The sequence below is a fragment of the Dendrobium catenatum genome, unplaced genomic scaffold (genome assembly GCF_001605985.2).
Source record: "Dendrobium catenatum unplaced genomic scaffold, ASM160598v2 fragScaff_scaffold_1001, whole genome shotgun sequence".
Classification (NCBI taxonomy): domain Eukaryota; kingdom Viridiplantae; phylum Streptophyta; class Magnoliopsida; order Asparagales; family Orchidaceae; genus Dendrobium; species Dendrobium catenatum.
In genome coordinates, this window is record NW_021319463.1 from 204,936 (window position 1) to 339,579 (window position 134,644).

The 134,644-nt window shown below is 36.2% G+C and overlaps 6 protein-coding genes across 9 annotated transcripts; 4 read left to right on the top strand and 2 right to left on the bottom strand.

Moving 5' to 3' along the window:
* The first annotated feature begins 632 nt into the window (after positions 1 to 632).
* LOC110098781 (plasmodesmata-located protein 6-like) lies at positions 633 to 5,123 on the top strand. Its single transcript, XM_020825702.2, has 3 exons — positions 633 to 1,494; positions 4,111 to 4,206; positions 4,746 to 5,123. The coding sequence occupies exons 1-3, from the start codon at positions 741 to 743 to the stop codon at positions 4,754 to 4,756; spliced, it is 861 nt and encodes a 286-aa protein (XP_020681361.1). The 5' UTR covers positions 633 to 740; the 3' UTR covers positions 4,757 to 5,123.
* Positions 5,124 to 11,505: 6,382 nt separating this feature from the next.
* On the top strand, positions 11,506 to 14,178 carry LOC110098782 (probable inactive receptor kinase At1g48480). The gene is made up of 2 exons (XM_020825703.2): positions 11,506 to 12,732; positions 13,175 to 14,178. The coding sequence occupies exons 1-2, from the start codon at positions 11,511 to 11,513 to the stop codon at positions 13,723 to 13,725; spliced, it is 1,773 nt and encodes a 590-aa protein (XP_020681362.1). The 5' UTR covers positions 11,506 to 11,510; the 3' UTR covers positions 13,726 to 14,178.
* A 9,527-nt stretch (positions 14,179 to 23,705) lies between these two features.
* Positions 23,706 to 35,412, bottom strand: LOC110098786 (ubiquitin-like modifier-activating enzyme atg7). Its single transcript, XM_020825710.2, has 14 exons — positions 35,143 to 35,412; positions 34,848 to 35,047; positions 34,521 to 34,712; positions 34,379 to 34,433; positions 34,184 to 34,278; positions 33,795 to 33,984; positions 33,606 to 33,696; positions 33,357 to 33,501; positions 33,107 to 33,265; positions 32,841 to 33,029; positions 26,539 to 26,766; positions 26,317 to 26,432; positions 25,357 to 25,513; positions 23,706 to 24,056 (listed from the first exon to the last, which is right to left on the bottom strand). Exons 1-14 carry the CDS (start codon positions 35,336 to 35,338, stop codon positions 23,892 to 23,894), a joined length of 2,178 nt encoding a protein of 725 aa, XP_020681369.1. The 5' UTR covers positions 35,339 to 35,412; the 3' UTR covers positions 23,706 to 23,891.
* Positions 35,413 to 40,756: 5,344 nt separating this feature from the next.
* On the top strand, positions 40,757 to 61,172 carry LOC110098787 (ribokinase). Of its 2 annotated transcripts, none has more exons than XM_020825714.2 (5): positions 40,757 to 41,222; positions 50,931 to 51,178; positions 51,309 to 51,567; positions 59,512 to 59,664; positions 60,260 to 61,172. In XM_020825714.2, the coding sequence occupies exons 1-5, from the start codon at positions 40,908 to 40,910 to the stop codon at positions 60,677 to 60,679; spliced, it is 1,395 nt and encodes a 464-aa protein (XP_020681373.1). In that variant the 5' UTR covers positions 40,757 to 40,907; the 3' UTR covers positions 60,680 to 61,172. The 2 variants fall into 2 exon arrangements, with proteins under 2 accessions (XP_020681373.1, XP_020681371.1); XM_020825712.2 differs by having other exon boundaries at positions 40,763 to 41,222; positions 51,276 to 51,567.
* Positions 61,173 to 62,684: 1,512 nt separating this feature from the next.
* On the top strand, positions 62,685 to 63,474 carry LOC110098785 (50S ribosomal protein L7/L12). The gene has a single exon (XM_020825709.2). It carries the CDS (start codon positions 62,738 to 62,740, stop codon positions 63,260 to 63,262), a length of 525 nt encoding a protein of 174 aa, XP_020681368.1. The 5' UTR covers positions 62,685 to 62,737; the 3' UTR covers positions 63,263 to 63,474.
* A 1,903-nt stretch (positions 63,475 to 65,377) lies between these two features.
* Positions 65,378 to 121,021, bottom strand: LOC110098783 (protein SABRE). Of its 3 annotated transcripts, XM_020825706.2 has the most exons (20): positions 120,891 to 121,021; positions 120,216 to 120,451; positions 107,658 to 107,831; positions 107,511 to 107,588; positions 105,722 to 105,964; positions 95,749 to 97,878; positions 89,105 to 90,977; positions 88,807 to 88,907; positions 77,212 to 77,568; positions 77,006 to 77,124; positions 76,456 to 76,711; positions 75,881 to 76,105; positions 71,177 to 71,316; positions 70,049 to 70,121; positions 68,198 to 68,299; positions 67,913 to 68,089; positions 67,075 to 67,425; positions 66,821 to 66,988; positions 66,223 to 66,607; positions 65,378 to 66,105 (listed from the first exon to the last, which is right to left on the bottom strand). In XM_020825706.2, the coding sequence occupies exons 1-20, from the start codon at positions 120,895 to 120,897 to the stop codon at positions 65,999 to 66,001; spliced, it is 7,302 nt and encodes a 2,433-aa protein (XP_020681365.1). In that variant the 5' UTR covers positions 120,898 to 121,021; the 3' UTR covers positions 65,378 to 65,998. The 3 variants fall into 3 exon arrangements, with proteins under 3 accessions (XP_020681365.1, XP_020681366.1, XP_028553651.1); XM_020825707.2 differs by lacking the exon at positions 120,891 to 121,021 and having other exon boundaries at positions 107,658 to 107,820; positions 120,216 to 120,351; XM_028697818.1 differs by lacking the exons at positions 107,511 to 107,588; positions 107,658 to 107,831; positions 120,216 to 120,451; positions 120,891 to 121,021 and having other exon boundaries at positions 95,749 to 97,894; positions 105,722 to 105,857.
* Between the last annotated feature and the right edge of the window lie 13,623 nt (positions 121,022 to 134,644).

Below are 134,644 nucleotides of genomic sequence, written 5' to 3' on the forward strand. Positions count from 1 at the left end.
ATGAATCAAGAGTACAAGTATTATATAGGCTAAGTAGCTGTACATTAGGAAACATAAAAGGCAGCATAGGAAAATGTATTTATTTGTCATTGAGGCTCTAATAAATGTGAGACCAACATATACTCGTGTCGAACGTAACAGGGCGACGATAATTCTTTTCGTGAGAATAACAAAGATATGAAAACCGAAAATGTGGCAACTAGCTACACTCAATGGGATAGAATGTTAAGCTTGGTAGCAAGAAGCGATATTTTTGATGTGGCAGGTAGAGCGCCCTTCTTTTAAGGATGATGTGATTCATTGATTATTGACCCACTCATTTTTCAACAAAATTAGAGGGATTTACATACACGTAATTGAATTCATATGTATTTACATACATAACATCTTATATTTATCGTCATTTAAACATTTATTTTATTTTTGTTAAGCCAATATTAATTGTATATATCCTAATAAAAATTTTGATTAGCATAAATATCAAAGTTCTTACATTTATTTGAGATTTATACAATATTAATTACATACATATTTTACATTCATTTCTAAACAAATTTAAGAATTTTGGGGCTGATTGTGATTTTTTTATTAGAGCAGAATGATATAAAATTTTTCTAGAAATATGTCCCCTCTCTCGACTCTCGATCTCTCTCTCTCTCCCTCACACGCACTCAAACATCTACAACTACCCGTTACCTCCACTTCCCCCGCCAAATCTCTCTTCTTCACCACATCCAGCCATGGACAATCTCTTCTTCCACCTCCTACTCCTCCTCCTCACCACCACCACTTTCTCCACAGCCGACGACTCCACCTCCTTCATCTACGCCGGCTGCTCCCAACCCAAATACGCTCCCAACTCCCCCTACCAATATAACGTCGAATCCCTCCTCACCTCCCTCGACAACTCCGCCTCCTTCTCCTCCTACTCCAACTTCACCTCCTCGGCCGCTTCCCCTTCCCCTCCCATCTACGGCCTCTTTCAATGCCGCGGCGACCTCCCTCTCCCCGACTGCTCCGCCTGCATCCGCTCTGCCCTCTCCCGCCTCTCCGCCCTCTGCCCCTCCGCCGCATCAGCCGCCGTACAGCTACGCTCCTGCTATCTCCGTTACGGAAACGACTCCTTCCTCGGCCACCCCGACACCGCCCTTCTTTACAAAACTTGCTCTTCCGGCCTTGACTCTGGCGTTGACTCCGTCGACTTCCTCGTTTCCAGGGACGGTGCGTTCTCGTCGCTGACCGGAGCCGGTTCGTCGTACAGGGTGGGTACGGCCGGTGGGGTCCGGGCGGAGGCGCAGTGCGTCGGGGATCTTAGTGGCGCGGAGTGTTCGGATTGCGTGGGGGCTGCGGCAGCGCAGGTGAAGGCTTCTTGCGGCGGCGCCGCCTCCGGCGAAGCTTATTTGGGGAAGTGTTATATCAGGTATTATTCGGTTGGAGCACGGCCGTATGCGTACGGTAATGGAGGAAGTGGAGGATCCGCCGGCGGCGAGCACGGTATGGTTTCTTATTATCACCGTTGGTGGATGTACTACTGCTGCTATAGTTTTCTTTTCTATTGTGCTTTGTTTTGTTAATTAAGGAGTTATGTGTTGTTTAATTATGTTTGGCTAATGAGTATTGTGTCAATATATAAACTTAGGCTTTGTTTGTTTGAGCGTTTTTTTGCCTTTTCTGGTAGGAAACGGAAGATTTTTTTTTTCTTTGGTTCGTCAAATCACGTTCCCAATAACTCCATTTTTTCATTTTTCTGTAATTTTGAGAAAGCTTTTTATATATGTTTCTCCGTTAGAAAACTCCATTTTCAGAACTAATATTTTTTAAAACTATCTTTTACAAAAGCATAAATTTTTTTTTTTGCTGAGTGGAAGATTTGCTTTGAAACAACCATTTCTTTTTATTTATTAGTTTTTTAATCTTTAAATTGCAATTTTTGATATTTTTATTTATCATATAATGCAAAGAATTTCTTAAAACTAAAAAATATAACATATGATGTAATAATTGTTCAAATTAAATAATAATAAAATGATTCTATTCAAATTATTTAATATTTTTATAAAGAAAAAATAAATAAATAAATTATTAAAGATAAATTTCAATTATCTTTTTAAAAATAAAAAATAGTTTATAATTTTCAATTTTTAACCGGTTCATTATTTCATTATTTCTATCATTGATATTTCTTATAACTACAACATATTATTGTTGAAATGATGTGATTCAAGTGATAAGACATGCATATATGGTTACTATAGGTGATAAAGTGCTAGTAGTACTACTCCTAATGCAAAAAAGAACATGTTTATGTGTGACTTGTCGCATGCATGGTCATCCATCTTAAGTTAAAAAAGTTTTTTTTGGGACATTTAGGCTTATTAAGATAATCTCACGCATACATCACATAAGTAAGACTCTGACTCAAGACCCCTTGATTAATAGTCAGCATATGATGTTCTTTTTCTTATGCCTCTGAATCCAGAAGTACTTGCTGAAGCTCAAGAAACCACCAGACCTTGTACGTCTGTAACAGTTACAATTGTCTTTTTGAAACTTGAAACTCCCAACCAACAAACTAAGATGAACAGTGTTACTTTATAAAGTTTAAAGTAGAAAGTAAAAGCTAATAATTACTTTATTGTTAGCTTTATGACTTTCAAAAAGAGGTCATGAATATTCAAGTCCTTCATTCATCTATAAAAATATTTGAATAATAATCAATTATTTCATGTCATCAAAGTGGATATTCTTTATTAGTAATTGGTGATAATCATACGATCTATATTCTTGTAATCAATCAAAGCCTTCCTAGCCTATGCGGTCGATTCGAACTTCGAAAGTTCTATTATTGTCATGGAGACATTTTTTTGATGACTTTACTTTGAAGAAATAGCACACTTTCTTTAGATCACCATAATTAGCTTTTGATGAATAACAAATTATTAAGGAAAGAAACTTTACTCTTTAAGACTTTTAAGGTTTCCAATAGTATAAAGTAAAGGTTTTATCCAAATATTAGGAGGGTTCAAAATTTTCATCATCATTTATGTGAATGCCTATTTGCCAAATAAATGAATTCACTTATTAGAATAGTCCACATAAAATTCTTTTCAAATTGTTCATCATAGACTGAGGTTTTGTTTGGAACAGTTTTTTTAATGCTTTCAAAAGTAGTTAGTACAAAAATTTCTTGTTCAAGCTAAAAATTTTTGTACTAAAAAATTAATTTAGAAAGCAATAAAAAATCGTCCCAAATGAAACCTGAATCACTTCATAATAGCCTTACTGAAATACGAAGACTCCTATATTCCTTTAATGTGTTTGTCCTCCCAAGCCAAGTTCTTTCAAAGCTTTAAGACAGATTTTTCTAATTTGAAAGATAAAATTTTATCTATAAAAAAAAACTATAATTAATTTATTTGTTGTCATGCGAACAAAAGATATGTCCCTCAATGAAAAAAATCTTGTAGTTGAAGAAAATAAAATTAATAATTACTTTCAAGATAATTATTAATCAAAATAATGTAAATTATATAAGATGAGCTTAAAAGTTCTTGGATTTGCTTTGATATTAGTACAGTTTGATTTCATATACAAGCTGCATTAATCTTAAAGCAAATCCAATGACTCATAAACTCATCATAATACTAATTATATCATAAAATTAATACCCTAATTGTTTTTTTTTTTTAAAGTATCCAATCCAAAGGGGTGAGGCATTACTAACCTTTTTGTTAATATTCCTACATTATGTGACCTTTTAATTCAAAAACTATAGGCAAAGTATATTCACATGATTCCCACTGCTAATCTTCCAGCCAAGCAACTTTTCTCATTCTCAAAAGCTTCTTTTTCCTTATGACGAATCTGAAAAATAATTTTTTAGTAAAAAAAAATTAATTTTTTACTAAAAAATTACTTTAAAAAATAATATATTACTTTATAAGAAGATTATCCAACACAAATATCCATCTGTTGATGAAATTGTCAAATTCTGGCTGTTAGTTCTTGTTTATTAAAACAATTTTATTTGAAGGATTATTTTACAATGTAAATTATTTGTAGCATTGCTTAAATTGTAATTATTTTATTTATTTATATTTTTTTTTTCAGATGAAACTGGGAAGACACTGGCAATTATCATAGGGCTCATGGCAGGGGTCGCATTGATTATAGTTTTTCTCTCCTTCATTAAAAGGAGTGGAAATGGTGAGTTATAATTTCAATATTTTTTGCTAAATGGAATCTTAAATTTAGGATTTGTTTGGAACAGCTGCGGCATTTTATAAAATTATTTGTGAAATTTCTATAAGGAAAGCAACTTAGGTTTCGTTTAGGACGGCTTTCTTACTGCTTCTTAAAGCAGCTTTCTAATACAAAAGTTTTAATTTTGTACCAAAAAGCTGCTTTAAGAATAAAAAAGAAAGCCGTCTCAAATGAAGCCTTAGTTATTATGATTATGAAAAGCAGTTTTTCAGTATAGAAATTTATGAACAACAGTATGAAAACAACAGGAAAGCAATATGTAAACGAAATTGTGATTGTTATATGAAAAATAAAATAACGAGAAAGCTGTCTCAAATAAACCGTTTGTCTAAAAAATTCTTGAAAAAAATCAATTCCTTAATTCTGAGATACAATCATTCATATGAGGTAAGTAATTAAGTGAATGCTTAATTATCTTTATTAATTATCTTGTGCTTAATTTTCCTCCATAATAGTTTTTGTTTGATTTTCCATTTTTACAGGTAAATACTGAGCAGAAATCCACTACCTGTTGTTGGCTGCTTTGCTCTGAGCAGTCAGTGTGGCTACTTTCACTCTTCTCCCTTTAGCTTTAAGATTACTTTCCCTACTTAATTTTTATAAAAGGAAAGGTAGTGAATGGTGGTGGTGGCCATAAATAAGTGAAGCAGGACAAGTTTACAAAGATCTGAGATTCCAAACCCACCAGCTTCATGTATCATTTTTTTATATAAATAATTGTTTCTTGTATTATTATTATTACTATTATTCCCTTTATTTCCTTCAAATATATTTTCAGATCAGATTTGGAAGTATCATATAGGCATTTAATGTATTTTATGTGTTTGTGAATTTCGAAATTATGTAATTGAGAATGGATTCAAAGTTTTAATTTTAATATTGATGTTTGTTTCTCTAAATTTAGAAAGCTGTCCCAAACGAAGCTTTTTTATTACTTTCTAGTACGAAAAATCCTAATTCGAAAAAATTTTGTACGAGAAGATGCTTTAAAAGTGGTAAGAAAGTTGTCACAAACAAAGCCTGAGCCTGTTTTTCTTATTGCTTTAAAAATCAGCGTTTTAAGAGCAAGAAAGTTGTGCCAAACGAAAACTAAGGCTCAATATTTTTTTCTGATAGAAACTCTTCTTATGCATATATAAATTTTTATGTGAGAATTTTTTTGAAGGTTTATTCATAGAATTTTTATAACAAATTTCTCAAGAAATTTTTTTCTTGTTAGAATAGCTCTTCTCATGGAGAGATTATTTTGTGTAGTCACCGGACCGTCTGGAGATGCATCAAGATGTGCCACGTCATTCAATACAAAGCGGTATATAGTACCGGTACACATCAAAAAAAATAATGTGGCGCATCCTGATTTACCTCCGGACGGTGTACGGTTACTACACAGAATAATTTCACCTTCTCAGAAGGATCAACGGGTCAAAATTATCTAATTATTTTGGACTAATTTGAATAACTAATTGGGCCGGTCTCAAGAGATGAAGCCTGAAAAATTTGAACCAATTCATTCATAAAAATAAGAAACAAACAAAATTCAAGTAAAATATAAATTATGTTATATTACAGAAAAAAATAACATTGTGATTAAAGACCCTTACCATTTACAAAATGCAATTATTTTATTGCACGCATTACTAATCATTTTCCTTTACTCAATCAAATTGTTATTTTGATATTTATATAGTTATATTGAGGGTGGCAAAGAGCTAGCTGATAGCCTACATAAGCTCTAACCCATGCACGGATGAGATGCCAAATCCAACAGATAGATTTTTACTAAAGCTTCATGACAATTTTCTTTCTGCTTCTTAAAATAATTTTTTAGTACAAAATATTTAATAAGCTGTCCGAAACGAAGCCTAAGTAGATTAAGAGCTACAATAACGTGGGAAGATGAATATTTGATCGGGATCATTATCCATTTAACCGATCCTTAAAATAGTCTGCCCTCTTCATAGTTTTAGTCAATTCATTCCTTAAGATAAATATTGCCTCTTTAGATTAAATGCCTTAGGTTAATTCTTGTTCTCTTAGGATAGCCATCTTCTCTCTTAGGATTAGTCTTTTCTTTTCCTTAGGCTTAGTTAGCTTACAATCTTCTCCCTTAGGATTAGTCTTCTACCCTAGGATTAGTTTGCCTCCTTAGGACAAATCTTCCTTCTAAGAATTAGTCTTTCTGCTTTAGGGTAGACTCTTGTCTTAAAATGGTTATCTCTTCATTAGGTTATTATCCTCAGGGTCATCTATCACTATCCTACTATCTTTTATAGGTCTATGGGTTATAGAGCTTCCATTCCCTATCAATTTTGAGAGAAATTGTTACGTGCGGAGTTAGGATGGGAGATACATTCGGAATTTGTGAGGGTACACAACAAATACACAATTTTATTTTTTTTAGTGTATTTACTGTGTACCCTCACAAAATCCGGACGCATCTCCCATACGGAATTCACACGTAATAATCTCTCTAACTTTGATGAGCTATAGCCCTAGGATTTTCTAATGATCCAAATATATCTGATGTTCTAGAATATATGACTTGTTATTCTTGAAGTTTTCTTCCTTGAATTTTATTCGCTTGAGTCCGTATGTCAAGATTATATTTTCAAAATTAAAACAAAGTAGAAAGAATGATTTATTCTTACTCAAAACTTAGATTAATATGACCGTAATCATATTATTTTGTCTCCGTCTCCTTAAAAGTTTATCTATGCCCTTCACCACATAAAAAACACATCTACAAACCTTAATGAGCCCTAGCATGTCTTAGAATTTCTCCATCCTCACCTACATCAAGGATTGCTTAATTGATTCTACTTCATTGCGCATAAATTCGACTCATCTCTTTATTTTTAGGCTATTTCATTCCTTTTTGGTACAGATCAATCAATCACCATTGAGTAAACATAAATAAAACACAAGAAAAAATTTTTAACCATGTGTTTTTCCGCACTCTCGAAAATATAATTAACCCTAAGAACAATATTCTTTTGAGAAATTTCAACCCCAAAAACTCTAAATTCATAAGGATGAAAAATCTATATGATTCAAATGTCTAACTTACTTACCATTGATATTTCAAATTCATAGTATAGTGATCTAAAATTAGTCCTCTAAATTAACTCATCAATATAATAATCACAAATCAATAATCCTCTATTTTCAACTCCCACTTCTAATATTCCCTTAAAAAAAAATCGTACTCGCCCTAAAACAAAATAGTGAATAAGAATTTCTTAACAACACTACTCCGACAATTGAGTAAATGAAATATATATGAGCAATAAAAAAATATATGCTTAATATATTCAAAATCTCCATACCAAAATAAGTGTTTACTATCCACAATTATATTCCATTTATAGGGCTGGACAATCATCTTTAAATTAATGATTCGTTGAAACGGCTTTTTTATTGCTTCTTAAAACGGAGTTTTAGTACAAAAATAATAAAAAAGCCGTCCCAAACGAAGCCTAAATGTACATATATATTTACACAACTCATGTTGTTCCGTTGAATGAGAGCTTTTGGTTATCAATCAAGAGGTCATTGGTTCAAAGTTTACATATGTGATGTGTGTATGACTTTATTTTTAATTGACTCAAAAGTCCCGGCTAGGAAAGTTGAGGTATTAGATTTGACTTATGTTAAGAAAGGTAGACGTAGACCTAAAAAGACTTGGTTAGAAAATATTAGAAATGATCTTTCTTTATTAGATTTAGATGAGAATTTGACTTTTAACCGGACACAATGGCGAAAAAGGATGTTATTGTTATTGTTGTTGTTGTTGGCTCAAAAGTCCCACCCCCATATATATATAGATATATATTTGACCATAGTTGGGCAGGCAGGTGAGTGTAGCAATTCCATCAGAAAATAAGCTTTGACCTTACAATGTTCAAATTTATCATTTCAAACATTTGACAGTCTAATTACATATAATAATGTTTTTTATGTTTTTAGGTTTGACAAATGTCATTCGAAATGTCATATAAGTTTGACTTTCATAAGTCAAATAAAAATCAGTAGGATTTTCGTAATTTAAAATTATATTAGCATATTTAACTACTTCTATCTTATTGTTCCAAAATACATTATATAAACAATCTTTATTAAGGTGTTTTTAATTTAATTTGTACCTTTATTAATGAGTACTTTAGCCATTATATCTATTGAATAAAGCTAAAATGCCCAAATAAACCTTTAATAAAATTGTAATACCTTTTCTTTTGCTATATGCTATTAGAGCAATTGCACTAATAAATACATAAATATTTATAAAATTTAAGGTTTCGATTGGAACGACTTTCTTACTGCTTATTAAAATAATTTTTTAGCAAAAATAATTTTAATATTAGAAATTAATAAGAATATTGTCTCAAACGAAACCTTAGTTTGTTAAAAATCATTACAAAATATTTACGAGTTATATTCCTACACATTTGGTCAAAATTTTTAGAATATTCTAAAGCTATGATCATCATTTCGAGCCATAGTCGGTCACCCGTCTGATCTCTCGCGTGTTAGGCTTCTCCACCATGTCTCCCAGATACCTGATCTTTCCAGATGAAGCCATTAATCACCCTTTTAGAACCTATTGTTGACTTTCTTTGTTGATTGTCATATGAATCCTATCATCTATCAATATCTAATATTTGTTAGCCACCAGTCATCACCATCTAATCATGCTCACTTTCTCAACTACCTAGAGAAAGTAATTTTTTTAAAAGTCGTTATAGAAAATAATTTCAATACAACTATTTCTAAAAAACAATAAAAAATACGTAGTCAAATAAATTTATAATTTCGATCTAAAAAGCAAAGCAGGAAGAATGATATAACTGGAAAAAATATCCGAGAATTCTACTAATTGTATCGGTGTGCTCACCCAACTAAAAAAAATTTGTTTCATCTACAAATATTTCATAATCATTCACATATCTAAGATTCATTTGAACCAAGACTGATTCTACCTGGTCCCACCAAATCCCACTAACGATTGGTCCCTAAGTCCACATTCCACCCAATTGACTTGGTCCAAAGTGCTGCATTTATCATTTCACTCGCCTAAATCGGCCCAAAAGTTGTCTTAAAACTATCTAATTGCTGGAACTTTTATTACGTCCGGTGTAAGGACGTAGGAACGTCCGGTTGGAGGCAAAATCCCGCCAAAAAACTCGGTATTTGCTTGATACAACTAAGTATTATTTGATATTAACGAGGAATACCGCTCTTTGAAGACCAATACCGAGTTATACCGAGCTGTACCGAGAAATACCGAGTTATACAAAAGTTGTACCGAGTTTTTCTAGGAAAAACTCGGTACTTTTGTATAACTCGGTATTTCTCGGTTTAGCTCGGTATAACTCGGTATTGAGTCTTCAAATGATGATATTCCTCGTTATTGTTTGGTATTGCTCGGTATTTGCTCGGTACAACTCGTTTTTTGGCGGGATTTGGCCTCCGACCGGACGTTCCTCTGCGTCCGATCAGATGACGTAATAATTGTTCTAATTGCTAGGTTGCACTTAGTCTTTCAAATATAAATAAAATTAAAATGTTTTTTATTATATTTAAAAACATAATATTCTTATATAATTTTCAAGAAAAAAACAATATTTATTTGGTTGTAATTAAAAATCAAGATCGGCTCTACGCTTTAAAAAATTCTCTTAAGAATTTATAAATATAATTATTTTCATTTTCACACAATTTTTTAAAATTAATAATAATATATAATGATGTGATGCGCCGTCGGAAGCCCGTTGGTTAACTAAACGCGATCAAATCAACGGTCAGATTTCACCGTTGGGTTAACGAAGACTTAGTCCATTTTTTTATTGCCCTTAACATTCTCTGAAACTTATTTGGAAAATGGGTCCCCCTATTAAGCGTGTTTCCAACTTTCCACAACACATTGAATTTTCTTTTTCTTTTTCTGTTTCTTTATCATTAATTTTCGAAAATATAGCAAAATAAATCTTTGAAAGTTTCCATAAAAATAAAAAAATAATAATTTTCATAATTGCTTGAATTTAGGGTTAAATCAACAGTTCATAATCGCAGTTGGAAGAGCTATTGTTTATTGTAAAGAGATTGATCGTTTTGTATGTGAGTTCTTATATTTATATTTTCTTATGTAAGAAAATATTATTGAGCATTCTCTATTGATTTTCTTGGAGGAAATATTCAAAATTATCAAATTTAATGAATATATTGTATTGCTAAAAAATATAAGCATAAAAAATTAATAGTAACGACGGTGAAGTGTTTTTAACCTCACTGTCTATTTATTAAAAGAGGATGTTGTTTTTTATGAGGTTTAAGTCACATATTTTATGGTGCATTGCTCAATATCGATGACAATTGTCAGAAGACGACTACAGAAAAACAATGATGATTTGCTGACAACGGATGTCAATAGTCGTCAATCTTGGATGCTGGCAAGCGAGCGAAAGCAATTGTTTATCTGAATTGATAGTCAAAGATTTAAGCTTCTTTAAATTTAAGAACTCTTGACTCTAGGTACTTTTATGTATGAAATAAAATAGTTTTTTAAATTTTTTTTAGTGGGCATATTAATTATTCTTGCTAAAATAACAAATACTATAAAACGATTCATAATTATCTGCTATGAATATTTGATATTTTCTTAACATTTGAATGCTTTAATAATATCAAAATTTAACAACATTGAACTCATTAGATTCACCACATAGGAATAAACGGTTTGATTAAAAATTTAATAAAAACTAAAGTTCTAAAGGTCTAATATCAAATTTAATAATTCATATATATATATATAATCTTTTTTTATTGTTGATATACTCATTATTCATTTTGAATCTCTTAGTTACATATATGCGGAATATTAGAACATTATAACACTGATCAAATATTTTTTATAATTTTTTATAAATTACATATATGCGTAATATTGTGATAAAAATGATATTTTTTTATTAAATTAAATAAAAATTTTACTCTTAATAAAATATAATTGAGAAAGAAAAACATTTAAGCTACCCCACCTAGTGAGTGAAAAGGCTTATAGTTTTAATTATTTTAGTATAAATAAACCTAAATAATTGTATCTTTAACGGATTTATAACAAATAATAGCGTTACGGCCTTACGGGGGTTTCTGACCATTTCACCCATTCCTATATATATAGCGTTTAGGATTTCGCTCGTTCCTATATATATAGCGAAGGAAAAGCCCAGAACGTTCACTACGCCTATTAAATGTTTACGTTGCTCGCCTTCCTCTTGTTCTATTTCTTCTCGCCGGCGGCGGCCGATCTCACCGCCGACGGCTCCGCCCTAATAGCCTTTCGCAACGCTGTCGGTCGAATGGTGCTCCCTTGGAACACCTCTTTGTCACCTTGCAAATGGAAAGGGGTCGTCTGCTCCAGCAACGGCGTCACTTCCCTCCGCCTCCCCGGTCGCGGTCTCATCGGCCAAATACCCACCGGAATCCTAGGAAATCTCTCCAACCTCCGCAGCCTCTCACTTCGCCGCAACGCACTCTTCGGCCCCCTCCCGTCGGACCTGGCCAGATGCACCCATCTCCACTTCCTCTATCTCAATCAAAATCGCTTCTCCGGACAAATCCCGCCGTTCATCTCCTCGATTACTTCCCTCATTCGCCTGAATCTCGCCGATAACAACTTTTCCGGCGAAATCCCTTTGTCGCTCAACAATCTGACGCACCTTAATTTGCTTTATTTGGAGAGTAACCATTTCAGCGGCGAGATGCCCAATATGGATATCCCCAAACTAGAGCACTTCAACGTATCGTTCAATCGGCTTAAAGGACCAGTACCGGAGAAGCTCCGAGGTATGCCGGCTAGCGCTTTTCTGGGCATGTCAATGTGCGGAGGGCCGCTTCAGCCTTGCCTGGGCGAGGCACCACTGAAGCTGACCAATTCCAACTCTCTCTCTGGCGGCGCAATAGCTGGAATAGCTCTTGGCGCATTCGCCTTGTTCGTCCTGGTTCTTGCTGTCCTGTTTTTGTTCTTCCGACGCAAAGGTAAAGCTGATGAAGCGAATATCACAGAGACCCCCGGCGCAAAGCTGCCGGAGTTGGCGATTAAGAGTAAAGAGATGGCCGCAGCCACCGCGCCTCCTCCGGGAATCGCGGTTTCTAAGAAGCAATTGGTGTTCCTCGGGAACGCGCCCAGGCTATTTGATCTCGAGGACCTATTGAGGTCTTCAGCTGAGGTTTTGGGGAAGGGAACCTATGGTATTGCGTACAAGGCGGCCCTGGAGGAATCTTTGGTGGTGGCTGTGAAGCGACTGAAGAATGTAAAGATGCCGGAGAAGGAATTTGCAGAGAAGATTAAGGCCATAAGCGCAATGGAGCATCCTAATCTTGTACCTCTCCGAGCATATTACTACAGCAGGGAGGAGAAGTTCTTGGTCTACGATTATATGCCACTAGGAAGTCTATCTTCCCTCCTCCACGGTTAGTTCCTCTGTATACCTCTTCTGTTAGATTTTACGCGCTGGTTTATGAATTTTGATTGTTTTCTAATTGTAATCATTTTGATTTTAGAGGAAAAAAAAAAGATTTTTGCACTAAATTATTGCAAAGATGACTTGATCCTCCTCGATTTTCTCTATGAATTGTCAACGCCTGATTTATTTGATATAATAAGAAAGAAAAATAATATAAATCATGGACCAAAATATATGCTGGTCTGGTCAACCCTTCAAAATCATTTTGTCAAACTTGAAATGCTCCTGCTTTTTGTTCATGCCATCTACCGTAGCTTGACCAGATTGACCATTTGACTGATCTCTTGGAAATAGTCTCATGGAATTCGTCTTTTAGCTTTCTTCAGACTAAAATTAGATATTTTCTTCTGGAATTTGCATGGAAGACTGAACTTTGATGTATGATACAGGAAACAGAGGCTCCCCCTCCCCTCTAAAATGGGAAACCAGAATCAAAATCGCTTTAGAAACAGCCCGAGGCATTGAATGCATCCACTCAACATCTCCTTCTGCATCCCATGGCAATATAAAATCCTCCAACGTTCTCATTACCAGCTCTTACAGAGCTCGAGTATCCGAACATGGCCTTTCTCATCTTGCTCCCTCATCTCAAAACTTGACACCAGAGGCAGATGTTTACAGCTTTGGCGTTCTCCTACTTGAGCTTGTTACTGGTAAAGCTCCTGCTCACGGCGGAAGGTTTGTCAATCTTCCACGGTGGGTAGAGGAGACTTTGATTCGCGGAGAAGGGACGAGAGAGTTGTTTGATGAGGAGCTGACGAGGTTCAGAAGCCCGGAGGAAGAAATGTTGATGCTTTTGCAGGTTGGACTCGACTGTACATCGCAGAATCCCGATCATCGGCCGGAGATGTCGTCGGTGGTGGCGAAAATTGAGGAGATTCGGCATTGGGCTGCTCGGAAGAAGGATAAACTGAAGGAAAAGGAGGCTCCGTTCTTTTGAGTATTGATTGTGTAAATTAGAATTGCTTTAGGTGTTGGCTGAATAGAACAGATTAACAATTTGGATTGTCGATGTTTGAATGATTCATTTATTCATTCATTGATATATTTTTTTGTAAAAAAAAAAAAAAAAAAAATTTTGCTCCTCTGTTAAGTTTTTTTTGTTGAGCACTGAAAGTTTCAGAACTCGGTATTGGTTTTGATACTTAATAAAAGTTTTAATTTTGATTATTTTTGTCAGTTTTGAATACCATTTTAGCATTTTACGATATTCCACCAAAAACGTAAGATTTGAACAGATAATTGAATGTGTTAAACTCCTCTTTCAAACTCATTTATTATATGAAATTATGTTCACATAATATAACTAAAATTACATATTAAAATTTAAGCTACTCTAAAATAAATTTAACTAGCTCTTAATTATTCTTAGAGGTGTCAATAAATGGAATTTTTATTAGGTCCGGTGTCCTGACGTAGCTCTACGTTCGGACGCCAATAACATGTCGCCACGTGCTCTTACTTTTGACCGCGCGGCCCGACGACCCGACCTGGACCGAAACCCGGGGTTGCTATGGTCACGTATTGCTAGATGTTGCTCGGTATTGTTAGGTATTGCTTGACAATAACGAAAAATACTGCTCAGTGAAGACCAATACCGAGCAATACCTAGAAATACCGAGCAATACCGGGATATCGCTCGGTATTGCTAAGTATTGGTCTTCACATAATGATATTTCTCGTTATTGTCGAGCAATATCGAGCAATACCTAGCAATACCCAAGTCACAAATCAGCCAATACATAGCAATCCCGGGTCCGAGTCGGGTCGTCGGGCCGCGTGAAAAAGAGCAAGAGCACGTGACACCATTTTACTGGCATTTGAATGTAGAGCTACGTCAAGACACCAGACCTAATAAAAATTCCAATAAATGGCTCAATGCACCAAGCTGATCTAAATAATCTAAATAATATAGATTTGAATTGATCCATTTAACAAGCAAGTAAGGTTTAGGTCTGACATTTCGATTTGCTTGTTAAATGATTCGGGTTATGATTAAACCACTAACCTCATTTGATCATAAAATAATCCGTTTAATATTTTTTTTCTTATATTCTTTTATATGCTAGTATAATCTTCTTATTTTTTTATCAATAATTAAAATGAATTATCTACTCAAATTTAGGTGGCTAGTGGGTTAGGTTTTGATTCACTTTTTTGACCCATTTATTAAACAGGTCATATTGATATTAATTGGATTCAAATGGATCAATTTTAAGTTGAACTCGAACCCGACCCATTGACACATTCAAACACCCATAGTTATCCTATAAAAAAATATATTTCCAAGTAAAAACTTGCGTGAGCAGCATTTGCCGGTGCCGGCCTTGGGAAACTTTACAAGTTGACCTTCAAAACGAGTAAAGGCCATGCCACCATGCTTTGGTGTTGTTGACGAGTTTGACCTTTCTAATTTTTGCGGCAAGACTTTCTTTGATTTATGATTATTGCTCCTTGAAAATTTTGGTGAAAAGTTGTTGAGAAAACGATGACCAAACCAAATGCTAAACAAAAAAAAAAAGTATTTTATATGTGAAAGACTTATCATTCAGCAGCAGTTCGATTTTTTTCTTATGGTTTGGCGTTCCATTATGTGCTTTTAAAAGCAAAAATGATCAAAATGCCGGCAAGACTTATTGAAACTACGGTGCAACTCATTACGCTTCTACAGCTCATTATTCAGCTAGATTTCAAGCCATGAAAAGAGGTTATGTAGAATTTTCACATCTCATCAAATAAATTTAAAAGAGATTAACAATTTTGCAGTAAAAGGTGAGAGCTATGTCCTGAATCAATCGGCTTCATTATTGAGCCCTCTTCATTGCTATGAGGAATTCTCCGGATTCAAATCTTACCCATGTAGTAATCCTAAAAAAATGTGTGTCAACATTTGAATGTGAAACTTCTTATGCATGTCTAGATGGAGGTGTCAAATCCTTGATTTTTTTTTTTTTTGGAATGGGGTATCTACCCGCTGCTACCTCCGAATGGGCGCTTGGCGGAATGATTAATCCTCGGTTGACCTAGAAGAGGCACCCACCCTAAAACCCTCATGGCTCGCACTTGATTGGATCCCACTTAAGAGGCGCTGCCGCTCGAGAGTAATCAAGCACTAGTTGGGGGTTCCCAACCAAGCTAAGCATCGGTGGGTAAATCCTTGATTTTCAAGAAAAAAGTGTTTGACGCACAAATTGAATATGTAATAACTACACAATCTTTATATATGTATTACACACATTTTATAACACGTTTAAAGACTTTAAAATCCATCCTAATCAAAACACAACAACAACAACCGGCCTTGATCCCAGTACATGGGGTCAACTATATGAATCTTTTTTTCTCTAATGTCTGATTAAGAGTCAAACTCTCATTTAAATCTAATAAAAAAATTCATTTTTAATACATTATAATCAAGTATTTTTAGGTCTATCTTTAACTTTCTTAGCAGAGACAGAATCTAATACATCTACTCTCCAAATAAGGTCATCATAAGGTTAATGTTTTATGTGAGCAAAATATCTAAGGCAATTCTCTCTAATCTCATTTGCCATTGGAGTTACTACAACCTTTTCTTGTATACACTAATTTCACATTCTATCTCAAGTGTAAAGCCACCCATCCACCTAAGCATCCTCATCTCTACAACACTTAACATAATTTTATGCTTCTCTTTTAATGGCCAACATTTTGCGCCATAAAGCATTGCAAGTCTCACCACCATTTTATAAAATTTTTCCTTAGGTTTGAGAGTACTTTTTTATCACACAACATATAATACCCGATGTTATGGAAATTGGCTTACTTGACCTGATCTGGTACCAGGTACCTGGTACATATTCAAACTTGTTCTAATTTCATTTTTAAATTTTAAGTTATTTAAAGTCTAATTTAAGTCCAAATGAATTTGAAAATGAAACTGAGAAGAAGAAAGGATGGGAGTCAAGAGCTCTGAGGAGCACTGCGGCATTGTGCTCTCTATTGAGAATATCTAGGAGAATCTGGAATAATTCAGCCGGGTGGGTGTTGCGGCGTTGTTTGTCTAAGCGCTACAGTGCTGATCACTTAAACCTGTTTATATATATATCCAATTACATTCATTCATCACCCCAGCAGCTGGCCGGAAAAAGAAAGGAGAAGAGTAGAGAGAAGAGGTCGAGAGGAGTTTGGAGGATGCGGTGTGAGATTCATCAATCATACCAGTTAGGAGATTTGCTCTACTCGAGATAGGCTCAATTCCAATAATTATGTAAAACAGTTTCGAAGTAAAATATATTTTTAATAAGAATAATAAACTTTTCACTGTTTAATTTCTAGTATATGAAATTATATCTTATTCTTGTCATTTTAATTGTAAGAAGTTAAATTTTCATTGTTACATTTCTCAGTGCAAATTATCGGCTAATTTATATTGGAAATGATAATTCTAGCATTGACTATAATTCATTAAAAATCTTAAAATGACATCTAAAATTTCCTTATGAATGATTTTCCAAGTGATAAACATCAAGTGTGTAAGCAAATTTTTAGTGTCGTGCAAGTGTCAACAAAGTTGTAATCATTTACATGTTCTATGTTCTACATACATGTTAATTCTGCTAAATTCTGCATGTGCATGTCACGGCATATGGAGGAGATTCTGAAATGAAAATATTAAGTGCACTACAAATTTTGTTATATGCTCAAATAGGTCATTCTGTTTCTAGCACAATCTGTCAAGTACAGATGTGAGAGGGCATTTTTGTTTTTGGCCTCATTTATCAAGTGGAAATATGAGAAGTTTAAGGAGGTATAAGTAAAAGTTGAGCTATAAACAGGTATCAGGACATGTGCATTTTATACATGCATGTACTATGCAAATAAGTAAATAAGTAATACATGTTAAATCTTCTGTTTGAAACTCCTATTTTTGATGTACTTCTATTTCAGATTCTGATGAATAAGTTCACGCAATATCTAAATTTTGTATAAAACTACAGTTCTAATGTTAGTATAAATTATGAAGCATTATATGTCACTCATATTACCTTACCCTTCTGATATAGTGTTACAAAACATTAATACTTTGAGACATAAATGTTACTGAAAAAACATTGAAGTAAATTTCTATTGTAACGATAACCATTATCAGGTGTTATAACTCTTATACTTAAATAATGTAAAGGTTAATTGATTTCTGTTATGGGAGTTGGGATAGTCTACTGAGCATATGAATTGCTTACTCTGTATATTCTATGAAATTTCAAAAAAAGGGAAAAGTCTAGCTAAGTAGAAGATGGTGAGATGAGGACCGTCAGGTTTTTAGCTCTACTGTGAGATCTTTTAGAATGACTTTGACTAGATTATTTGTATATGATTCTTTTGAAAATCTTTATGTATTTCAATTAATTTGGATTATCTAGTCGGCTATGGTTAAGTGATGTTATGGCTAAGGTGATTAGGTTTTAGATTTAATTTTTTCATTACATTGTGGGGTGTAACTGAGTGGTATCAGAGAAATGATTTAGAAGAATTGAATCATTACTAGAGCCATAGGAAATGATATGTAGATATAAGAAAGGAGTCAACGATAATCTAGTATTATTTTCCTATTTGTATCTATGTTATACATGTGATTGAATCCCCTTATTCACGTTTTAGATATAAGTATTGCTATATCATGAACCCCAAAGATCAAGAACCAGCCAATAAATCGAGTTCTAGTCAAGCTGCAATAGTTCAGTGTATTGTGGGGATAATAACTTCTGACTTTATGAAGCAATTTGCTAGCTTAGCAGCTCAGCTTATAGGAGAAGCTTAGAGTAAGATGGCTCGAGTCAGGGGAGATGAAGTGGATAAACACTGGTAGTTATTTTTTAGGTTGAAGCCTTCTCATTTTTAGGGTGTAGTAGAACCTCATGCAGTTGAAGATTAGCTAATGAGGTTAAGAAGTTGTTCGATAGCATGCAATGTCTTGAATGTAGGAAGGTACCATTAGTTGTGTTCCTGTTGGATGGAGAAAATGAGCACTGGTTGTTTGGCCAACAGAAGGAGAAATTTCAAGGTAGACCAAATGCGAAGATTTCCTAGAAGGAATTCATTGATACGTTTAGGAGCTGGTTCGAGCACCATCGGTCAAGCAGCATATGCAGGAATCATTTCTGAGGATGGTCCAAAGGAATCAAGCAGCAGATGCAGCAAACATGCTCTTTAAAAGCTGTTAAATGTATTATAGACTTTTTTCCTCTAAAAAAGTCGTGCAACAGCTTTCTTACAACTGCCACATCCTAACAAATATGATTGCAAAAAGCAGCTTCTCGCCCAAAAAATTGTTAAAAGTGACAAGAAAGTTTTAGCCAAACAAATTTGTGACTACCATTTAGAAAGCAAAACTACAAAAAAAAAAACTATCACAAATTTACCCTCACTAAACATGAGGGTGCCATATGTCCCACACATCTCTAAAATGCCCAACTCTAATCGACATATGCTCACTGGTCGCAATCATCAAGGTTCCTATCAATACATGAATTCATACAAATAGCTTCTCATAAGACCATTTTGGGGCTGCACATCTAGTTGAGATTGGACTCTATATTACACTCATCTCTTGTTTTAGTCGATGCAAAATAAACCATTTAAATTCCTTTTGTCTGTACAACTTCATATTTCTTTCCTTCCCCATTTCTCTGTAATATTTCATATCTTCATCCGAATCCTACAAGAAGTATCACTACATGATGACTAAATCTCTCACCCAAAACGCCTTCCCAACACATGTCATCCATTGACAGCATGACCGCATTTTATCATTCACTAGGGGCTTGTGTAATAGTGATGTGAAACATCATAGCTAATATTTTTCATAGGAATAGTTTGTCTAAGTTTGTTACTACTAGCTTCTAGAATATTTTTATTAGCTTATAAATATGCAAGCATTGTAATAGGAAAGATCATTGATGAATATATATGCCTTTTGAAACTTTAAGCTTAGTTTGTTTCATGATTGGGAGTTCCTTCTAGCAGATCCGATTATTCCGTCGATTCACTACTTTAATTGGTATCAGAGCCTGCAGCTTGTGAGGAATGACAAAGAAAATGGGCTATTGACGACGTTCGAAGCCGAAGAAGATTGGTAGTCGATGACGATCGATGCCAAAGAAGGTAGGCTGACGATGATGATCGAAGCCATGAAACCTTTTATGTAGCTCAAGTGAATGCATCACTTGATTGAATAGACAAATTACTTTGTTCCATAAAGAGAATATGAATGTTGGTTACCGACGTCTTCGTCTTGCTCCTTCCCTCCACTTTCTCATGCAATCTCAAATAGATTCGCAATCAACCCACTGTTGTCCACGATTACCCTCCGCTCCAACTTCCACTTCGATGGCGAGATCCTCCGCCCAACCACGCAGTCAACAACCATCCCATAGCCATCATCCGCGACATGCCTCAGCTCCAACACGCGATTTCCTGACCGGATTCATCCACACACTCAGTGTCTCGCGTCGTCGATCATTTCGATTTCTCCTCCGCTTTGCATTGCGATCATAACTGTGATCAGCCTGAGCAACTTCCAGTTGATTTTGCTTACCAGGAAGCTCATGGTGTGGTGTTGGAAAAATCAAATGGCAGCAGTTCAGTTGTTCTTGAGAACAGAGGGGAAGCTGCGTCGGCAACCATATCAGTGGCGAGAAGAGCTTTTCATTCCACTGTTGAGGAAGAGCAAAGGAAAGATTCAATAGAGGATGGAGAAGACCACATGAAGGAGAGACGAACTGGCATGTCTTCAATGCCATCATCAGCGCCGTATAGGGAAAGAAGCCTACGGAGGTTACTTCTGATGGAACCGACGACGGGGAGGAGGAACAAAACAGAATTTGTTTGCAGGAAATCAAAAATCGTTCAAGGTTTTAGTTTCATAAGAGTGCAAGAGAAATGCCGATTATTAGCAGGAACAACCGGCAACTTGGACCTCCCATTCAAGCGCATTCACTGTGGCTCCAACCTCTCCTATACCCGATTTGGACTCTCTGTCGAGACATTCTTTGATCAAACCAAGCTTCAGCCTTCAGAAAATGAGCAGCACCAGCCCACTCCCGCAAACATATCGATGCCTTCGATCATCTGCCCCTCCAGCACGCTCACGCAACCGGCCCTGCTCTGGCACGATTCCACCCCCACCACTCTGCTCCCGTTTCTACTACCACTTAGCTCCAGTGATGACACACCAAACCCTGCTTTCTTCTTTCCTACCACCGGTTTTGTCTCTGCCTTCGCTCTTGAAGAAGACCCTCCTTTACCTACTGACAATGACACCGAGTCATCCTCTGGTTACTCTGAGCTACTTACTGAGCTGAAACCACAACAACAATTGTAGAAAATGATTCTCAGTGATGACTCTAAAGTTGGAACAAGAATAGTAGAAAATCATCAATTCAAAGATAGCTCCGGAGACCAAGTGCATTGCTATTTTGAAGCCAACCACACATTTGATTCAAATCAGAACAAATCTATGAACAAAAAACAGATGCTCATGTGGTGAAAAGATCAAAAGAAACTTTGATGAAGCGGCTATAGCTCTAACTTGTATATTCCCAAGGTTGAAAATAGATGTAAACCCACAAGAATTGTGGTTCTAAAGCCTAATTCTACCAATATTCATAAAACAAAAGCTAATTTAGCCTCTAACGTTGCCGTATTAGTCATCGATTAAAAAGGCGTTCGAGGCGGACGCCTCGAGGCGGAGGTCGGGCGAACTGAGGCTTAAGCCTCGAACGCTCGGGCGAGGCTTACGCCTTTTTCCACGGAGGCGTACGCCTTACCGCGTGAGGCGTCGAGGCGCATCGAGGCAGCGCCTCAAAAGTGAGAAAGTTACCTTCACAGTCAGCGAGCTCCCGTTGTTTCTTCCGATCAAAATGTTGTAGCTTACGATCCGACAGGAAAGGGAAAGTCGTCGAAGGAGCAAAGTCGAACATCCACGAAGGAGCTAAAGAAGTGACACGTGCAATCTCTACACCTCCTGTGAAGCAACGAAGCCGAACAGCAAGGACGAAAAGAGAAGATGAAAGGCAAACCGTAGACGCAACTAAGTTATTATTGATTAACTTAGTTAATATAATTTAAAATATTAATAATTAAACAAATTAATTAAATAATTAATAATATAATTAGTGCATGAATTAATTATCTATTTTAACTTAACTGAATAATTAGTATTATAATTATTAATTAAATTTTAATATAATTAGCCTAATTAATATAAATTACATGTAAATTACGTCGTATGCTCGATACTGAGCGGTATTGGCTCGGTACTGAGTGGTACATGCTCGGTACGCTCGGTATTGTGATATGTATGAGTTCCTGAACTTTTTTTTTTAGGTTTCTTGATCTGCATAGTGGGATAAAGGCTTGTTGTTGTTGTTGTTGATCTTTCCAATTAGTTTTCTGTCTCTTACAAGAACTTCCCTTCATTCGCTGCTCCCAAATTCCAGGACATTGAATCTGTTTGCATTTTTTAAGAAAATTTCTATGACCTGGACTTATTTCTTGCCAAGCCTTCTCTAGATTCATTGGTGCTGCTTTCTTTCTCCATTCGAGTTTTTGAATCTAAGCTACATTGCGCAGGGAGCAACCCGCTGCATTGCCATTTGACTTCTGTACCCTTGTTTGACTGAATGCTTTGGGACAGCTGTTCAATTGTAACCTTAGGCCTCTTTGTTCAGTGAATCAAGAGGGAACATTGAAATGTTTGAGGATTGATTTAGAATCACCTTTGCTTCATACTGTGACGATAAAGTGAAGCACAGTGCTTGTTCCCACTGCTTTGGAAAGTGTTACATTTTATAAAATAATATAATACTTTATGCAATTGCCCTAGAAATACATAGGAAGGTTCCAGTGTATTGATACATTAAATGATGGAAGCTGCAGTACATTTTTTTAATTTGATGTGTTATTTAAATTCATTGTAATGGAGCCATTTCCAGTTCATAACTAATAGTCAATATTTTTATAAAATAAAGTGATACCTGCTACTATAGGTTTAATTATCTTTCTATTATATAAAAGAACAAGTATATAAATGATGACGCAGCTTCTAGTGTTAAAACTAGAAGTTTAATTGAAATGCCTAAGTAGTACCACCCATAAGAGTAAACGTAGACTTTGTAAAGTTATCTTGAACCTTGGTATGTGTTACGCCGGCCCAGGAGGGGCCGGCTGGACCGGTCCAACCCGGACCGGTCCGGGTCTTCTCGCGACGGAAACGCAACCCGCAAGCGGAACCGAGCGGAGGGAGCAAAGTCGACGGGGGCCAGGGAAGAATTTTGGGAGGGAAATTTTGAATGCGAGGGGCTGTTTAGACATTTTGTAAAACTCCTTTATGGTTAATTAGGAGGTTAGGAGGAAAAAGGGGGGGAGATCTTGCATTTGAATTTGGTTGGGAGATCTAGGGTTTGTGTTCTTGGGCTCTAGGCTACGGCTAGAGATTTGGAGAGTCATTCCTTCCTCTCGGATTGAAGGAAATTGTATCTTTGTTTGTGTTCTTGAATCTACTAGTGAATTATATTGTTTTTCTCCATTTTCCTTGAGTTTTCTCCACTAAAACTGCTGCGATTTGCTGTTTTCCTGCTGAAAACAGCAGTTTTCTCTTGTTTTGGTATTGATTTCGGTTAGGTTTACTTGCGAACCCAAGTATTTCCTATCAAATGTACGCAGAGACCAGCTGCGCATTTGGTGGCAGGAATGCATGCTAAAATGTTGCGCAATTGTATCACTAGTTCCTTGCTACCGTAGAAAGACAAACCTGAGCCCAGAGAAAGAAATTAAAAACATTTTTACCCTCAACTACGTATAAAGATAACCACAAATACAAGCTGTAACGGTGTAACCTACTTAAAAAAGCTATAAAAAATGAAAAGAAGACAAAAAATGTAGTGAGAGAACAATGAGAATTAGCATCTGCATTAAGTAATCAGATATTTTCTTCTTTACATTTTTTTCTTTGAATATCACAATTAAAAGGGTAGTCAGTAAGAAAGTGCTAAATAATTGTATCCTATGACTAAATACTGTTTAGCAGCATGATCATAATATAATGCATCATTTACAAGTGTTACCTCAGTCATCTACATTAGCATCAGAATCATCTTCATCCCAGTCCACTCTGAATGAATTCACTGATTCCATGAGCTCAGTTAAGCCAGTGAGATCCTCTAGGTAGCTGGGCTGATTGATAGCTTGCAAAACAAACTCCATTCCCTTCCTTCTAAACTCTGAAACCACCTGAAACAAACCAATGATAAAACCTCAGCATGTTGTAGAAACCATGAACATGTCCAATCCAGATATTGCATAAAGGTCCACGTAAAAGTTGTGATTGAAGTAGCACTAGCACTACAATTTTGCCATAGTTGCTCATTTGTTTACATTAGCATAAAATGCTGCCATTAGAATAACTGAAAATTATATAGTTACAAATACTGTATACGGGTTAAAAATTAATATTTAGCCCTTCAGAAATTGAATAAGCTCGTTCTAAATATTTTACTAGCATCTTTCAAAATATTAAACAAAACCTACAACCCTGGCCTCTAGCACAGAAGAGAAGGATGATAGGAAACCTCGTAAACCACAATGGAATCGTGGCTGAAATTGAATTTCAACGAAGTACAAAACCAGAAATACAAAGAACGAAGTGGAAACAAATGCGAGGAACGATTGTATTGATAGCAAATGAAAAAATGAAAGAAAACACACAAAATACAATGGATCTTCAACTCGAGAGGAAGATCCGGCTCTCCCAAATCTCTAGAAGTCGCTGGAGCCCAAAACAGCGAAAAATAAACTCAATTCAGAAAAATACCCAATATCCTAACCCTAGGAAAACATTCTACTTAAAATATACAATCCTAAAGGAAATCTCTAAACAGCCCCTCTGAATTTTCCTTGCTAAACCACCTTAATTTCTTCCTAAACAAGGCTGCTAGACCCGCATGGATCGAAGACGAAACCCAGTGAGGCGGACAGATTCGTCTTCTGTAATAGAGTCGATCCCTCCTGGATCGGTCTAACAAAGGAAAAAATAAATAGGCATTAATTTGGAAATCAAATCCTATAGAGCTAAGCAAGGGAAAAAAACAAAAGCAATCATAATTTATATGGGAAAAGTCAAAACTTTATAATAGTAACACAATTTACATTTGAAAACTAGCATGCATTTTAAACCAAGAAAGCATAAGAAACTATAATATAGCGGCAAAGTGGTGCCTATAAAGAAAAATAATATGAAAGGAAATTAAATTACTTTTTAACAGCCTGTTTATAATCCTTGGAAACTGCTCTCTCTTAATAATTTGGAGAGAGAAATTAATAGTAATTGCAGTTAACACGAACTGACAAAGATGTAGCATATATTGCCCGCATCTAGCCAAATTTGGGCAGTTGTTTGGATTAGAACATAAAAAAAGAACGACAGAAGAAAGAAGTTGAAAGAATAGAAATCCTACTTAAGATCCTAGATAATTCCTAATGCACAAATAATACACTAGTTAATAATCAAAGATATTAGGAAGGACGAACTAACAGCATCACTGCAGGCAGTACAGCTTTTTGATGAGTAGCCTAAGAGCGTTAGCTGAGAAAATTGAGGAAGAGAGCCTCGGATTTGATGAGGTAATATGCCAAGAGGCCTATCACTACTGCCTACAATGGAGCTAGAAATCTCCCCTGGAGCATTTATCCTGCAAATATCAAACCAACAGATGAGCTTAGCACTTTAGGCAAAATGGGCATGCCATACCCTTCATAAAAGAACAAAGGAAACAACAAAGCAATTACCAGCTTTATGATGAAAGGGACACATGAATTAATTGTTGCCGTAAAAGGTTCAGTCACACAAAATTCTCAAGATATGTTTGATTTGAAGTGTACAGAGGGGAGCGTAAATGAAATGAAAACTAAATCTCATTCTTACTGTTTTGCAGCAATTTAGGTATAATTACTAATTATTTCCCTCAAATTCCCTTAAAGGAAAGCAACAATATTAGAGTAGGAATGCCCCCCCCCCCAGTACAAGATAGTGTCAAACTGCTCAAAATCATCCAGTATTCAAGCATACATCAACAATGGGTCTCTTACAACTAACACCCGCAAGAAGTTTAATAAGATTCCCCTTTATCTCTCATTTCCATTTTCCACAAAACTACAAGAAATCATATTCATTGTAAATATCCATCCATTATGTTTAATTTTCCTTTTTAAGTGATCATAAACAGCATTAATGATTTCATTAGATGCATCACACAAAGATATAAACTTTAATAGAGATTTGAAGTAACGCTAGGGTTTATAAACTTTAATAAGGGTGAAATTCTTAGAAAACCTATCACAAAGAAATTGGGAATATATTGAACCAAGTGGTCAATCAACAGAGTGCAAAACTGCAAATATGTTCAATTTGAAGATAAGAAACTCAGGATCAGGAGGGTGAAAAAAAATAAAGTGGGGACGGGGAGGATTAATATTGCAAATAACTCTGATTTACCGTTTAGGATGATGTAAAATCCCCACTAGCAATTCTACTGCAAGGGAAGAGGCAATAGGTGCCAGTCCAGGTCGTGTGACTGTACACTGCTGATCCAATGTCCGGTTGGAAGTCGACTGCAGAAAGAAATGCACTTAGTTTCAATTCAGTAAAACAATTAAAGATGGGGGATTAAAATATGATAAAAAAAATTGTGCTAAGCTATATTTCTAAAACTAGTACATCTATAGGAGCAACAACATCATTGCAAAAGTAACACCCAAGACGCTGTCCTCTATCCTCATTTTTGGTTGACAGTTTGTGCATTTGTGTGGCAATGGCATTAACATCTCCAGTTTTGTCACTTGCATTGCAAGTAGCATCCAGCATGTCAGAGGAAACAGGCCTAGGACCAGAACCATGACGCATGACAAGGTAACTGTCAAATCCCAAGGCTGCAGTTATTGCAACCTGTAAAAGAAATTACCACACATGTTAATAAGCATAGTTTAGATGTTAATGTTATTGATGTGAAACTAAATGCGATAAATAAGAATTGCAATTAAGATATTAATAGAAGTGATGAACTTTGCTTGCTACCAATTAACTCTTTGTTTGCTCAAGTCAAGGTTTAAGAATATGGCATTGAAAGATTAAGTAATAGCAATAGGTTACAATTTGAGATTAGTAGGACTTGCAAAATAACAACCAATGACTAGTAGGTAATGCAAATAGCAAATGTAACAAAAGCTTCAAGTTTAAAATCTAGATCATTCACCTAGAGGTCCTTCACTCAATCTCTTGAAAGTCGAGGCTAGCGGAGGAGAATTGCAAGCACACTTAAGGATGCCACTATCAAACAAGTAAAGCCGAGGGGACTAGTAGCCGGTGAAGAAGCCAGAGTTGGGGAACTGAGCAGTCGTCCGACAAGAGTCCACGGAATTCTTGGTCGTTGAAGCTTGATAGTCTTGGCGAGACAATAAACGATGCGATTGACATAACGTTCCACAGTGTCGTCGTACTCCCAATCCGGCTCGTAGAAGGGAAAGAGGAAGATGTCGATCTCTCCTTGGGTGTTGTAAGCGAAGTCTTGATCAACTTCAGGATCGGCCATGTAGCAATGATGAGATTCGGAGAGGGATCGTCTTCTTCTCTTGGATTCAATTATCATGAGCAACTTGGAGTTTCACGAGAGGAGAGACACAAGAAAATGGGCGGCCAAAGGTGGAGAAGAGGGGGCAGCTTGGATGGGGGAATTAGGTTAGATCCGGGAGAGGAAAAGAAATTTTATCCCAAATCTGAAAATAACTTCAGGATTTGAGTAAAATAGGAGGGAAACTAATTTGAATTTTGAATTCAAATTAATTAGAGAGAGGGGGCTTTAATGGGATTTAATGGGGCAAAGCCCATGTTGGGCCGGCGGCATAAAGAGAGAGGGGAGAGGGAATTGTGGGAGTTGAGCTCTTTCCAAACAAGTTTGGCCAATTAGGAGGGAAAATAATGAGTCCTCTCTAAATTAAAATTTATATCGGATTCAAAATTGAAAACTTTCCTTATTTGGATTTTGCAAATAAAGAATTTTTTTTTTTAATTTCAAAATTTGAATTTTAAAATTCTCTAACTCCTCTCTTTAGTGCAAGAGCCAATTTAGTGGATCATTATGACGATTAAAATCATCATAATGATTTGAGAGATGGAGAGGGATTTGATTTAAGTGAGTGGGCCCCAAATAGTTAATTAAGGAGTAACAACAAAATCTGAAATTTAAATCAGATTTTAAGTCAAGTGAGAGGTTTCCTATCATAGATTTAGACAATAGGAAACTATTTGAATTCAAATTTTCAATTGAATTCGCAATAAGAAAATTTTCAATATGACCAATTTTATTTTAGGAAGGTGAGTAAAGAAATATTTGAATTTTGAATTTCAAATTTGGGGCTTGGGAGGTGGGCCGGCGGCTAGGTGGGTGGAGAGGGGAGGCCATGGGAGGGAGGTTGGCAATCAGGTGGGTGATGGTCGGCAGCTTCGGCGGCCCAAGGAGGCCGACGGCAAGGGGAGGGGCTCGGGTTAGGGAAAATTACTAAGAAAGACTTTGTGGGGATTGAGGCCGGCGGGTGGGAAGTTTGGGGAGGGAATTTGATGCAAGGAAAAATAAAAGAAAAGAAAGATAAAAGAACCGCGAACCTTGGAATCCACCAAGATTGACGGGAATTGCAAATTACACTCCTCGGGCTTCTCCTCTCATGAACTCACTAAGAGATCAAACAAGAACAAACTTTTTTTTCATTCAATAATTCATCATCTCTTATAATGCATGAGGCCTCCTTTAAATAGGCCAAGATAAGACAAAGCTAAAAGACACAAATGCCCTCAGGGCTACACAAGCGACTAAATACCCACAGGGGCAAACTAGGAAAATAAAATACGAGAATAAATAAAATACAAAATAAATCAAAAATAAAGGCTCTGGATCGTAGCCGTCGATCTGCGTCTCCAATGATGGTACACGTGGCGAAATCTGATTTCCTCATCAGTTATGCTAGCCCGCAAAACAAAACAAAAAAAGTTATTCTATTGAGCATTAAAACGCTTGATGAACAATCCCATCATTGGATGCTGCCATATTGCTCTTATCTACATGAGTGCAGCAGCCCTAATGGGTCCTTTTCACTATGGTTCAACATCTAGTTGCTTTCTTAGTTTTATGTGATGATATCCTTTGTGATAATTTCCACTGTCATATGAAAATTTGTTTCAATATTATTTTAAAATATAAAAACAATTCCCTATTGCATGTAGAATTTTAGAAAGGCTGTTGAGCATTCCTTCATTTATTATTCAACATTTGTGGCTTTTATATTTCTAGTAGATTGGATCCTCTCATCTTCTATGGACTTGGGCTTGGTTCAAGCTAGATGTAATTTTAGTTGAAGCTTAATAATGTAAAATTTAGTGTTTCTTGTTTGTGCATTTCTTGATCTCTTGTGTTCTATGCATCATGCTTTATCATGTTGATGCTTTCATATATGAGTTTTGGTGTTTTCGTTATACAAATTGCTATTAAAGTTAATGCTTAGTTGGGATCAAATAGTTCATGTGGTTTGTGGCTCTAATGGGTCCTGACAATCTCGTAACATGATCAATCAGAATTCTAGATTGATGACTCCCACAACAAATCCACAAGGTTGCATGGATTTTAGTGCATAATCTTTGATGTGATTCAATTTGTGAAGTGTTAGCCAATGTAAAAAGCTCTCGCGTGAGAAGAAAATTACTAGGGCATTTGAGGATATTGGTTGTAGTTCGAAGTAGAATAGATGTAAACAAATTAGTGCAGAAATATCAAGTTGGCATAAACTTTTTGGTTAAAAATGACTTGACTATTAGTGTATCAAGGCCAATTTAGATTCCCTTTGGTTCCCTCCCTAATAACTATTATCAACGCATGGTTAAACAAAGTATAATGGTAATGAAATGATAGATTAAGAAGTCCAATTGATCTGGGCTTTGAAGAACCATGGTTATTTCAATGAACCAATTATGTTTGAAAGTCTTCAAAGAAACAGCTAATGAGCAGTTGTGATTTATGTAGGAGTATCATATTTTGGGGAAAAGAGAAAAAATGTTACCTTCCTGATTGGAAGAAAAAATCTGAAACTAAATCCGAAATGAGATGATGGCAAGAATTCAATAATTGATCAAATAAAACATATTTGTATTGCATAGTTTCTCTTAGTGCTAGTTCGTACCATTATTACATTCAGAGTTAGAAGCTAAAAAAAGTTATAGAAAATACACTTTTAGCGTTACGTATAACATGTGTTTTGGATCACAGTGCTTAGTGCTTCTAGACTTTTGGGAGCTTACTTAACTTCAAAAGAAGTCGCTAAGGAGATCCATGTTTTGCCACTAATTTGCATTGTGATAGGAAACACTTGTAGATCTCAAGTATTCCCTATCAATCTCCGAAAAACAGCGAGAATTCTTCACAAAAGTCCGCACAAAACCATGAAAAAAAAGTAGATAATTGGTATTATTTGATGAAAGGAACACGGAAAATAGCAATATACACTTGATCCTCAATTCGAGAGGAGGATCGATCTCTCCCAAATCTCTAGACGCCGCTAGAGCCCAAAGAAAACCTAAATCTAAGATATCTCAAATTTCAGCCAAATTTCAGATGCCCTAATCCTAGGAAACCAAAGTATTTAATGCATACAAATCAAAAGGAAATCCCTAAACAGTCCCTAAATTCAAATTTCCCTCTCAAAACCCTCAAAAATCGTTCCTAAAAGGCTACAGCTGATTTGGGCGTGCATTCGGCATCCGAAATCGCGTACAAGAGGCGGATGGTTCCGCCTTCTTACGCGTGAACCGGTCCAGTCAGACCGGTTGGACCGGTCTAACACATAACACGTACAAGAAGAAAAATCTCATCTTGGGAATAGTGCTTGAATATTCCTTGGGATCTAATCTACCTATAGATTTGTTCCCTTTTACTAGGGATTGCATGCATAACGGCTATATGTGAAGAAATCTCTACTAGGGTTTGCAAACCAACCTGTTATGCCTGGACCGGTCCCAGCTGGACCGGTCTGGTTCTACACCCGACGAACCAAAGTCGGGCGAAACCAGACGGAATGCGCGGAGGAGCGGGAGTCGGGGGGGCCAAACAGTGGCTAAACGCATGGGGGGAGGGAAAAATTTTGAATGAGAGGCTATTTTAGGAAGTCCATTATTGTCCTTTATGATTAATTTGTATAATTAGGAGTTTTTGGGGGGATTGGCTCCTCATCTTGAATTTGAATTTTCTCTTTGAGATCTAGGGTTTGCTTTGGGCTCTTGGCTTTGCCGGAGATCGTGGAGAGTAGTTCTTCCTCTCGGATTGAAGAACATATTGTATCTTTGTTGCTTTCTTTGATTTCTAGTGAAATACAAGTAATATCTTGTGTTTTTCTCCTGTTTTCCCCTATTTCCTGCTGCGTTTTCACCGAATTCCTGCTGTTTTGCTGCTGTGGACAGCAGTTGGCTGCTGTATATTTACTGATTTGGGTTAGAAATACTTGAGAACTCAAGTATTTCCTATCACAATCCTTGGAGGTTTTCACGATATAATTTCTTTCCTAAGCATTTCCCATGCGATTGAAGAAGCAAAGGTTACCATCTTAGCTAAGATTTCATGGAGTATAGATCTCTCAGTTTGGATTCTCTCTTGAAAACAATTGAACAAGTTTAGCATGGATAAGTGGCATCAACTAGGGTTATTATTAGCATCATCTTGGATGTCAGATCTTGGTAGGAGATAATTTTTCATATCAGAGATTTTATTTAGGCTTCTTTATTATGAGCAAATATGTTTGGAATTTAGAAAGGGGTAGGAAGTCCTCCTTCATTGTAACTAACATGTTTATGGTCTCTGCATCTTGGATTTCAGATCTTGGTGGGAGATAATCCTTCATGCCAGAGATTCTAATTAGGCTATTTTGTTATGTGCAAATTGTATTTGGAATTTAGAAAGGGGTAGGGAGTGCTCCATTGTTAATTTATGGCCTCTGCATTTGTAATAAGTTGGATTCTCTCTCCTTCCAATGGACATAGGTTGAAGCTAAATAACATAAATAGTTTTGTCTCTTGATTGTGTGTTTCTTGATCTCTTTTGTGTTTTGCATTGTAGCACAGCATACATTCCGCATTTGAGTTTTGCATTGTAGCACAGCATTTGAGTGTCTCTTGATTGTGTCTTGATCACATTTGTGTTTTGCATTGTAGCACGCATACATGCAGTTGGTGAAGCCTCCGCATTTGAGTTTTGGCAGTCTAGATACAACTCTATTAATAGTGCATCATTGTACTGATTAACAACCCCAACATATATGTCGATCAATCATCTAGTTCTAAAAAATCCCAGCTATTATGTGATATAAATGCCACAGTAAAACTATCAATAAGTTCCCTGTTTTAAGTCAAAATGCTTTTTAAGGCTTAGCATACAAGAGATTTAAAGGACTACTAGGCCTTGACGTTTCTTTACCTAACCGAACAAATCCATTGCAAAATTCTCATGAAAGTATGTTTAAATGCTTAACAGGTGCATCATTCATATACCTGATCTACATCAACAATTCAGGCAGAATTTCAACATTACCATAAGTAATTGCAGTCTAGAGAATAGCTGGCCATAAATAGCCATACACATGATTTCTATGGATTGCAATCAACTGAATCAAGAAAACAGGTGACCTAAAAACCTTGTGTAGGTAAATAACCATACACATCAACTACAGTTGAAAGGAGAAGAAAACATTTGTGACAAGCATAATTCCCTGTAGATTCAACAATTGTTAGCAAATAATTATTTAAGCATATTTCATAGCAACTTTGCTACAAAGAGAATATCATTTTAGGCAATTCAAAGCAAAGGTGGCAGAAAACCTTAGTATAAATTCATATGAAAAGAAAGCTGTAGGATCTTTCCCCAGAAAGAGAATCCATCATCTGCGCATCAGATCTCAGAAATGAGAATACTTTTAAGTCAGTAGATTCACCTTGCTTTCATTTGCACAAATAAGTGTTGGAAGCCATCTACTTTCCCTAGTGTCAGTCAATAAGAACACGACATCATGGGAAGCAATCAAACTTTGAAGAAGCTCACAATCTTTAAGCACATTATCTGCTTCTTGAGCAGGCACTGGGTGCCCTGGCATTGGAATTGCTAAATTAATACTTTCAGCTTCCTACAACGCAATAATTAATCAGTGGTTGCAATATATGTCTTGTTTTAAGAAGAAAATAAGAGGCAAATGAACCTCACCACAGCTGGAAAAATCCTCTTCAGACTTTTAGCTGCTGCAACAGCTTTTAACTCACCACCATCTAGGCAATCCTCAAATGTATACAGAGACTGTCTTACAGGATTGGACATAGCTACACGCCCACTATCAAGCAAAGTTATCCTCCTAATACCCCAAGCCTGAAGATAGATTTGTAACCATTGACAAAGAGAATAAAGGATGGCAATTTATAACATTATATGTAAGAGAAGAGAATCTTTTGTGACAAACCATCAGCATGCGAGCAACTTGGCACCCTAGTGTACCGGCACCAAGAAGTAGACACTTAACAGAGGACAAGATATTAATGTCTAGAGATGGAAGGGTTCGCCATCGCATAAGCTTTAAATTCAGATCCGCTGCAGAGACAGCTAACCTGCAGAGACAGCAAAATTATGAACATTTTTAAATGGGTACATGTGTCACCAAAATACTTTGGCGCTTATTGTAATTAAAAGATCGAACTATTAAGCATACAACCTCTTTGGATCCATGGATGCCGCCAGGTTCATCAGCTTAGGTTTAAGTTCCCATCCTACAGCTTTAGGAACACAACAAGGACTCCTCCAATCTATCAAAATGATATTAAGTTGGGGGGAAATCACATTGGATAAATTGGGCATATTTCAGTTCATGTGAATGGCAATTTACTGTAAACTGATGATTTACCTTGTGGCAGCAAAACTACTGCTTCTCCGACGAGGGATAATTCCAAATCAGCCAAACCACGCCTCTCCCGATAGCACAAAAACTGAATATTTTCTATCTTCCACCGCAAACAAATGAATGCAAGGAAGTTGCGAAGAGGCCAGCCTGGATTACTAGGAAGATTACAAGGATCATAGAAACCGAAGAGCAGCTGACACGCAAAAAACAGTTTGAGCCAAAGATTTATTGTCACTCCAAATCAATCTTAGGTAAAAAACAAATCTTATATGCATAGCTGTCTCAATAAGTAATGCACAACTAGAATTTATAATAACTAGATGTAAGTCAGATTGAAAGGTCCATATCATAGTGCAGAATAGCCGTTAATTTAGATTGTTCCATGAATATACCTTTTCACCATCACCATGGAATGCTTCCCAATCCTTCAGTGGTCGAATAGTAACTTGTGCATTTGATGCTATAACAATAAAAAAGAATGGCACACCTACAGTTTGGCAAACAATATACCATCCACATTAATGAGAATTGAATTACCAAATGAAGAACATTGAAAAGCATCCTCACAGATAAAATGCAAGATCAACCTGCTGTCATGTTTGAATTACGCCATTCATTACATGCCCTTGATAAAGATTTAGCCTATCATGAGAATAACAATGGCATTAGAAACTCTGCAAAAATAAGAAGCTGAGCACATGATGAATTTTACACCCATAATACGAATACCTCTTCTGAACTGAACACCTTTGAAGCTGGTTGTATATTAACTAAGGTTGCTGGAGGTTCAAGCGACAAAGCAGGAAATGCAAACCAATGACGGAAGGTCCACTTCTTCAAATCAGCAAATGAGATAAGGAGGAACCTTGAAAGCACTGCACAATCCTCATCTGCTTTCCCGCTTATAATATCGTCAAAAATCTAAGAGACAGTCAAAGATTGGGCTACAGTTAAACGGGTAGGCACAAGACGCAGCAAAAATAAAACCTTTTAAGCAACGTAAAGCTGTAAACATAGAGATTCATTTCTTCAAACTGAAAAATCCAAAGATTTAACCTTCCTTGCTTCCATTTTCAGAAGAGCGTCCTTATCAAGAGCACGGAAGCTCTCCAATGTATTTGTATTGTAAAGAGTTCCTGGCACAGGGCATTTATTCCTGTTACCGATTACCAACTGAAGCGGATCATCCGGCAGGGACTCTGCCATAAGTTTTAATGGATTTGGCACTTGTGGATGTGAACAAGGCGCATAGAAACCTATCAATTGGAGAAGCAAAATTGTTAGACGTCTTGAAATAAGTTCAACATCAATACACAGAGAGAACAAGCTGAAAGGAACGAAAAAAACTCGCCGGTTATGGGGATTGGGGACTGGTCGAGCCCAAGAGTATCGAGCTTGAGAGAGGAAAGTCTCCTCCAAAAGCCCTCGTCCGCGGAGCTCTGGAAGGGGATGAATCTGAGGATCTGCCGTTCACTTGAGGAGTCGGAGGACGAAGATGGAGGTGGAGGAGGCGGGGAAGACACCGTCCACGTTCTGTTCTCCGCCATAGATTCCGTCAAGCAATGTCTTCGACTAACTGCGATCAACTATTTGCCAACTTCGTCTTGCCTGAATGGAAGAATTATTCTTTTTTTATTTTTTATAATGCAAATACTAAAGCTATTTAAAATTTAAATTCATTTATCAATAATAATCAGCTCAAATAATTATAGAATTAAAAATATCAATATATATATATATATATATATATATATGACGAGGCCTATATATATGTGTGTGTGTGTGTGTGTATGTATGTATGTTGCATCCTGGAGTATTCGCGGTGGTAGAGAAATATAAAGTTTAACGTCTTAGCATTGTACGAAAATCTGGCACGCAATCAGATAAAAAGGGAGGGTGCGTCATCCATTGGAGACACCAAGATTTTTACGTGAAAAAACCCCATAAAATGGGGAAAACCCACGGGGCCTTGCCCAGTATAAATGAATCCACTAGTATTGTAGTTGATTACAAATGAGGCCCTTCCTTAGTGCAAGGCCTTAGCCTGATGTACATCATATAGAGTACATTACACGGTGAGAATACATAGCATCATTGTTGATGTGTTTGTTTGGTATGAAAGACTGTAGTCGGTGGACGACGTAAGTCGGAAAGACCGTAGTCGGTGGGCGACAGAGGTCAGAAGGACTGTAGTCGGCGGGCGCGTAAGTCTGAAGGATTGTAGTCGGCAGGCGACGTAAGTCGGAAGGACTATAATCGGCGGGCGACGTAAGTCAGAAGGATAGCGTCTGGTAAAAGTCCAGCAATAGAGAGAAATCCAGCATCAGATAGATGTCCGATGAAAGTTCGACAATAGGCAGTATTCCAGTGTTGGGTAGAAATTTGGCGACGAGCAGAGGTTCGACTTCGGGTAGAAGTCCGACGTTAGTTGGTGGCCGTGAAACTGACCCGACGCTATTCGTGTCAACCCAACATGACCCGAATGACCCTGGGCCGTGAAAAATCTGCTAGTTTTTAGGTCATATGGGTCAATATCCACTTTTCATGTCAAGAACAGGTCAATCTCGATTTTTCACGTCAAAAATAATTTTTCGAGTAAAAAAAAACAGGTCAGTTTCAGGTCAAATGGTCAATCCGAACCGACCTAATTTTTTAAACAAGTTGAATTTTAAACTTGAACATGATCCATTTCGAGTCTGGGTTGACCATAACCTAAAATTTTTTAGTCATGTTTAAGACGGATTTTTGGGTCTTGTCAAATATTGATACCCCTACTCACAACAACAGTAACATTAAAATCTGCAAACAACAAAACATAATGGTACGAAAGATAGTAAAGCAATATATTGTGGAAACCAGTAAATTAGTTTAATAAAATATTCATTATATTAGTACTATCAATTAGTATAAAAATCCTATAAATCGATTAAACTAAAACATCAATAAAGCTTGTTGACATCATATCAATATATTTATAATCATATAAGGGTGTACACATACTATCTAACTAATCTACATCTATATATATATCCAACTGGGCCGTGAAAAATCTGCTAGTTTTTAGGTCAAATGGGTCAATATCCACATTTCAGGTCAAGAACGGGTCAATCGGGATTTCGCGTCAAAAATGATTTTTTGGGTAAAAAACAGGTCAATTTCGGGTTAAATGGTCAACCCGAACATGACCTAATTTTTGAAACAAGTTGAATTTTGAACTCGAACCTGACCCGTTTCGAGTCTGGGTTGACCCTAATCCAAAATTTTTGAGTCGGGTTTAAGACGGATTTTCGGGTCTTGTCAAATATTGATACCCCTACTCACAGCAATAATAACATTAAAGTCTGCAAACAACAAAACATAATGGTATGAAAGCTAGTAAAGCAATATATTGTGGAAACCAGTAAATCAACTTAATAAAGTAGTCAATATATTAGTACTATCAATTAGTATAAAATCATATAAATCGATTAAACTAAAACATCAATAAAGCCTGTTGACATCAATATCAATATATTATAATCATATAAGGCTGTACACATACTATCCAACTAATCTACATCAATATATATATATATATATATATATATATCTTAATCATATGCTTATTACATTATTTAGTATATTACATACGTAGTACGATAAATCAATAAGCAATATAGTGTATCAATAACAATGGTAGTAACATTGATTTAGTAATAATATTGGTACAATATCAACGATATTGTCGGTATTGGTAAAGCCAATAATAGTACCAATCAATAAATGCAATAATAGTAAATTCGCACAGTTAAAACAAATCAGTGAATAATAACATTAACAATGAAGCAATAACATGTATTTTAGTAATCACACTAAACAAATAATTTTTTTTTATTTAAGCAATGTTTTATAATATCAATAATCATAAATTATTGGCTCAATAAACAAGTCTTTACTTCTTGTCCGTTATAACTCCCAATCACAATAATAACTCCTTATAACTCCCAATCACTGTATCATTGTATTACATGAATCACTAGAGGTTAACACTAAATAATGTATTCAATGAAAAGCCTGTCAGGCCACCATCATGTACATGTCTGTCAGTCTTTAACCAACGGGTCAATCAGTCTTTATTTGTTTTATATACACATCTTATTATAAAAATAATATCGATCAACTATTACCCAATCACATAATTCATTCTCAATGTAGACATTAAAAATATGTATTTATTATATATTAAAATTACATTATAAGCAAATCAAATAAAATAATATAAATTTTATTTTACCCCGTGAAATATTAAAATCAACCAGCCAAATAATTCAGAATATTCCATACTACAATATATGAAAAGTATCACAATGGAAGTTATTTAAAATAAAAAAAATGAAGTAAAATGGAGAATTCAATGGTTAAAATTGAAATATTTAAAAACATAAATAGGATAAAAGGTCCCTACATTGATCTAAGCAGTTTTTGTAAAAGTGGCGAAGTTAATTAGCAACCAAAATCAAAACTTTTTCTTCCTCTCTCCTCCTTCTTTCCCCCTCTCTCCCATTTCTTCTCATGCCAACCTTCTTTTAAGAACAACTCTCATATCATTGGATTTTTCCAACTCCGTAATATAATATGCTTTATATGATATATATTTTGCTACATGGAGACAAGGCCTTCCCTCGATCAAGTACTTCAGTTCTATCATCTACAAACACTAGTATAATCATTTTAGTTTAGTTAGACCCCATAATTCTTCCTCTTTTTATAAATTTTCACGTTAAAATCCTTATCTCTTACGACTCTTGCACCTTTCTCTTTTATCTGTGTGTGCTAGATTTTAGTACAAGGATAGGATGCTAGAGCATATATTCTTTATCTTTGTAAATGTTCCAGGATGCAACAAGTACTAAAATTTTAAATAATTTTTACGTCAATTGACATACTAACTTCATGGAATGTTTAAATTACACTTCAGAAATTTTTACCTGGTTCATGGCTAGCTCTAAGTAGAGGTTCACATTGACATCTGTTGAGCCGGAGTAGTTATGTCTTATGATTTTCTTGACATCATAATTTTATGCCATGAATTTTGTAGAAGATTGAATATATCTTTTTGAACTACACAAGTTTTAATGTTCAAAAATAGGGGGGGGGGGGGGCAAAATTATATGTATAATGAGCTGCTTGGTTTGAAGTAAAAAGAGTGTAAATTATTCTAAATACTATGATTTTAAAATTTTATTTTTATTGTTTTAATAAAAAAGTGTTTTTTGCAACTATTTATTATTTTTTATACAAATAAATTAATTTGTTTTTAAATATAGCTAAACAATTCTAAAAAATTTAAGTGCTTTTAAAAATAATTAGCACCATCAATTACAACCACAATTACCATCGTGGTCGCTACTACCATGTCATTAATGAAAGATCATTATAGCCTACTATTATATAAATAAGCAAAAATGATTTTTTTTAAATATAAAATATAATTCATTTCAGAACATAAGTAGAATAAAATAAAAAAAAATAAAATTTGATCCAAATAGCTCTTTATTATTATAATTTTTTTGAATGAATTTAATTATTATAAATTTATTTATTTTTGGAAACGGGGTATCGACCCGCTGTCACGTTAGCTTGTAACACGCTTGGCGGTGTCCACTAGTCTCTCGGCGAGTCTACCAGCAACCAGCCCCACAAGTGCATGACCCATAGTTCTTTTCTCCCCGCTTAAGAAGTCGTGCCGTATAAGAGGGGATTCGAACTTTATAAATTTATAACTTTATTTCTTGTTAGCCCATAGCAAGTTAATTTTTATTTTGGTTATTTAAAAAAAAAAACGTGTTGCTGGTTTTAATATTGTGGAAGGTGAGATTTGTCTTAAATGGAAAAACAGCAGTTCATATAAATTCAAAAATTACATTGAGGAGTATTACTCTGATTTACAAACCTAGTCTTGGCACAAATCGGTATGGGCAAACAGAAATATTATTAAACATTCAGTTTATGTCTGGATGTCTTTGGTGGGAGGACTCAAGACTGCGGATGCTCTTATTTCACGTAACATTTTGGTTCCAGTCGGTTGCAGTCTACGTCATGATTTAAATGAAATTGTCTCTCACATTTTTTTCGAATGTGATTATGCTTTTTACGTTCTTACAGAGGTTATACCTGGAATGAAAACTTTTCTTTTTAGGCCCACCATTTTGCAGGTTTTTGAATGGATTAAGGGTAATTACAAGGGGAACAAGAAAGTTTAAAACTTCTATTTAATTATCATCTGCTGCATTATCTACCACATATGGAAGGAGAGGAATGGCAGGAGATTTGGACATATTTTTAATTGTCATAATTCCCTGATTCTTAATGTTAAGAGGAACATTTCAGAGAGAATAGCAAAATGGAAGAACTCTATGGATTATTTGGAACTTCTGTAATATGGATTGCGGCTACCATGTTGGCTATGTCCCTATACTCATCCAGTCGCTGCGAGCATTTTTTGAAGTCTTACCTGGACAATGATGAAGCTCCCGCTCTGGATCCCTTGGATGGTCTACGGGCAACCAGGGATTTCAGGATTTTCGTGTGCCATAATATGTATAATATGAGTCCAGGTTTTGATAGGCTTGGGAGCTCTCTTTTTTTTGGCGGAATTCCTTCTATAGGCTTAATTCTGTATATAATTTTGGTATACATGTTATCTGGTATACTTGTATTGGGGATCAAATTTTGTTTTTAAAATTCTGCAGCTAAGGCTGATAGGGTGATCAAATGTAATAGATTTTTCCTTTTGTTTTGCAGCAGGTTTTGCTTATGCAGTTTTGTTCTTTTAGATTGCTACTGGTAAGTTGTGGTAGCAATATATTTTTTCTTATGTATTCTTTCTTTTTATGAATGAAATAGGCTAAAGCCCCAAATTTTTCAAAAAAAAAAAAGAAAGAAAAAAGAAAAAAAAAAAAGCGTGCGCGTCATTCCTAACACATTACTAAAAGTCATTCAAATTGCCAAATTGGAATCAACACTTTCTTCTGTAACTATAGGATATTCCACTCAAATCTTGTATTCTGCTGCCTCCGACGTTCCCAACTTGCGCCTCACTGCGTCTTCGTCTCTGCAGCTTCCCTCTTCCACTCCATGACCCTACAAACCCTAAACACGCACGTCCCGGCGCGGATGAAATCGTTAGTCTTCTACAAGCACGCCACTCCAGCGAAGATCACCGATGGCCGAGTCTTCGCCGGCAAGCTAGGGTTTCGGAGCCTTATGGTACGAGCTTGTAGAGGCGAACTAGATGGAATTAGGAGAGGGAAGGCCTTGAAGATGGCGGATTTGGCGACGTTGAGTAATCTGTGTGTAGACATCGTGTTAAACGTGCCGAGCCTTCCTCCAGCGCAGAAGGAAGAGAGACAAGCTTATATGGAGGGCTTGGTGGCTTCTGCTCCCGATAAGGTGTGCTCCCCTGCAATGGTGCATTGAGGGTTCTGAGCGTATGTTGGCTTTACATCGGATTTTGTAGGTTCAGAAATAAAATAATATTTCATTTCGTTAAGCAATGTGAATGTTTCCTTATTGAATATTCCAGTGGAATGGGCTTTAAATGCAGCTCTTAAGTGGAGCAAAACAACTCTCGATAGTATCACTCAGTTAAAAAAGGGGGAACAAATCATGTCTTTGGCTAAGGATCATGTGTGCTTATTGGATATCACGTTTAATTACTCATTTCTCACTTGGAGTTGGGGATCACGATGCATGAACAATCCGCTTGAAAAGAGATATATATACCAAAATTGTCAAAAGTTCTAAGCGCCCCCAATGTTTTTTGGCTATTCGAGAATACTTGGAGTTGGGGATCACGATGCATGAACAATCCGCTTGAAAAGAGATATATATACCAAAATTGTCAAAAGTTCTAAGCGCCCCCAATGTTTTTTGGCTATTCCATTCTCGTGGCACCATGAGCAAGTAGGCATATACCCGGATGAGGTTTGGAACCAAAATGAGATTCTTGCATGAATTAATAAACTGATACGTCTTGGTATCGAAAACAACAAAAATACTCCAAGAGATTCAACACAAAAATATATTTTTATTGATGGAAGTCCAAATACGGACAAAGCAAGATACAATGGTCCTCTTTCAAGAGGAGGACCTTCTCTCCCAAACCTTAGATGCTGCTAGGATCCATCACACAAGAGAACTACACACTTAAAACAAAATTCTGCATAAGAATGAAATAAACCCTAGCATTAGACTTAAATAAGCTTCCTTCTTCCCTCCTAAATCAACCTCCTTCATAATGTGTTTCCCTCCTTTATTTGAAATTCAATTAGAAAATTATTTCCTAATTGATTCCCTCATAACATAATATTTTAATTCTCTGTTGGTCTCCACCTCCTCAACCAACCCCTCTTCTTCATCCGCCGGCCCCACCTGGGCCTAAGTTTTCAAGGCCGGGCGATCCGCTGGCTCCTAGGTCCACTTGGTGCGGACCCCTACTGCTTTCGCCGTATCAATACCTGCCCTCAAAAGTCCCACCTTGTCCTCAAGGAGGAATGCAGGGAACTACTACTGCATAATCTGGTAGGACTCCCACGTGGCCTTGTGCTCGGGTATGCCCTTTCCATCGGATCAACACTTCTTTGCTTCCCGTTACTCTTGATTGCACTCCTTCGACATCCAGTGGTTTCAACAACACCTCCATGTCCTCTGTCAAGGTCGAGGGAAGTGTAGAGGAAGGAATATGCTTTTCTATCACCCGCCACAATTAGGACACATGAAACACCAGATGGATGGTTGCCGATGGTGGTAACTGCAGGTGATAAGCCGCGGGCCCCTATGCGCTTCACTATCTCGTAGGGACCAAAATATCACGGGGATAACTTATCATTCCATCTTCGTGCCAGGGCTTTATGTCTGTAGGGACGAAGCTTTAAGCAAATCTTGTCCCCCACCTCGAACTGTATGTCTCGCATATGTGCATTTTTCTTCTTCATAATTTGTTGAGCTCTCAACAAATATCCCTTCAGCTCCCCTAAGATCTTGTCTCTGTCCTCCAAGTATTGTTCTACAGAAGCCCCTAGCGTTCCACCTTGCCCATAGTATATCAAACAAGGGGGTCTCGTCTGTATAATACTTTGAACTCTGTAGTTAGCGTTATCGAATGATAAGATGTGCTATATAAATACTCTGCCCAAGCCAACCATTTGGCCCACAACTTAGGTATATCTGATATAAAGCACCGCAGATAGGTCTCCACAGTACGATTGACTTCCTCTATCCATCCGCCTGAGGATGATAAGTAGTGCTTCTTTTAAAGACGATCCCCTGCATTTTGAACAATTCCTTCCATAACTGGTTTAGGAAGATCTTGTCCCTATTTGATATAATGGATTCCCTCATAAAAATCATTGGTATTGATGCTGCTGTATAGGGGTGGCGAAGGGGGATGAAATGAGCATATTTACTCAACCGATCCACTACCACTAGTATCATCATGTAACCTTCTGACTTAGGCAGGCCTTCGATGAAATTCATAATCACCTCCTCCCACACCTTTTATGGCAGAGCTAACGGCTGGAGGAGCTTTCCTAGAGACATAGCTAATTACTTGCCTCTGGCATATATCTTAGTCAGCCACCATTTTCTCAACATCCTTATGCATCCCCTCCTAATACAGCTCGACAGATAACCAACGACATGACTTTTGGGCCCTCGAATGTCCCCCATTGGCCGTCACATGAATCTATTGCAACAAACATGGAATGTAAGAAGATGTCTTTGGAAGCACAAATTGCCCATCATGAGCAACTTCTGCCCCACTACTGAATATCCTGGATGGCTGCCACTTGCTTCTTGCCAGCTCCTCCCTAATTTTCTTTAGGCATGCATCCTTTTCACTCTTCTCCTCAATGCTTCCCATTCAACACCTAGGGCACAAACAATGCCATCATCTGGGGTTTCCCCCATGCACCTGGATAACCCATATGCTGCTTTGTTTTCCACTTCAGGTCAGTATTGGATTTCAAAGTTATAACCAATAACTTGGAAAATCATCTTTGATGCTCCTCAATGTCCATTCTCTGTTCCAACAAATACTTCGAACTTCTCTGGTCAATTCTGACAATGAAATGTCTTCTGAGGAGATATTGTTGCCATTGCTGAATGGTTAGCACAATCGCTATCAGTTCTCTATCGTAGACTGACTTTAGCCTGGTCCGAGATGTCAACACCTAACTGAAATAGGCCATGGGTCTCTAGCTCTACATAAGTACCGCTCCTAGCCCAAAGCCCGAATAATCTATCTTTACAAGAAAAAGGTTGGCTAAAATTCGGAAGGGCTAAGACTGACACACTGTTCATAGCTTTCTTCAACTCCTTAAAAGCTTGGGTGGCCGATTCTCCCCACTTGAAGTTGTCCTTTCTAAGCTATTATGTCAATTGCCTTCTATTGATCTCCCTTCACAGACTTTCGATAGTAGCCAGTGAGTCCTAAGAATCTTCTCAACTCCTTTAGATTATTGGGCATGGGCCATCTGAGCATAGCCTCAATCTTACTCTAGTTAACAGTAACTCCCTCTTGAGATATCACATGAACTAAGTACTCCACTTTGAGCTAGGTGAAAGAACACTTCTTATTGGCAAATAAGGAGTTCTCCCTTAAGGTCGACAACATAACTCCCAAGTGCTCTCCTTTGGGCCTACTATAAATCAATATATCGTAAAAAAAAAAAAATCAACACAAACCTTTGCAAGTAGGGTTAGAATACCCTATTCATGAGGGACTAGAAGGTGGCTGGTGCATTAGTGAGACCAATCGGCATACCAAAATCTCATAATGCCTCATGTGCGTTTGAAAAGCTGTATTGTGGGTGTCCCAGGGTCACATCCTGATATGATGATTTCCGGATTTCAAGTCTATCTTTTGTTATCAAGTTATGCCTTTCATATTGAAGAACACGGGAGTGGGCTATGACTTGGATCTTTGATGAACTCATTCATAATCAAGTGAAATGTTATATTGATGATTTGATGGTCAAAGTCACGAAAGGCAAGATCATCCTTATGATTTGAGAATCATTTTTGAACTTTTGCGTCGCTACGACTTAAAAAAGAATCCTCTGAATTGCTCCTCTTGTGTCACTTCAGGGAAAGTTCTGGGGTTTGTAGTAAGACATCGTGGTATAAAGATTGATCATTCCGAAGTAAAAGCCATCTTAGACATGCTAACTCCTAGGTGTCTCACTGATGTGATACAAAATCCCATGCGAAAATGATTTTCTTAAGGAAGTTTGCACTTATAAATTTTAGAGAGCAATGTTAAGCAAAATCCTCTATTGATCTTAACGATAAGATAACATTAAGGTGATAAAATAGCTTAGGTCTAAACACATGCGAGAGGTTGAGATCATTAAATAGTCAACTAAGTCTTACTTTGCATACATGAGTGGTTTCAACGAGAAATTCCAATGCTAACAATAAGATTAGTATTATGAAGGGCATCTCTCACAACTCATTCAAATACTAGATTTAGCGGAGGCGATAAAACATTTGCTTTGTGAATCAAATTTATCCACGAGTAGAGTTAACTTAGAAGATAGAGAGTGAGTGAAGAGTTTACCAAAAAAAAAAGGAGTTATGAAGCTATGACGATGGCTGGAATGAAGGGGCAGCAGCCTTTAAACTTCTGGAACTACTCAACAGCAATGGAAGCCTCTTCGGGCGGCTGGACGACACTAGATCTCCTCAGGACAGCATCTAGGACTGGTTCTGGACGGCTGGACAGCACCCTAGTTTGCTGTGGTCAACAGGATAGCAACCTATTGAGCTCAGGGAAACTTCTAGACAGGAAGAAGGGTTGTCCCTGAGATCTGGACAGCAATTGTCGCTCCCGGGATGGCTGGACGTTGGTGGCCTGCTGCAGGAATTTCCAAACAGCAAATTGAGATGTTGGGCAGCAGTTTTCCTGGAGCTTTGGAAGGGATTTGGGGAAGGAAAAATCAGCCAATAGCTGTGGGGAATTTCGGCCAGCAAGGAGGGGAAGTGTTTGAATTAATTCCTTAGGAGTAGTGGATTTGGAAGGAATTAAAGGGGTGAGGAAGATTAATCAAAAGCTGACATTTAATTTCAGTTTTGATTAAATTGGGAGGGAAAAGGCTTGAATTTTGAATTTCAAGTCGTAGGCATTAATGCCTTGAATGGGGGGAGTTAATGGGGGGGAGCCATGAGAGGGGCCGGCGGTTTCATGAAGGAGGAAAAGGGTTTTATTTCATAACCTGAAATTAATTTCAGGTTTTGTATGAAATTAGGGGAAAATTTATTTTGAAATTTGAATTCAAATGGGTGGCCATGAATGCTTTAATTGGAGAATTAATGAAGCATTCAAAGAGGGGAGAAACCCTCATGGGGCCGGCGGTTTCAAGAGAGGGAGAGGAGGTGTGGGAGCAATTTATGAGCTTTCCAAATTAGCACGTATGCATTAGGAAGCTAGATTATGAGATCCTTTTCAATTTGAATTTCAAATTGATTTGAATTTGAAAACTTTCCTAATTTGGCTTTGACAACAACAACAACAACAACAACATCAAGCCTTCATCCTAATTTGGCTTTGACAAATTAGGAAATTTTGGAACTCAATCAATTTTGAATTTTCAAAATTTGATTAAGTGGGGGATGGGGAAGGTAGCCGGCGGTTGGGGTTGTGGAGTAGGTGGTGGAGGAAGGTAGCCGGCGGCCAAGAGGAAGGCCGACCGGTTGGTTCCCTTGGATTTACTGCGGGATGAAGTTGGGGCTTGGATTTCGAATAAGCGGAGTGGAAATTGGGTGTTGGATGTGGATGAAGAAAGCACAAATAAGATAAAAAGAACTTAACCACGAGCCGCGGACTCTTACAACGACTGGTGGGCCTTGCGATTTGCTCCCCTTGAGCTCTTTCCCTTCTCTAGCTCTCATGCAAGAAGAAGTAGAAAGAAAACAAAATTTTCATTCAAATATCATTCATTCATTGACCTCTCATGAAGAGGAGAAGACCTTAAATAGCCAAATGAATAAAGAAAAATACAAAGACCAAATTGCCCCTAAGGCTAACACATGACGAGGCCCTTAAGTAAGGGTATACATGGAAAGAAATACAATATACTCATAAAACAAAATACATCAAATGTAATAAAAAATTAAAAATCAAAAGTTGATCATGGCCGTAGATCATGCATGTCTCCTCGCGCTAGAACTCATGTAGATGTCCTCATCACTCACTCAATTAAGATCATTTCAAGGCAAATTGGCATAACTAAGAAGATTTATTTTTGATCTATTTGGACCTTTAGTTATGAAACCTTAATTGCAACTTTCAATGAGTCCAAGTTTTAGAAGTAGTTTATTACATTAAGTGATCCTACGTTTTTTAGCATCACAACATGAGTTGGGAGTTTGCTCGGGAGACACCTAGGAGGATTCATAACTAAAGGTTAGTCAAGAAGTCTAAGTTATAATTATAAAGTCCCTTGTGGTGTATGGCGGATTACCTAGTTACAAACTTATATTTGATAATGATTAATGATTAGTCATGGGAACTCACGCATGGAGTTGGAGTTTTTGTTATGAAACTTTGATTGGTTGGTTGAAGTCATGATTCATGTACCATAGGCGTGTTTCATAAGGTTATGAGTACACATAGTATTGAATATGCTGTTACAGATGTTAGAACAAGTGATGAGCATCACCATTGTAAGCAGAAATGCTTTCAGTTTATAGACAGAAGAGAGACAAAATCACATGCGCTAGTTAGGTCCTGTGAATAGCGCATTTCCTTTGCATTACCGTATAATCCCAGCCTTTTTGAAGGACTACCTTTGGTTCCTGAAATCTGTCTTGTCTTCACCTGTAAGAGTGAAGATGAAGGTGAATCCACGGATCTGTGCAATGGGATTTTGGAAAGAATGAGAAATTACAGGGAAGTTAGAATTTTTTAGATTTTTTTTGAATTTTGCAATTAAACCCGTAGAGTTTAATGTGCGGCTCATTGAACTATACTCCTAAACCATTTTTTTACCTGAGCTCTAGACGGCTAAGTGAGGCCCCTATCTGGCACCATAAATCATTGCAAGCCCCTTGCTTATTTTTGAGATGATGCGTACTCCTTTTTTCCTTTGCCGTTTTTATTATCCTATCCCTTTTTATTTATTATTATTCTATCCCTTGACTCTGACATTGTCCTGTTCTGCAGACACCCATAATTTGCTAAAAATCCTAGAGTTTGTAGAATTAACCTTACATTCTTGCATTGAGACTCTCTTTTAATCCTGAAGTTTACGGCATACACACACAAAAACCTATTTTTGGATAAAATATTTTTGCATACAAAAATCTATTTTTGCATGCATATATCCTTTCATTTTTCAATGGCGCAAAATAGTGCGCGCCATGACGCAAAATAGCATGAAAAAATATCGCGCAAAATAGCATGCATATATCCTTGCATACAAAAACCTATTGACAAAAAGTTTTGTACTTTCATTTACCTTTTATAAATTATTTCATATATTTCATTATTCCTTTCATATATTTTTATATGTATTTAAATCATTTATATATTCAACCATATACACTTTCAAATTGATTTTCTTCTTTCTTTACATATGTTTTAAATCAATATATAGTCCTTTCACATATTCATATATATCTATACTATCATACTATTTGATGTACATTTCTCTATAATACTCATTTAAATGTCAAATGTTCATCTTCACATATGCATTTTGATGCATGCATATTTTAGTTTATTTTCATTTTATTGTAATTTGAATATTATAGTTATTTTTTATGCTATCCAATGATGGAGAACTTCTAATGATCATGAGTAGGTAGTGCTTGGGCATGGCAAGCCTTGGGTGTGCTAGCTTCTTGTGTTCTTTTGGTCTTTGGGCTGCTTGTTGCCTCTCGGGTTGGGCCTTGGCTGCTTTGGTTTATAGCTGAATTTTGGGAGGTACTTGGTTCTAGCTCATTAATGCTTGAGCTGATGCTTTAGCTCATTATTTGGAGGATTAATTGCACTTATTAGCTCATTAAGTGGAGTGGTTTCTTGACTCTTTCTTTTCCATGTGTCTCTTCGGTTCTTATCTCCTCGCTCTCCTTCTCATGGGCTATTCCGATCCCCTGCTCTGTCCCGATTCCCTGGGCGCCTGCTCCGTTCCCTTGGCTGCTTTTACCCAGTTCCTGTGTTGCCTTTTTGGGTGATGTTATGTTTTGCCTGTTGGCCTTCTTCTTCTCCTTACCTGATTGGTTTGGTTGGAGGTGGAAATTGGCTATTTGATTGCCCCTTTTCTCTTATAAATTAGAGATGTATTTGTCATGAGGAGGTTGTTGATTATCTTGAGAAAAGTCTCTAAAAACCTGAGGGTTTCTTCTCCTTTCTTGAAAAAGCTTGAGAGCTTGTTCCAATTCTCTCTTCCTCCTCTCTATTTTGTCTTGGGCTTCTTACCTCTTCTTCTCTACGCAAGTTCCACTCCACTTGTATTCTTCTTCTTGAGCTATTGGAGGTGTTTGTTGGCAGAATTTGGTGACATTTGCTAGAGGAGTTTGGTTGGATGTTGGACCTTGTTGCTGTAGTGGACCCTTGGTTTTCAAGCCCTAAGCACTTATATTATTTTACCTGCTTTTTGTTGCATGTGAGGAAACAGTTTACCGGTTGTTCTGAGGATAGTGCTTTTATTTTTAGATTTTGTTTCGCTTGTTCGACTTTGAATTGTTTTGACGTTTTGTTTGGATGTCGGTTTGCTAGATTGAATCAAGTTTTGTTCTAGTTGTCCTAGTGTTCTCCTCTATTGACTCTTTCTTTCTAATTTGCCTGCATCACATTTGAATTAACATCTTCTTACATATAATAACATTCAAATATAAGTAAAACACTTATATAAAATATTATCTTTAGAATCTATATGGAAATACAACAATAAAATTTCTTTTCACAACTGTAAGTATCCACTTTGAATGTTTCGGTTTCAGCTTCTTTCAAATCTTCAACTCTTGAGATAATCTTTCTTACTACAATCTCCAATTCACATACAAATATATAACTCTACAATCTCCAATTCACGTACAAATATATAACTAATATCATCTTTTAACTTTCACTATTTTTATATAAATATTTCTTTAATAAATTCTTATCTCCAATATCCTTTTTGAGATATGTTATTAGCTTCAGTTGTCACCTTTGTACATCAGGTTAACCAATTCTCCATTGTTCCAAAATACCTTTAATTTGCATTAATCATTGCTAATGATAACATTAAGTTATTCACTAATATTATTGTAAGATCTACTTAAAATCTCATGCCATTATAATTTTCTCAATAAGTCTTGTTCTTTTTCTCTTTGAATCAAGACACTCCACACCACATTTCTCCTTCCTATTTGTTAATCACTTATTATGTCACTAATTAGTGAAAATAAAATATTAATAATTGAATGTAAGAAAATAATTAAATTCACTTACTCCTATTGATAGAAATGAAAATCCACTGATTTGTTTACCTCAAAATTTTATTCACTTCCTTTTTCAATTCCTTCTTCTATCTCCCTTTAATATAACTTATCTTTTCTTAGGAATCATAGAAGAAGAAAAAAATACTAAAATTTGAAAAACTTATTTTCTTCCTTCTTCTTCCTCTCAGCCGCTTCTCTTGGCAACAACTTTCTCACGTGATTTTCATCTTTAGGAGTGAGCGAACGGTAGTTCTTTCGTGTGAGTTGTTCTATTTCATTCCCGTACGCATTCTTTCGCTCAGAACCGAAAACCGAATCCTCCAGCCTTGCTCGCACTTGCGTGTGGTCTGCCTGGGCCGGGTTTACGCTCCAGTTTCCGCTCGGTTGTCCCTCTGTCATCGGATAGAAGCCGGTTCAACTGAATCGGCTGAACCGGTTCTCACATAGAATAATTAAAAAATGCTGAGTTAAATGAACGGAGAAATGCAAATTTTCTTCTATTTCTTTTTTATTATCTTTTCTTTGTTTCATATCTTTTGAAAAGGGGTTTGTTGTAGGTTGATTTTGATGTTACACAATACAATTTTATGTGATATGTGAGGCGTTTGTGTTTTCTGTACTTCATCCTAGAAGTTCACGCTTTTTTCACATTCTTTTTTTGTTTCATTGCAGAAATATTGGGAGGCCGGTGGTAACTGCAACTTGGTCATTGCCGCTGCTAGATTAGGACTTTGTGTGATCACTCTTGGTCATGTAGGGGATGAGGTTTATGGACATTTCCTTCTTAACGTGCTTCAGGAGGAGGGAATTAATATGGTTGGTTTAATTGAAGATTCTAAAGCTTCTAAAAATGCTGCCATGTATGAAACACTTATTTGCTGGGTTCTAGTTGACCCTTCTCAGAGGCATGGATTTTGTAGGTAGAATACTTAACTGTTACTTCATTTTGAACTTTATTAAGTTAAATTTTTAATTAGCTGGTTAGTTTAACATTACTAATTATTTTAAATGTATCAGTATTGCTGATTTTAGTGATGAACCTGCATTCAGTTGGTTGAATAAATTATCTGGACGAGTTGAGATGGCCATCCAGCAATCCAAGATCCTATTCTGCAATGGTTATGCGTTTGACGAACTTTTACCTGATCTGATAGTTTCTGCGTTGTTTTATGCTATAGAAGCTCAATCAGCAGTGTTTTTTGACCCTGGTCCTCGTGGAAGAACTCTTTTTAATGGGACCGCTGAACAGCGGAAAGCACTTGAGCGATTTCTGAAGCTCAGCGATGTCCTTCTTTTAACTTCTGATGAGGTTTGTTCCTTGCAATTTTTGGAGTATTGAACTGTAAATAGTATATATTGCTAGCCCAATCTTGGGTTTTAATTTTTCTCACCAGCAATTATTTTTATGTTGTCTTCCTTTTGCTAAATTTGCATGCTTTATCATACAAAATACATTTACTTTTTTTTTTTTAATAATTTGTTGGGTGCTGGTGGGAAAGTCAAGCATGTGCTTCCTAGCCTTGCGGAGGTTCCGTCTGTACCTATGGTTTTGACCCCTGTTGGCCTTGGTTGTGAGGACTCTGGGGTGAATGAATTAGCTGTGGAGTTGGATATTGTTGTATCTGTTGAGGCCAATGATTTAGAGCAAAAGGTGGATTCTAATGCTGTGTTGGTTTCGTTTTCTCTTGGGAAGGGTGACGAGATTGTGACGACTGGTCCTAACGTTGGTGAGATTGTTGAACCTCACAATTGTTTAACTAATCGGATAGTTTGTAATAGTGATCTCCATGTTTCTTTTGGAGATGTTAATGAGGGTATTATTCCTTAGTCTGATTATGGGGATGAATCTCCTGCGGGTAATGGGTCAGGGGATGATCGTTCTTCGGAGGGGCTGGTTTCACCTGTTGCGGTATGTATTGGGGTGGAGCCTGATGATGTTAGGGGACATTTGGTGGATGTTCCTCTAACTGTTGTCTCTAGTACATGCTTGCTGGCCCATCTTGCTGGTGGTAGTCTTTGGAGCAATGTGATTGGTTGGATCTAAATGAAGGTTTTTATTCAGATGGTGGGGGGGACTTGGATGAGTTAGCTATGGATGCCCCTCTAATTGCAGATGACAGATTTCTTAAAAAGAATGAGAAGTCTAGAAATCGTAAGACCAAAAAGAAATGATTTTTCCTTTTTGGTCTTTGCCTGGTTTTGACTTTATTGATATTTTGGATTTGCTTTAAGAGCGGCACAGAATTGGGGTCTGGACAATGATGAAGCATGTTTCCTGCATGCGCCTTGGATGACTTGGGCTTGGTGGGCAACCTTGGTGTAGTTTTCTGTTTTGCTGGATTTCAGTTTCTGGATGCTTCCTTTTATTCCTCCTTGGATGACCCATGCCTGGCAACCAGGTAGCGGTTTGAGTCCGTCTGACTTACCCGTTATCAGACTTTTGACCCTTTTGATAATTGTATTCTTATGGATGTACTTTTATTTCCATTGGCCTATTGTTGTGTTGTGGCCGTTTGTTGTAATAGCCCTTTTTGTCAATAAAATTTGGTTTTGTTAAAAAAAAAAAAACATTTACTCTTTTTAGAAGCCAAAGTCTTATTGTGCAAGTAAATAACTTGTTCTTTGTTATACTCTTTATTATTATTATTATTATTATTATTATTATTATTATTATTACAAATAATATAATTATTTGTTTTGATTTCGGCCTTAACTCTGGAAGGTAGTTTGTGTACTCAAGTCATCGCTCGCCACTTTACAGTTAGATAAAAATAAAGGATCATTAGCTTTAGGGAGATGTGAATCCATTTCGATGTTGTTTGTTTTTTGATTATGTAATGGATGATATAGAATAAGTGACATTTTGGCAAGTGACGCAGTTTGACGATGGCCAGCAATAACATGGTCCAAGGAATGTGAATCACAATGGAGACAACGTAGGCCACATACTGACGCAATTGAAAATGGTTTGATTTCAAGGAATATATTTTGCCAATAAAAGACTCCTTTTGGTGTATTTCATATATATTAAAAATTTACTTTAACATTTCTTTATCTTGCACCAATCAATCATTAAAAGAGTGAGAATAAAAAACAATAAACCTCAAGCAAGGTAAGCAAAGGTAAACCTTAATGCTTCTATTGTGAACTTTTATTCTGAGGACTATTCTACTTGACAAGATTGGACACTTAGTGCAGGAGTTGAGAAGCAAACCAGAGGGATGAACAACGTCATCTAGAGGTGCTCTAGGATTTGATTTAGTTGAAGAAATTATGTTTTGTTTATTTTGTATATTTTAGTTTTAATTTCAAATTTGTTTGCATTTATGGTTTATTTTGGTAAAATTAGGTTGATTTATCTTTTTGAGCAATGTTAGGTTTGAATTTGAAAATTTTATGATTAAATTTTCTTTTGGAGATGATTAGATTTGATTTCAAATTAACAAATTATTTGTCTTAACTTTGTAACCCTATTTATAAAAATGTGCATTCATTGCTTATAAGTGATTGATTGATTATTGATGTGATGAAATTATTCTAGATGCCTAATGCGAGCAGTCTTTTTTTTAATCGAAATTGTGTATGTAGATTGCTCCAAGTTGTGTAGTGTTCATCTATTTACTTTTCCCATTTACAACAATTTGGTTTTAGAGTCAGATGGGAAAAGCAAAATTTTAATTCATTCCTCTCTTTATCCCGACATTCTTACCCTCTAGAACTCCATCCCCTACTCATGTCCTATGAAACTCCATCCCAAACTTGTTAAACTCAAAATACCGTTATTTACTATTTAAATTTCACTGACAATCAATTTTAAAGTTGAATGCTCGACCCACCTACTCACTATAACCCAAAAGTCCCTGAAACCAAGGTCGAATAATCTCTATCCCTTTTTCACGTATCGAATCTCTCTCCTATGACCACAGTATCACAGTCACTCATGCCTTTCTAGAGATTCACCGGCGCTCATTTTTTTCCGACAATTTTTTGCTACTTATCTTGTGTTTCCATTCTACTTCTCTGGATTATTGCTCTCACCATACATCTCTTGACCGACCTACTAAACAACCAATCTCTCTTGAGCGCTATAGATGCTATCATTCTTTTAATCCTGCTCATAAAGCTTGTAAAGTCACAATCAAAGCCTTGCTTCTTTTCGCATCATTTGGAACACATACATTAACCACTTCTTTACCACCAGACGCGCACTTCTCTAGTTGCGTCTTCCTCAATCTATCATGTTCTCTACCTTCTCTAAGAACCCTTACTTACCACATAAAACTTTCCCTCTAAACACATTCATTTCTTACTTCTTTGGACCACTGGATTGGAAGTGGGATAACATCAGTCCTTATTTCGTGTCTGCTTGATATATTCATTACCTCCTCAAATATCATTAGGTTCCTTGTAACACAACTGTTCAACAAAAACTCAAACATGGATATATATTCACCACAATTCTATTATTCACTTATCAAATTTCAACAGCATCATATTATCATAAAAAAGGACATCAAGATGCCTTGAGTGCCATCTTCATCATTCTCATATTTACCTTGCAAATGATTTTGTTTATCGACATTGATCAAATGTTCTTTTTCACATAAATATGAAGATTATCCTAAATTTAATTCTCATATTAGTATTCATAAGTTATAATTTTGGTTATGATATATTGGATGTTTAATTCTAGATCACATAAATCAAGTTATGATTTGTCTCATTCTCTTGATCAAAAGTTGCAAACGTCATACTCTATAAAACTTGTGATACCCTCACCAATACATCTTCAAATAAGGTTTTTGATACCGGGTGGAAATATCCAAACCAATTTAGCCAACCAAACACGCCTCCTTGTGGTCAGCCGAACATCTTCCTATGAGCCTGAAGTTCCTCCTACCCCGATAGTATGATGCCGGAGCTGAGCTGTTTGATTGTATTGACTTCAGACTATTTTTATTCCATTTGGTAGCTTATATGGCTACATAGGTTTAGTGCTTGCTTTTGTTTGTGTGTAGCCTATTATGTTGTTACATGTCTATAAATACTTAGCCATTGATTGTAATAGGCATATTTGGAGATGAATAATATTTGAGTTTTACTCTATTGTGAATTCCTGTATCCTAAGATTTGTTCTTAGGTGGTGAGTTCTTGCTCCAATGAGTTCTTGGAGTGGTGTCCGACGATCGTGATCGGATCATCAACGTGGATTCGTCGATCCCCCTCCGGTCCGGTGTCATTTGGTATCAGAGCCGGCAAGTTGCTGGCGTTCTTGTCCATCGCCGTGTCGCCTTCGTCGCCAGTGTCATTTATTCACCTCGTCTTGGAGAGACTTCAACATAAGCTGGAGCTGATGACAAATGGGATAGCTGACAAACTCATTTGGCATCTTTAGTAGCTCCTCCAAACAGCACTCTTCACGAGTTTTATTGAACTGAACACAAAATGGATCAACTATGCACATATAGGTATCCACAGAGATTGCCTCCAAGACTTTGGTGTCGGAATGTGTAAAGGTACCAAGGGGGTTGTCGTGGTCAAGTTTGGTCATATCAATTTCGCGATCAATGACGGTGAGCATATTTGTTGTTTTGTCTGGAATGATATGAATGACTAGCTCCAGCGATGCATCCACCTTGCTCTCCTCATCATCATATATGGGTTGATCAAGATCAAGAACTCCACCGAACAGTCGTCATCATACACGTCGTGCACTGGCTCATCATAGAGAGGCAAAGACAATGATTTCATAACCAGATCTTCAAAATCTTCGAATCTGAACTTGATCGTGGGTGGGGTGGAAATCTGACGAGGTGACCCTTCAAATAACGTCTTCGTATGAAGGACTCTGATCATCCAAGATATCTTCTCTGTCATTGATTCGTAGGGATTCGACCTAAATGGAGGATTTGTAAGCCACCAATGGAACAACTTTATTCTGTGGTTGGATGCTAGGGGAACTCAAGCCTTTCCTCCATTTGAGCCTTGACAGCCGCTGCTGGAGTTGTACAATTTCTTGTTGAAGATCTTCGATTTCTGCTTCTTGAATTTGTCTTTGATGATTTTGGCAATGCAATATCTTTCGGGCTCTTCTAGGGCAAATGAGACAGTGTGGAATAATGTGGCAAATGTGATCTTCCTAGAATCACCGGTTGGCGTTGGCTTCTCCTATTCAAACACAAGTTAAGATTACCAAAACACTGGTGACAAGAGCACGGCTGATGACACCTACACCTTCTTGATCAATTAGTTAGAGAGATTTCCTCAGTACCAGAACAGAGAATTCTTCATAACCGGGAGAGCTATGCTGTCTTTACATCCCAGAACTTGTAACCCTCATTTTGTGAGGAATTGGTTGGAAAGAAGCTGAGTTGAAAATTGCCATGGCGGTCTTCAAGAATTAGATTGGAGCATCTAAAACTCAATCCAATCAGCAGGCGGAGTTTTTTTTTTTTTTTTTTTTAATTTATTTATGTTAATGGAAGAATCATCCAAGAATCAGTCAACGTCTTGTTGATGATAGGTGCCTTGCATTGTGGGGTCAGCAGAACGGTCAGGGGATGGCGCTGGACTCGGAGATGGCTGATTGTGGAGAGCAAGATTGGTCGGACTAAGCAATGACTGTGTGCGGGATGTGCGGTAGAGCAGGACCTGTGGGGAAACTGGTTGGGCGCGGGTGGTGGCCTCGAACCGCAAGTGGGGCGCTGGATGCACGATGGGTAGTATACGGAGATGGTTAGAACGCGGTGTGCAATAGGGAGATTTCTTGTCTCTGAGATCTCAGCATGGATGGTGGTAAGCCAAAACATTGACATAGGGAAGTCGCCGAGCACTCATCTTCGGGCACAATCAAAACCAACAAGAAGAAGAAAGAAACGAAGAAGAAGAAGCAAAATGGAAAAGATCAGCATGTAACCACTACTTAGAACTCCAGGAGACCAGATGACGCCAATCCACTTGGATGCTTAGCGACTGCTGGATCGCCCTTCAGAGCTTCTCCGGTTCTTCTCTTCACGACCTAAGGAATTCTCAGGATACAGAGCAAGAAGAACCTATTGGCTCTGATACCAAATGACACCGACGACGGAGGCGACACAGCGATGGACAAGAACGCCATCAACTTGCTGGCTCTGATACCAAATGACATCGGACCGGAGGGGGCTCAACGAATCCACGTCGACTATCCGGTGATGGTCGTTGGACACTACTCTAAGAACTCCTTGGAGCAATAATCCACCACCTAAGAACAAATCTTAGGATACAGAAATTCACAAGAGAGTAGTACTCAAATATTATTCATCTCCAAATGGCTAGGTATTTATAGACATGTAGTAACATAATAGGTTGCACACAAATAAAAGCAAGCACTAAACCGATGTAGCTAAATAAGCTACCAAATAGAATAAAACTAGCCTGAAGTCAATACAATCAAACAGCTTAGCTCCGGCGTCTGTTTTCCTCTCAATACACTGTACAAGTTTCCTATGTTGGCCTCATGCATCTTATAGCATTTTCTGGTTCATCAACACATGCTTAAACTTTTTTATTTTTTCCCTTTATAATAATAGCCCTTATGATGATGTTTATGATTTTACATCTATTAATGATGACTTACCAACACTTGAGTTTATTATTGTGCTTGATGTTAAGCGGGTTATTATCAGAGGTTAACCCATAATTTATTTCTGACGAAATGTCTAAAGCTTTTGAATTTTCTGGAACATTTTTGCAGTTTCTATTGATTATAACAATGAGATACCTTTAGCTATACCAAAAGCTAGCAAATGATCTTCTCCAACTTCTTGCAGTGATTGTTACTGCAATTTACTTTCTCACTTCTGAAACATACATTACTTCATTTGATTACAATTGATTCACACATTTGCTAGATATTGAATTTGTGCTCTTGCTGCCATCATTATCACTTTGTTTATTGTTGGTCCGCATTGCAAAATCTTTTAGATGTATGAAATTTGGAGCCGTACAACTCCCAAGCTTCTAAATCTATGCGTGTTCTTTAGACTTCTCATACTTAATGACTTTTACTTCCATTAAATGGTGATACCACCCTTTCCACATTTGCTGTTTCCTACAAATTATTCGAAGAAGAAATTTTTTTAGGTCAAGTGAATTGATGCTCTACAAAAAATTATGTTTCGACTACTTCTAAGCGAACCTATAAGACCGTCTCTTAATCAATCTTTAAGAGAAATTGCCAAGTGAAGTGCAAAATTCTAAAAGCTTAACTATAGGCAACTTCCGATGGGAGCTGTAAAACCTGCTATTTAGGGAACTTCCAAGAAAAAGTGTTAAACCCTCAAACCAAAACCCAAAACCATAGGCTACTTCTAATGGGAAGCAGTAAGTCCTATCTCTTATAAAATCACAGGCCACTTCCAATAGAACTAGTAAGCCCTATTATTGGGAAACTTTTGAGAGAGGTGACCTTCCCCAAATCAAACTATAGACTACTTCCAAGGAAAGCCACAAGGCCTGCTGCATGGGCAGCTCCTAAGTGGAGCCGTAAGCCCCAACCTAAACCTAAACCTACGAGTAACTCCTAAGCAGAGCCAGAAGGCCGACCTAAACCTAAACCTAAACCTACGGCCAACTCCCAAGCGGAGCCGTAAGCCTTAGCTCAAACCAAACCAAACCAAACTACCATAACACTAAAACCCACATCTAACAACTTCAGTTTATTTGGGTTCCATGAGATGAGGCAATCCACGATTGCTAATTAGATTCCCTAGACACTACGATCAATGATTGTTTGTGTTGGTAGATTGAAACCTACGGTATTCCCGAGATGATGGAACCATGGTATCTTGATCGGGTCTACCTTCATCCCCCACAACCAAGATTTAAACATTTATAATTCTAAATTTATTCATCCTTAATCTAGAGTTATATTCTACGCGATAGGAGGGGTAATTAACTATGGGGGCTTGTGCTCATAGGAAGTAGGAACCCATAACTAAATAAATCCCGATACAATCATCGGAGAAAATCTGATTAATTAAAATTCAATCTACCTTAGAAACCAGCTTATGTTATATCGATCTTCCTGATAATTGAAAACATCAACGGCTGATAAAATTTGTTTATTATACTTTCAGGCGGCAGCTGCATATTTTGCAAAATGTTTTATGAGTGGTTTTAGTTTTTGTTCTTCAACATGCATCCCTGTAAAATTTGGTTGATCTATATTATACTAATTACCTTATGACCTACCTTTACTACAATTATGTACCAGGCTGAGTCATTAACTGGGATAAAAAACCCGATTCTGGCAGGAAGGGAACTGATTGAGAAAGGCATTCGCATTAACTGGGTTATTATTAAAATGGGAGCTAAGGGATCGATGCTGATCACCAAGTCGAGCATTTCTTGTGCTCCTGCGTTCACGGTACAATTTCAATCTAAGACTTCGGCTTCGTTTGGGACGACTTTCTTTCTGCTTCTTAAAGCAGCTTCCTAGTACAAAAATTTTAATTTTAATTTTTGTACTATAAAGCTGCTTTAAGAAGCAATAAGAAAGCCATCCCAAATGAAACTTTCATTTTAGACAACTTTTTTATTGCTTCTTAAAACAACTTTTAAATTTAAAATTTAAAATTTTTATACTAAAAAGCTACTTTAAGAAACAGTAATAAAGCCATCCCAAACGAAGCCTAAATCAACGCATCCTTTTGGGGTGGCACAATTTTTTTAATATTTTTTAAAATAGTTTTTTAGTATAAATTTTTTTGAAAGCAACAAAATAACTACGGCCAAAAGCTGTCCCAAATCAAATCAAAAGCAGCTAAGTAAAAGCACATATTTGTTTGTATAACAAATTGTTTACATCTTTTTTAATTTTACCTTAGAAAAACCGCTGAAAAAAAATCATTGTGGTTGAAAAAATAATTTTTAACATCAAAATGAAGCCTTAACTCTCTAAGTTGTGTTAATGATAAATTGAGATTCCATACTAAGAACATAATTTACTTTCTTCTACACAGGTAAATGTCGTAGATACTGTTGGCTGCGGAGATAGCTTCACTGCCGCTATAGCTTACGGATTTCTGCATGACCTGCCGCCTATCAGTACTTTGGTGCTCGCAAATGCCGTAGGTGCGGCGACCGCCACTGGTTGCGGAGCAGGCCGAAATGTCGCCACCATAGCCAAGGTTTTGGAACTTCTGAGACTATCAAACATAAACGAAGACTATGAGTTTTGGACTGAATTGATCAATATTGAGCAAGCAATTGAAGAGATTTCCCTCCTCTCAAAAACAAGTGTCAATGGCTGCAGTGACCGTCTGATCCTTGTTCCCATACAAACCGTTATCTCCCAGCTAGTTCCCAAGCTTGAATCAATGGATAGTAACAGAACTGGTGTCTTTCATGACAGAGAAGAACAAGTGATGGAATCTACATGAGTAGATTCCATTTACATCACTTTGCTATGCTAATTGTTCGAAGGACGATTTGGTGAAGCCTGCAAATTATTTTGTGCGGACACCAGATGAAGATAACCGTCCTGATTGCTGTGCTTTTATTGTCTTTTTGTTGCGCTTTTGCAAAAGGGCAGTAAAAATGTAACAAATATTTAATATTTACTAAATAATTAAATATTTGGTGCACTTTTGCAAAAGGGCAGCAAAAGTTCAATAAAAATGCATTCATAAAAGACTTTTTGCAAAAGTGTAGCAAAAGGGTAGCAAAAGGCTAGCAAAAGCATAGCAAATTCGGACAGTTCTCTCAGTCAGGTGTCCGCACAGAATAATTTCTCAATTTTTTTGTGCCCATTTCTATGGCCACACATTTGATTTTTCTGTAAGTTTTTTGTTCTAACTGCCTTTCCAAGTGGCAATGTAAATAAAGAAGGCTCAGCAAAGATAATAAGAAATTAAGTTTTATGGTTTTTATGAAGATTAATGGTGCAGCACTGTAGTTGGAAATTCCAGTTGATCGTATAGTACGAGGTGTTCATCCTTAAAGAAACTTACATTCTTATTAACAATTTTGGATTGTTAATAGTGTGACCATTTTTTTTTTTTTAGTATTTTTTTTTTCTTGAATGTTCAAGTAAGAAATTTTTTAAGTTTTATTATTATTATTATTATTATTATTTAGAATTTTTTTTTAGATGTTCAGTTGTGCTGTACTCTTTAGGGTTTGAAATTTGTCTTTTTAGACTGTTGGTATTTTGATGGAAGGAAATTCCGGTTTGTAGAGTTGATATATTAGATTTGAATTATATTAAAAAAATTAGAGATAGATGTAACAAGATTTGGTTAAAAATATTATAAATTTATTTTTTTATTTTTTATTAAATTTAAATCAGAGTTTAGGCCTAATTTGATTGGGCGTTTTTGGTTCTTATTCCTTTTTAAAATCTTAAATATATATTTTGGTTCTTCAAACCAAGTTTTTAATAGCATCATTTTTTTTTTCATTTTTCTGCTGTTTTAGAAAAGCTTTTTATATGTGATTCTTCGTTAGAAAATTCATTTTTCTAAACCGTTTTTTCTTAAAACTACCTTTTATAAAATTACTAGATAACCAAACGAAGTCTTAATAAGACATAATAGAGAAAAAAGATTTTTGTAATTGATCTCATATAGTAGGATAAAGGTTTGAAGTTGTTGTTATTGTATATTTTATATTTAATTCAGAAATAATCTATGAGTTATAAAAGGGAGAAAATACTTATGATTTAAATAATATTATAATAAAATGATAAAAAATATGAACTAAAAAAATAATAAATTACTTGATATAAGAAAGTAAGATATAAATTTTAAATATTTTATGCAACTTTTTATTTAAAATTATGAATAATAATATATTTTAAGTATATTTTATATTAATATTTTTTTAATGAGATGGCTCACTAACAAATGAGTAGAGTCAGGGTTGGCTCAAATTTGACTTGTTAGTTCATCGAGTTGGATTCATGAATTATCTATTGAGTCAAGTTCAAGCTTGTTCATGAGGCAGGCTGACTCAGTTACACCGTTAGCTTAATCGGATGTTGGACACAGCTCTATGTCTATAGGCGAATCAGGTGCAACCACGTCAATGCTACTGAGCCACCACACTTAGCAATATCAAGCCGTGATATCGAGCAGAAAAAATCGTAGAAAAAATTTCTTTAGGTTGTAGACGCGCATGGTCAGCCGTACCATCAACGTGACTGCCCAAAATCTCGATTCTCGAGAAATTATTAGGTACGGAGTGCGGACGGGAGAACCGTCTGCACACTAGTATAAAATAGTATTCGGTACCGTTCGGTACCACTCGGTACCATTGGGTACCGCTCGGTACTCTGTATCTGTGCAGACGGTTCTCACCCCGTCTGCACTCCGCACCTAATAATTTTTCTCGATTCTCATACCTCCAGTTGAAAACCTAAAAACCTCCGCTTCACTCTAGCGCTTCACTCTAGCGCTTATCCTTTCCGTCGCCACCCGCCGGCCGATTTCTCCACCATTATGTTGAGATCTCCCTTCTCTCTCCTCCGCCTCACTCGTTCATATCTTATCCGGCCGGAATCCACTTCAGCCTGGTCACCGCCTCCACCTCTCGATCCCTCCCCACGCGTCTCTGCTATCGTCGACGATCTCGCCGGACTGACGCTCCTCGAACTCGCCGACCTAACTGAAACTCTACGCACTCGATTGCGAGTCGATCAGATGCCCGTTGTAGCCGTGATGACTCCCGGAATGGTCGTCGGCGGCCTGCCAGGAACCAATAAGTCTTCTTCCGGGGGAGCTGCGTCAGCTGCCGAAGTGAAGGCGGAGAAGACCGCGTTCGATTTGAAACTAGAGAGCTTCGACCCTGCTTCCAAGATCAAAATCATTAAAGAGGTGAGAAGCTTTACGGATCTCGGCTTGAAGGAGGCCAAGGATTTGGTTGAGAAGACGCCTGCCGTGCTCAAAAAGGGGGTTCTCAAGGAGGAGGCCGAGAAGATCGTGGAGAAGATGAAATTGGCTGGTGCGAAGGTTGTCATGGAATGAGTGAGGTAGGGTTGGGACTTACATCGTCTTCTCTTAATTGTTTTTTCTGCTTGGATATAATGTGGATCAGTAAGAGAAGATGAACAAAATTGCTTCTCTTTCGATAAAATTTGCATATATGAGGCTATGATTTGGAATATAAATTTCCTGCCAAAGGTTCTAAGAATTCACCTAACTGTTGCTACGGATTATTGAGAATTTTTTGTTCTCTAGTTTAGCATGTCTGAGTTCTGGAGGAGCTGCTAAGTTAATTTTTCTTTACTCCTTAAACTAATAAGTACTCAACAATTTTTGAAGCAGATTAATGAAAATATTGGATCTTTGGCTCTTTATCCCCAGTCTGGAAGATTGTGGGAATCTGTAGAGGTATTGCAATGAAGAACCTGATAATTGTAAAGGAAATGGTTAGGATGAGCATTGTTCATAGCAATAGAAGAACTATTTTGAAATTGAAACTTGCTAATTATGTTGAGAAGATCTTGAACAAGTTCACTATGCAAGATGCACAATTTGTCAGCGCTCCTTTGAAAGTCAGATTAAGCCTTCAAAGGAGTAATTACTCAAGACCTAGAATACCATACGCCTTAGCAATTGACAATTTAATGCTATGTTTTTCTTTTTAAACCCAGTATAGCGGTGAATTATTTTGTGTGGACGCCGAACGCCATCCGAAGCCTAATGAAAATGCATCACGTCACCCCTACTCGGTAACGCGGCTTAGTACTGCTCAGTAATAGGTGACGTGGCTGCACCTGATTGGCCTCTGGATGGTAAGCTGTGTCCGGTGTCCGCACAGAATAATCTCTCCAGCATAGAACATCTATGGGAGTTGCGAGCAAGTATATTGGTAGGTATCAATTTGATTTTTTGACATTATACAGGAAGCACTGATATGAGACGATTATTAAAGGGGATAATAAAACTCTAGGAGGTTTTTTAGAAATTAACTTAGATGGTAATGTACCTAGACTCATATGAATCAAATAAAAAGTTTTAAATATTTACTAACATTTTACCTAGACTCATATGAATTTTTTTTTTTTGAGGGATTTACATACATACCATTTTATTATTATTATATAACATTTAAAACATTAATATTACATGCATAACATCCATATAATAAATATGAATGCATGGAATGAAATATTAAAATTTATAGGGTGATATATTTGATATTAAAATTGCATATTGATGATATGCATGTAATATTAATATTTTAAGTGTTAGATATGTAAATAACATGAAATAAAATGATATGTATGTAAATCTCTCTTTTTTGTATTGGAAATTTGGGTTTCATAAAGCCCAAAGAGAAGATGATAGAGAATCAAATGGTCATGAGAATTTAACTTAAGGTTTCGTTTGGAATGACTTTCTTTCTGCTTCTTAAAGCAACTTTCTAGTATAAAATTTTTTAATTTTATACTAAAAAGTTACTATAAGAAGTAAAAAAAAAAAAAAACCGTCCCAAATAAAATCTAAGAAAACGTTCCCAGATATCTGATTATCAGGATGCGCAGAAGATCATATACAGCCATGGAACATCAAGCAGACTAGCAGAGAGCTATCACAGCCATTTTCATTCATCTTAAATTCAGTTCTAACATAAATTCATGTTGATTTGAAGATTTCATTAGTTATATTTTTAAGATTTGGTTTTTATTTTTAATCAAATGGCTCATACATTATGCTTATTATACTTAAGTTTTATACGATTTCACAATATCAATATTCTTAAAACTAAAATAAATCAAACCAATTAGTTCCTCCCATTAATTTTTTTTTTTTTTCTGTTCACGTTGTATTTAACAGATTAGCATTTTAAGATCAAGTTTCTTATTGTAGATGTTCAAAATACATAAAGTGTATTACAATTTTGTTCATTTTCAGTGAAGACCTACCAAATCAATCAGTTTATGTAATCTTGCCAGCCAAAATCAAACTTACCAGATAAAATCACTTCCTTTTCAATTTTTATAAAGTGATTTTCTATACACTCGTAGTAGAAATTATGAATTAAAGAGGAAATATCTACTGTTCATATTGCCAATATACAATATGAACAATGTAAAATGGAAGCAAAGCTTCTTTCAAGTTGATCAACTGCAATAATGAAATAAAATCTAGCATTATTATCCTGCAGCTATGGCCCTTTTTGGTCTTTGGTAGGAGTTGTATGGCTTCAATTAAAGTTGCATTTTCACAGACTTCTCCTAATTTTGATATTCCATGCGACTTGACTCAAACTGAAAATTACAGCAAGTTCTCACATCAGTGAAGCCCACCAATCTGCTAGAAATAACTTTAAATATAAAATAACTTAATAGCTCTTAGTTGAACAATAAAGCAATAGTTACAGGATTTTATTGATTTTTGTACAGCAGCTGCGATGCTACAAAATGGATGAACCTGCTTAGTAATTCAATGGATGGACCATTATGAATGGACAGATGAACCAGCCATGACTCTTCTGGTGGAGAACCTGCTATAGATATAAGTCCTCACAGCTGCTTAAACTCAAGCAGAACATGAGTGGCTGTGGCTGCTTTTCCAATGACTTCAGCTTCTCCAATGAAAAAAAAAAAAAAAACCACTGCATCAACAGCAATCAGATCTCTCTATTTCAATAGCTGAATGATGAATCAAGACCCGGTGCTCTGTCAGTAATCAGAAAGATTCAATGGTGATTATTCCAATTCCTTGACACAGTAATGGATTTGATTTCTTAGGGATTTAGTCATTAAAGTCCTCATAAGATGATCCACCAGATGAGTCACTCTGAAATGGAGTCGTCTCCCTTGGGGTTGATGGATGAGATTCTCGAATTTGTAAAGCTGAGCCTGTAGAATAAAGAAGGTGTGAACGTGTTCAGAATAGCTAAACTCAAAAGAAAGACAAACTATCCCGCCATTGAGATAAAAAACCAGCTATAAAATGCATAATCCATACTAGATCACCTGAATTCTTCTGAGCTCTTGAGCGAAACTTTCTCGTGTGCCGACGAATGAGTTTTTTTGCTTTTGTAATGGTCAATTGGCGTGCAAAAGGATACTCAGTATCACTCTCACTCCACTCACCATTGAACTCATTCTCTGCCTCCCCTCGCATGGTTCGCAAGACAAACGCCTTGGCCTTGCGGCGTTGGGAGTTGAAAAGGCCCCTTATTGAAGTGACAAATCCATCACCAGCACCATCACTTGGCCGTTTGAGCCATGATACAGGAAACTGATCAAACTTCCCAGGTTGGCCACCATCACTGTCACTGAAATTGAGATCACTCTCAGGCACAACACCAACATGGCCTTCTCTTTGGCTTTGAACCTTATCCTTGAACTTTTTACCCTGAGAAATAGGCAGCAGCAAAGATAATTAATCATTCGTTATAGCACTAATAATTTTGGCATTTTCCCTACCGACTTAGGCTTCGTTTGAGACGGCTTTCTTACTGCTTCAAGAAGCAGTAAAAAAGCTGGTGAAACAGTAAGAAAGCTGTCCCAAATAAAACCTTAATTAGCAATAGTTGAAATAGTTTTCTTTACGCTCAAGGATAATTACCTGCATTCCAGTCACTGATTTCAAAACACCCCATATGATATGTTTCTTAACACGTGAAAACAGCCTTCTCCATGTTCCAATAAACTCATCACGATGGAATGTATCCATCAACAACCTCAAGTCATTCACTGCAAATCTTGAACCTTCATAGGTAACAAGCAACTCAACCTATTCATAGATATACAATGGACATAATTAATAACATATAAGGCATAGCCACATAACCAAGTAATACATCAAAATAAAGTCTTGACCTGACTAATTTTGATGTTATGGAACTCCATCATTCTCCGGGACCTAGCTCTCTTCTCATCATGAGGTTTTCCAACCTTCTTTTCTTCATTTGACAAGCGTCCTGGCTTCATGGGCTTTGGGTCTTTTGATTTACTCCTAAATGTATCCTCAGTAATAGCTTGCTGAGATTCTAGTGCAGGATTCAGTTGGCCACTTTTGGAAGAAATGCATAAACTATACAATGGGAGGACAGGCTCATTAGTTATAGACTCGGCTAAAGTTTCATCCATTCGGTCATATGAAGGTGTACGGCGAAGTTCAGGATTTGCTCCACACACAATATTTGCTTTCAGGCTTTGCAACTTCGACACCTGCATACAGGTTTATCAACATAAGGAACTCAGATGGTAGTGTAAAAATTGAAGTCTAGATAAGTTTAAATCCACATTAAGGCTTTGTTTGGGACGGCTTTTATACTGCTTCTTGAAGCAGTTTTTTAGTATAAAAAATAATTTTTTTTACTAGATTTCTACTTCAAGAAATATAACACTGCCGTTGCCAGGTCCCAAGTCCTGGATGAGAAAAGTGGAGGGTTGCGTTAGGTAGTCGACAGCCAGCGTAAAACTTGTCGAACAATAATGACACACAAACGAAGCCTAAATTTCTCAGAAGTAGCATAATCCGTGAAGAACACAGATGAATGTTGGTCTCAGCGAACATAAAGCTCAATCATGAAATAATGAGTTCCTTGGAAGTCTCATTTTTTTCATTATTCTAATTTCATTCTCCAATCACATATTGAAGTTTGTGTCTCAAAGAATAAAATTAACTAAATAATACATGACTGGAAAAACTTACTTGGGAAGAATCACCATGAACTGAAGTGCTAGCATTAACCTGGGATCCTGCCATCACAGGCCTTCCTGTACTTTCAATTTCTCTAGTGCAGTGGCTACTTGATGGATTTACCTCGTGGACAGATGGACTTTTTTTTACTCGTCTAGAGCCAGCAGTTGTTGAAACTTTCCATACCTCCTGCACAGATTGAAGAAGAAGAAGAAAAAAAAAAACTAATAATAAGACCGCAGAATAAGTGCGATAAAAACACGAAAGATCAGCAGCATATGTAAGCATGATTATTACCTGTCGCCTCTGGGAGTCTTGGTCTTCTTCCGGGAAGAAGTAACCCCACATCATTCGGTACATTGTTTCCGTTAAATGAATCTTCAAAGGATAGATCTCTACCTGCAGTTCCATTATCAAAAGAATTACCAATTCTGCAAGAAGCAAGAAAAGTCTTCATACAAGCACCTTTTATGGCAATTAATGTCTTGTGAAGAACGAATAATGACATTACAGATATCACAGAAACAATGAGCATAACATGGAATCAGCAATAAAATCCAAGGTAACAACTAGAAGACGGTGCCAGATCCCTGAATCATAAACATTCCAATCATTCTGTAGCGAAGCGTTGAAGTTAATATTCTAAAGTGCTTGGAAGCCAACTTCAAAGATCATTTAATTTAAGATAAGCTAGATTTGTTGACTGCAATATTGAGTTATACCTTGGACCTGTCGTATAAAACACTACCTTAACCACCTCAACAGCTTAGCCTCAAAATAAAATACTTATAAAAATTTGTTTAAACTTTCAAGTATGAAGCCTGTATTAGGATGTAAAACATAAATCGTTTTCTTGTCCTCACAAGGATGGTGTAAAACTGTATCTCAATATGAAAAAAATAACAAAGAGTGCTTCCCAATATAAATAACTTAAAAAAATAACAGAAAATGGACAAAGCTAAAAAAAACATTTAAGATACCGTAGACACAATTATTTTATTCATCAACCCCTAAGTTAAATTTAGAATTTTATAATAAAATATATCACAATAATGGAAACAGTGTTGACCAATATTTGAAATAGTCATGAAGTCCGTCATTATGTTCAGTTATGAACCGTCAACAGATTTAACATTCAACATCGAAGTATACTTAAATTATTTTTTAGTTTAATTTTTGAGTTGTCATTTAGTCTGAATTTGAAAACGTACAACTTTCTAAGCCACTATTCCCTATTAAAACCTCGGAAATTGGACAATAAACTTTGTTGAACTTTGAAAACTTGTAGAAGGGATGAATCATGTGATGCATGATATGTAGACAACAAGCCATGTATAATGCATTGTGAAGTGAATGGAACGACTCAGGTGACGATGATATTTGGACAACAAACTAAGTGTAATGCATTGAGTCATTAAAATAAAACAGTGAAACATAATGGGTAATTAATCCATAAAAAAGCTTATAAAACGTAGGTACCCAAATCCAGCACATGATCAGGTAAGGACAACCAATCTTATAGATAAAATGAATTTATTTGAAGTTCACACAGAACTTCTCTATTGTCAACAGAAGCCAACATATCTGAAACCATCCATACCACTAAAATATTCTTGGTACTATGCAAGAGCTAAGATTTGCAAATTTTTTTTTTTTTTTGCATTTCTAGCTCTTCGCACTCATTCTCTGTTGGTCTTATTTTAGCTATAGAATGAAAACGGAAAGGAAAAAAAACTAAAAATATGTTTGCAATCTAGATTATTCGTAAAACTGGATGCAGATATCAAGAAATGGTAAAATTAAAACCATATGCAGTAAGATAGGCAAATTCACAAAGAATGAATGTCATGATTTCAATTACATCAATGTAATATGTATTCTGGAATCAGTGGATGAATAAAGGAGCGTCTGAAGTTGGTATAAGGTGATAGATTAACAAAGAGAATTTAAACATGGAAATATCAGAAGACAATATTAGCAGCTTTATGTCGCAGAACACCCCAACAGAAAAAACTAGGGACCTTAATAGGGTAGGAAAGTGCTTGGAAAAAGAACAAACATCATAGAGGAAGAGTGTGCTTTTGAGTGGACCACTTTTTCCACATACTAACATTTATAACGTTTTACGGTAAAATCAACAGAACTAACCTGAAAAAGTTCAAGTGGTGAACTTCCATCCTTTGGAGCTCCCTGTTTGGCATTTACACGAAGCATAACATTTCTGGCAGCAATCACAAAGTACTTACTCTTATCAGTTTCTCATTCATTTTTTGAAAATGAAAGGGAAGAGTTTGATTTCACTAGAAATATAAATATCCACAAGATTAGATCAATAATGCAACCACAAACAAATATTTAAACTAGTTTTATCAAATAAAGATGTACATAATAACATAATTACATGCTCCAACAAAATTTGAAAAATGCCTGTAAGTTAGTAAAGCTCAAATGTGCAGTCAAGTTTGATTTCAAAATTCCTAGTTCATCATGTATAAGAAATACTATATGTGCAATACGTTTCTTGGAGCAATTGAATAAAAAAATGGTGATATAGATGAGCATTTGTAGAGATAAAACAAGATGCTTAAAATAGAGTGCCTGTAGAGTGCCATGTGATGATAAAAGGCCTTGAAGCTTAAATGTAAATGTCATAAACTTGTAGTTAAACTTGCCATGGGCTCTGAAAATTCGTGCCTTGGCCTCTACTAAGAGAGTTTAGGATGCTTCTTGATCAAATTTCCAAAATGCATATTAGATTTAAGATAAAAAGGTACCTATAGATTTTGCTCTCATTTTGTGATCTGATTATTATAAGCATAAGCCCTAATGGTTAATCACCTCTACTGACGATGATGAAAGAGAAATTTTGATTAATGCTAATTGTTATATTTAGCATATAGTAGCATCAATTTAATATAAGATTCGAAAAGAGATCTAATTGTTATAAGCATAAGTGCTAATTTCACCCTCAATCCATGAAACTGATGAATCTCCTTGCAAGGACAATTTATAGCCCAACCAAGTACAAAGAAAAGAAATAATGCATGTTCACAAGCATTGCAAAAAGCTTTATGAATAATTTGCCATGTGACCATTAGCGTATCACACGTATTAACAGGTTAAAATAAGAATGAAATTTGAACACAATCATCAAAGCAAACATGCTAGAGATGTTTGCAGCGAGGAAAGAACGTAATTTGCGGCTTAGTAATGTAAGCTGACTGGAATAACTAGAAAAATAAAAATAAAAATAAAAAACTAAACAGAAGATCATACTTTCCCCATTCGGGAGGTGCATTCCAGGCAGACAACAGCATATCTGATTTGGCATTTGGTAGACAATTTCTAACAACGAAGGATTTAGTAGTAAACTGAGCAACACCAATATCCTTGTAATCACGGTCAAAGTCATAGATCTGCCAGCAAAATATCAAAATCAAAAGTCACAAAATAGCAAAATAACACGCCTAACTCCGAAAATGCATTAAAAGCTAACTAAATAGTTCTATAATAAAATATAATAAAAAAATGTAAGCCACAAACTTCTTCAATAAAGAAAATGCAAAATATTGAACAAAATAGTCTTAAACTAATGAATAGCGCTAATAAGTATTTCCATAGGATTACTGATGAGGACATCCATAGGAGATTTCGACACACCTACCATCGGAGGGGTCGTCGAGCGACGGCCATGATTCATAGTCTTTATTTCTGATGTTTTATTTTATTCATGTCATTTATATTTTATATTTTCCATTGTACCCCTATGAGGAAGTTATTGCATGTTGTAGCCCAAGGGCAATTTCGTCTTTATGATTTTTATTTTCGGATGGCCTATATATAGGCCTAGTATTGTATTTGGAGTTAGTTTTTGATGAATGAAAAAATTTGCTCATATGTTCTCTTTGTGAGTTCATTGCTCCTAGATCTCTTAGTGAGTTCTTCGGAGAAGATAGATCTCTTTGTGAGTTCTAGGTTTTCATCCAAGCTATCTTTGTGGGAATTTGGATTGAAGATAATTGAGGTGAGTGAATTCGTGGCCACTCGAATCCCTAGAAATTTTCCTTCTTCCTTCCCCTTGCTCCTTGCTACCGCCTCTCCCTGAGCCGTCCAGGCCACCGGCCACCTGGCAGCCGCCTCCCGCCGGCCGGCCAATACCACCCATTGGCCCTTGCCCCGCCCCCTTCCCCTAGCCGCCGGCCCACCTCCTTGAGTTTCAAAATTTGAAATTTCAAATTTTCAAGAGCCATAAAGGGTTTCCAAATTTAGCTCCTTAATTTTAGGCAATCAATTTAATTGAATTTCAATTTCAAATTTGAAATTCAAATTAATCCAATTGATTGTCCTCATATTAGGAAACTTTCCCCACTTAAGAAATCTAAAATTTTACTTCAGATTTTTATTAAATATGTGATTAAGTGTGGGCCCCATTTGATGCAATCAAAAATTTGGGAGAGGGACCCAAATTTTTTATCACAAAAAGAAAGACCTTTTTAAGAAAGAGAAACTTACAAAAACTAGACAAATTAAACAAACAAACAAACTTTTTATATCATATAAAAGGAAAGACTTACAAACTTGACTCTTATAAGACACTTACAATTTGGACGCTTACAAACTTTGACACAAACAAAATGACACCCTAAACTTGCTTACTTTGAGAAGAAGGATACAATAGAATGGTTACTATGGAGAGAAGAAAGAGATTAGGAGACGAGACGAAGATTGGAAAGAGCCCGCAGGATTTCCGAAGGAGGTGGAAGAGGGAACGGACAAAGCTCGCAAGCTTTTCCAAACAACAAACCCGCAGGTTTTATCTCCAAAAATCACTTACATAAACTTTCATTTAAACTTCTCAAAATATCTCATATATATAGGCCATAGAGGGGAAACATAACAGCCAAAAGTTCCCAAATTCCCATATAGAAATGAAAGGCCAAGAACCTTCCCCGCTGAAATCCCAAGAGCCACATCAAAATTCCAATGAATAAAGCCACGGAACCAGCCAGGAACAAGCACAAGCCACGGTTTCAGCACAGGAAACCAGGAGGCAATTCAGGGAAATCAATTCTCGGTCAAAAAAGAGGTGCCAGAGCAGTAAAGTAGGCAGCCACCCGAAGAGGCAGCAACAAACCCGAAGAGAGCAGCAGCCCGTGAGAGAAAAATCCAGAGAAGAAAAGCTGCAGCAACTCCAATTCAAGAAGAATGTGAAAGATCAAGTTCTACCCACCAAATCTTGCTCCCAACATTAATTTTATAACTAAACATCAACTCATCTCCTATTCATGTGGCCGGCCCCTTAATGGGCCCCTCTCTCTCTCCAAATTACATTAATAGCTCCACTAAATTAGCCCCAAACTTCTCCCTATTGTCCGCCCCCTCATCCTCTACTGGAATTAATTTGAAATCTTCAAATTAATCCCCTCCCACCCACTTAAACCTGAAATAATTTCAGATTTTTTTCTGTTTTTATTTCTTGGAACCTCTCTCTAGCCAAGCCCCTCAAGTACCCAAGTCAACCCAACCCTCCTCTTCCAACCCGCCACGTCCTCTCTCCCTCTTCCCCCTTTTGGTGCTTCTTTCTCTTCCGGCAAGGATGCATGTCGGATCCCGAAATTGATAGCGGATTGGTACTCGACATCTATGGAGACATCCACATCACCCGTTCACCGTTCTTTGACGTCGGGTTTGGCTCCGACTACACTGTTGAAGATTATTTGAACCGCATCCTTCTCACTCTCGTGGACGTCATAGACGATCAATTCGAGGACTACGATTGGACCATCAACGACCATCCACCCGCTTCCCCGCCTCCACCGCCGCTGCCTCCCTCGCCATCACTACAGATCGTTTACGCTGTCTACCTTGGAGTGATTTTGTTTCTTGTATGGTTCTTCTTCCTCCGACAACCCTAGATGTAGAAGAGTGACTTTGAGCCTCAAGGTAAGACGATTACTTTGTTAACCGTCGAATTCTAGTTGACTAATCATTTCATTACTTTTGTTTACGTTGTTATTTTAAAGTGCTTGCAAATTTAGTTGTAATGGATTGCCTAAGCATCGTTTGTTTCTTAGATCTTTCTTGATTCTTCAATTTTGAGACGCCTTAAGATTAATTTTATCATTACTCCAACAACTTTTATTAATCTTTAAGAAAACAATTCCTGGTTTCACATCAATTACAAATCACAAGAAAAGATATTAAGAAAATTTTATCTGAAATTAGAGATGATTCAATACCTTCGAACCCTGTTAAACAATTTGGGAGGTCATTCTTTGGTATAAGCCCTTTTGAAGAAATAACATGGCTAACATACTCAGAGTGCACCTAGAAAAAGGTTTCGATATAGATAAAGCTCATGAATAACATTTAAGCCTATTTGCAAAAAAGCAAGTGTTGGTCTGGTCATAGGGTGTAAGATGGCTTGTTCTAAATCCAAGCAGCATAAGTAATTAAAGCTCTGAAGATAAAATTCCTAATGAAAGGTGAAGATTATGGAGTCAACAAGAATGGACCACGAAATGGCAACAACAATATGTAGTTTGGCTATTTTAGAAGTCTACCTGTATCAATATCACACTTGCATCAATATATATTCTCTACTCTGAATTATCATTGTTCTATAACATATTCCGTTTTTTTTTTCTTGCTACTTTTTTCATAGCATTCTCTACATACCCAACTGTGCATTTGTGATGATAAACGGAGTACAAATTAGATCACTGCCAAGCTTCTCCTTTATAAAATGCTTATCCATTTCAACATGTTTTGTTCAGTCACATTGCACAGAATTATATTTAATATTGATGGTTGGTTTGTTATCTCACAAAATATTTTTATTCAACCATTAAATCTTCAAAGATAAATTTTAGCAATAACAGTACATAGATTCCTGGTGACATAAATCTAAATTTGGTTTCTGCATTAGATGTTACCACTGCATGAAGAAGTTGGAATAGCTCCAATAGTAGATATGATTAGAAAGTGTCACAAAGGATGATCGGAGAATATCTACTCATCCTTGAAGATCATACACGAATCCATGATCGTGCTCGGGATCAGTCATTCATGGATAAGAAAAAGATCACTAATGACTCCACCAATCTTCTTGAAGATTATAAGAGATTTTCTTCATTTGATTATGGAAAACTAAAGTTCAGAGTTAATTGTACATATATAGAATTAATGAAGACTATCAAGAAGATTTCAAAGGACTCCCAATTATCTATCATGTGTCACAACTATATCAAAATTTATCTTCATGTTATGTTATACGTTTTATAGTTGTTCAGAGTGAAAGTCATCTTTATCATTCATTCTAAATTTTGTTAGAGCGTAAGCTTAATGGAGGGTAGCTAAAAATAATTGAATCTCAAAAGCCTAGAAATTTGGCCCAAAAGCACTCAACATTTGGCTCAAATGGAAAACAGCTTAATTTGACTTCAAAGCTATGTTTAAGTCGATCACAAATTTGATCCAACAAGCCATATATAGTCCAAGTCAACAAATTTTCTTTCTCTTTCTAACTCCCCAAATACACACACCCTTTTACGCTTCTTTTTCCCATTGTATATCACGATGGAAGAAAAAAAAATACAACTCGAAAAAAAATAGCTATAAAGATCCCACCATTAAAAAGTTACGAAAGGACATCAAAGTAGCATAATCATATAGAAATTTTGGTTGATTCTAGGTTTAAAAATATTCAAAATGAATTTTAATGCTATAGGAAAACTATAACTACTCTATTTAACTATTGCATCATTGCATATATTGATATTGTGCACTCTTTGCATCTGATTTTGTGGCAAATTTTAGGTAGCATTTACAAAAGAAAAGAAATGGCATCTTTCCGCATGACTAGAGTTAATAATATAAGAGAAAATGGAAAGTTGACATGCACATCAACACATGCATAACACCTACCATATTGTCTAAATGCTATAAAAACGCTTGCTGAATAATTATATCAACACTCACCATGTCATTTATCTCTGCTTCTGCAAAAGATTTACCGTCTGCAAGCATACTCCATACAACCTTGTTAATTCTCATGGAAATTCTCATAGCACAGGAAGGGCTTTTATTCTTTTCCTTCTCCATTAATCGCAATTGTGCTGCCTTCTGTAGCGCCATCCTCAATGCTGAAGATGCCTCTTTCCTAGATTTTTGGGCATTTCCAAGCTCCTTCCTCAGCCCACGGATCTGACAGGTTGGAGAAAAACCTAAACTTAGATAAATGGATCACTATGAAAGCATAATTAGAAGAAAAAAAAAGTATTTTGCATGCATGTTTACTCGGAAAACGTTTCTTACATATTTCAGAGATATTTACTATAAAATGCTTGTATTTTGGTTGCTTGTTACTATTAGAGTATCCTTGACACATCATGCTTACAAAATCATGTTTAATATTAAATAGCATGCCATCCCCTTCTATATATACAAGGCCAAAGATAAAGTCGCAATAAGATGCTAATGATGCAAGTGTAATGAAAAATTTAGTCTAATTACAAGGAAATCCAAGTATAATTTCAATGAGCTTAAAATCATACCAATCTTAGTTTTCCACAAGACACCATCCATAAATCACTATCTCTATCTGTAAATAGAGTCAAATCACCTCCAATATCATTTGTAACCGACAGAGTCCGTATATCATCAAGAAATAACTTCCTTTCCCTCTCTTTTTGTTCAAGTTGGATTCTAGCAAGCTCTACTTCCTCCACACCATCAGGAACCACCTCATCAGCCTCTTCTTCAACATCATCATCATCATCAGCTGGGTAAGAGAGACTGCTTTTACGGGGTCTGCACATTCAGTAAAATCGATTTGAAATATCCATGAGTATTTTGAATGTGAAAATACCATAGAAGTTCATTATCGATAAATTAGTTTATGCAAACACAGCCATATAAAAACATTTTGAAAGTACCCATGTAAACTATACATGGATAATAAGCCAGAGATTCTGTAGGACACCATATACCATACAGAGGAAGCAAAAAAATACCAATAGAAATGGTAAGAAATTGATCAATGATACTACTAATACAACGTGAAGAGAACATCAACAGATGCAAAGATAGAAAGCAATTCCTTACTTGGGAAGTCGAGCAAATAGTAGATTGCTAAGCACATCCAACATAACCTGAAACTGACGTGATGTCATCGTTGCAGTAATATTAGGAGAATTGAAGATGAGCTCCTTTAAAGGCTTAACCTGAATTTGAGAAAATGATTTGCATTATTCAATCTGCAATTACATCTAGTAAACGCCATTTGATCCAGTATTGCAAAAATATCACACCTTCAACTCTGCCGTGCCTCCTTTGTGCCTGGTGTAACGAAAGTACATTTGGCATGGCATAAAAACTCTCTCAAGTAAAGCACCAGTTCGTTTTACTTTGGGTGAGCTCCTAAGAATTTTTGGCAACCACTGCAGGCCAGCACCAGGATCAACATCAGTAGGTGCCACATGAGCTTGAACATGCTCCAGCATCACAGAAAGCTCAGCACGCTTCCATGTCATCTCAGGTTCTATATCAGGAAATGAGGCACTGCTGGTTCCTAATGCCTGTTCAATCATCTCATACCCAACATGAAGAATAGAATGGAAAGAACGCGCCAAGACACGGCCACTGGCAGCAGCGAGAAGAAACCTACCCTGATACAAAACCAAGAGTTAAATTGAGAAAATTAGAACCAAAATATACATTCAAATAGCAAAATTTGAAATTTCTAATTAAGATTGAAACTCACTTTACATTTTTCCAAATAAAAAAGAACAAAAAAATGGTGGAAGATATATAGAGAAAGATCATACGACGTGAAAAAATGCAGCTCAACAAATTTGACACAATTTATTATCTTATAAACGCAATTTCAAAGAAAAGACGCCATGATGTCATATACCATCTTTTATTGAAAATCTCAAAGTATTTTTCATGAACTAATACAAAGAGAAATCATACACATGATTTCCAACGCACCTACTGGAAATGGGAAAAGAGAATTGGCCAAGCTGAAACAGATTCCACTGTTTAACTGGTAGCCAAAGTGATATGTAAATTGAGCTGAGGTACATACAATTTTTGCGTACTAAATTCCCCACATTTTTTTTTTCGAAGTCGCCAGGAAGTGCACAGTGCAATTCCTCTATCAAAAACCGCAGTGGTTTCTTGTTTACATGTTCAAGTGTTTCCTACATGCAAAATTTTTGACTTGACAGTTATCACAGGAATGCCAATGACCCCTATGTCCAGTGGGGACGTGCATGTGAAGCTAGTGGATCATCAGCAAATCTGCTTGAACTACATACTAGAATTGCAGAAGCTCGGATCATCTGCAAAACTGCTTTCATTTTCAAGATAAACCGAGCAAAAAAAACTGGTGTACCTATTTTTTCAAAATTATTTGGTTTAAATTAAACACAATGGATTGTTTTCATGTAAATGCTGTAAACTAATCATTCCTTTTTTCCCTGGATAGGTGCCTGATGGATTGATCAATGACAGTCCAATCAGCCTTGATATGCGCTTAGGTGAAAAATAAGGTAATCCAAGCTTTCAAATTTCCGGAGTATACAATTGCAAGCCTAATATAAAGGCTGAGAGTATAATCATCGCCTCCACTGCATACAAATTGATTATTTTGGATCTATGATGTGAACTCCATTTGACTTTTTTCCATCATTCACTTTACAGCTCTTAATTGGACACGGGTGCCATAATTGTAGTGATTAACTCTTCCTTTCTTTTTAAGGAACATTCAGCCCTACATTGTGCATTTATTAGGAAGAATAGGGCGGGCAAGACCTTCTCTCATCCTGTGTGTGTAAAAAAGTAACAAAATCATTAAACAGATTCTGAGTTTGGAAACCAATGCACATTGACTATTGTTTTTCAGGCTAGTTTTTCCAGGCATTGACATGGCAATCAAGGGCTATGCATTTTCAAGGGTTCCTTCAAATCTGCACTAAATATATTGACTTAATAACCTTTTGCATATAGATCGGAAACTCTGAACTTCAAACAATATTCAATTTGCATATCCGATAGAGTTATGTTAATTAAAATTTCCACCAAAATAGTAAGGTATCTTCCATGCAAATCTGGATCATTGCCTTTAGCGTTAAGTTATTATCGCAATAACAAGGGTATTTATATAAATAATTTAAATACATAGAAGAATAGAGAAGCAATCTTCATTTTAAGTTCATGATTTGCTTGTGGGAGGATGATGCAATCTCTCATCCAATTAATGAATAGTAGGGCTGCAAATGAACAGAGATTTTTACGAGCTACCATGGCTCGGTTCGATAAGAGCTTGTTCATGTTCATTTGATAAGGTAAACGAACGAGCTTGAACATTTTGAAAAATACTTGATAGCTAAATAAACGAGCTTCAACAACTTGGTGTGCGGTTCGTTTATGATGGGGACATCAAATCATCATGGAAAGTTTATCAGAGACGTGTCCGCCGATCTACGGCCACGATCGAGTCTTTATATTTTTGAGTCATTGATGTATTTTTATTTCATGTGTTTTGTTATTTGCTTATGTGGTTTTATTATTTCCCGTTGTACCCCTCTTATGGGAGTTGTTGTATGTAAGCCCAAAGGGCATTTGTGTCTTTTGTTTTGAGTCGGTTGTATGAGGCTATTTAAAACCCCCCTTTGTTCTATTTGAAGTTAATGAATGATTGCTTATTGAAATTCCTTCTTGCATGAGCATTATGTGCTTGAGAGTTCTAATGGAGAGAGCTTCCGAGGAGAGAAAGAAGATTGGCGCAATACCCACCAACCTAGATAAGTTGGATTCGTGGTTCCTTCTCGTATCTCTTTTCTTTTCTTTCTCTTTCTCTTCCCCTCCACCCACCTAGCTGCTGGTTTCTTCACCTCATCCCCAATCAAAACCCACGGTCCACTCACTACCCGAGCCCCTTCACCCCTCCCAAATTCCACAGCCAGACCCCACCCGACCTCCCTCCTATTGGCTGCCGGCCATAAGCCTTAGCCACCAGCCACACCCAAGCCCACTACCATCTCTTGAATTTCCTAGTTGGGTATGAATTAATTAAGGGATAATTCCGGAATTTCAAATTCTTTGAATTTGAATTCAAAATTATTTCCTAAAATAATTCTCTTAATTTAGGAAAGTTTTTATTTTAATCTAATTTGAAATCAATGTTTAAAATTGCGTATTCGGGTACTGAGGCGTTTTTCATTCGTGAGGCGAGGCGTAAGCCTCAAGGCGTTTTGAGGCGTAAGCCTCAAAATCAAAAGATCGCGTAAATATAAAATGATAATTTTTTTATATTCTAATGAGTGAATAATATAAAACTTAAAAAAACATAAGATATGAAGTGAAATCAAAATATCTCAATAATAAGACAACATGAAATATAGTTCAACTCAAAATTCCATCATTCCCAAATCCCAGTATTCTTTTCATTAACATATAATTCCAATTTCCAAAAATAAATAGCAATAACATATCACATAAGAACTCATAAGTCATCAGCACTGTCATCACTAAGGGGTTCTTCATTTGAATCATCATTATGGTGAACTGCTCTCTCCCCTTCCTCCTCTCCTATAGAGTCCAATGTCGGGCATTTACTTCAAGATTTATGTAAGTTTTGATATATATAGCGTGAGGCGTAAGCCTCATGCCAGTGAGGCGAGGCGGGTCTCAACCAAGTTGAGGCGCAAGCCTCATAAAAAAACTCGAGGCGTTTTTTACTGGAATTGCGCAAAGGCGGGCCTCAAGGCGAGCCTCATATTGCGCAATTTTAAACCATGTTTGAAATTGAAATTCAAATTGGATCTAAAATAATACTTTCCAAAATATCATACCTAAATTCAAGAGCCTTAATTATCCTAATTAAACTCCCCCATGGCTTAAACTTGCCGCCGGCCACCTTATATGGTTAATTAGGATTTATTTCCTAGTTGACTCCTATTCCCCTTTAGAGTTATTTCAAATCTTTCCCCACCATCCAGCTGAAATTTCCCTTACCCTTCCTAATTCATTGGATTTCCTAATTTAAGAAATTAAATTAGGAAATCCAAATCCCCCTCCACCGTTTATCATCCAGCCACTCCTCCTATTTCCCCTTTTCATCATGCCGCCCCTCCCTCTCTCTCCAATCATCTCTCTTCCCCTCCTTAGGCTAAGTAATTGGATGCCTTGAGTTCACTTCTTCCAAACCCCTAACCCGACATCAATTAATCTGAGAATTCTCTCAGATTTCTGGAGAAAAATCTGAGCTCACTTTAAGGTTTTGGGGAATTACACTTGGAAGTTGTTCCCCTCTTCGTTATTAGAGAAACTTCTTTCGCTTGGCCACTAATCGAAGGGAGCACCAACTACCAAGGAGATTCTACCTTCAATCATTCATGAATGGCGGATCCGGCAACTGATTACAGCATAACTTGGGATGAAGACGGCTACGTAGATATCCTACAATCTACGTTCTTCGACGTAAACCCAAGAGTTGATTTCACCGTCGAGGATTACTTGGAGCGTACATTGATATACTTGGTAGAGGCTATCGACGAACATTTTGAAGGCATTGAATGGAGAATCTCCACTAACCCTTGACGAAGGTTTCTTCTCTCTCGAGCATCTTATTCCTTTTAGTCTAAATTCTCGTTGGTTTGATTGTAGTCATGACGGACTCTTCCATTTGCTCTCGCTTAAGCTTAGTAATTGTAGAATTTGAGCGTATCTCATTGCATCCTAATTCTTATTGTTAGATTATGGATTAATTTGAAAACTACTACTTGGTGTTGTTTTATTTTCTTATTTGTCTTGAAAGTTTCAAAACTCGGAATATGTGATTTAGCCTAAGCAAATATTCTCCTTGTTTTGATTCTTCGTTCTGAATTGCTATTAATTTTATTCTAATATTATTCTAATCACGAGTTATGCAATGTCTAAATGATTCCATAATCATCTCATCTAAGTAGTCCTGCATCAGTTTATATTCATGAACGATATCATTAATTGATGTGAAACGTACATGCATGGATGAATTGCTTTAAGGAGTTTGCACACGTAATATTCCTGGAACAAAGAATTATATCTTAATGCTGAATTTAACGACGCAATAAAACACTGAGAGCGGTAAGACGAGCTTAGGACGAATCACGTGCATAAAAGTTAAAATCAGAAAACATTCAATTTAATCTAGCGTTGCATACATGGATAGTTTCAACAATAAATCCTATGCTAACAATAAGATTAGTCACTACAAGAGATCCCTCACTCAACTCTTCTAATTACTAGGCTTTAGCGGGAAGCATTAATGTGATCATCATGAATCTATTAAGACCACAATGGAGAAGCAACATCGAAGATAAAAGTGTCGGGTGAAGAGTTTACCCAAAGACAAGAGAGATGCGAGCTCCGGGTAAGTCGTTGGAAGGTTGAAATGAAAGGGGACAGCAGTTCGGTTGGAAAGACAGCATCAGAGAGGTTCAGGATCCTCTGGACAGCAATCTTGGCACGTTGGAAAGTTCTGGACAGTCACCCCGCAGTTTCCAGAAAATCTGGACAGAAAATAGAGGCCTTCCGGATGGCGACACAGCATTAGGAACCTGCTGGAACCTTTGGGCAGCAGCTGTGGGGCTTCAGGACAGCAAACCGGAGGTTCTAGGAGAGCAGGACAACAGCTCGTCTAGCCGAAATTTTCAGGACAGCAGCCATGAACTTTCAGGACAGCAAACAGGAGTATCCGGACAGCCTCTGATCTTTGCATAAACTCCATGGACAGCAGCTGTAGGATGCTAGAAATCTTCTGGACAGCAAATTGTAATCTCCAAAAGTGCAAGACAACAAGTGCTTGATTGAGAGTGGATTAGGCTAGATGAAAAGGAGAGGAGGGAAAGTTAATAAATCTGAAATTAATTCAGATTTAAGTGAATTTTGAGGGAATTGAATTTGAAAATTTGAATTCAAATCCAATTAAGGCTTAGGTTTCATTGGCATTTAATGGGTAATACCCATTAATGGGGCCGGCGGTTTCAAGAGAGAGAGGGAGGGATTTGGGGAGGGGATTTGTAACTTCCAAATCAATTTATGTCATTTAGGAAAGAGAATGACAACTCAAATCTAATTTGAAATTCAAATAAGCTTGGAGTTATGCACTTTCCTAATTTAGATTTATATATATATATAAAATTAAATTTAATAATTTATTTTTAATAATCCTGTTTAAAATCATTTAATAATTTATTTTTATTTTCCACATCTACCTAAAATTGGGAGCAATCTCGCTCTCTGAACAAATGTAAGATAAATAATAGATCGTTTGTTGTTGAATGAGCTCATTTGATAGCTCAAGAATACTCATTAGATATGTTCAGGAACGAGCTTGTTTGATAGTTTAAAAATTTCGCTAGATATAATCACAAACATGCTCGATGTAATTATTTGTTAGAAGGCTCGATAAGACTTATTTGTTAAGTTAATGTACATCTAGAAGTAGAGCTTGTTTATAACTCGATAAGGCTCATTTATTTAAAGCTCAACAAGCATGAAATAAACCGAACATGAACCCCCATTAATTTAAACGAACCAAGCTTGAACACAAACACAAAAAGCTCAAATCAAACTCGAACCGAACTTGAACAAGCTGATAATAAACAAACTCAAACATGAACACGCGCATACTCAGCTCGGTTCGTTTACAGCCCTAATGAATAGTCTAGATATATAGGATTTTATTTATGCATTTAAATTTTAACTTTATCAAGAATTAATAGTTTTTCATATTCATCTTTCATTTTCATGAACACTGTCCTCTTAATAAGCTACAAGTGCTGTTTTGAATTGAATAACAGATGTGACAACGGCATAGGTCAACATTGATTTATAACTAGGATACCAAAAGTAGCGTTAATACAAATGCACTTGTACATCGTATACATAGCCTCAAATTTCTGCAGGAGGTGCTACAACTAAGAAATCAATAAGCCACTACATCAAGATTGGAGTTTGATTGTGCTCTATACTTAAGATAAAGATATTATCTACCTTTAAAAAAATGCAGGCTTCTAAAGATGGATTGTATTGTTGCTCTTTGAACCTTCAACCTTCTATAGATATTCCACCGCTCTTACTAGGTAGAGAAGATTTCTTCTTATGCCGAAAGAGTTGATAGTCCACCATTCAAATATTTGATCAATGATATTGATGTAGGCAAGGAATGGATCAAAACAAGTTGAGTTGAAAATTTTGTAAGTTCTACTTGAATCAGCTCATTAATGAGCCTCTTATTATGTTTCAAGCACATAAATGCTTTTCTCTACTAGATATCAGTTCATTAATGTCTAGTAGAGAGCCTTTTTAGCTCATAAATTGAGATTCATTCCCCCATTTATTGTCCCTTTGGTTCCCGTGGCTTAACCCTTTGGTTCCCGTGGATGTGCTGGTTGTTTCCCGTGCCATGGCTCCTTGGTTTCCGGTTGGCTGCTGGATTCCCGAGCTGGGTGGCCTTTCCGTGTCTTTTGGTGCCTCGGTTCTGTGCGGGCCTCTTTGGTTCCCGTGGCTGCTTCTTCGGTTCCCTAGCTGGGCTGTTTTCCGTGAAATGCTTGGGGGAATTCCATGACTTATGATGCTTGGGTTCTTGTGAAAATTCATTAAAGTAGCTGTTTGTATTCCTTCTTTTGTGCCTATAAATAGAGTTGTTTTGTGGCTGTTTTAGAATGTTATGTGAATGATTTTTGAAAATGTAAACCTGCGGGTTTTGTTGGAAAAGCTTGCGAGCTCTGTCCACTTCTTCTTCTCTTCTCCTCTAGGAAATCTTGCGAGCTCTTTCCACCCTTCTTCTCGGCTTCTAATCTCTTTCGTCTCTCCGCAAGTGACCACCTCACCTGTATCCCTCTTCTCAAAGTAAGCAAGTTTAGGGTGTCTTGTTAGAGTCTTTGTTTGTAAGTCGTTTAATTTTAAGAGTTGTAAGTCTTTATTTATAAAAGTGTTCGTTTATATGAAATGTAAAAGTTTGTTCTAAAATTTCTAAGTTATCTCTTCTTTTTTAGCATTTTGTGTCTTCTTTTATATAGGAAGCTGTTTGTGTTTTTGTGATAAAAAATTTGGGTCCCTCCCCAAATTTTTGATTGCATTAGATATATATATGAATTTTAAATTTATTAAAAGAAGTAGCTTGCATAGTCATCACTCGTTTTTATGAGATTATCTTATAATTAACAATAACATCATCATCATCATCAAGCCTTTATCCCACTACGTGGGGTCGGCTACATGAATCATTTTTCTCCATTGTGTCCTATTAAAAGTCAAATTCTCGTTTAAATCTAATATACAAAGGTCATTCCTAATATTTTCTAACCAAGTCTTTTTAGGTCTACCCCTACCTTTCTTAACATAAGTCAAAGTGACCAAACCATCTAAGGTGACTCTCTCTAATCTTATCTTCTACTGGAGCTACTCCAACCTTTTCATATATGCTCATTTCGTGTTCTATCTTTAAGGGTAAAGCCACTCATCCACCTGAGCATCCTCATCTCTGCCACACTTAACTTAGTATTATGCTTCTCTTTTAATGGCCAACATTCGGCACCATAAAGCATTGCAGGCCTCACTACCATCTTATAGAATTTTCCCTTAAGTTTGAGGGGTACATTTCTATCACATAACAAGCCCGATGCATTCCTCCACTTCAACCATCCAACTTGAATTCTACTGATAATATCCCCATCTATTTCACCATCACTCTGAACAATAGATCCAAGATATCTAAAACATGTACTCTTATTAATGACTTGATCGCCCAAAGTCACAATCCCATCACTAGGTCTATTACTACTAAAATTACACTCCATATATTCCGTTTTAGATCTACTAAAGCGAAAACCTTTAGACTCTAAGGTTGACCTCCATAATTCAAGTTTACCTTCAACTCCCTCTCTAGTCTTATCAACAAGAAGAATATCATCAGCAAAAAGCATACACCAAGGTACATCCTCTTGCAAATGTCTAGTGAGAACATCCAAGACTAAAGCAAAAAGATATGGGCTTAAGGCTGATCCTTGATGTAACCCAACCGAAATAAGGAAATACTTGGTCAAACCACCTTGTGTTTGAACACAAGTAATAGCTCATGCATACATATCTTTAATGATTTGAATATAAGCATTATTAACTCCTTTCTTTTCAAGAACTCTCCATAGCACTTCTCTTGGAACTTTATCATATGCTTTTTCTAAATCAATAAATATCATATGTAGATCCTCCTTATTTTCTCTATATTTATCCATCAAACCTCTGAATAAATGTATGGCTTCCATAGTCGACCTACCCGACATGAATCCAAAGTGATTTTGAGAAGCATCAATATCACGCGGTAGCATCCTAAGCATTTCCACACCTCTATTGGAATATCATCAGGTCCAACAGTTTTTTCACCCTTCATTTTCTTTAAAGCCTTTCTAACTTCAGTTTTACTAATACGCCGATAAAAACAGAAATCTTTACTTTCATTTAGGGTGCTAAGGTCACTATAGTCAATCTTATTTTCACACTCTTCATTAAAAAGTTTAGCAAAATATCTCATCCATCTTTGTTGAATATCATCTTCTAAGAAAAGTATTTTTTGATCTTCATCCTTAATACACTTCACTTGAACTAAATCCTTACTACTCCTATCTCTTTGTTTGGCTAACTTATACATATATCTTTCTCCCTCCTTAGTATTTAATCTATTATATAAATCGCTAAAAGCTAATGTCTTTGCATCGCATATTGCTTTCTTAGAATCCTTACGAGCCACTTTATATAATTCCCAATTATCAGAATTTTTAAAATTAAACCAATTTTTATAACAAATCTTCTTATTTTTAATCTTTTCTTGCACAATTGGATTCCACCACCAACTATTTTTACTATTAGGAGCTTTTCCCTTAGATACTCCAAGCACATCTTTTGCAATATTCTTAATATCACTAGCCACTTTTTCCCACATAATATTAGCATCCTCATGCACAGACAAAATCTTAAGATCTAAAATCTTACTCACAAAAATATTTTGGTTAATATTCTTTAAATGCCCCCATCTAATCCTAGAAAATTGTTTTACTTTATTTTTTATTTTATGCCCTTTTATCTTAAAGTCCAAAACTAATAATCGATGTTGGGTACATAAATTTTCACTCGGAATAACTTTACAATCTTTGCAATCTAAACGATTTAATTTTCTAATAAGAAAATAGTCAATCTGGGTTGTATTATATCCATTTTTATAAGTGATGAGATGCTCATTCCTTTTCTTAAATAAGGTATTAGCAATTGAAAAATCATAAGCTAAACAAAAATCTAATATGGTCTTGCCACCTTCATTCGTCGTTCCAAATCCATGGCCACCATGAATGCTTTTAAAATCAACTACCTCTTTACCAACATGTCCATTTAAATCTCCTCCAATAAAAACTCTTTCTTCAAGAGGTATATTTTGTATTAATTTTTCTAAGTCATTCCAAAAATTTAATTTAGAACTCATATCCAAACCTACTTGAGGAGCATAAGCACTTATAATATTAACAATCTTATTATCACCAACAATCTTTAAAGCTATAATTCTATCTCCAATCCTATTAATTTTTATAACATTATCCTTTAAACTCTTATCTATAATAACACCTACACCATTTCTAGTACGACTCCTACCCGAATACCAAAGTTTAAATCCTAAACTATCAATTCCTTAGCCTTCTCTCCAACACATTTAGTTTCATGAATGCACAAAATATTTAACTTCCTATAAATCATAATATCTATTAATTCTATTAATTTTCCTGTAAGGGAATCTATATTCCAAGTTCCTATCCTAATTTTAGTTTCATGGACTAGCTTCTTTGCCCACATCAGTCCTTGATGTCGGAACCCTTGCCTATTTAACACTGCACCCGGGTGCCGGTGCAGCGGCCCTTGCACACTTGTCACTGTATTCAGGCCATACAGCGCGTCGCTTCCAGGGGACGCCCTAGCATTAACACAATTTCTTAAAGGATTCATGTCATTATTGTTCGACAAGTTTTACACTGGCTGTCGACTACCTAATGCAACCATCCACTTTTCTCATCAAGGACTTGGGACCTGACAACGACAGTGTTATGAGATTTTAGTCTCTTCTGGATGCTTGAAATTAACCTTAGGGTAAATTTTGACTTTTAAATTTTAGCAATTTCTATAAATAAACCTTTATTTATAATAAAAAGCATAATATGATCAATGAAATATTGAGTTATGAATCTATGGAATTTTATTCTCTTCTGGATGCTTGAAATTTCACATCTCCTTTGTACTTATAGGATTCAACAACTTGCATTGAGAATTCAAAAACCTAACATCTTGATTATAAACTAACTTCAGAAATCGTTGTTTGGTATATATTTCAAGTGTTTTCTTCCTTATTTATATTGTCTCAGCAATTCCGGTGTACCTTGCTTCAGGGGAGTTGATTTTTTGGTTGCATGCAAACACCATCAGATGAATAGATAAAATAGATGAAAGAAGCACTTTCAACATACTTAAGGGAACAAAATGGAACAAAATAAAGAACAAGGACATCAATAAAATTTTCTTAACAAACGCATGCAAGAATAGCAAAGCTTTCAAATAAACTGTCAAATGATCAAATTTTGAATGCATTTTTTAAGACGTAATGGGTTCAAGAAATCAAACTACTGGAGTAGCTGAACCCATATTGGAAGTCAAACTCGCAATTCTTAAATAGTACAATTCTTTGTACCCAACCACACAATTAAAAGAAATTTTTATCTGCACATTTCTCAGAAAGAAATCTAACACATGCCAGAAAGAGCACAAAATATTCAGATTATGTTGGAAAAAGACTGCGCTGAATAAAACATTGTGCATACATTAGCTTCCTCTGAATGAAGGTTGAATTGAGGCTGAATTACATTCACCATAAAGTGGCGTGCCCCGTCCTCTTCAGAGTCACCAATACGTCCATGATTCACTATCACAAAAATGGATGAAGAATAAAACTTTGACCAAGATGGAAACGTGATATAAAAAACTACATTAGACGCAGCTTTAGAAAGTTAATAGAACTAATTAGAGCTTTCAGACAATTTCATGGGAGCAACTATCTTCAAAATATACCAATATTTATATTACATTTGAGAATAAATTTGTATACATGTCAAAACTTACCAACAGCGTTGGATGTTGTACAGTCCATTTTAGTAGAAACAGAAACAGAAGACAGTGAACTTAAGGCCTCAACATGCTGAGAGGGGGGAGAATTCGAACCATGGATTGCTGCCAATGGCCTAAGATTGTCATCTCCAGGAATTCCTGGCCCTTCATTTCTTTGCTGTTCCTCCAACAATTTCCTCTGTGCATACTGCCTGGAAGGAGATGGTTTATGTGGTTCGAATGCTTTCGATATGCCTCCAACCCACGACCAAACAGCATCTCTATTTTCAATAGTCCACAACAGCTTAAGACCATAAACAAATACCCGTCTACAATTGTCGGCAATTACAACATTGAATCCATCATCATCACTAGGATCAGACCGTGTATGGTCACTTTCACTCCCATTTTCAAACTCAGACCTCACGTAGGTCATCTCAAGATTTCTCCTACCAGCTTCTTGCCAAGCTAAAAGCCTAGCAGGATCAGCCTTTGGGGCCTGCCTACGAATAGTAAAATAATCAGAATATAAGAGAAAACCATCGTCACCATTTTTTCCACTGGAACCACTTGGATACATGAAATATTCATTACCAAAATTATCAGTTGAAAGTGCCAGTGAAGCTCCCTTTGTTGATTGAACATCTTGTTTATTGTTAGTACATAGAAATGCCTTGAGAAGATGTAAGTCAAGGCCCTGATATACAAGATCAAGAGGTTCGCGTTTACAGTGGAAAGTATACAACTGCTTGCCACGGCTATAGCAAAGTTCATACTTAAGCCTAGTCATTTCAAATGTAAGGCCACTAGCAGGATCATCTTCACTTAGGGGCATATATCTGATGCATGATGGTGTAGCATCGAGCCGGAGAAAAAATTCAGTCATAACCTTGTCCAGTGATAAGTTACCAGATCTGGCTGCTCTAGAAACGCGAAAGCGTGGCCACCGTGAAAAAGAACGTAGTTTATGAGGAGGAATATAGTTCAGGTTCCACCACTTGAACAACCAAGCCAAGTCATGAGCGCCTATGTTCATTGTTGGAGAATTAGCAGCAATGTTTTTCATCGTTTGTGAAGAATCATGCAAGGGTTCATCTGGTAATAGGCCATTGGCAACAGCAGAAGATGAGCTATGTTCATCATAACAATGCAGAGAGGGTCTGAGAGAAAAATTCCACCTTAGTGAAAGAGAGGTGGAACGAAATGGATCAAAAACTTTCTTTCGAGGTTCCCCTTCCTTTGGAAATGCATGCAAGTAATGATTAAGTGGGCAACCTGATTCGCAGCCCCAATCCATGGAAACATCAAGAGAAAAAGCGGGAGAACGGAGAAAAGGAACAGAAACACTGGGAAGCTTCAAACTGCAATTTTTTACAAGACTCTCAAGGCTACTCAAATAAATCTTGAAATCCTTTGCCAAAAAAAATAGATGGCCATCTGTCTGCTGGATCTCCATGTAAGCTGAAACAATTTTAAGCTCATCTAACTTCTCATAAGGATTTGTTGTTGCTAGCAGATTCCATCTGGTCTCCATGAAAAACAAGCAAATTCTCCCATGAATATAATACCGCATATCATCCCACCAAGGTAAACTTCGTTCTTTTTTGGGTGGATTACTTAAAGATACATTTTGATCCTTGGTGGTGGATGACCAACTCTTACTGCCAAGGTTGGCTCGGCGAAGAGCTACCGTAAATGCATAGCTGATATCAGCAAAACTTGGTTCATACCCCACCCCAAAGGAAAGTTCAGCTTTGTTAAAATATATCGGCAGGTCTGAGTACATTTTAATTGGAGGAGTTGTCCCACTGGCTGAACGGAGCATACGCACCTTCCACCATTTTCCAATGTAAACATCTTGTTCTACTTGAGGTTGGAAACTAGTAGCCTGAAATCAGGAGAAAAACATGCTGAATAACTAACAAGTATACTCCAGTTTAAAAAAAAAGTTGAATGCGGAATATCTGCCATATAAGAGTTAAAAGGCATCAAAGAAGTTCACTAATATAAGTACGAAAAAATATAGCTCACAAAAGTAATATCATGGTGCCCAATTAAAATAGATCATTATAACGGTAAAGAAAAACAAAGTAATATAACGAAACAGAATTAGAACTCCCCAACATTTCCCTTAAATTTACAAAAAATTATTTAATATACTGAAAACCAACCCTTTTTTGTCCTTGGAAATTTTGGCAAGAATAATAAATGATAGAATATGATCTATTAAACTTTATGATCTAGCATTGGAACTAGGTTAAAACCCTATGATATGTGGTGTAGTTCTGTTACAGTCCACTACCTTCTGATAGTCAATGAATGAAGCAATAAATACATGATCTATTTTAAAGCTAAGATAAGATCTTTGATGCGAAGAAATAAATAAAATAAGCAAATGAGTATTACACTAGGATTAGTCAACTCTACTGACACCTACACACGTGACTAGCATTGTGCATATAATGTTTGGTCATTTCACATTTCTTTTAAGAGTTTCCTTAAAAAAGATTAATTCACTTATTGTTATGCTACATTACTATTCAAGCTATTTCACTTATGAATGATTACAAGTAATGTCCTTAGACTAGTCTATGATTATATTTTTAAATTCTTATATCTAGTTCATGATTAGCATATCATATTGTTCTAATTCCTCAAATATTTCAATTTAGTACAAGAGTTATTTATATTACTGAGCTTTATAGCTCATCATATATTATTCTGGTTCTTGTTTTAGGCGAAGGGAAAGATAAGATTGAGCATGAGTCACGATAAGGCTTTGAATCGACTATCCCATGTTTTGATGCTAGTTTTGATGTAAGATAAGAAACATTATCAGGTAATGTATATAAACTCTGATGATTATTAGATGCTCTATAGTTGAATAAATAATATATTTTGGGACACTTCCATGCAAATTTTATTGTGTTAATTATTGATCCCTGTGAGTTAGGAATTGTCTGATATATTTTATTTGAATCATTCTTTACTTCTAAATTTAATAAGTCTACTTTGCTTGATAAATTGCTAGAATTGAAAGACTTTCAAATTCTCTTTCCCTTTGAATAAGAAAAATAAAATATAAATATTTAATGCCCAACAACAAATAACTTTTCAAGTCGAATGAATAAGGCATAAGGTGTGGCATAGAACAAATAATCCATAATTATTATGTAAGCTACCTTCATGAACTGACATTGAAATAGTATGCAACTAAAAAGGATGGCATCGATAAGTTTTTCCTAAATGTGCAAAAAACCACCCTGATGATGCTATATAATATCTTCTAGCAAATTGAAAGCCTTCATAAACTACATTTCCTTGCAAACAAAATAAGAAATAGGTTCACATTTGAGTTTCTCTTTCATAGAATATATATCAGCACCTCTATTGTTGTTCAATAGATTAATATGCTCTTCTTTTTCTTTCTCTTACTCATGGGCATCACTAAAAAATGCAGTAAACAATGATCAAGTTAATAAAATAATAAAATAAAATCTTAGATGATGAAATTCTTTGATAAACTTTTATTTGAAAAATCAGAATCACATTTTGCAAACGTATGCCTTGAGATTACAAAAGTAAGGAGCATACTACAGCAGAAGGGAAAAAAAATGAGAACAAGGCTATGGAGATAGTAGACCATTAACCACTTTATACATTATTGCCTAGAAACACTATATTTTGTTACAAATGGAAGAAGACGAATAAGAAAAAAACATAATCTTAGAAACTTATAATTAGATCTCAAAATAATTCTACATTGAGGTATAATAACATTTAATACCATGCAAGATTGTAAAACCTACGACATGACACGTAGTAAGCAAATTCTTTCTTTTTATCCGATGAGGCTGAAATCAGTTTTGCAGCATAGTTAAAGTTACAGAACAAAGCATGAAAATCTACCAAACATACTCTATTTAAGGAGTTTAAATAATTATGGTAATAGTGTAACTTTGGAGCATCAAACTAGATAACCAATCTAAACTAAACAGATGCAAACAAGCTGGTCCACAATATGTAACTCTTTTGACCAAAATAGTTAAAAAACTAATCTGTATCAGGTGGTCTACACTTCCGACAGGGAATAGGAAAAATAAACTAAGGTGCAACTCAAAAACATGAACATTAGATAATTGAATGATGCAAGCAAACACAAAGCTATTTAATCAATATGATATGCATTATTTGCCAGAAATTTTTTTTTTTTTTTTGCATTATTTGCCAGAATAAGTTAAAAAAAAGTTGGAATATGTAACATGTATATACACATCATTTCAACCAATTTATTGCAATGACTTCGGAAAAAAATAGACCTGAACAGAATCACAATACAACATTCAGTTTATTCACGAACAATTTTTTTCAGCATTGGTTAAAATATTTTAGAATTCATTTTGGCAGGTTCAGTTCATGAATTTGGCAAGAATTGAACCTAACTGAATCCACAGCAACCCCAATTCACCAAAATGGTGAGAAATTATTTCTATCCTTGCACCATGTCCAGTGTCATTCTTAGAGTTAGGTTTCTTCTGATGAGAATCATGTGAGAATTTCAAACCCATTCAGAAGCATTGCATCTTAGAAAAAAAATTTATAATACTGATTAAGAAGACAACAATTGTCAAAATCAGATGTTATTTCAATATCATCAATTTATATGCATGTCTAATGTATATGAGCTTAGATATGCATGAGCCTGGTGTATGAATCCACATTGCATTTCCGTAGGATTAAATGTATTTGCCTTTGCAGGTGTGCAGCTTGGTTGTGCATCAATAATTTAGCATATTCTAAAGCTCACAAAGGAAATTCAGCATTACATTATTCACTATTTCCCAGAAACAAGATATCATAATTGAACTCTTATTCTTGCAAATTCTCAATAAAAAAATGGCAAAGCCAACTAATAGAAAAGATTAACTTTAAAAAAGGATTGATGAGGACATCGAAGATCAACGGCTACGATCGTGTTTACTTATCTTGATGTATTTTATTTGCTATTTGTACTTTTCCCTTTCTACCCTCACTTGAGGGTTTTGTCTTATGTGGCCCTAGGGGCAATTATGTCTTTTATTTTTCCTTCATGTAATTGGCTATTTAAGCCTTCCCCTTCCTCTTGGAAAGGGGGATGATTATTGATAATGAAAAGTTTCATGTTTTTGTTGATCTCTTAGTGAGTTCATGAGAGGAGAAGCCCGAGGAGGGTAATTCGCAATACCCGCCAATCTTTGGAAGAGTCCGAGATTCGCGGTTCTTACGATTTCTTTGTGAGTTCGTTAGTTATCTCTATATTTCTCGTATATTCTTGTTCTTCTCTTTTCTCCCCTCTTCATCCACAAAGTATTCCCCTAGCTCCATTGCCGCCGCCCCTTGGAGTCCACCCGCCGGCCACCCTCACGGCTCCGGCCGGCCACTTTGCCGGCAACCTCCCCAACCGTCCACTCCCTCCCGCATGCTCCAAATTTGAAATTTGAATTTCGAATTTCGAATTCTTTCCTAATTTGGAAATCCAATTTAGGAAAGTTTTATTTGATAAATTCCAATTTCAAATTAAATTAAATTGGAGTTCTCATAACTTACCTCCACGTCATCACCCACCTTGTTCTTCAAATTTCGAAAATTCAAATTTGAATGAGCTCCAAAATTTCCATAATTGCCAAAGTCCAAATAAGGAAAGAATTGGGTTGAATCCAATTCAAATTTCATGGCATGAGGACAGCCCTCACGGCTCCCAAACCTAGCCGCCTCTCTTCAGGCTCCTCTACGATTTTCCCCTCTCCCCCAAATGTCTATTTGCTGTCCTGCACTAGAGGAAGGTTGAAACTATTGTTCTGAAGCCCCTTGCACCAGATTTCTTACCTTTGGAGAGCTCCTAACTGCTGTACAAGGATTACGGCAGCAAGACCTTGCTGTTCTGTAGACCAGACAGGTTTCCAAAGTCAAAACAATTGCTGCCCAAGGATTCCTGCAGTCCCGGAAAATCCCTGCAGCCACCAACTGCTGTCCACGTTTGTGAGGAAAGTTAATCTCGGCGAAGTGCGAGGAGGTTCGTGGTTGCTGCCCTCTTCATTCCCAACTACCATACTACCTTGCCGGAGCGCGTATCTCTCTTGCCTTTGGGTAAAATCGACACTCGACTCTCTATCTTCATAGTTGCATCCTTGAATGTGAATTTATTATCTTCACGAAGATCATGTCAATTATTCGCCGCTAGAACCTAGTAATAGGAAGAGTTGTGTGAGGGACTTTTCATAGACTAATCTTAGTGTTAGTATTGGAATTTATTGTTGGAATGAGCCATGTATGCAATGTCGGATTAAGTTGGCTATCGTTTTGAACTTAACTTTTATTCATGTAATTTAACTTAAGCTAAGTGACTTTTAATATTTATCTTATCGTTCAATTCCGCATAAGAACTTGCCTATTATGGCCTCTAAATCTAAGCGTGCAAACTTTCATTAAGAAAATCATTTCCGCATGGGATTGTTTCACATCAAGGATACAAATGAATAGAACAGGAATTTAAAAAAAAAATCTCTTCAGACACCAAGATGAAGCAGTACAATGCATTGCAGCTGAAAAGTAATAAAAACGATGATAAGTGAAAACTACACTGATCAATAAAGTCGGAGAACAAAACTCGTTGAGCCTACCTGCTGAGCAAGCACAATGCGACCTTTACATTTTCCAGCAGTTGCAGAAAAGAGGGGAAATGTGTAATTTCTTAGTTGGACAACTAAAGATCCTGTAGTTAAATCAACATCTCTTCCATATGTCCGAGAAAAAGGTATGTCATTGTCTAAGCTGACTGGATCCATCTTTTTTATGAATTCAACCATTGCAACGTCCCCTCCAACAACTTTGGTCAAAGTTACATCTAACTCCGTAGCACAGAGAGATAGTAGTGATTCTCTGTTCTTGCTTGTCTTAAAACCAGATTGAAAGCCCTCTGTGCATGCTCCTGACCCTTCCGAGGGTACTAATTTCTTGCATGCTCTATAATAAGATCGAAATGCCTGCTTTTGAATATCTTCATATAAGTCTTTAATGGCCAAGTCATTTGATTTATCAATCTCAACTCCATCATGGAAAAGCTTCTTTTCAGAACAAAATTCCTTGTTTTCAGAAACTCCAGAATTGGTTCCCATGTCAAGAATGTCATCAAGAAACTTACCTCTGACAGCTGCCTCACAAATCTCAGTCTTCATCAGCTGATAGTGTTCATCGAGCCATCCTTGTATAGGTTCTTCCTCAATATCTGCAGTTAGCTTGCGAATGATAAATCTAGCAGTACCAAAATTTGCAGGCTTGGACTTAGGCTTCCTGTAATTGTCTTTTTTCACATGCATGAGACTAGCCTTGGCATTAGCGATTAATTTCAAGCCACGCACCATATCCTCCACTGCATCCTCAATAGCACGTAACTGCAGCCTGTAAGGCATGCAAATATGAAGATCAGGACCTTGAATCACCCAATCCCATGTAGTAGTATCCCATGAAGAGGTCAACTGTACTTTAGCATCTGCCAAATTACCTGATGCAGAAACTGGAATGCGAGAAATCTGCATTCTGCTGCTTTTGAGAACATTAGCATTATTAAAACTTAGAACAAGCTCTTCAAGTAACACACCGATCCTTGCATTCTCTGAAAAAATAGACTGCACGTGAATAACTGCTTCAACACCATCTGCAATCTCAGCAGTTAATTTCAGCTTCTCCACATCAATGGCAAAGACTGCCTCCCTTTTAGCATGATTCTTATAGGATTTTGCCTGTACCGAAACAATTTCTTTTTCAGCTTCCTTGTCTTTTAGGATATCGAGTTCTTCCTTGACTCCATCACAAGAACCATGATTCCTTATTTTATGTAAAAAGCATTTCACAGCAGTCATAAATTCAAAAGCTGCCAAATGTACATCAGGTTCCCACCTAATTGAAATATCAGTCACATTGAGAAGTGAGCAGACAGCAACTTCACTGAGGCCACCAGAGCGTCGGACAAATTTTGCATGTTGCACATCAAATATAGTAACTTTAGAACCATACATATGGTCATTGTAACTTTCCTGATAAATAGACCTAGTTCTCTCAAGATCAATCTGCAGAGAACGTCTTTCCTTATTTAAGCAAACACTAACGTGAGAGATGCTTAGAGATGTGCAAAATTTCAATTTCTTGCAGCCACTTGTAGTATTTGAAATGATGCTTGCCCTGCGAGTAGTACCATCCGCAGAGACATTGATCATAACAACACCACCTTGTGAACCAAAATTCACACGCTTGGGGTCCGCAATGACCATATCATCCATATTTACTTCACCACAATATTTAATATTACATTTTTCAAGGTTTAGTTTTAAGATTCGACTCCCATTTGCAGAATTTTTTCTTGAATGCCCAGCCTTATCATGTAAATCTCGTTTACGAAAAATAGGTAAACTTTTGAGGAATGACTGAAAGGAGGACAAAGTCAACAGTAGAGATTCAATATGACTAAAGCCAAAATATAACCCCATGCCAGTTATATCAATAGCAAAAACTAATTTCAACCGGTTAGAATCTTGGTCTTCATGTGCTTCCATCTCCCGAAGTCCCCAATCTAAACCAACCCTTGCCATATGCAGTAAAGATCCAAAATTAGCTTCCGAATCAAATAAATCTAGCTTTAGACATTTCTGATATTCATCTGCCATATAGAAATGTACTTCACCGAGTTCTGCATGAACTTGAACTCCCTTGCTTGCTATATTGTTTGCAAACAGATGAGACGATTGTGCGCACCCCTACATTAAAAGACAACTGTAAGAGCAAATCACATCAGCTTCGCCAACTCTTGTGCAAAACAACATGCAGTCGAAAGTATTAGATAGTTTCGAGTAAATTCTCAAATAACATATATCTGTAGTAATGACTGACATTGGATAGTAGCAATAGGTCCAATAAAGGTACAAAAAAACCAAAACAGCCGTTAAAATGCTTAAAAACAACCAATATGCCATAATTTTTTTCTTCTGATAAATTATATGAATAGTACTAAAGTGGCTGTGTTTCAGGTTTGGGGTTAGGTGTTTGATGTTGTTAGCTTCAATATTTGTACCACCAAATTCTGAATCATAATGTCACGATCTAAAGTCTAAACCAGTTGACCTCCTCTGTGATCTTAAAAAGGCTACCACTGCAGAGTGCAGACTAGCATGTCAACGCTAATACGAAGCCCTCAACTTCACTATAGGATATGGAGGACAAAAATTTGCCACACAAGAAAGAAACAAAATTTGCGGAGGAAATTCGATATCAAAATATATATATATATATATATATATATATATGCGCGCACACATATATGTCCCCACCCACAAAGAAAAATAAAATAAATCCCCCCTCTTCCCTTCTCTTTCCCTCAAGCCGTCCTTTCCTAGGCCCAGCCCAAGCTCCCTCCATTTAATTGACTACTTATCCCACTCTTCCTCACAAATTGTTTTGTTTGCTTGCTCAAAACATCTCACAATGACAAGAAGGAGACTTCGAGCACATCACGTGCAACCGAATAGCGGCATTTTATGTGAAGGGAAGCACATTTTCAAGTATATTTTAGGTGATTTCATGCACAAAATGCTTCATACAAAAGTCCCCAAGCACCGTTATTGGTGTGGTTGAACATATATCATAGGCCATGATGTTTGGTGCAATACACCTAAAACACTTTTGATTGCATGGTGAGATGACCAACATTTATCACCTCTCGCTTGGCTGGCATAGAAATTTTATTTAAGTTTTAGAAAAGATACAGCATAGGAAATGAAAATGATAAGACAATCATGAAAATAATTTTTTGAAAACAAACATGACGAGGAAATACATCAAAAATTGTACAAGCAAAAGAAAATAAATAATAACAATAATACTTTTTTTATGACAGAATTTAAAAGAACTCATCCTCAATGGGAACGTGGACTTATGCATAACTGGAAGACAAAAGCAAGCAAATGTTATTTCAAAAAGCATGCAATGCACTCATTTTGATTAGATGATCATTGCTAACAAATTGCTTGAACTGTGAACTAGAAACGACTCCAGAATTGAATGCGTAAGTCTTCAAATAGAATTGTTGATGCATAATAAGTCACATTGTGTTTTCACATTTTTCGATGTAAATGCAATGCAAATTCACCTACTTTGAAAGATGTGAATATTTATCTCCAATTCAAATATTTGCTAATGTTGGTTCAGACAAGCTTTGTAGTCACGCATGGAACTCACAAGGTAGTCCAAAATGAGAACTGAATTTTTTTTAAGCACAAAATAATTAAAAAAATTAGGAAAATAATAAATTCTGAAAAAGAACAAGATGCAAAATACCCTCTAAAAAACAAATGTAGAGAACTAAAAAATACAAAATCCAGAAAATTAAAAAAAAAAATCCAAGATTATTTTAGAAGACATGTTTCATACATTGAACCTTCTTAGGACTATACTTCAAAGCGCTATTAAGCACTATTTTCTCACATGGTACAAATCATGCAAATGCCTAACATTCCAAAAAATATAAAGAATGTGATACAAATAACAAAAGAAATATGGTGCCCATCTATGCCTGATCCTCCGCATGTAAGGGGTGGAGTAGATAAGGTTTGTGTTTCAAAAATTATCCAAATTACAAAAGAATAATTGTAATTCCCCAGCCATAAGTTTAGCCAATTATTTATATGATGAACTAAGGATCAGTAGTTCAATTGTGGGTCTTGCCAACAATTTTATGGTAAAGCATTTGCATAACGCTTTCAAGCTAAAAATCCACCCAAACAAGAAAATTCTACAGTTTCCCTACCTACTGATAGAGTCACAATTCTTAACCTGTCAACCTCTCCATCATCGAAGTTACAAGTCCCGTTTAAGGCCCAATCTTCTGCATGTTGAAGAACAATAAATAGTGCCAATAGCTCAATAATCATTTATAGTCCCTTATAAAAGAGAACTAGTGTAGACAGAATTAAGCGATGTCATAGTACGCTACATGCAAAAGGTAGTGTTAATACAATCCATATGCTGGCAATTTTCAAAGCCTGATCCTCTAAACATGGGTGACAGAGTTGACACGATCAAACACATGAAGAAGAAGAAACCAACATATGTGCAAACTAAGCATGTCAACAATGCCCTCGAGCCAAATTAAAATGATGGGGCAAACATCAAAGATCGCTGACACTACTAGAAGAACAATTATAAATACAATGCAAGAATACAAAGAAGATTTCCGACACCATTGTTAGCAATTGATGCATCGATTTGTGCATAAACATTTTTAGCCATCAAGTTCAAATTGAGATGAACAAATCTAGTTCTCTGAGCTAATTCTCTGAGTAAACCATTTCCACTCAGCTGTCGATCCAACATAAGGTAGCCAAGACAATCTGCTCAGAAATGGAGATGATATACACAATTTTGACAAATTATAACTATAAGAGTTCACATATGATAAATCTAGCAAGAAACTAGAGACTCCAAGTCTTTGAAGATGACCAAAATTATATGAAAATCAATCATGTCGACGCAAATTTAAAAAGATTGAAATGCAAAGCTCTCGAAGATTCGTCTCATTAGTTAATCAAAAACATCATAGACAGCCAAAAAATAGAAATTCCAAAGTTCGCAAAGTGTAAGCAAGTCAAGCTAGGAAAGTCAAAAAGTAGTAGTTCACTAGCCTAAGGTCTAGTAAGATAAAGATGGTCAGACTTCTAGGGTATTGGCAATCTTCCTTGCAAATAATCTAAAAGACTATGTAGAGCAAACCCCCACTCAATACGTCTGATAGTCAAGCTCATGTTCAAAAAAATTTATCCAGTTTAACAAGCTTCGACAATGCAAACCAAAGAAGAATTTCAAGTGGTTCAAAAAGCTTATAATTGAAACGAAGATATCCACCTAATAGGATTTCAAATAAAAACTTGAAATTCATACCCCAATGATGGAATTGGTTGTTAGATATCATAATCAGAGGGGTATACACTTAATACCATGCTCTCAATCACAAAGAAAAACATTTTGAGCATTGTATCCTATGATGGGTTCAATTAACTCCAATCATAACCAGAAAAGATCCAATCATAAAAATGCACCAAAAATAAAATATATTTCAGGTTTTTTTCCAACGATGGAAGAATCATGAATAGAGAGAATTCTTTCTAAGCCGATTCTCCCATTAAAAACTAGACAAAAAAAGTAAATATTAAATATAAAAAACAAAAAATGAGGAAATAAATGTCAATTATGCTCATAGAGCTATCCATCCATCCTTCATAATAGTTTGCTAAAAAGAAAAAATTTAAGCAAGCTCATAGCTCTCAAAGAGCAAATTTCATATCAAATATATTTATATGATCATATTCAAAAATCTCATATTAATAAGAACATGGCAAGTGCCCCCTAAGTAGGTGGTTTAGCTTAACTGTGATAGCGTCATTATATTATAGTTATAGCCTAAGCTCAGATGTTTGCCTAAAACTAAGCATGTGAGTTGTGAGCCAAGATGCAAGCCCATTGAGGAAATGTCAATTTAAAATTGGTTGGCAAGCTTTTTCCCCTTATGTCTACCGAGTTCCTTTGGATAACTTTACACATTGTTGGTGATGAGAATCCTTCGGGGTGGTACAAAAATCTTTGTTCACTGAGTATATTAGGGTATTTATTAGGTTGGTTGTCATTTCCCCACTCTGTTGTAAGCTAATAACAATATATTTTTTCCTAAATCAAATTTTTTGCTAATAAAGCAAAGTCTTAAAGAGATGATAGACTAACCTTATGTAAAATCCATGGCTACATTACATAGTCCATCTGCAATGACCGGAGGTGAACCTGGTAAAAAAATAAATTTATCTAAGTGCTTATGAACTACTGTGAATTTGATTTATGTAGAAAAATGTATAGCTAGAAAATTTCCCAAGAGTACGGTGATGTTGAGAGGGGAGTGTTGCACCGTTAAACTCTTTATCAGGGTGAATAAAATTAAGGTCATAGGGGCACTGCAGCACTGAGGGAGCGGCGTTGTGATACTAACTTCTGTCTGTTGAAGAGTGCTTTGAGGCGCTGCAGTGCTAAGGACTGGTTATGAGGAATTTTCCAAAAACAAAAAACCCTTGGGAGCACAGCGACGCTATGGAAGTCAGTGCTATGGCGTTAGGTCAATTTTGAGATTTTGATATAAATATCTAAAATTATTAACCCATTTCCCATTCTTCATTTCCATTCACTAGAAACATTTGGAGTGGTGTTAGAGAGGAGAAAGAGGAAAGAGAAAAAGAAGCTATGGTTTGGAGGTTCCAGAGCCAGATTTTTACCTTAGGCCAGTTGGAAAAATTATTCTTCTTGAGGTAGGCTTTTATTACCCTACTTTAGTTTTTAATTTGGGTCAATCGGGTAAAATTTATAGGTTTTATTTGATTAAATTAAGGTTAAAAAACTTTCCATCATATAACTTTTGATATGTTGCAAAGAAGATGATTCTGAGCATTTTTTCAAGAAAAAATCAAAGTATCACCACATGATTTTAACTATATGGTTTTTTGTGCTATGCAACTTATGTTGATTTAGCAGAAAGTGTCATAGAAAAATAAAAGTCCCAAAATAATATTATAAATATTCCCCATGAACAAGTTTATAAATTATTACTGGTGAGCATGTATAAGTTTTACCCCATACATACTACTGGAATTGTCATACATATGCTACTTTCATGCATTCATGCATTATGTTAAATGTCATTTATACATGTTGAATATATCGATGTTTCTAGGTTCATGTGATGAAATGTACATGTCAAGTTTATGTGGTGGAGGATATGTAGGGAGAAAATAAGTGATATAAATGGCGATTGATTCATGTTTTGTGCAATACAAGTGGTTATAAGGTTGACAAGATGGAAATTAATGTTATGAAATGCTTATAACCAGTATGAAATTTTATTGTGTTTTAACTTAATTGTTAATAATGTTATTATTATTTCTTATTCATGGTTTGTGTATTCACGGAGCTTAGCTCATTAGCATTAGTTGTACTGCAGGAAAGGGGAAGGAGCCAATAGGGCAATAGGCATAAGGGAAGGACGGTTCTTTTGGTGTATATACTTTTTGGGTGTGCATAGAGGTTAAAGTGGTAGTTGTACAAAGAATTTTGTGTATGTAAGTAAATTCTAAAAAGTTTTAGTCGAGCTCTGTATTTACTTTAATTATCTTTGATGTAAATTGGAATACATTACATGCTTCCTATGATTAAGCATGGAGTTGATAGGTTGACATACTAGGAGTCTAAATAAGTTTCTTTTTACTCACTTGATTCTTAAGGTAGTGACTCGGAATGGGTGTTAGTAAGAAGGAGCCGGTTCAAATTTTCCTTCTCTGTTGTACTCCAGATTTGCTGTTAGAGGGTGGGCCAATTTGGGGTGTTACATCGACGCTCCTGGAGGGTTCGAAGGTTTCGACGCTCACTGCTGCCTATAATGCATTCATTATGTGAAAGTCGAAGGTTCTGTATTAATTTTTTATTCCAATTATACCCACGCGGCATGCTTGGGACATCTGAATTTTATGTTAAAAATTAACAAAAGGACCAAAAGGGTTTCATTTTAAAGAGTTGAGAGATCAAATTGATCCCTCAAAAGAATTGAGGATCATTTTGATCACTCATAAAGAATTAAGGGATCATTTTGATCATTTTCACTATTAAAATATAATCACAATTAATAATTATGTGTAGTGCGGCAATCATGTTACAAATAGAATATTGTATAATTACCACCTTATTTTAACTGAACTATTAAAATTTCTATTTATATCTTATGCAATTTATTTTAATTACAAATATTGAATTCTTTAGTAGACTCGAGTACCTGACTGAGCAAGTGGCTGGCTCACCCTACATATGCAAATGTTATTTCAAGGAAAGAAAAAGTCCCAGCTAAGTAGAGAAAGGTGTCGAAGGTCAAAAGTCCAGGTCATAGTTATGCTCCTAATTTAGAGTTATCTTTTATAATCCAGCCATTTATGTATATAAGTTGATATGAAGAAAATATTATATTGGATTATCATATATGACTCTTTTGACGAAATATGAATTGTTATATTTTTTGGGATTGGATGTTTTAGTTGGTTATGGGTTTACTTATTGATGAAGAGTTGAATATGATTAGGAAAAATTCTTTCAATTAGATCTTAAGGCATGACACCTTAATCAGAAATTCTCTCTAGCAATCGAATGATAATTAATCATAGGACTTGTGCCTATGATAGATCTCAAAGCATGTCATAAAGTCCTCTATAAGGGTGTAATTCTAGGTAGTGTCTTGTACTATAACAACAACAACAACAAGCCTTTATCCCACTAAATGGTGTCAGCTACATAAATCATTTTTCTCCACTATGTCATATTAAGAGTCAAATTCTCATTTAAATCTAATAAAAAAAATCATTTTTAATGCTTCATAACCAAGTCTTTTCAGGTCTACATCAACCTTTCTTAATATAGGCCGACTCTTAAAACATCTACTCTCCTGACAGAATTGTTAGAAAGCCGACGTTTTATGTGATCAAACCATCTAAGGCAGCTTTCTCTAATCTTATCTGCCAGACTGCCACTGGAGCTACTTCAACTTTTTCATGCATATAGTTGCATCACATTCTATCTCTAAGTGTAAATTCACTCATCCACCTAAGCATCCTCATCTCTGCAACACTTAATTTTATGTCTCTTTTAATGGACAATATTATGTGCTACAAAGTTTGGCAAGTCTCACCATCATTTTATAAAATTTTCCCTTAAGTTTGAGAGGGTACTTTTCTATCACATAACTACTCGATGCATTCCTCCACTTCAATCATCCAACTTGAATTCTACAAATAATATCCCTATTTTATCATAGTTTTGAACAATAAACCCGAGATATCTAAAACTGCACTATGTTTAGTGACTTGATCACCCAAAAATATCACAACCTCACCACTAGATCTATTTATACTAAAATTACTCTCCATGCATTCATTTTTAAATAATGTCTTGTCTAATATCCAATATATCTTATGAAAAAATCAAACCAAAATAATTTGAATATGATCGAACTCAGTGAGAATTTTGAAGCCCAAACATGACAGCATGTTTGGTCTAGAGTTTTTATCCCCACTTTCTTATTTTGTTGTTTCCGATGTTATCTTTCACATCCGTCTCCATCTTCCACGATGTTATATTCCCCTTCCTTCTCCATCTAAATTTCTTCCATCGCATCTTAATCACCTGCACAAATCCAGAACTGCTATACATTGTCCAGTGCTCACGTTACTGCCAGTATTGAATAAGGTTAAGACTTTACAGAGAGGAGAAGGGAGGAACTGAGGAGAAAGAATAAGATGGTACTGAGAATAAAAGATTTTAAACATTCAATAGTTGGAAATAAGTGGTATCATTTGATCAAAACAAGCCTTATCAGCAATGCAAATTAACCACTTAACCAGAAGAAATTATGAAAATAAATCCTGAAAAAAGGTCCACTAATATAAAGTGATATTGAATAAACTTAGTGGTGAGCACTCGTTATAGAAACAACAAAAGAATGTCTATATGAAGTAACACAACATAACTTACATAATAGAGCGGTACATCATTCAGACTGTAAAGCACAACAGTCATCTCTGGTGCAGAAACAGTAAATGTCCACATTATAGCAGCATTTTTATTTGTCTGACACTTCTCCTGTTCATCATGAATAAACCTTTCTTTCTTTCTTGATAAATCAAGACTAAGCCAAGGCGTCAATCTGTTCACAATAAGATTGCACTGGGTCCCACCAAGCTTAACATCGATCTCAGATCTAATTGGTTGAGTTAGCTGCAAGCACGAGAATAAATAATAATCTCTAACAGAAAAAGATTAGAAGGATTATCAATGACACTTGCAGAAAATTCAACTATACAAGATACATAAGACAACAAACATAATTTAACACATATGACAACAAATTGTTGACAACATGCTTTAGAAATATCATTAGAATTATGAACAATGGCAAAGCTTACGCATTTAGAGAAAAAGTGAAGAAACGAATTAAAAGAGTAAAAACTACTGGAACATCTTAATTAATTGCTACAGGAATCATAGCAATTAAAAAGACTCCAGCTATTAACCTCATCTTGATTAATACGCTAATGCAAATTTTACACTGTGATCAAGACTAGCATTAAGTTCATGTGCTTATTTCACATGCCATAGTTTCACTGCGCTTTTATTTGATGCTTCAAAGTCTTCATAAGAATTCTTGAGCTATTTAATAAATTAACCTTGTTTCACTTTCCAGCTACGTAAGATGTGAGAGCAAGGGATCGCCATGAAACACACACCACCATTAAAAGGTTTTTATCATTCCAGTGTAGTGACAAGAGTTGAAACAACTTCAACAATAAGCAAAAGCCTGTGACTTGAGAACCTAGTGTAGGCTGCTCTTTACTGGATCAAGTTGGTGAGTGGGAATGTAAACACAAAAATTTAGAAATGCAAGGTAACAACAAAATATAAAAACCATCACCAACAGATGATACACATAGCACTATCGATGCCGAACTTTTAACAACCTTTCCTTCAGCTCCACAGAGAAGGTTATGGAATCGAATTGAACCTGCTTATGTATTTTCAAATGTTTTCTATTATATATGCGGACCAAGGAATTATAAGAATATATATATATATATATATATATATATATATATATAAATAACAAGAACATGTTAAATCTATTTTACCTTTGTTCCTTCCCACCTCTTCACATAAAATGTGTACCGATTATTATTCTTCCTTTTCTATGAAATCCACAGTATATTATATATTTCAACTATTTCATCCTCATTAGACGTAATTCCTACATCTCATCAAATAATCTTATTCCTCACATCACCTTTCAAGTTCTACCACAAACGAAAATTAGCATTCTTATCTCTCATATGATCAACTTTTTTTGGCTCTTCTATTTTTCTGACAACCAAGATTGATACAAAAAGCTCTTATGGTCATTTTAGAAGTTTGAGAGGCCATGATAGCTACTTCAAGTAAAAGTAGAAGTCATTTAGCATCAAGTCAGTTTTTACCTCTTTTTAACCTCTTAATTATTTACCTTTTCAGAATATCTTAGCATACTTTGACCTCAACGGCACAAACATCAGCATCCAACTGCCCTGACACAGTGGATGGCTCAGATGGGATTTTTTTGTAGTAGAATAGAGGCAGGCTGCACGTATTAATAACAAAACCATGCAAGCAAATAACTTCATGTCTAAAGATGCTCATATAAGGGAAATTGTATGTCAATGCTTTTTGAAAGCGGCACCCAAACTGTACGCATGATGGCAAGTTTCAGTATCTTATTAGTGACCAAAGAGCATACTTGCATTGGAGCATCCACCGAAGCAGTGAGAACAACTTTCAGAATCTCCAAGATAGAACTGTCATCTTCTTTGAGGATCTGGAAAAACGACAAAAACATCATAAAGGACCCAAGGGGCAACCAAGGAATATATTGAAATAAACATACATGAATTTCAGTCATATCAGTTTGAATATCAAGGTGAGATGTTATATCCCCAGAATCCTCAAACACCTGAGATCTGTTACTTCTCAGATGGATGCCCATAACATTACTCTCAGAAAGAAGCCTTTGACCCCGATGCATGAATCTCAAGTTAAGCTTGGGCAACCTGAAATTAACCTTCCAAAGATAACATCCCTTGTAAGTGAATATCAATTAGGTTAGTGAGCAAACTATCCATAAGAGCATCGTTCTCATGGGGATAATAATTACTAGAAATGGGATATACACGAAGTGTTTAACAAGAAGAAAACTATCAATATGTTTGTAAACTTAAATTAAAACTACAAAACAGAAGCACGGAACATAATGAAAACCAGATATCACAACAAAAGTAACTAAATATGAAATCCCAAACAGTAGAAGAAATAAGCATGAGCGAAATGTATCTTAGGAATGAAGTACGACAATCAATATCTCTATGGTGTTCAGATGGAGAAAGGGAAGTGCTTAGGAGTAAATATCAGCAGAAAGAGAAGAAAGGAACTCCAGGATAAAGAAGAGGGAAGGAAGAAGCTACGTGTGCCTCACACAGAAAGGTATCAACAGTATCACACAACTTTATGAATAACTCAGAAGAAGGAAGCATCAAACAACCGCCGTATGCCTATTTTAAATTCTACAGGTAGGAGAAATAAGTTTACATTCACCAAATCTGAGATTCAAATAAAATAAAGGTCTATTTATAATAATAGATGTACATCCAAATGACAATACTAAACTTCAAGAGATTTTTTTTACTGAAGGACTCAAAAAAAAAACTTACATGAGGACAAACAGAGTGGCTTCCATTGTTCTTGGTTGTTTGTTGGATGTCAATATCCTCTTTAGCTTCCATCTCCAGTATCATCGGATTTCGATGTTGGGCATACGGATACTTCAAGAGCTAAGTTTAAGAAAGTTATATACTAGCCTATTGAGAGTCACTCAATTACTCTTACTCTTTCTTATCCAAATGATGGGTTTTGAACTCCACGTACATTCCACTTGGGCAATTTGAGGAGAACGAAGACCATTGGCAGACAAATATGTTGCTCATAACGAAAATTGGAGCACCTCAAACATTGTCGAAACCACTCAAACTTTGTCCAACTGCGAAATGTGCCGCATCGATGCATTCAAAATATCTACCTTACCAAAGAGGAGCCGCTCGTGCAGAAAATCGACTTGACCAAGTGACGAGCACGACAGTTGGCAAGCACTACGCAGCACAAAACTACTCAAATGACTTCCGATCATTAAACAGATAGTGACGATGCATCTGAAACATCAAAATTATCCAGGGAAGATCTCTCGCAATTAATTTGAAATGGCCTATGAATGCAATGTTGTGTGACGTCGCCCGAACAACGTCCATTCATAAAACATAATTCGTAATTGCACCCGGGAGTCTAAAATATCTGGAATTGACTGTAACATCGCTTGGGTTGTCGCACGAGTGAAATTCTCACATAAGTCGAGGAGATAAAGTCCTAAAAATGAGACGCACGAGGAAGAAGGAAAAATATGCTGGCAATCAATTTATAATTTTCTTTCTTATTTTAATTAGTGAATGAGTGGCTTTACTCTTAGAGACTGGATACAAAATGAGCATATACATGAAACGGTTGGATTTGGAGTAGCCCCAGTGGAAGATAAGATTAGAGAGAGTCGCCTTAGATGATTTGATCACATAAAACGATGGCCTTCTGATGATCCGGTTAGGAAAGTAGATTTATTAGATTTGGCTTATGTTAAGAAAGGTAGAGGTAAACCTAAAAAGACTTGGTTAGAAAATATTAGAAATGACCTTTCTTTACTAGATGTAAATGAGACTTTATGATGAGGACATCGACAGACGCTACAGACATGTTTATCGCCGGCGAAACCGCAGATCGACGGCCATGATTCAGCGTCTCTACTTTTGATATAGATGTTATGATTATTGTCTTAGTTTATTTTCTGTTTTTCGCATTTTACCCTTGTGGGGAGTTATCTGTCTTGTAGCCCTTGAGGGCATTTGAGTCCTTTTACTTTATGTCTTTGTTAGAGGCTATATATAGCCTTCATATTGTAATTTTGATGCTTAATGAATATTTTGAATGAAAATTACTTTTGGTTTCTACTTCTTCTTGCATGAGGGCTTGAGAAGGGAGAGAGCTCAAGGGGAGCAAAGCGCAAGGCCCACCAGTTGTTGGAAGAGTCCGCAACTCGTGGTTAATCTAGTTATCTTCTTGTTCCTACTCCCTACCATCTTCTCCATCTCCACCACTAGCATCCCAAACTCCGCCAAAGAAACCTCACCCAACCCGTCGGCCACCATCTTCCCCCTCCACTAGCCGCCGGCCACCCATCATCCTCCCCTTGGAGATGTCATCTCTTCCCCTTTGTGATTCCTTGATTGTTGCCTAGCAATCAATAAGGGAGTTACTACATTTTGAATTTCAAATTTTGAAATTCAAAAACTTTCCTTATTTGACATCTTCCCAAAAGGGAAAGTTTTGAAGTTGATTCATTTCAAATTTCTTCTCATGAGGAGTTACGAAATTTCCATCCTAGGTGGCAATAACCTATTTGGAAAGTGAGCAATTGCTTCCTCACCTCCTTCCCCTCTCTCCTAGCCGCCGGCCCCATCAAAGGGGGAATCCCATTCAAGGCTAGTTAATGACAATAAAGGCTCTTTGATTCAAATTTCAAATCCAATTTAACTCCCTCCAAATTTAACTAAAATCTGAAATTAACTTCAGATTTTTGTAACCTCTCCCCTCTCTCATCCATGCCGCCGGCCACCAAAAGGGGGAATCCCTTTTAATGCATTTAATGCAATCATTACACCCGTTTCAAAATCCAAATTCAAAATATTCTCCCTCCAAATTTAATTAAATCTGAAATTAAATTCAGATTTTGATTAAAACTTCCCCACACCTCCTCATCACCTAATCTCCTAACCCTAGCCGCATCCTTCCTCCTCTTGGCCGAGACCCTCCCTCTCCCTGGAGATCCCGCCGTCTACCCCTCCTCTCCTTGAAGAAATCTCCACGCCAAGCATGCATGGCGGATCCGGAGCTTGAGTGGGGTATAGTTTTCCAAGCCGACGGAAGCGTCGACATCCTATGGTCACCTTGCTTCGACGTAGGGTTTGAAGACGAAACTACCGTGGAGGAGTACGTGGATAGAGTCGTGCCAATCCTTGCAAGCATCTACGACCGAAGGCTTTCGAAGCACACTTGGAGCCTCAACGGTCGTCTACGACTTCCATCCCAACCGGCAACTTTTCCTTCGACGAAGTTCTTTGGCGCCCTCTCCCTAGTGGTAACTTCTTTCATCTCTTGGATCTTCTATCTCCGTCAAAAGTCCACTACCTCTTGAGTGATACGGCCCCAAGGTGAACTTCTCATTGCTAAATGTTGGGTTTTGTTGTTGTACTTTGCATATTAAATTCGCCTAGAACTTTGAAAGAATCGTTTTGGTTAATCTTGTTTGCAACTCTTTCGCCTAAGCAAAGTTAACGTTTCGACATCTTAACTCAATCTTGCATGATCCCATAAAATTATAAAAGCAAACTTTAACAATTCTTTTTTTAATTTTGAACGTAACTCCTAGTAGTTTTACATCACTTTAACTCTTAACAAGACACAATGGAGAAAAATGATTCATGTATCCAACCCCACATGGTGGGATAAAAGCTTGATGTTATTATTGTTGTATCTTATTTTAATTAATAATAATAAAAAAATAATTCAAATTATGCATAATAAAAAAGTCTACCCCATCTCAAATCCTGACCAAATCAACTGCCAAATCCTGCGCTCTTTGGAATTCAACGTGGAGTTCAGCTGCTCACACCATATCTTGTCATTCATGGGGAAATCCAGAACAAAAATCCTGCTTCCTCTTCTCTGCCCGCCCTATCTTCTCTCCATCTCTGTTTCATGCAAAGAAACCCAGCCCACTCCTCTCCTCCAGAACAGCTTCCATCTTCCTCAATTGCACAAACAGCCCTCATACACTCGCCTTCCCACCACAATGCCACAATAGCGTCACTCTGACGCACATAGCTCCAGCCTCCCTCTCACTAGCCCCAGTTTGCTGCTCCCACTCCCGAACTCCATTCACTCAAGCTCCCTCACCACTTCACACCACCAAATACAGACCCTCTGCCTCTCGGTCCCTACACTTCACCAAATACAGCCCTTCACACCTGCATCTTCCTCCAAAAGAAACTCCTCTCAAGTGCTACTCCTCTTCCTGCTCCAACTCCCTATAACCAGCTGTTGCTCCTTCATAGGCAGCCAATACAAATCCAGCCCCTTTCTTCCCACCTCCCAGCTTCCAACACAACCGAACTCCTCTACACATCCCCAATACTCGCAGCAAATCTGCACTTCCCAAACCAAACAGCCCTCAACACCTATTGCCGTCCATGGCCTCAAGCTCCACCTCTCATCCAAATCTCCAGCAACCACTTCCCAGCTCCCGTTAACCCCTCTCCACCTACCTACCCGAACACCCAACCTATTCCCACAAGCCCAACATCACCAAACCGCAAACAAGAAACCTGTAGCCCACTATCCTCTCACCTCTTTGAATAAATCCCTCTCATATAAATCACCCAATAATCTACTCCTCTCTAACTCCTTCAGCAAACCCTTCCTCAAACCCATTACCCAACCTTCCTCCTTCCAGCAGCCCATACCCGAATCATCTGAAACCAACCCCTATGAACTCGAAACCACTAACCACCTCTCTCTTATTCTCTCCTTAACAGAGAGTACACACTCTCTTATTTCCCCACTATAATTACTATTAGCATTATTATTAGTTTTAAAAAGTAGGGAAAAAAAAAAGAAAGAATATCAGAAAAGATCAAAAAAAAGAGGGAGTAATTTTTTTTTAAAAAAAAGAAAGAGAAATTGTGGATGTCCTCATTACCACCTTGTCGTCATAGTTGTTGCTGTGCGCTAGCCGCTAGGTATAAATTTCAAACTCAATTTAAGTATATGTTCGCATATTTCCAGCGCAGCGGAAAAATATGCAAAATATAAGCACCAATTCACGTTGTTTCAACGTGACGGGAAACCTACAAATAGAAATACCCGTTTGTGTAGTTCTGGCCGTGGTGTCACCTGACACTAACCATACACGCTTTAAGCGCGGTGGGAAGGCCTAAACTCACCAAAATTTTCTCTAAACGGAGAAGATGCCGGGAGGCTACTGAAATTTTATCTAAACAACAATTGAACTTCGAACTTTAAAAATGACCTACATAATTAAAAATGCAACGAAACAAAATTTTAAATGAACATCAAAGACGAAAATATGAATACTAAAGATACAACTTGTTGCCTTGAACAAATAATATTGAACATAAGCAGGGGACTGTTAATAAAAAAAAACAACTTGCCTACGGGCACGAGTAAGAGACTTGCATAAACAAGGAATTTTTAACGAACACGTCAAACCACGTATGGGCGAGAATAGGGGAACTCATAGCGGACAAGATAATTCTCCTGCGACCAAGAACAAGGAACTTATGACGAATGAGAAAACTTTCCTATCAGCAAAAGCAAGGAATTGAAATGCTCACATCAACCCGCCTACAGGCATGAACAGAGAACTTGTGGTGAATAAAATAACCCACCTACGGGAAACAACAAGCAACTTGTAATAAAAATTGTTTGCCTACGGGCAATATTAATGGACCTATAATGAACACTACAATTGGCCTATGGACAGGAGCACAGAATTCATAGTGCACACTATAATTCACCTATGAGCAGTAGCAGGGAATTCGTCGTGCACAATGCAACTCAACTGTGGGTAAGAGTAGGAAATTCATAGTGTGCACAAGTACTTAACTATGGACAAGGAGAAGGGGCTCATATCAAACAAATCAGCCCACCTATGGGTGAGAATAGGGGAACTCATATAGGACAAGATAATTTCTTCGATGATCAAGAACACGATTTCCGAGTGTCAATTAAATAAATATCCCTTACGAGCTATACTAAATGATAACTTAAATAAGGCAAAATGAATCAATAATCTCTCTCATATATACTACAATTAGAACCTCACTCACCTTCAACTCACGTCATCAAATCTACAACACTCGTATAAGCGGACAGGTGGCGTTTTTTTAATTTCAAATGAAATTTTGTGCACACTTCAATCATAATTACTTGCGTAAATGATCATATTTAAATGTTTTAAAATCCTGCTAATGAATTAAAATACAATTCTCTAAACCTAAGCGCGATGCTTGAGAAGCGTGTTGACACCTCTTTAAGCATGTAGCAACCTCGGGAAGCATGTGAAAACCCAAGAAGTGTTCTATTGCCACAAGAAGTGTGCATTTTAACTCAAAATCCCCGCATGTGCTCGAACAAATATGCTAAATTTTCAAACACAAATGTACGAGAATGTTGTGTAGGGTTAAAAGCTCACCAATGTAAAATGCTACTTTCAAACTCATTACCCGCATGCGCTCCGACCGTCATATACAACTCCTAATCTTAAGGTCCGAGATTACTGCGCTGGTCAAATATTTAAGTCTAATCCTCCTCCTTAAAATGACTGAAGTCAACACGACTTAGATTAACAAATGAACGTTTCATCATAAATCTACCGCAAGGTTTAAAATTGCGCAATTATGTTTTGAGGCATTTTCAATTGTCAGGCGAGACTTAAGCCTGAAAATAAAAAATTGCAGAGTAAAAATAAATATTAAAAGTGATTTTTTATATAATAACTAAATAATATCTAAATGATGGCATATTAATTTTCTATTAAACTAAAAATTAACAAATTAACATACATATGAAACAAAAAATTACACAAGATGTAAAATGATAAAAGATAAATTGTGTGAAATAGAATTAAAATTCAAATATTACAAGAACAAAATAACATTAAATATAATAACGGCATAAAAGTATCATATAACATCAATTTCAACTCCAAATTCATTCTTTCTCTATTCCCTACCATCCTCGTTTAATTACTAAAGAAAGCTGAAATTGTTGGTAGCAACTCAAAAATCATTTGTATTTCATCACCAAGGGGGTATTTATTTGAATGGTCGTCATAACATATTGGACACTCCTTTGCCTCATCATGTGAAATCCAATGCCTCCCAATCTGCTTCTTTTTTATTTATTGTAGTTATCTTCATCTTTCATAAATATTTTTCATCAACATAAAGATGAAATTAATACTCCAAAATTTTTAGATGAGGTAGTTGTAGTGTGCGTCTTTCAAGTAATCTCCGGCGACGACTACGACGGTGATAGTTGTAGTGAAGGCAGCAGGTTGGAGGTTGAGACAATTGAGAGGAAGTTGTTCCAGCTCGAGGGTGAATGAAGGCGTGATTTGTTCAAAGCTTCATTTTAGAATTTAGATAAGTTTTAAGAAACAAAATATATATAAAAGTGAGGCATAAACCTCACACCAGTGAGGTGAGGCGCACTTCAAGAAAAATCTCAGCCAAGCTAAGGCACAAGACACAAAAAAAACTCAAGGTCAAGGCGTTTTGTTAGACCGGTCCAGCCGGTCCATACAAGACCGCACCTCGAGAACTTTGGCAGAAGGTTTCCACCTCTTCGATATGTCTTTTGAACCGCAAGAGCCAACCGAGCAGTTTAGGAAGGATTTTTTTAGGGAGTTAAGAGGGAAATTTGAATGTAGGGATTGTTTACAGATTTTCTTTTTAATTGTATGCATTAAATAGTTGTTTTCCTAGGGATAGGGCATCTGGTATTTGGCTGAAATTTGAAATCTCTTAGATTTTTTTGGGCTCTAGCAGCTTCTAGATATTTGGAAGAGATATATCCTCCTCTCAAATTAAGGATCGATCATATCTTGGTATTTTCCTTGTGTATCTTTGATTATTGCAATAAAAACTATTGTTTTTCTGATTTTCATTGGAGTTTGGAAGAGTTTTCTCATTGTTTTTCCGAAATTGATAGGAATTACTTGAAATCTTCAAGTGTTTCCCATCAAATTGGTATCAGAGTCATTTCCTGGGCAGAAATAGAAGTTTTTCTCATTGAATTTTGTTGTGTTATGTATCCAATATTGTAGTTTTTTATTGATTTGAGGCTAGAATTCGCATCAAACTTGTTGATCTTTGCAAATGGAGCCTAAATCCAGATTACCATGGCAGGAAGAAAGGTAGAAGTGTTGGAATGGGAGATCAGACAAATAAATCTGAAAATTCATATCTTTAAGTTTCAGATTTAAAGAAATATATTTCAGTCATCAATGATAAGTTTGATTCGAAATTCTCCATCCTGGAGGAGATGCTGAAGAAAGTTCTTGAGGGCTAAACCAAAAAAAAAATGCTGTCGGAGGTAAGGGAAGTCACCGACAGCCAATGAAATGGGGAAAACCCTAAGCAAATCAGACGAAGGGAAGATCAGGATGTGGAGATTTCGGAAGGAACATAAAAAATGCCGCTCCTATGGCCTATTCCTAGGGAGGAGTCGGGTAGAGGGTATGTGGAGAGGCGTTGAGGGGATTGGACATTAGTGGAGGGGGGATTTGAAAGAATAGGGGCTGAATTTGAAAGGTGATGAATTAACTATGATCGAAGAGGTCAAATTTGAAAGAAGAGGGGTTGAATATGATCGAAGGGGTGTTGAATTTGAAGGGAGAAGGTGGGCTGGTGATGAAAGGTTTGGGTGCGAGTGGAGGGATGATTGGCACATTTGGGGGGAACCACCACCTTGGGAAATGGGAAATTTTGGAGGAAGTAAGGTTGACGGAGGAGATCTGAGAGTGGGGAAACTGAAGATGTCTATTTTTGAGGGAGATGATGCACATGAGTGAATCTACATGGTGGAAATGTACTTTATTGTCAATAGGTTGATGGAGAATGAGAGACTGACGGCAGTTGGCCTATGTTTGGAAGGCTATCAAATATCATGCGAATTTTCTGTCAAAAGGAGCAAGATAGGCTTCCTCTAGAAATCCATCTTTTCCAAAAACAAGGAACCATTACCCTAAAGAGCTTCAAAAATTAAAGCTCTTCCATGCTTTTCAGTTGACGTATGGTAGCCTTTGCACAATATTTTTTAGGATGTCTTTGCAATCTCACGAATATTCTCCAATTCCTCTCGACATGGCATCACAAGCCGCATTCATGGGCTAGTCATAACAAGTAGGAATTCGAAAAGCGTGCACCTGAGACCAAGTTCCCAATGAACCACCATAATTTGTACAGTAAATCTATCATTTTAACTGTAGATTTTCACTTAAACTATGTTTCATAATGATATGTGAGTAAATAATTTGTAAGACCTTAAAAAACCAGCAATTAACTAACTGACTGAATTGAAAATCATTCCATGGGAACATCTAGTAATTGAAGATTAACTATTCACCAACATTTCCAAGAAGGTAGAAGATTGAAACCCACAGCATAATTGTTTGCCAGTTCCACAATGCCAAAGGAGGCATATAAGTACAAGGAGTTTACATACTCCTAGGTCCCTTCACGAGTTTTCTAATGTTCTAATGTTGTTGTTTGAGACTGATTTTTTCAAAATAATTAAACCGAATGGCATGGAGGAGCTATTGGCACATTCAGTGAACCACAACCACTTCCAAGGACTTCCCAAAGGCATCAGCATGGATCCATTTAAGGATTGTAGATCGAAACAACCAGCATGAAATTCAGCTCTCTAATGTCACATAATGGAAATGAAATAGAGGACGACACTCCTGTTTCAATTTCAATGTGGCTATTGTTCATTTTCATTCTCATGCAGATCATAACAGATAATGCAACTAAAACTTTGCCGTCTTCCTAGTGGACTAATGCTATATCTACACAACCCTGACTGCTGAACTGATCTGCACAGTCCCAATTCAAATGTTCATGAAGAGGCATGTGACTGAATTACACAAAATGCATATGGATTGATGGGGACATCATATCATGGAAGGTTTAACAGAGGCGTGGCCGCCGATCTACGGCTACGATCGAGCCATTATACTTTTGATTTATGTTATATTTATTTATGTGTCATTGTATTTATTTTATTTTAGTTCCCGTTGTACCCTTCTAGTAAATGGATGTTGTTTGAAAGCCCGGGGGCATGTTCGTCTTTTATTTTTGAGTCTCTTGTACTAGGCTATTTATAGCCCCTTGCTTATTGTTTTTGGGTAACGAATGATTATTTGAGAATTTTGTTTTCTTGCTTGGAGTTCTTGAGAGAGCTTGAGAGATCGGAGAGAGGTCCCTTGGAGAGGGAGATTGGTGCATCACCCACCAAACTTGGAGATGGCCGGGTTCGTGGTTTCATATCTTTGATTTCACTTAACCTATCTCCCACCTTTCTTCACAATCTTACTTCTCCTTAGTCGTTTCCTTCCACCCACCATCACATCGTCTCCATCTCCACCTTGCCGCCGGCCCCTACCCACCCCATTCAAGCCGCTGGCCTCACCCTCTCCCATCCCCATTGCCTACTTTGGATAATTCCTAATTTTGGATTGTCATAATTTAGTTGGTCTTTCAATTCAAATTTCCCCAAATTTGAAATTCAAATTCTTTCCTAAATTATAAAATCTATTTTAGGAAAGTTTTCAAATTTTCCCTCCATTGGATTTTGAATTAATTAGGATGACTTAATTCATTCTAAATCCAATCCCCAAAATTAAGGAAGCATTAAAGCCTCCTTAATTCCCTCCCTCTCACCCCTAGCCGTCGGCCATACTTGGCTAAACCGTCGGCCCCACTCCACTTGCCTCCTTTTGGATCTCCTAATTTAGTTCAAATTAATTTGGAATCAATTTGGAATCCAAATTAATTAAATTCAAAATTCAAATCCTTTCCTATTTGTATGAATCTATTTAAGGAAAGTTTCCTATTAGAATTCAATTTGATTTTCAAATTAAATTGGATCTAATCAAACCTTTCTTAATTCCTAAACCTAAACTTAGAAACTCAATTTACTTCCCACAAATCCCTCCCCATCCTCCTCATAGCCGCCGGCCCCATCCCCCCTACCCGCCCCTCTAGCTCTCTCCAATCTCCTCACTCTCTCATTAACTCTCCACCAGAATTTAGGATTTGATATTTTCTCTCCTAATTCCCTCTCCTCTCCTTACAAAATCTGAAACTTATTTCAGATTTCCGTCATTGGCTTTTCCCTCCAAGTTGCAAGAGAACTTCTTCTCTTCAACAATATTCAAGAGCACTATCAAGTCGTGAAGAGATTTGTCACCTAGCATCTATGAATAGCGGATCCAGAAACTGAATACGGCCTAACCTACAACGATGACAGTTTCGTGGACATTCTCCAATCCACTTTCTTTGACGTTAACACAAGGGTCGATCATACTGTTGAAGATTACATAGAGCGTATTTTGGACACTTTGGTGGAAGCAATCGAAGAGCAGTTTGAAGGCGTTGAGTGGAGGATCTCCACTGATCCTTGACAAAGGTTCTACTTTCCCCTCTCAACATATTTCTGGAATCTATCTTTATCTTGTGTTTGATTGTAGTCACGACGGACGACTCTTCCTGCTTATGCTAAGCTTAGTAAACGTAGGGTTTTGAGTGTATTCATGTGTTTACTAATCTCACTGTTATATTAGGAATTTTTATTGAAACTAATACTCTGGCATAACATTGTTTTCTATTTTATTTTGAAAGTTTCAAATCTCTGGTTATGTGATTTAGTCTAAGCGGGCGTGACCCCTTGCTCATTTTATTTCGATGTTTAAGATGCTAATAGTTTCTTCACTGTCATTCTAATTAAGAGTTGTGCAAATTCCTAACAAAAACATTGCATTCTTATGTAGTCCTGCATCATGAATTCATAGTACTGTTCAACCTTCTCATCCTTCACCTGTTCCCCATAACTTATGGCCAGGAAAAATATCATCAGCAAGGCAAAAGCAAGAGTTGTCAATTTCAGATAATAAATAAGGCCACATTCCACTACATTATCTAATCTAATAAAAAAAGTTTAGTTCTCACTTATCCTAAAGTATATGATTGTTCAGACTAGCACACAGTGATTGCAAATGGTTCACATAGAAATGGAAAACTTTGACAAATATTTATGTTCCAGATGAAAAATAACCAAATACCCAAGTTCAAATTATTCCGAGTAAAAAGGCTTAGAAAGTTGCTGGCAGTTCACAAAGATGATATGGACCCAAGATAAATAATCCCAACACATTCACAAAGGCTTTTTTCATTAAAATGATAGGTTTCAGCATGCAGTCATTTGGCATAATTTGTTGAAAATCTGCAAAGCCATGGAAAGATTTCCAAAAGAAAGCAAGCAAAAAAGCTAATTAGATACATCACCCAAGAAATAACAGCACTTCATTGCCCAAAGCCTCTCCTGGAGTTGAAAAGGTAAAATCTAGGGTAATAATTATTTGCAGATACCCATATAAGATCAAAACTATTTTAAATTTTAAGGTAAATTCAAAATTCTATTTTAAATCATGTAGAATTTGCAAGCTGAAATAAAAGACTTGGCATGGAAAAAATAAATCGCAAACCTTGTCTGGGAAAAAAATTATCTGCTTCTTCAACATTGACGACAATTTATTGTTCTGGGATAGTTTACCGGAAGCAATGTCATGTCTAGAACCTCCACTTGGAACAGCCTCGGTAAAGTCATCCGATCTCAGTTTGGTTTTCGCAAACAGATTTTCACTTAAGTTAACAGTGATATCTCCACATCTCATATCCAAATTCTTGATTTGGATTCCCTGTTCCCTGAAATGATAAAAGGCTATACCTCCATAAGTGGAAAAAAAGTTACCACGAAAGAAGCCACAAAAACAAAACAAAAAAGATCACAATATGTTTCTCAAGGAAAAGAAAAGTTTTAGCATCTAATATCATAACTAACTATCAAAAGAGAAACACACATCTCGAAGCTGCCATGATTCCAGTTACAGTTTTCAGATGAAAGGATCAAAGAAACTATAATGAATTATCCAATGAGGAATATTTTAGCATCTTCGTGTAGCGGTACAATAAGTTTGATTGTGTAGCGGTACAATAAGTTTGATTAGCAAACAAGAGATAAAAACCATTTCATCTAGGCCTGGCTTGGGTGATATGTCCCATGCCTTCAAGAAAAACGGTATGGGTTAAAAAACAAATAGGGAGGAAAGGGATATCGAAGCAATTGAAGGTTCATTGAGTATGCAGGAGAAGAAACTTACTTATCATGAGACAACTCAGAAGCAACTGACATATCTTCACATATGAAAGGAGCACAACTATTTTCAGCACTAGCTGAGTATTCCCACTGGTCAAAACTGAACTGATCAAGAGTTGTCTTTGATTCCCATATTTGGACAAGTAAAGGGATAAGGTAAAGCTTGATATTGAGCACGGGAGTTGAACCTCCACTTTTTGACATCTCCAGCCTAAGATCTTTAACTTCAAAAGCAGCTTTAGGAACCTAAAATCACTTGAAAAGTCATAATTAGAAGCTAATAACAACTAACTACAACCATATTTTTTCACTAAATCAACTGAGATTGAAAGTCTTATGTTGGTGCACTATATGGATTTTCAATAACCAAACATAACTAATTAAGTATGAAGTACAATTGTCATAACATTTGGCCTCTGAAAATTATTTGAATATCAGATGTAGGCAAAAGATAGAATGTTGAACAAAAACAATTCATATGAGTTTATAACAAATTAACAAAATTGAGATGAATAATTAGATTAAGATGATAAAGAAGAAAGAAAATTCCATCAATATATGAAGATGTTTACTTTAGAAAAGCAAAAGCTAGGAACATTTTGATTAGTAGATATTATCTGATCGCATCCACAAGAACTCTTATAATCATACCACAGATTAAGATTTCCAATTCTATAGAGAAAAGCTGATGCCATCCTCTGACCTAAAATAAGATTTACCAAGGGGATGGTTGATTTCTAGAAAAATGAATGCAAAGTAAAAGGAATGAGGCCGTTTTGAAAATTTTCTTGTTTGGTTAGATGAAAAGCTATCAAAATTGATTTTTTTTATGAATTTGAAATTCACATTTTAGTTTATTTTCAATATATTTGAAATTTGCCCGATTTGGGCAAATTTCAAATACACCGCGCATTTAAAGCTTCACCAGGGACCGCAGCCTTCTGCCACCCCACCGACATTGGCCACCACCAACACACCGTTTTTGCTGACACCACCACCATACCCAACAGGAACCAACCACCGCCGCAGCCCACACAACCCACCATTCCACCCCACCCAATGCTAATGATTTACACTGAACTCATTTTAATTCAAACTAAACACAAAAAATAATCTCTTGGATTTGTTTCATACTATAACTCAAATATTTCAAAGAAACTACATATATTTTATAATATATTCCTTTCACTTTGCATTCCTTTTTTAACATGCCAAATGACCCAATACAAATCAATACTTATAGCATCAATGTGACTAGGAGCAAATCAATAGAGATATACAGTTTTGCAACCAGCTTGCTAGAAGCAAACACTATCTGATGGGGACATCAAAGCGTGGAAAGTCTATCAGAGACGTGGTCGTCAATCTACGGCCACGACTGAGTCGATGTATTTCTGAGTCGTGTTATTTATTTTCTTTATTATTATGTCATGTCGTATCTGTTTTAGTAGTCTTTCCGTTTTTACCCCTTAAGGAGGTCGTATGTAAGCTCAGTGGGCATCGTCGTCTTTTTATTTTCTTGAGTCTTGTACGAGGCTATATATAGCCATATTGTTCTCTTTTCATGTTAATGATTGAATGATAAAAAATTTTCGCATGCTTTGAGTTCTTATGAGGGCTTCAGAGAGATTGGAGCAAGATCCCTTGCAGAGGGAATTTGAATCACCCACCAACCTTAGAGATGGTCGGGTTCATGGTTCGTTATTTTATCTTTCCCTTTCCTTTTCGTCACTTCACCACCGACCACTTCCTCCCTCCCTAGACTAGCAAACAGCCATCCTAGCTATCCCCCACCCGTCGGCTAGGCCCAACCCCCACACCATCCACGGCCAAGCCACTCTACCGCCGGCCCCTTCCTTGGTTTCCCTCCCAACTCCCTTGCCATTAAACCTTTCCTAAATTAGCTTTCATAATTTAGGTAATGCAATTAAAGAGCAAATTCAAATCTATTTGAATTTGAATTATTACCTAAATTAAAAATCCTAATTTTGGAAACTTTTCAAATCATAGCATTTTGAATTTTAAATTAACTTGGGATGAAATATTTCTTCCCAAATTTAATTTATTAATTTAAGAAAGCTTTGATTGCATCATTAAACCTCACCTCCTCTCCCTATTGTTTCCAAAATCCAAGTGGCTCTTTTGGAAGGAATTCAAAGCCCCTCTTCCTCTCCTTTGGCCGAATTTCCCAAGGCCCCACCTCCTTTAATTCCTTTCCAAAATCATACCTCCACTTTTGGAATTAAATCCCAACCTCTTCTCTAACCCCACTGCCCCCCTACTCTCATATTCTCTCTAAATATTTTCCAATTCAAGAATTTTTTATTTGGAAATTATTTACAGCCTTCCCTCCAAAATTCTCTCCTAAATTCAACCCAAACTCCACCAAAATATGAGCCTAGTTTTCCCAAGCTTCTCCCTTGTGGCCGACCACCCTCCTCCATCTTCCAATACTTAGATTCTTGAGGAAAATCTGCTAGGACAGCAAAGGAACACTTTCGTCAATACTTCGACGCAATAAGATCGATGTATGGCCGATCCCAATCTTGACTACGGCCTTGCCTATGACGAGCAAGGTTTTGTGCACATTCTTCATTCAACTTTATTCGACGTCAATCCGAATATTGACAACATCGTCGAGGAATACGTGGATTGCATTCTAGATACTCTTGTCCAAGCTATAGAAGAGCAACTTGGCACCGTTCAGTGGAGGATTGCAACCCAACCGTGATAAAGGTTTACCAATCTTCCTTCTCTCGTATTTTCGTAGTCTAACTCACTCTTGTGATTTGATTGATTTACGAAGATCTTGTTTGTCTATCTCTGCCAAGCCTAATAAGTGTTGGAATTGAGTTAGCTTTCTATGCTCCTGATTTTGTTATTAGATTAGGAATTTTTTTGAAGCTACTCACTTTGCATGTTATTGAGTTTCTAACTTGTTTTGGTATTACAAGCGCTTGGCAAGTGACTTAGCCTAAACGTAGGCACCCCTCTCCTGTTTTCTATTGTCGTTTTGATTGCTAACCGTTTTAATCTTACTTGCTTATTCAAAAAATCATGCAATTCTTAACCCATCCATTTAACACATGTTAGTCCTGCATCACTATCACCGTGAATGAATGTTTTGTTCATTGCTTGAATCTCATATAAGTCAACAAAATTTCATAGAACTCGTTAAATTGGAAACATTGAATTATGCTTTAACTAATTGCATAAAAAGTTTAATAGCAGTATGCAAACTATGTTCCCACTAATTTACTTTTTAAAACAGTACAAATTTTCCAAGGAAATATAATGAGAAAGTCCCTACCTTTTAGAACATCTAATACTTGCAATTCTAATATATATCAATACCATTTTAATCATCCATTACTTAATTGAATTAGCTATTTAAAAACTAATATTTTCCTTTACTTCTTACCTATCATGATCTTTCTCCTTATTTTTCCCTATCTTTAATTGACTAATCAAAAATCAAATCCAAAATTCATAAATATAATAAGCCAAGAACAACTTCTTAAAATTTTTTACAAATCTGAAAAGGCAAATTAACCTCATGCAAATGGGCTTGAAGAACAAAGCATAAAAAGAAAATTTCTACTCAACCTAGGAAACTTGTGCAATAACAAACATTAAGAGGTTGGGTTTGATGCAGATCAAGGCCAGGATTCCATATAACTCTAAGTATTAAAAAAAAAAACAACACTTATAATTTCAATTGATAAAAAAAAGTATAAATGCTAGTCTTCTTGTTATAGAAAACCCTCTTGCAAACTAAGGATACAAAGAAAATCCTTCAAAGAAAAATAAAAGAAAAAGAAACATAGCAAATACTAAAACTATTTATTAGGAGAGTAATTTTTATGGCCAACCTTGTACTACATCAATGCCCTCCATATAACACCCAAAAGTTCGTCAAAAAGTAAGCATATAATTTGCCCCAAAATTTTACCTATTTTCTCCCACATATGAAAATTGTTAAATTTAATTTCATTATATTCTATTTTATATTCTTAGGATTTTGATATATAATTGTATATAGTTATTCATTTAATAGCTTAATAATAGTTAATTAACATTTAATTAAATGTTTACTGTAAGAGATGATTTCCTGTTAACAGATTATTAATTATAGCAATTGTTAATTCCTGTAATTACTGCAGCAGTTCCACTAAAATAAACATGCAATAGACTGATGATTGGGAGTTGGATCACGCAGCTAGCAATAGGAATTAGTGGAGTTAGAGCGTGTTATTATAATATTAGTGAAATGCCTAGGGTACAATAATATTATATTAAGTTATCTTAGCACTAAAGCACTTCCCATTCCAATTCTTTCCACCCACCCGTTCTCTGGAGTCAAATAGAGAGCAGGCCGTGTACAGGCAGGAGCTGGGAGACGGGGGCTGCGTGCTGGAGCAGAGGCTGCTGCTTGCTGCGGAGAAATGCAAGAAAAAAAAAACAGTAAGGTAAAAAAAGAAGAGAAGTTAAGGAATCAATTAAAGGCTGTAGTGTTTGCAAAATTCGGTAATTGCTGCAATTAATGTTGTTGAAAACAGTGTTGCTGAATTCAGCAAAGAAAAAGGGCTGTGGTGGGTTGTTGATTTTAGTAAGGAATGGAAGAAAGGTAAGGGAAGGAGTATGGTTGAATGAGGAAAAGTTTGGTGGAGGTTGTTTACAGAAGTAAATGAAGGCAAAGTATTATAGAAGAACCAATTTATAATGAGATGAGATACCCTACCTCTAGTGTAGAAAATGAGAGCATTTTTATATATTTAATGTAATGGTGGTAGCAATTATTTTATATTAAGTATGATGCCTATTACTGGTTCACTTGAGATAATTACTTGTTATTTGAATTATTTGATAAAAACTACATGCTGAAATGTGATGCTACAGAATGACACTACATATATTGTTATGAACAACTGAATATAAATGAAAAAGGAAAATGAGAAAAATCAAATTATGAGGGATAGGCCCGCACAAGTAAAGATGAAAGACTTGCTTTAAGGATCAAACAGGAGGGACCCGACTCTCTCACTTTTAAAAGTTGGAATTTTGACTCAACCTTGAATAAGAGAGCTCTCACTTCTAAAAGTTGAGAATTCGGACCTAACCTTGAAGGAGAGGGTTGTAAGTGTGCAAAAGCCTATAGCCATCATATGATTTGCCGAAAGTACTGGAAAGAAAACATAACAGGAAATCTGAAAAGTTAATTATGCATTGATTTCTTGTACAGCTTATGATTATTATAGAAATCCCCTCTTATTATTTACAATCGTTTGCAAATTTTATGTTTCTTATTTCTGGCATTATGATTGTGTATTTCATGGAGCTTTAACTCATTAGCAGTTGTTGTACTACAAGTATGGGAAAGGACCCAGTAGGGCACTAGACAGGAGGTTGACTTCACTTTTGTGTACATACATTTTGGGTGCATATAGAGGCCAGAGTAGGAAGTTGTATAGACAATTTTTTTGGTATGTAAATGCTATTTGAAAATTTAGAAAGCTCTGTATTTCATTTCATATGTTTAAATATGCTTCCAAGGTTGAAATACTTGGATATAATCTTAAGATTTGAAAATTTTCACGTGTTGGGATAGTTTGGATAGGCTATTTCCTACTCACTTGATCCTGATAAAAATATTTCAGGATGGGTGATAAATGAGAGATATATCTATTCATATTTTTCTTCTCTATTACACTCCAGGTTGACTGTAGGGGGGTCAAAATGGGATGTAGCATTCCATTTAAGAAAAATTAACCTTTGAGTTTTGTATTTATAAAAATAATTCATTAGAAGGAAATGCATGAATGTTTCAACAACATCATAAGTATTAGAAATGTTCATGTTAGCAAGAAGATCAATCTTGTAGCCATTCTCGTCTATCTTCTTAACTTTAAGCTTGTTATATGTGCGCACAGAATAATGATCTATTAGAGGATGTGCTATCACCATATCGCCTTCTAAATAGTGCTTTTCCAACTTTCTTGAAATACCAATATGTTAAGGATGTTGCATATAAATCTTTCCTAATATACATAGATACTTTACGGGAACTAGCTAAAGGCAAAATATAATAACAGGTCTCTTTTGTCCATAACGGAAAGATTTATCTTGAGTTTGTAAGTCTATTAGCTTGGTCTCCTCATCAAGACTCTTGAGCTCCCAAATATCCACGTATTGGTGTCATTCTGCCTTGATTATTGCAGCACCCACCTCTTGTGTAATGTCACATATCATCGATATTAGAAGACATATGGAAGAACGACCACTTCTTTCATATATGCAGCCAAGCATTCCGTCCTTGATTGAAGCAAGTCATCTAAGATGACACATGCCCCAAAAAAAAAAAAGAATTAATACCTATACCAGGAAAGAGGTACATATTATTTACCTTCTTTATAACCAAACTTACAATTTCCAAGGTTCACATCATTGAAAGGGCACTACTAAAAAATAGAATTTCTTCACTCAAAATTGAGAAGGCCTCTTCAGGTGTGTTTTCACAACTTTTGTGGTATTTGACGTAGGAAAAATGGCAGGCCTAATAGAAGTTGAATCATTGAGGGCTTCTAGAACTTTCGCGTGAAACAAGCCAACTACTGCAAATAATCCCAACTATCCAGCTTCACTTGTTTGACCACTTCTAATAGGCTTAACCCTTCCCTTAAGCCATGACAGTCCATTTCATTTGCCTGTGGTAAATGGTGAGTGTTTATATCAATATCCTGCCTTTAATCTACAATAAAACCAATAGAATCAACAACCCAAAACTCTCTAACGGCACTTTTAAAAGAATATTTGTATGGCATTCTTGCCATTGTTCTTGCAGCATTAACAATGCCTATACCAATAACTTTTTGTTGCTAAGATTCAACAATTTGCATTTTAAGAATTGGTGTTGGCACACTGAATTATCGTTAGTGATATTGAACATCATCCTTGAATGAACAAGAAAGGAAGTCATCATAATGTTTTTTAATCATCCAATTGTCACTACCGTGAATTCTTCATTAATCTCCTCCATCACATCGAAGCCTAGAGTTTCCATGGCTGCAGCATTCCAACAGGCATAGTTGGTTCAATTCCTGAATTGACCATCGCCCACTATAAATTGAGAGTTGATGTCATTCATCGTTACCTAGGTTCATCATTGTGTATCGTTACCACTGGATTTTGTCATTGCCCCAATCATTTCGATGATGCAGTCATTTCCAGCATTGTCCAAGTCCCAAAGTCGACTCTCCATAATCAAATCATCCAGATGTATGTCTTTGATTATCATATGCTTCATCACAGCTCAGGACATATCACATAAAACGTGCAAAGATCATCAATGACACCTATCAAACTAGTGAGGTGATGACAGTGTCCTCGTTTCAACTCAGTGATATTATGGCCTACAAGGGATCACGCAAGGCTCCACACTCTCTGCCAACACCCACCATAGTCAATATCGATGAAAGGCTTTGAATGGAGGCTTCAATGACGTCGAGTTCTCGCTCAACCAACTTGAGTCGTTGTTTGTCACCGCTCGCCCACTTCCATTCAATGTCAAGTCCCATCAATCTTCCTCCACCATCTTTCATCATTGAAGGAGGATTTCATCTCTGATAGCAATTGATGTAGAGCAGGATAAGGATTATATGGAATCCCAAAGATTAAAAAAAGAAAGAAAAACACTAAAATATTTCTAAATAAAAAAGTCCTATTAATAGAAAAATCCCTGGTTAGCCATGGAAAAAAATTAGAAGTCTTAGAAGAAAAAAATAAAAATAAACCTAAAAAATAATTAAAGTACTTTTAAAGGAATAAATATTATGTTCAGCCTTATAGTGCATTAGGTGCACTACCCCTACATAATAGGTATTTAATTGCAACTAAATGCAGGCATTGTAAATAAATGTAATTTCATCTAGGGTATACTTTTATAAAAATAATTATGATGCTTAGTTCCCCAAGCGGGATCTAATAACATGCTATCATTAAATATTGTAATTAATCATCTAAACTTCAATTATACATCAAGCTTAAGGCCCATCATCTATCCTCTTATACTTAAATTTTCAAAATATATAATTAAAAAATTTATCCTAAAAATTATAGCTCATTTTTTCGCACATCCTGAAAACAATCAATAGTATTTTTATAAAATGCTATATTTCATTGTGATCATTTTGATATATAGAAGTATATAAAAAATGTATTCATATATTACTATATAATAGTAAATTCCTTAATTAAATTATTTGAACTATAATTTTAAATAACACTATTCATCTAACTATTGTACTACAGCAAACTAGTTTCCTCTGCTTTGGGTAGCATGTATCGGGAAATTTAAAAAAAAAGTATTAAATTAAATTAAATAACTAATACTTATCTATTAATAATAATCTAAGCTACAAGCTTACTTATCCCTATGATCCTTAGCCATTCCTATAACAAGAGCAAGAGGAAAAATAATAAGAAGAGGGCTCGGGTATGGAAGGAAACATAGAAGAAGAAGAGAACAAGAGAAGAAAAGGAGAAGAAGAAGAGAAAGAAGAAAATAAGAGAAGAAGAAGACGACGAAAATGAGAATAAAAGACGTGAAATTTAGGCAAAATCCTACTTTCATAATTCCTTCTACAAATCAAGGTTGATATCAAATTGGTAGGCTTCAAAGAGGGAACGGGGAGAAATTCTTTCGAGGTAAAAATATTATTCAAGTTTAATTGATTTAATTTTAAATTGTCAATTTAGAATTTAATATTAAACAGAAAAAATAAGCATTGTTATTAGGTTATTTACGAAGGAACAAGATATCAAATGATAAAAATCGAGAAATTCATCTCAAAGAAGATCACATGGTCCAAAGTGAGATACACAATTTCTAATGTGAGCGACAAATTGTTCATAAATCTAATGTTTGAATATTTCTATGATTATATTGACCTGTTATGCATACATTTATAAAATTTCTTCTCATTAAGCATGCTAATAATGCATAAGATGATCAGAAGTTTCAATGCATCTTATATGATCGTTGCTTCAAATGATTTCAAAATAATTCTCATCAATTCTAAATATAAAATTGTCTAATTACAATGAAACATAAATTAGTATCTTGAAATTGACTTTTACATGTATCATATTTACTAATAAATGTGAATATTCATGATAGGAAAATATAAAGTTTAAAATAATGAGGTTAGAATTTCAAGAAATCTTATGAAATATCATGTCATATGAGATAGATAGAAATATTAATGATGACCTGTAAGGAGGTGAAAATGATGACAAGATAAGACTTGCTAGGAAAAGGAATTCTCGACTCTTGATGCTGAAAAGTTGAGATAAATCGACATGTATCGAGAGGTCGTTGATAAATTCAATGTTGGACGTTATCAATGGTTACTATGGTTGATAAGCTATGTGACAATCTAACGATTCAAATGTGCCAAAGCCTATATAAGTATTATATGATATTTCGAAGGAAATGAATACTAAAAATGTGAAAGAAAATAGAAATTAAAATAAGAAAAAAAATTTAGTAATTGACTAGCCTCATGCTATTAAATGATTTGACACTTCATAGCTATGTTTCATTTTCTTGCAAAATTTATGCTTGTTATTTTTAATTCAACCTATCACACGGCTAATTAACGAAGTATTCCCTGATTTAAAATCTACTGCAGTAGGCTACTTATATTTTTAAATATTAATGTTCCTTTTACCTTATATGATTAGCATAACATTTTATGTTTTTCCCTTGTAGATTTGCACTTTATGTTAAAATTATTATCTCAATGAGCATTTTGCTCATTTGATGTTATGATAACTACTTTCTAAAAGATAAAGGAGTAAGTAAGACCATAGGTAGGTGACCCAATTTATCCTATATCTTAGTATTATGGATGAAATATATAATTTTAGATGCAATATAGAAAGGATGTCCATTATGTAAATTAAAAACTTTTGGAACGTATGAATCTATATTTAGAATAATGTAAAAGCTCTATATTAAATTTGATGATTTTATCTATGAACGCTTCTATATAAATGTGTATATTGTATCTATTAGATAATTATGAAGTGTAATGTATGTTTGTGATGATCGAGCCAGACTACTTTTCACTCCTTTGATTTTAATTTGGATGGGTGTTAATGGAAAATATGATTGACTAGATTATCTACTTTTATTACACCTCATGGTTGACAGGAGGGGATCAAATGGGGTGAGTAGATGCCTCCTAATCCTAGCTATCCAAATTTCACATTACAAATACCACAAAAAGACAATAAGTTCCAACTACTATCACAGACCTATGAAAATTTGTACTCACCATGTCAGATGGTAGGGCCCAAACTTATAACATAAAGAATGGAAGGCAAAAATAACGTGAGGTCAGCTACATGATTTTTTTTTCTCCATTGTGTTCCATTAAGAGTCAAATTCTCATTTAAAGTTAATAAAACATTACTTTCTTAATACTTTCTAACCAAGTCTTTTTAGGCATACCCCAAACTTTCTTAATATATGTTGGCTCTAGCATACCTACTCTCCTAACAAGGTCATTAGAAGGCCGACGTTTTATGTGACTAAACCATCTAAGGCGACTCTCTCTAATCTTATATGCAAAAAAAATTGAACCAAAGAAATTTAAATGCATGAGATTAAATGCCCAGATTTACCATACCTGAGATGAAAATTACAAGACTAGCATGAATGAATTAACAACATGAAGTAGTAATTAAATTATTTAAGGGTAGTTTGGTTTAAATTAAAGAAGGTGAAAAATATTCTAAATGCAGGAATTTTAAAATATTGGTGTTTGGCCTAAAGTTAAAGAAATGCATAGTAAAATTTTGATATATTTGGAATTCACCCTACAGCTCAATTTTGGTGTACTTGAAAACCATTATATTTTGGTTTATTTCTATATATATTATAAATTATTTGCCATAAACGTCGCAAGCCACCACCCACATGTTGCCATCATCACTAACCGCCTCTCTTAGCCGGCCACCTCCTACCGCTCGCAACCACCCTCCTCCAACCACTCACCATCAACCACCACCTGCCTCACACCACTGGTCACCATCCACCATAGCTTGCCACTTTTGCCACCACTAGAGCCCACCGGCTACAGACCACCACCATCTTTGGGCTTTACACTACATTCATTTTATCTCAAACCAAACAAATAAATTAATAGCATGTATTTATTTAACATTCATCCAAACAACTCCAAATATTTTAAATACATTGCATTTCTTTTGCACTATATTTCATTTTACTCTTCATTCACTTTTCATCCATCCAAATGACCCCTTCAAAAAAAAGTAGATCCATCTTCTGTAGGTTTATATAGAAAAGCACATTTTGTTAAATACATGTCAATTATGTAAACTCAAGACTAGCAAACTTTGCCTCACTATGATGATAAACATCATTAAATAAAATAATAATATTAAATTATTTCAGTTGCATAATTAACATCATAAAAAATAAGTGCAACAACAACATCATCAATCCTTTATCCCACCACGTGGGGTCGGTGTAAAAAATAAGTGCTATTCATTCAATTTCAAATCGATATTAGCACATAAGGATTAAACAATATAGCAAACAAGAATATCTAGTTTCTGCAATCATCACCAACAACAATTTAGTCTTTTTTATTAATTCTCCGTTTACCAGTCTAACATGGGAAGCTTCATCTTTTCAAAAATCAAGTACAAGTTATATATCTTAAAATATAGTCAACCATATCATAATTTATGGTTAGTTTAATTTGGTCATTGTTAATTCCAGTCAATCTCATCAACTTAGTCAACACAATTTTAAGGTCAGGTGATGAGGACATCCAGCTAAGAAAAGTTTATCAGAGGAAGGGCCGGAGATCTACGGCTACGATCGGATTACTCTATTTCTGAGCATTTATTTGTATTTGATTTATTATGTGTAATTTTTTGTTTTAACCCTCACTTGAGGGAGTAGGTTTATGTGACCCCAGAGGGCATTTTTGTCATTTGATATTTATATATTTTGTCTATTTATAGGCCTCGCCTCCATCGTGGAAGGGATGATTATTATGAATGAAATTTCTGCACTTTGTATCTTGGTGTGTTTTGAGAGCTTTGAGAGTGATGCGGGCAAAATTCCGGGGGATGGGGGGACCCGAGGACCTCTGCCCACAAAAGAGATACACGACATAAAACGAACACACTCTTAGCTAATTATAGGGACACACTTACTAGATAATAGGAAGAGCAAACTCTTACATTTCAAATTAAAAAAGAAACTTACAAATTCGACTCGACCAAGACACCCTAAACTTGCTTTACTTAAGAGACGAAGGATACAGGTGGGGCTTAAACTTGCGGAGAGACGAAAGATTAGAAGCCGAGAAGAAGGGTGGAAAGAGCTCGCAAGATTTCCAGAGGAGGTGGAAGAAGAAGGTGGACAAAGCTCGCAAGCTTCTCCAAGAAAATCCCAAGGATTTCTTTTCCAAAAATAACTTACTCTTTTTTAAAACATTACAAAACCCTTCATATTTATATGTATGAAAAGGGGGATACAAACAACCACACTAATTGAATTCCCATAGGAATCCAAACATCACAAGACACGGAAAAGCCCCCTGCTTTTCACGGGAAAATAGCCCAGCCAAGGAACCGAAGAGGCAGCCACTGGAACCAAAGAGACCACGCGGAACCGAGGCGCCAAAAGCCACGAGAAGGCCCCTAGCTCGGAAAACCAGCAGCCAACATGAGAACCAAGGAGCCAATGCACGGAAATAGCCAACCGTGGAAGCCAAGGAGCCAAGGTACGGGAAAACAAACATCCTTGGGATTCTAAAAGCCATTTTGGAATCCCAAGAGACAAACTTAAATTTAAGACATAAAAACTATAAATAAAAATATATAATTAAGATAACTAATGAACTAAAACTTAACTAATAATGAGCTAACCTTTAGTTCAATAAATGAACTAAAAACCAGCTCATAAATGAGCTAAATTCCAGCTCAAATTTTATTGAGGTTGTAAGCTCAAGGGAAGTCAAAACCTACTTATTTTGGGTTTGAGTTGACCCCCCCCTTTGCCTACATCAGAGAGTGTGTAAAGTCCCTAGATGAGGAAAACGCAAGATCCATCAGCCGCAGAAAGCGTCCGAGCTCACGGTTTATCTCCGACTCCATCAAGCTCGCCCTGTCACCATCTCCTCCGAAAGCTCCAACCGACCCCTCCTGTGTCTTGGTGTGTTTTGAGAGCTTTGAGAATGTGTAAAGTACCTAGATGAGCACAACGCAAGATCCATCAACCGCAGGAAGCGTCCGGGCTCACGGTTTACCTCCGACTCTGATGTAGGCAAGAAATGGATCAAAACAAGTTGAGTTGAAAATTGTGTAAGTTCTACTTAAATCAGCTCATTAATGAGCCTCTTATGTTTCAAGCTCATAAATGCTTTCCTCTACTAGATATCAGCTCATTAATGTCTAGTAGAGAGCTTTTTTAGCTCATAAATTGAGGTTCATTCCCCCATTTCTTGTCCCTTCTCCTCCCCCTTTTTGATGGGGGCATCGATAGGAGATTCCGACGCGTCTATTAGAGACGACACCAGAGATCGACGGCCATGATGGAGAGCCTGTACCACTGAGGACAATTTGTATCTGCATTTTTTTTTTATTACTTATTTATCTTCAGTTTTTCCCATTTTACCCTTGTGGGTATTTGTTTTCTCTTGTAGCCCAAGGGGCATA

Coding starts and splice junctions, on each gene's coding strand:
- LOC110098783 (XM_020825706.2), bottom strand. Junction 88,908..89,104: donor TACAACATCCAACGCTGTTG/GTAAGTTTTGAC, acceptor TTTTTGTGATAG/TGAATCATGGACGTATTGGT. Junction 67,426..67,912: donor TTCATGGTGATTCTTCCCAA/GTAAGTTTTTCC, acceptor ACCTGTATGCAG/GTGTCGAAGTTGCAAAGCCT.
- LOC110098781 (XM_020825702.2), top strand. CDS start 741: ATGGACAATCTCTTCTTCCACCTCCTACTCCTCCTCCTCACCACCACC. Junction 1,495..4,110: donor ATCCGCCGGCGGCGAGCACG/GTATGGTTTCTT, acceptor TTTTTTTTTCAG/ATGAAACTGGGAAGACACTG.
- LOC110098785 (XM_020825709.2), top strand. CDS start 62,738: ATGTTGAGATCTCCCTTCTCTCTCCTCCGCCTCACTCGTTCATATCTT.
- LOC110098787 (XM_020825712.2), top strand. CDS start 40,908: ATGACCCTACAAACCCTAAACACGCACGTCCCGGCGCGGATGAAATCG. Junction 41,223..50,930: donor TGGCTTCTGCTCCCGATAAG/GTGTGCTCCCCT, acceptor GTTTCATTGCAG/AAATATTGGGAGGCCGGTGG. Junction 51,568..59,511: donor TTCTTTTAACTTCTGATGAG/GTTTGTTCCTTG, acceptor ATTATGTACCAG/GCTGAGTCATTAACTGGGAT.
- LOC110098782 (XM_020825703.2), top strand. CDS start 11,511: ATGTTTACGTTGCTCGCCTTCCTCTTGTTCTATTTCTTCTCGCCGGCG. Junction 12,733..13,174: donor TCTATCTTCCCTCCTCCACG/GTTAGTTCCTCT, acceptor TGTATGATACAG/GAAACAGAGGCTCCCCCTCC.
- LOC110098786 (XM_020825710.2), bottom strand. CDS start 35,338: ATGGCGGAGAACAGAACGTGGACGGTGTCTTCCCCGCCTCCTCCACCT. Junction 33,697..33,794: donor AGTAGTTTTGCTGCCACAAG/GTAAATCATCAG, acceptor TCATTTTGATAG/ATTGGAGGAGTCCTTGTTGT. Junction 33,502..33,605: donor GCATCCATGGATCCAAAGAG/GTTGTATGCTTA, acceptor CTGTCTCTGCAG/GTTAGCTGTCTCTGCAGCGG.